The sequence below is a fragment of the Mytilus galloprovincialis genome, chromosome 4 (assembly GCF_965363235.1).
Source record: "Mytilus galloprovincialis chromosome 4, xbMytGall1.hap1.1, whole genome shotgun sequence".
NCBI classification, from domain to species: domain Eukaryota; kingdom Metazoa; phylum Mollusca; class Bivalvia; order Mytilida; family Mytilidae; genus Mytilus; species Mytilus galloprovincialis.
Window position 1 is genome coordinate 73,543,763 of NC_134841.1, and position 135,408 is coordinate 73,679,170.

The 135,408-nt window shown below is 32.2% G+C and overlaps 4 protein-coding genes across 8 annotated transcripts; 2 read left to right on the plus strand and 2 right to left on the minus strand.

Annotated features, from left to right (window-relative positions):
- The first annotated feature begins 11,204 nt into the window (after positions 1-11,204).
- Positions 11,205-28,126, plus strand: LOC143072903 (uncharacterized). 3 transcript variants are annotated; one of them, XM_076248060.1, is made up of 3 exons: positions 11,205-11,360; positions 17,681-19,661; positions 22,810-28,126. In XM_076248060.1, exons 1-3 carry the CDS (start codon positions 11,316-11,318, stop codon positions 23,019-23,021), a joined length of 2,238 nt encoding a protein of 745 aa, XP_076104175.1. In that variant the 5' UTR covers positions 11,205-11,315; the 3' UTR covers positions 23,022-28,126. The 3 variants fall into 3 exon arrangements, with proteins under 3 accessions (XP_076104175.1, XP_076104174.1, XP_076104176.1); XM_076248059.1 differs by lacking the exon at positions 11,205-11,360 and adding an exon at positions 12,768-13,077; XM_076248061.1 differs by lacking the exon at positions 11,205-11,360 and adding an exon at positions 17,026-17,224.
- A 13,406-nt stretch (positions 28,127-41,532) lies between these two features.
- LOC143072905 (glycerol-3-phosphate acyltransferase 3-like) lies at positions 41,533-95,867 on the minus strand. The gene is made up of 15 exons (XM_076248062.1): positions 95,724-95,867; positions 88,058-88,145; positions 86,327-86,466; positions 84,530-84,572; positions 83,217-83,271; positions 78,583-78,648; positions 77,936-78,010; positions 75,346-75,435; positions 72,700-72,790; positions 70,343-70,458; positions 69,820-69,875; positions 69,560-69,645; positions 68,503-68,631; positions 50,392-50,471; positions 41,533-48,295 (listed from the first exon to the last, which is right to left on the minus strand). Exons 1-15 carry the CDS (start codon positions 95,865-95,867, stop codon positions 48,208-48,210), a joined length of 1,347 nt encoding a protein of 448 aa, XP_076104177.1. The 3' UTR covers positions 41,533-48,207.
- Positions 95,868-104,167: 8,300 nt separating this feature from the next.
- On the minus strand, positions 104,168-114,239 carry LOC143072910 (putative E3 ubiquitin-protein ligase DTX3). 3 transcript variants are annotated; one of them, XM_076248076.1, is made up of 4 exons: positions 114,139-114,239; positions 107,398-107,775; positions 106,810-107,027; positions 104,168-104,597 (listed from the first exon to the last, which is right to left on the minus strand). In XM_076248076.1, exons 2-4 carry the CDS (start codon positions 107,761-107,763, stop codon positions 104,489-104,491), a joined length of 693 nt encoding a protein of 230 aa, XP_076104191.1. In that variant the 5' UTR covers positions 107,764-107,775; positions 114,139-114,239; the 3' UTR covers positions 104,168-104,488. The 3 variants fall into 3 exon arrangements, with proteins under 3 accessions (XP_076104191.1, XP_076104189.1, XP_076104190.1); XM_076248074.1 differs by lacking the exon at positions 114,139-114,239 and adding an exon at positions 110,911-111,048; XM_076248075.1 differs by lacking the exon at positions 114,139-114,239 and adding an exon at positions 110,929-111,017.
- On the plus strand, positions 113,950-133,377 carry LOC143072909 (tetratricopeptide repeat protein 38-like). Its single transcript, XM_076248072.1, has 14 exons — positions 113,950-114,104; positions 117,672-117,749; positions 122,911-122,992; positions 123,782-123,953; positions 127,032-127,205; positions 127,712-127,787; positions 128,141-128,260; positions 129,014-129,073; positions 129,685-129,723; positions 130,616-130,697; positions 130,976-131,141; positions 131,465-131,627; positions 132,358-132,431; positions 133,076-133,377. The coding sequence occupies exons 1-14, from the start codon at positions 114,078-114,080 to the stop codon at positions 133,164-133,166; spliced, it is 1,404 nt and encodes a 467-aa protein (XP_076104187.1). The 5' UTR covers positions 113,950-114,077; the 3' UTR covers positions 133,167-133,377.
- Positions 133,378-135,408: the final 2,031 nt, after the last annotated feature.

A 135,408-nucleotide genomic window follows, 5' to 3' on the forward strand; every position in this document is an offset into this window, starting at 1 on the left:
GACCATAGTTATTTTTTAACATATACACAAGATGTGTAAAATAATTTCATCTGAAAGCAAACACCTGCCTTCAACAGTGAACAAATAATTTACCTTAGTGAGATGAATTTTACCCATCGTAAAATATAATTGTACCAGTCCTATAGGTCAAAATATCAAATATTTAAGGTAAAAAGAAAAACTAGGTACTAGTATATAACTATAAGCATTTACTATACAATATTAAGTGGATCAAACATTCTCAAAACTATAGTAGGCTGATTTTATATGTTAATACTTGAAAATACAGCAATGGAAAATAATAACTTATGCTATTAGTATATGCCCGTCTTGATTTTTTGAAAGATTCTTTAATTTGAAAATTTGATAGTCCTGGTTCAGATATAAAAATCATTCCATGCATGGTAACCTGTCACTCGAGGTTAAGCCGACACCACTTTCATAGAAAAAAATAAGGATAACATGAATAGTCTTAAAAAGTTCCAAGATAAATAAAAGCGTCCATGGCTTTAATGATAATGTACTTAGAGCCATACCTGGGATAAACTTTGAAAAATTCCAAGTTTTCTATAATTGGACTGCAAGTTTCTATCTCGAAAATACAAAAGATCCAATCTCAAGATTGCGCTTGAAGAAATGTATAACAGTTGTCATCTGTCATTGCTCTTAAAATGTATCCGTTAGGTAAACAATTTATTGTTTCACGGAAAGTGTTTACAACTTGTGTTCACTTTTAAGTGTCGAACATCTGTGTTTGAGTAGTCCCAAAGAGATAGTAAAAGATGAATTGATTCGACAGAATGGTCTTTAGGTTATAATGGGTTTAATTTGTTGATCTTAAACTGTAAAATCTGTGTTCATTTGAAGGACCTTGAATGACTTATACGAGATCTCATAGTAAATTTGTCGAGATAGACCCAAAGACAACGTGATATTTTATTGTAGTCTGTTCCTGTGTGTAATATTGCTGGCTATTTTAAGCACAAACACAGCGCTATTTCCAGATTTTTCCCAAATACATTTCGTTTTATCATGTATTGTTATATACTATATATATATATCTTTCCGAAAAGTTTTTTGGTTGTTAAATATGTAACAGAGTAAGTTCAAATTTATCGTTTTGTCGTATGTCGTATTTAATTTCATTCAGAGTTATGAGAAATTGTTGATGTAAGCTGTGTCAGATTTAAGTTAGAACTTTCTAATTTGTGGACGTTCAGTTTGTGATTGCTAATTTGTATGGCCCCGCAACGAAGTTGTCGGTGCCATATAGTTTTACCCTTGTCCGTCATTCCGTCATTCCGCAACAAACCATGATACGGAGTTTTTTTTCTAAGCGCAGATATATGGCTGATTTTTGGTATGTGAGTTAACCATGATGAGTTACAGATCAAGTTTAAGTTTCGTTCCGCTCCGCTAATTTTTGCCGAAATTACGGCTTTGGACTTTGATAAATTTTAGAAAATCACAGTTATACGAGCCTTTCAACAGGCAGTTTTCTAAATGCTTTCAGATATTGGGCTGATTTTTGACGGTATGTGAGGTAACCATGATGAGTTACAGATCAAGTTTAAGTCTCGTTTGCTCCGCTAATTTTTAAACCAAACAACGTGATATTTTATTGTAGTCTGTTCCTGTGTGTAATATTGCTGGCTATTTTAAGCACAAACACAGCGCTATTTCCAGATTTTTCCCAAATACATTTCGTTTTATCATGTATTGTTATATACTATATATATATATCTTTCCGAAAAGTTTTTTGGTTGTTAAATATGTAACAGAGTAAGTTCAAATTTATCGTTTTGTCGTATGTCGTATTTAATTTCATTCAGAGTTATGAGAAATTGTTGATGTAAGCTGTGTCAGATTCAAGTTAGAACTTTCTAATTTGTGGACGTTCAGTTTGTGATTGCTAATTTGTATGGCCCCGCAACGAAGTTGTCGGTGCCATATAGTTTTACCCTTGTCCGTCATTCCGTCATTCCGCAACAAACCATGATACGGAGTTTTTTTTCTAAGCGCAGATATATGGCTGATTTTTGGTATGTGAGTTAACCATGATGAGTTACAGATCAAGTTTAAGTTTCGTTCCGCTCCGCTAATTTTTGCCGAAATTACGGCTTTGGACTTTGATAAATTTTAGAAAATCACAGTTATACGAGCCTTTCAACAGGCAGTTTTCTAAATGCTTTCAGATATTGGGCTGATTTTTGACGATATGTGAGGTAACCATGATGAGTTACAGATCAAGTTTAAGTCTCGTTTGCTCCGCTAATTTTAGCCAATATTAAGGGTTTACAACTTTGAAAATTGTAGAAATCATAGTTGTACGGACTTTTTTCTATACGCCTATAGATTTTGAGCTGATTTTTGATATGTGAGACTACCATCATGTTTGTGTCCACATGTGTTATTGTAGTTGCATATTTTTCAACTTTTTGAGACGGGCCATTTGTGTCGCTTTACACATCTAGCTCCGATATGATTTTGACATGCCTTCTGAGGTGTTGAATACTTAGTATGCATAGTTCTTGAGGAGGAGCGCACTAACTATATCATGTATGATAGGAATGAGGCGTTGGAATAGGTCACTCATTGTTTTCAACCTTACGATATAAGTTCAGCGGATTTTTTTACACAAATGCGATTTGAAACACTTTTAAACCGCATTTCATGAGATGTTTGTCAAATCCATTTATCTCTCCGTAAAATAACGAAACAATGTTAGCTTAAGATAATATATTTTTGACATGATATGTATATTTGAATATTCAAACTATACGAAAAAGTTGGATACTGGATATGTCAGCTTCTATACCCGGCCTACTACTTATTAAAGATTTAAGAGAGCATCAAAGCTCAGTTTAAAAGTAATTTTTCATTCCTGCAAGTGCAGGAAAATACTTGCTAATAATTCTTTAAAAGGTCAGCGAGTTCTTGTATACGAATCAATTAAAGACATTTGTCACCAGATTTCCAGTAAGTGTAAAATAAAGTCCCTGGGTGTGATGATGAGTTGTCCGTTTTAATAAAATCCGTTATCACATTGCCAATGGACTCGCTCTTTATTTATACAGGTTTTACAATACAAGTATAGAGGATTAGTAAATCAAAGTCGGCTGTCACATGAAATAAATGTAATTAATTGCATTGCCTTGATAATCACCTCTGTGATGGTCTTAAGACTTATTGGCATCAAACCTTACACGTATATTCAAACACCATGACATTTGGGTATGATGCCACACAATGGGGGTCGACATTTTATGATAACTAATTTTATTTACATAGCAATGAAAAACTATAAAAGAAATTGAGACATGTTCCGGTTTTCAGCCTACAAAGCAGAGCTCGGAAGTTCACCCTTAGTATTCAAGTGTTTTACTAGGAAAATATTATTTACAACAATGTCTTTCAATTGTGAGTTTTGGATTTTCAAGTTTAAAAATAACAGGTATGTTCTCCATTTCTATCATCACGTGCTGTATTAGCGGCGGGAAAGTACCTCTTATGGTCCTTCATAAAAATCGCAGAGTGTGCATGGTTTAGTAACCAATAAGACAACTATTCACAATATATACGGATACACCTACAGGCACCGCGTGGCCTTTAACAATGAATAATACATAACTTATATTTTATTCTTATACCTTTAAACAGTTAAGAAAATAAGACAATCAGCATCTACCTCATGTTACATTCAAATCTTCTAGTCATATTTGATGACTGTCTTTTGACACCAAAATAAGTTTTCAACATCATAAATCTGACTAAAATAGGAAACGTGTGTCTTAAGTCACTATGATCACTACTATATATATCATTATGCATGGGTGTTTAACAAAATTGATTACTCATGAGGGTTTTGCTCGTTAGGTACCATGAGAACAGGCACTCAGTGACATAGCACATTTATATATTATGATTGTTCCCCGATATAATATATATATATATAATATTTTGAAGCCCATTATATTGTCATACCTATGTCTTAAAGGGGCATTAGTGTAAGTGATAAATTTGTGCTGGTAAAATATGTCTGGGCGGACAAATATTACTAGTATAAAAAGTCCATGGTTACAGAATTTACTAGTACAATGTATATTTAGTCCTACGTTAGTAATCTACGTCCCCAGACCAATTTTCCTAGGAAATCATGTCCTATAAAATTCTATAATAAATTCAATTACACATAAACAATGGAAATTTAAATGTTATGTTTAAAAGTTGTTTTAAGAGTTGCATATTTATATCCTTGATAAAATTAATGTCTCCAGACTAATTTCCCTAGGAAATCAAATCCATGTCAATAATATTCCTACGTAAAAACGTCCATGCTCTTAATTTTAAAAGAAGAATGAAAATATTATGGGCCGTTTATTTCTATTAAATGTATGTCCCCAAACAATTTTTCCTTGGAAATCGTGTCCATGTTATCAAAATTCCTAGGTAAAAATGTCCATGTCCTTTATTTTAAAAGGGAAATTTTTATTAAACAATGGAAACTCACTATTCATGTTTTAATATTGGTAAAGAGTTGTGCATTCACATTAAATAGAATTTTTGTCCCCAGACTATTTTTCCTAGGAAATCATGTCCATGTCATTTAAATATTCCATAAAAATGTCCATGCTCTTTATTTTAAAAGGTATTATTAAAATTAAACTGTTATGTTAAATATTGTTTTACAGTTGTGTATCAATATTTTAGTTAACTTAAATGTATGTCCCAGATAAATTTTTGTCATTAACATGTCTAGGTAATAACAATTCAATTCAAAGTTTTATTGCCATTATAAACTATACAGTTTGTGACATATAACAACAACAAAACAAATAAAGACAATAACTAAGTAACTCAATATATATACACAAATTCAGGTAAATATTAAAGGGTCCCCTGTCCTCAGTTCCATTGACTTTTTTATAAAGGATCCTAGTTTATTCACTTGTGTTGGTGTTGATGGGTTAAGTATATATATAACTTTGTCATTGTCAGTGAGATTAGCAAATGAATTACTTTCTCTGTTAATGCAATTAAAATATGTTAAACGTACATGTCCTTTATTTTAATAGGAAACATAATGACACTTTCCCATCTTAACAAAGATTTTTTCCCCCATTTTGAATGATTTTTATAAACAGGAAAACTAATAAAAAAACAAGTCTTGGGACAATTTTTCCTAGAATAATGAGTACTAGACATATTTTACTAGCTATGGACTTATTTTCCTAGGAACATTTATCCTAGGACTTCTTTTCCTAGTAAAATCATGACATGGACTTGATTAACTAGGAAAAAAAGTCTGGCGGACACATTTTACTACCGGACCAAATTTACTGTTACATTAGCAGCATGTCCACTGATTTGACTCAAATTCTCATATTTGATTGATAACATACTCAGTAAAACGTATATTCAAATAACCAAAACGTTTGAAATAACCAATTAACGATACGTGTACTCGATAATATATATCAGCATTCCTAAAACGAAATCGGAAAGAAAAATATTTCGCGTTTTTGCGATTTCGACTTCGCGATTTCACGTTTTCGCCCCATGGAATATGAAGAGCGAAAACACAAGAATACGAAAACGCAAAATGGCTTTAACCGGCCACCATAGCCGTCGAATAACGCACCGAGTCCCTTCGACGTCTTGTGTTGTATCTAATCCTTTTGGCCGAATGGACGTCTTGTATCACGACTGAACTATGTTAGTCTATATAAATATTTCAGTTAGTCTTATTTTTAAGGTGACTGCGAATCGTGATTTCTTTTCTATCGCCACTGTCAATAAAGAAACAACGTGGCCAAACAGGTTGTCTGGTCCTCCTACAGGTTGTCTGGCCATCATATTGCTGTCCAACATGTATAATGATCTTTATATATAAAATCAATCTTATGAAATTAATAGATAAAAATCATGTATTTCCATTAACATTGTATCATAATTATGTGTCTTACCCTAAGCCACTGTATACATCATATGTTGATCAATTTTACAATGAATTCGAATGATAATCGCATTTAATTACATTCTAATCAAGATATAGATCTCTGATTTCGTTATCCTCTTATGAAAACGAACACGCTACGTGTGATAGATCAGCAGTCTTAATTTTAATCAGATTATTTAAATCACTCCCTGATTTGGATCCAATTCTGGAAAACCGAATAAAAGTTGCTATCATCTCAAGTTTGGTATTCGACCGTCGCAAATGCACTTTGTTATTTGGCTTACAAACATGTATCGTTATTTCTTTAAAATTATTAAAGACTTTGGAACACGTGTTTAAAAGAATTGACACTTTAAATGGAACATATCGTATGTGCTTATTTGGAAGTGGAGCTCTTCTGAAATCTAAGGTATAGTACATATATCTTATTTTAATCCTTCCTAATTTCCATCGTTTCGTAATAAAGATAGTCTGATATTGGATATACACAGAGAGATAATCTAAATTATTGATATATTAAATATACTGTCATTTCGTTTGACAATAATATTAATTTTTGAGAGTTTTATTTATCTTTTCAACAGTCAGGGTACTTACTTAAATGAGTAATTTTTTGAATCACTGATTCAAGTAACATTATTTCCATAAAGGTTGGAAGTAAGAGTTGTCTTTCTTTAATAATCACCTATTTAAGTAGTACAAATTAATCACTAGAAGAAGTGATTTAATTTTATTGTAGCTTTAAATATAGAATAATAATGATCCAGGGACTAATTATGTTTCTAAATTTATCAGAACCACCAACTGTGTTAAAAGGATGACCAGGTCATTTCAGGTGATGACCTTGTACTGAATCTAGGATAATGACATAAAAATCACTTGTTTAAGTATCATACCTCAATTTCCTTCCCAAAAATCACTTCTTTAAGTATTGTTATTTAACTAACCCCCACTAATTTCAAAACCCCCGAACAGTGAAATTTTTATGGAACAGTAGAATTTTATTACATAATCTGAAAGATGAAACCTTGAACTTTACAGGTAAAATACTCCCACTGCTGGGGAAAATCTGTAAAGAAGTATCAGTCTATTATGTAAATCATAGCATTTTTTTCAGCCAAAAATAGAATTTGCAGCTAAATGATAGCATCAAAGGCATAAACCTTGCTACTTAAAAAAGAAGCAAAAAGTTCATTTTTTTCAATTTTACTAACGAAAAGATATTATTAAAATCTATGTGTTTAAAATTTTGGAAAACTACAAAATCATAATTTGTGACAAAACTTCGAATTTGCTACTCAAATAAGTGATTTTAAAATCACTTATTTCAATAAGTCCCCTGACTATTCAAAATAATCCATCTTCGTATTTGTATGGGTTAGCCATTAAATATTCATAGAGCACCTAGTGTGCGTGTGCGAATTATCAGTGGAGGATCCAGTAATTTTATAAGTGGGGGCCCACTGACGGCCTAAGAGGTGGCCCGCTCAAGTCATGCTTCAGGCAATAAAAAAATAGGTTTGTTTGCCCAAACGCTACCTATCCAGAAAAAAGCTGCCTACTCAAAATCTTTTATTGTCCTGATTTGAAGAAGTTTTTTTTAATCAAATAGCCATGAAGACTTATAAACCATAGATACTATAATTTCTTTTTGTTGAAAAAAAAAAGAAAATGCCTACCTACCTACCCACTGTCTCAACCTTTGGGTAGGGTTTGGGCAAACCAAAATATTTTTAATTGTGGCCTCAGTGATTCCTTATACAAACAAACAAAAATTCCACAAAAAGGGGTAGCTGGCCACCTCTTAATCCGCCTCTGACTATGGTTCCAGTTTTCCTATTGTAAATTTAAAAGTAAAACATTAAACATATACCGTTACCGATGTCACATAAAAGGTAAAAAAGAAGTGCAGGCAAAGGGTTTACATGCAGATACAAAGCTTTATTATTTTCTGTACATGTATGCTGACGTACCAACAAGGATCAATGGAAACCAGAACAGTCGTATAATTGTATTAACTGTTCATTATCATTATCACTAGCTGTCAAATTCATGTTCAACGATTTGACTCAAATTTTCATATTTGATTTATAACAATGTTAAACATTTATCCAAATTATAAAAGATCTAAATAAACCGAATATACCGGGCATGCGCCGATAATATGTAGCTTCGTTTTGTGTTTAGTCTAGACGCCATCTAATCAGTACCTATCGAGTTGACCTCTGAAGACCTCCGATGGTCATAAATCGATATAAACACAATGATAGATATAAATAGAAAGCGAACACGTGTAATTGGATTTTCCTCGGTCTGTTTAATTTCATATTATAGATTAGAAATGTATGTTAATCATCGTTTTTACCTTTATAAGAATCTTTATTGTGGATCGAATCAGTCATTTAAATGATTTACCTTTGTTTCCCTTTCAATGTTGACAATCTTTTTCTTTAAATAACCTAACACGCACAATACATGCGTTATCCATCTGTAGCTAAGTGGTTCAATTGAAGTTCACATGAATACATATTCAATGAGGTCGATTTATTCACTTGCAAGTGAATAATTCATCATCAATGTTTCTTATCTTCATTTGACAAAATTTAACCATACTGGCTGCTTAAAGCAAATAATTATTTCACTATTTCATTTTCATTTATGATTGAACAAAAAATTCATCCTTAGATTTTTTTTATATCTCGTAGCTAATGCCCCTTTAAAGCACTATTTTTATTCCTTAAAGGTCTTAACAAACCAAAAACGCACTATAAATCGAAAACACTGCACAAAACTAAATGTATATGTCCATCATCGATGGTAAAACCAATCTGAACATTTAATTTGACAATAGGGGTCGTTTCACTGATTCCAAACTTTTAGTCTTTACGACATAATAGATTAATTATGCTTTTCTATCTGTACTTTCCATTTGTATGTATTTCAAAATTCCTGCAGCCCTTGTATTTGGGTTGTATACGTCACCCAGTCAGTGATACGATATAAAAGACTGACTTGTATTTCCTGGATAATGGATTGTTTCTATACTTACAAGATGTTGGCAGCCTTTTAAAGTCTACACAGAGACATATAATACAAGTACTATATATCTCTGGTCTACAGAAACGTTATTTCATGATCAAGCCATTGTGTGAATAGTAAACTGATATCAATATAGTATGTCCCACAGCTACTACAACATACACGTAATATATATATATATATCAGCACTGATATATATATATATATATATATATATATATATATATATATATATATATATATATATATATATATATATATATATATATATATATATATATATGAGTCTGAAAGATTGTGTAACAATACCGATAAATAGATGGAAAACAAAACACTAAAAAGTGTTGAATATCATTGCACAAAGATGGAAAAACTGAACAGATGATATAAATTATACAATAATTGCAAATATTTCGGCTCAACAAATGGCCTTCTTCGGTGACAAAAGTTTTAACAATAATGAGATATAATGTATAAGGTGTAAACATAGATCACTAATAATACAGGTAAGTTTTTTGTCGATTGATTTTAATCCGAAATCCTGAATATAATAATATTAACACTAGACTGTAAATTTAATTATTTCTTTCTATTGATTCCATCTGGATGGAGGACACCCAGTGTTTTTATCCAAAACCTCTCCCGATTTTCTCTTTGCCTATTTTGCCATGTACAATCCTGTTCGATCACAAGGATCTTCATGTGATCAAAATCTTTCAGGTTGTGATCAGGTAACCTGAAATGTTGGCTGACAGGAATGTACGGTTTTTTTGTGAGGTCACTCCTGTGGCCATTGAGGCGTTTGTGAAATGGCTGCATAGATTCACCAACATATTGGAGACCACATCTAGGACACTCAAGAACGTAAATCACGTTTGAGCTTTTGCAGTTGACATTGCAAAAGATCTTGTATGTCTTTTCTGTGGTCTTACTGTGAAATGTTGATGAATGCTGCAATTGGTTGCAACATTTGCAGCGCTTGTCCCCACAAGGCTGACAATTACCTACAGTATGGTTAGGTTTGGAAAGGTCAGCACGGACAAGTATATTTCTCAGGCTGTTAGGTTGTTTGAAGGCAATCATGGGAGGCTCAGGAAAGATTTTGGATAACTTCGAATGTTTCTCGATTGCTGTCCAATGATCACGAATGGTCTTGAAACTATTTCTCAGGCATGGATGGTAGGTGAGCACACATGGGATTCTTTTACTTTTCTGTTTATCTTTGTAAGTTAGCAGACTGCTTCTGGGGATGGATTCCGCTTTTCGAAAACTATTTTTGATGTTTTTGTGTTTATATCCCCTTCTCTTTAAATGTCCTTTAAGCTGCCCCAGACGTTGTTTTGCAGTGTCTTCAGAGGAGCAGATTCGCCTTATTCTGAGAGCTTGGCTGTATGGAATGCTCTTCGTGCAGTGTGGAGGATGGCAACTTTCAGGCGACAAGTATTGATGAGTATCTGTAGGTTTAGAGTATATATCTGTGTTTATTATACCTACAGAGAGGGTGCTAGATGTATCAAGGAAGTTTATGGTGGAATTAGATGTTTCATGGGTGAATTTGATGGTAGGGTGTTGATTGTTAGCATTTGTTATAAAAGTATATAGACTCTATATATATATATATATATATATATATAGTGCTAATAATGGCATTTCAGTCGTGAACCTTCCGTTCGGAACAGTGTTTAAAAGGCTTGATTAAAAGTCCGTAGTTGGGCAGCTAAAAAGTGCAAATATTCTATTAACTGAAGGTATTGAATAAATGTGTGTAACTGTCTTTATCAGTGCATGCAGTAGAATAATGCATTCAAGTTAAACAAATGCATCATATAATATGTATTTTTTGCATATATTTATTGTTAACTGTTGACAACACGAATAGAAGGAAACATTTAAATATCTAAGTTAAACATTTATTTTTTTTCCAATATAGCTATCCTCTGCTAATTCTTTGTTCACTTGTGATGTCTGTATTTAGATTTTTGCTAAAGCTGACGTGTACTTATCTGGTTGATTTGAATGTATAGGTATCGCATTGAAAATGTGATGAATATTGCTGTCATTTTACATTGATTATCAATTTTGATTTGCCATCGTCTGACATAGACATGACATGAATTTTCACTACCGGGTATGTGATTGTGTCTTGCTTTAAAATCGTGCTTATAAACCGTGAAATATGAGTTTATTAACACTGATGTGTCAAGGACGTATCATATGTTAGTTCTTGGTTTGATGAAATCAGTGATGTATCAATTAGTATAGTGACGATTGTGGATTTCTGTTTATACAAACAAAAATATTAATTTTGAGAGAAAGAATGTGTGAAGAAGGAAAGGAAAAACAATTCAAACCTAAGAATAAGGTTAGTTGAACGCAACTCTGCTTATAATATGACTTGCGCATTATTTATGGCTTATACTAGTATATTCACGGTTAGTTATATCTACTAACTTGTTTATATACGTAAAAACGGTGACAACATTTGACTGTGATCAATCATCATTTTCAATTTTATTTTTTTCTATTTTTCTTAATTGGTTTAAAACTAGCATAAATAATTTTCTATTTTTCTAAATGGATTAAAAACTAGTATAAATAAAATAGAGAATGGAAATTGGGATCTGTGAAATAGCAGAAAGCATTATTTACAATAAACATGGTAAAGGCATTGTAAAATTTTGTTATAGGTCTATTTTTGTAGAAATGAGAATGATGAATTTCCTATGTTAGCGGGAACATGCATGATATTCAACTAAGATTTAGTACATAGTAAGTCTTACGTACTATAGAAATCCTTAATATATATATTGTAGATCCAAATTATAAGCTCATCAGTGTGAAGTTAAATTGAGTGTTTATAAGCTTGATTTGTGTTTTCACAGTGAACAATTCAGTATTTCAGTCGTCTTTCAATTGGTAATACTGTACGAAGAATAAAATACTTTGTGTGGTTCCAGTTACATCTCATGAAAAAAATACTAGGGTAGGTAGTGATTTTTCAGTGGAAGATCAAGAACACAAGCTAGGTTTCAAATTAAAGGGGGGCTCGCTGACTGACCTAGGGGGTTCCAGTCATGCTTCAGTGAATTCCTATATAATCAACCATTTTTCCCACAAAAGGGGGACCAACCCCTCCCCCTGGATCCGTCTATCATAGTGTTTATTTTATGATTATATTTTTGTTTACACGAAGTCTATCGGGGACTAATATATAATAGTCCCAGAGTCTATATCATTTGGGAGCATCATTCGGACTTTAACAGTGCTTAATGTTATCGTTAAATTACAAAAATATCTTTAGGGTATGCTATTATCAGAGACATATAATTGTATTATATGTCTCTGCTATTATTAAGATAAGAAAGCCTGGGCAGGTAAGCCGATAACTGGATCCACAGGTACATTTTTATTTGGCACGACTTTTGATTATGCCAAGGATTTGTATAGTAAATTAATTTACTATACAAATCCTTGATTAATGCATGTGCAAATTACAAATTCCATAATGAAGAAAGAAAAGCGAAAGATCAAAGGGATATTAAATCGAAATCCTTATTCGAAAACGAAACTGATAAATCTATGCCAAATAACGAAAAGACAAATAAAGTATACAAAATACATTTTTTCATATCAGAACAGGAGCAATTAAAGGATTTAATTTTAATTAGATTGAAAATTTTAAGATAATACTACTATTTCGATCCGTTGCGGCATATTGTGCTGGCTTCCCGATTTGTCGCTATCTGATTGGCCGATGATGTGATTTCCCCGGGAAACCCCCTATGACAGAAAAAAACATGGCGATAACTTAGGCTCACTGTTTATCTTTAAAAATGTCCAGTGAAGTAATCGACTTGAGCACACAAGAAGACATTATCTGCATAAGTGACGATGATCATGAAGTTAAAAAGGCAGAGGCGAATCAAGTGTGCAATACTCAAGGATTTGATGGTGTTGAGGAAATCGAAGTCTTGGAAAAATCGGAAAGTCCACCCCAAAGTCAAAGTCGAAACTTACCCTTAAAAAATGAAATAGATATTGAATCATTGAAGCTTGCTTTTCAAAAAACATTACAGGAGGTAAATATGACAATGAACAAAAATATGTTTGTGTCAATTGACAATGTTGCATCATTAACATACAGAATTTGTTTTCTTTATTTTTGTAAACAAGAGAAATGTCTTCAAAGCCATGCTTTTCTTTTTCTGTCTTACATATACATGACCTACTTTAATATCTAGCTTCACTGTAAAAGCAGATAAAGATTGCAGCTGGGTCAAGAAGATCCAAAATAATCACAGATTTAATATTGTTTGATTGCTGTGGAACTGTGAAATTCCGTTTCCAGTAGTCCTATAAATATCTGTTTGGCAAGGGTCCATTTGGCCTGATTTTTGTTGAGCCTGCTTGTTATATTGCAAAAGGGAGACATAGCGATAGTCTTCGGCAGCAGATGCGTCCCAATTATTCACTCTGTGGTTAAAGTTTTTGAAATTTTAATAACTGTCTAAAACATGTTTACCAGAAGCAAGTTAACTCGTACCACCGAAAACTCGTACCACGTTAACTCGTACCAAAAAAGTTAACTCGTACCAACGTAAACTCGTACCACTGGGAAGTCATACCATTAAAAATATATTAAAAAATATGAATGTTTTATGGGTTTTTTTTGTAAACTTAATGAAAATAATGTTGAATTACTTGAATTTTTTACTGGATTTTAAGGAAAGCTTAGACAAAAATACGAATGTTTTTTTAAGCTTAATTTCTAAACTGATTGCTTTGACTGTACCTTAAGTTGAATATCTATATCCAAATTAAATTAATTAAAGCTGTAATCCATGATCACAAATCGAATGCTATGTTTACAATTGTTGAAAGCCATGTGCTTTTAAACTGGAATCCGCTTGTATTACGCTTCACTTAAACAAAGTGTAGTAGTCAGTCGAGAACCAGCTTAATGTGCTTTTTGGCGGGAAAATTCGGGAAACCCCTTAACAGGAAACAGTTACATTTCAATGTTATTTATAGACAGTAGGAATTTCATTTTGGAAATCATTTTGATTAACCGTGTTAACTGCTAAGATTTATTCATGAAAAATAGATATTTTCTTAGGGTGAAACTAATAATACTTTAATAATATTACAAATATAAGTAAACCAGTCTGAAGTATTTTCTATCCAGGACCAATAGACAAGGAACATTAGCTACAAATTGGTCATTGTACTTTCAAATTATATATATTTTACAGACTTAAGAGGTATTGAGTGAAAATAAAGTATATATTCATCATTTAACACCATTTAAATGCATTTAAATAAGTTGGTTCGAGTTAGCAGTGGTACGAGTTTGCATTGGTACGAGTTTTTTTTTAGTGGTACGAGTTGACGTTGGTACGAGTTTACAATGGTACGGGATAACTATAATTCTGTTTACCTATCCTAGATTTCTACTAAACTTGGACAGAAGCTTGTTTATGATCATAAGATACATGTAGTATCTAGAAGGAAATTTATTTAATCTGTACAATACTTGTAAATGGACTTAGTCTTTCTTCCAGACAACATTACATACAGTCTAGATCTGCAGTTTAAGTTTTTAAAACATTTATTAGATACATACATGTACATGTATACAGCCAACCTGGATACACCTTATCACTATTTGTCCCCCATTACTCGATATCACACAGGTTCCTGTAAAATTTTGACCTCATAAAACAAAATATCTGACGCCACAATGGAAAAGTGATTGTTGTTGACGTCAAAAGTTCAAGCGGCCGGGTTAGCCGGGAATAGCATAAGGTGTATTGTACCAAACTTTGACAGAACTTCTTACAATAAAATATAGTATATCAATTTTGAAATAATTTCTTCACCATTTGTGTTGAGCTTGTGAGGTACGACAAATCTAGGTGAGGCACTGGGTACTGAGAAACCCTTATAAATTATTTGATTAATGTGACATTGTCTAGTTGCAAAATGTTTATTACCTATCAGCTGTCTTTAATTTTTGCCTTTTATATTTTAATTTGTATTCAATAAATATAAAAAAAACTACCCATTAGTTACCATCTTTAAGAAATAAGAATAAAACAAATCAGCTGAGTGATTACGCAACATCGTCGGTGGACACAATGTTACTTGGATCAGTGATTTGGAAAATTACTTATTTAAGCATGTTAAGTAAGTCCACTGACTGTATTAAAATCGTAGAACACTGAATTGTAGTTTACTGTTAGGTTATGCCATACACTGTATGGTATGACTGTCAATGACTGTAACAGGTTTATTGTATACATGTACATGGTATTATCCATTTTGCATGGTTACTCTTAGCTTAATCTCATTTACAAAGACTATTAATAATGTTAATTTAATGTGAATCAATCATGATAAGTAAATTAGGTGACACATTTCTATGTGTTTTATGGCAGTAATACATTGTACCTTTGATAGGAAACTGGTCTAAAAACCATTATAGATATATATATCCTATATATATAGCTAAATGAATGAAATACTGCACACATTGATATAAAAAAAGACGACACAAACAGAAATTGTCCCAAAGCTAAAAAATGTATGATGCATTACCTTTTTCTGACTTTATATTAAGTATATGAGACGTGTACTATGTAATGACCTAATGAAGGTTTTGCAGGTTTCTTTTTCTTATCACAATACTTTTTGGTAATTAGGTATTATACAAATTGCGGAAAAAAATTGTTGCCCTTATAAGTTACATAAAGATACGAAAACAGGAAAGAACAACAATTGTATGTTGTTGACTGTTTCTCTGTGCTATTACATATCTAAACCCAAAAAGACACTTTTACCATTTGGGAGTATACAAAGTGAACAAATATGAAAACTAAAACTGTTGAAAAAAATTAGGATATATAAAACTTATGAGTTTCTTATTCAAGTTTCATTTAAAGCTTATACGAAGAAAAAAAAGTTGAAAAAAATATTTGACATCACATTATTGAGGGGCTAAAGACTCATAATGTAAAGATTTTGTCATGAAATTGATTTTGCACAAAGGGGAACTATTAGCTTCTTATCAATCTCCCTTAAAACAAGGGATTATATGAATCTGGAATAAATTGAATTTGAAAAATTGATGAGAAAGGTATGATGAAAAGTTACTAAACTGAAAAGGGTTAGCTACATTATTTTTTCTTTACTGATAAAGTGATAATTCAGAACAAACGAAATAACCTCCCTAAGCAACTGTCCTAATTTTAGTTCTTTTCATGATACATTTCTTATCAATTTTCCAAAATTCAAAATTATTCCAGATTCAAATAAAATTTATATAAATTTGTGTTCATATTTGTAAGTCTTGTTATTAAACCTAGTAAAGTTAGTAAGATATGTTGTAATTTGAAGAATCATAGGTTATCAATGGGAATTAATTTGTATAGACCAATTGGGTTGATTAAGTCCAGTTCTGGTACATGTGTAATGTGCAAGCGTCCTTTGCAGATATACTTTTTTGATTACATGGTAAAGCCTAAAGGACCATTTTACTTTAACCTTCTTTTATTGATTTGTTGTTATTGGAAATAGAACAACTTAGTCACCTGTAAAGATTAAGATGTAAATAAGATTAATAGATTTGTTGACAGAAAAGATGTTTGTTTACTTCTTAATACATGGGTATCATACACCTTATCGCTATTCCCGGCTGACCCGTCCGCTTGAACTTTTGACGTCAACAACAATCACTTTTCCATTGTGGCGTCAGACATTTTGTTTTATGACGTCAAAATTTTACGGGAACCTGTGTGATTTCCAGCAATGGCAGACAAATAGCGATAAGGTGTATTGACTTTGTACTCACATTCTTACCTTTCCTATAGGTTCTTTTAAAAAAATTGTTGACATAATTTTACCCCCTTTGTAATAAAAAGTATGTTGATTCAATGATTGTACACAATTTAAATGATGTAAATAAGTATCAGCAATTTATAATTTCTTGAAACACAATGAAAAAAATGACACCTTTTGTAATTTAATTTACTGGCATTAATTAGATTAACAGAGGTACTTCTTGTAAAAACATGTCACCTGCAGTGACAAGAATGTGTATATACATGTAATTATAAGGTCATTACGGGTCAATCACTGATAGAGATGTCTACATGTATATAAAGTTCCTCTAGTTATCTATAACTACACATAAAATTGCATATAGGGATCTAATATTAAGACATAAAGGTATGGTGAGATAGAAGCACACATTCTTAAGACGTAATTATGACATTAAAAATTACAAGGAAACATATATGTATTCACAAATTTTCTGCTGGGATTGAGTTTTTTGTGTATTTAATATATATTTTATGTAAATATTAGTGATGTGATTTGTTTTAATTTGTAAAAGACTTAAAATTCAGTTATTAAAAAAAATATTTCTTTAATGTTTATCTTATGATGAGAAATTGTATATTTCATGAAGTAATAAAAACATGCATGTACAGTGTAATCTATAGACTTCTGGAATGAAAATTTATTTTGTTTCTAGCAACTCATACAAGCTATCAGTCGTAAAAATTCCCTCCATATAGGTTGAGCCTGCATTTTCTTAAGTTAAATGTCATAATCTTGTGAGATACATGTATTTTGAAAATCTTAAATTCGAATAAAAGATTTATTTTTACTCTTTTTTTGCAGAGGAAAAGTATGGGATGTACAAAAACGCCACCTCCAATTAAGCCGTTAAAGTTTCGTCCTCAAATGACCTGGTCCAAATTAAAATCGGAAAAGGAAAAAGAAAAAATGGTGATGTCACCTAAGATGCCAAGACTGAACAGGGAACCAGTCTACATCAGCAGTGAATCTGAAAATGAAGAGGAAGAAGAGGAACTTCCAGATTTAGACGATTATTCTGAAGTCATTAATATATCTGACGATGAAATGGGCGAATCGTCAGTGAAAAAATCAGTGTTAAGCTTAAACTGCACTTCGTTGGATTCTGACAATGAAAGTAAGACTAGTATGGATAGATCAAGTTACTGTATAAGTACAGATGAGGATGAAGAAGGAACAACAGTTGTTACGGTCCAGATTGTATCTTGTTCAGAGGACACTGATGATACAACATATTCATCACCGAAATGTAAGAGACGAAAAATGTCTGAATATCTGCCAGACACATCATTAGCTGATTGTACTGACAATAAAACAGAAGATGATAATGACATTGAAATAATTAGTGACGAAATTGAGAAAGAGAATAAAACTGAAGTTGTTCAAAAAATTTGGACTGATGAAAATAAGACGAAACTTGCAAATTTACTGAATGGTGTAAAAACATCATTGAATTTAAAAAATAAGTCACTTCAAGACCAGAAAGAATCAGAATTGAAAGAAACAGGAGATAACTCTAAATCAGTATTGAGAGAGATTTCTAATTCTCCGACTAGTTCTCGTCACTTTACAGACTTACTCAAGTGTGATGATTCGGAAGATTCAGAAACTGAATATGTTCAAGTAAAGAAGAGAAGACGCAAAAACAAAATGAGAAAAATTGTTAAAAAGGAAGATTCTGATTGCGGACAAATTACTAGTTATTTTAGCAGTGTGAAAAAAGACATTCACAAAAAGTGCTTCTGGCAAAGACACAAATCTAACATTGTTAATTCCAGAATGGACAATGATATAGAAAATGTCTTAGTGGGTGCTTTTTCCCAGTTTCACATAAACACTGTTGAAGGATGTTGGGAAGATGAACAAAATCCAAGCTTCATGAGACATGGATTAAAGTTTTTAAAAAACTTTTCGAAAAGCTATAGTCCGCCTCCTGAACTGATAGAAAGAGTGATTGAACAGGGCATATTAAGCAGTAGTTCATTGGAACTTTTAAAAGAGTCAGTCGACTGTTTAATGCTTGTGTATGACAAATATCCTGAAATGTTGCATATTGACTTCAAACATTTACAGGATTCCCTGGAATGTTTAAACTTCGGAAAAAGTTTTTCTGATCAGAGCCATTTATTGGTTAGAAAGACAGTGTACCTTCTTAAGCTTGTTATTTTGTTTTATGAATATGAACTCACTACAAGAAACGTTAGTGATCCAAAGGCGATGAGAAAGACGGCTAGTTATAAAGCATTATCGTATGATTGTGGGTTTAACAATGTTAAGGAACTTATTGTCAATTATATTGTGCCCTTGCTTCACCATGAACAAACATTTCAGAATGAAATTCCAGAAATTCTACCACTTCTTCAAAAACTTTTACATATTAGTGTAGAGGTCAGTTCAAATTGTAACGCTGCAGCAAGGGCTATTGCTCTTGAATTAAGCAAACCATATTGTTATTTACCAACCATTGATCATAAAAAACTGTACATACAGACGTTAGAATCATCCTTGTTACGATATTACCTTGTGACTGTGGTCTTAGAGAGACAGTGTGAGAACACTGCACCATGTTACGACTTTCCTTGCCGATTTCAGGATGTGTTCAACTGTTTCTTTCAAGCGTATCCGCCTACAAACATATCAACGCCACCAACTACACCACAGTCAGAAGATGATTCAATGGATGGTTATAACCCTAATAGTACTGCTGGTTATCCTGCAATAAATGTGGAGGAACTACTGATGTTGTTATTTGAAGTATTACAGTGCTATATGCAATGCGAGCAAGGTAACCAAATTGTTCATGCAAAGTTTATTGATGAACTGTGCAAAATATGATTCAAGAATTTGAAATAATGTATACATAAAAAAATATTTGACAATACAAGAGACCATACCAACCAGGCAACGAACAAATACACTATAAAAAATATAGACATATAAAGATAACACCTACAATTACAACCATGATTTAAGAACCTGCCTTGGTACAAACACCAATGCGATTGGTTTAAACTGTTTTACATATAATATGTACAAACTTCCCCATTGGTTATTTAGTTCATACACTTGAATTGTGCACCCTCAAAGTAAATAAAACGCACAATAAAAGCCTGCACAACGATAGTAAATAGGTGTTGGCACACTAAACTGTATGAATTTATATTATTTGTGGAATACCATGGCCAGTTCGTGAAGATTTTGTGTAAACCATAAATTGAAATGCTCCACACAAAATACAAATATTCAATAGGCTTGTAGGCAATCTTATTGAATCTTTGGCATTCCCACTAATTCAAACATCCTGTAATGTCTGAGGAATGTCAAGTCTTGATAATTAAGAGATACACAAAGTTCCTTACCGTTATGAATTTTTGAGACATTATATAAGACAGACATGCATATTTAAATTTGACCTCTTTATGTTGGACAAGTTAAGGCATAATAAGTATTTAGATTTTGCAATGCTTAGGCTTGCACTATTCTTGTCAGCCTGGTAAAATATAATAAGTGCTAAAAAATCCTGGAACCTGGGCTAGTGAAATTTTTATCCCTCATATTTCAATGAACAAGCAACAGTTGAAAATGTAATACACAAAATTTCTAATATTTGCAAGATAAAACAAAAATTTAAAAGTCAATGAACTTGATTTGTACATCACATAAGAAAAAAAACCCTTAATAGAATCTGAATAAATAAACAGTAGGATATACACGTACATGTACTCTTGCAGGTTAAATATTTTTCCTTATTTCATTAAGCATTCTGATAAAAAAAAATTAACATTATGGGTCCTTAAATAAAAAGTCAAATGCCCCTTTGCATCCTCCCATTTATTGTTTTAATGATCTGAACTCTGCTAATAGTCTACACTAACCTTTGTAGTTGATGCAGTATACATGTACATTGTAAAAGGAAGATTTAAAAAAAAAGTGAAAAATATTTCCTGGATTTGTCAGATGAAAACTAAGATTGTTTTCAAGGAAATGGAAGAGGGGAAACTTATACAGTGTTATATGGCTGTATGATCAAACAATTCTAACACTTCAGAAATAGTTACGAACTAGTAGTTACTTTTGTTTTATTATTTTCTGAAAAGTAGGATTGCTGAAAGCCCTGAATAGTTACATGTATATATTACGTTATTTACAACATCTAATGTTAAAATTATACAAAAGAAAAAAATATGAATAAGTGATATTAAGGTGGTATGGGTGTCTTCCTCCATCTTGGATTGTAAAAAACAGAGAACCAAAGGTCCAGATCTTCTATCGAGTTAGCAAAATTTGATGCAGGAATGCAGATATTTAATGTGATTTTTCATTTTAAAGAACCAATTTATAGGAATATAACTTATCAATATTAATATTTTTACAAATGTTGATTATTTTTGGTTTTTAAAAAATAAATAAATTGGCATTTTAAGGGGAGGTTACTCTAAAACAGTGCAATTTCTGAAGGATTCTACATGGAATTTTCCTATTTTGTATTTTAGCTGGAAAAAATGTACGGAGACCCTATCTTTTATTTTGATATTCTAAAAGCATTGTCTGAAAGCTATCTTTTCCTTAAGTATTTAACAATTCTATCATTTTCTTTAGTTTCTAATCACAAAATGGTGTTTTTTTCCTGTATAATCCATACAAAATGTGTCATTTTGTCACGCCCTGTAGCTTCAGAAAATGTGCGGTGACCTATCATTTTTACTATATTTTTCAACATATATCAATAGATACTACATTTTGGCAAAGTATGAACAAATTCTATCATTTTTATTTTAGACTCCCATACCACCTTAAGAGCATTTTCTATTAAAATTTAACAAAACGCTAGATGTTCCATTTTAATATAAATTATTAAAAGATATTGTTTAATATGATTCAACTCAATAATTCATTGGTTAGCTGAAATTGAATCCTTTCCTTCTTGTGAATTATAACAGGTACATCAATATGAGCATTTGTCTAATTTCCTGCTATGGTTACCTTAAATCCTTTGGATGTTAGGGTACTTAGGGTTGCTGTGTTTAATGTTTATTCTAGTTCTCTGGATAACATGCTATATATCATTTTATCCATTATTAAAGTTGACAATTGGTTATAATTTCCTTTATTGATAAGCTGCGATTAAGTTACCAGGAAATGCTTTGTAATTTATTGGCCTCGGCAAACTCTGAGAAATGACAAATGTTTTTAGGTAGCTAGCTATATGTACAATGTATCATGGCTATAGGGATGGTTGAATTGTTCTGTTAATGTTAGTAAACATGGTTAAGCAGACGAAATATTTCATCGTGTGCATTCTTGTCACCACAACATGTTGCAAATGTACTTCTGTTAGTAACACATGTGATGTGATCATTATGGTTTTATGTATAAAAAAATAATCGGATAAGTGGAAATTAAATACATTATAGTTATGTTATACATGTTATATATATGTATTTTTATTACTCTTCGCCTTGTTTGGTTTACTGTTCATTACAGATTAAAAAAAATACTAAGTTAATATGATTCATCAACAAATGATCAGAAATAAAATGTATCTGAAATCAATAATGCATAAATAGAGAGACAAGCTTAAGGTTGACCTACTACATGTACAAAGATTTAACTTGTTTAGCATACATTGTACATGTATTTAGTAGTTTAGATCTTTGAATGCAAAGTTTAAAAAACAAAAATCATGCTTCATTGTAATTATAAAATACAGACAAGGAATAATTAAACAATTGCCTGATGACAGGAAGAACTACTTAAACCACTCAGCTGTGAGACCCTTAAAATTACATGTAAAAATCTGTGTCTGGGTATTGACAAGTAAATGAATATGTATTGATAAATTTCCTTATCTAAATCATGATGTAATTAGTCACTAAAAAATATTAATTGGGAAAAAAAATAGCAATTTAAAAAGTGATTTTTCTATTTTTCAGACAAGTCTATTGCCACCCTCAGAAGACGAGCATACATGAAAAAAGAGGATTTTACCATGCAGCTGACAGACAAAGACAAAGACTTGATTTTACAGGGAATTGAAGAATTACGTGGCCGTGTATTGACTCTGACACCAGACTTGACACCAGTGTCAGAAAAATATTTACAGTTAATGTTATGTGTGGTAGATTGGCAGAAATGTATGAATTAAAAAAACTGCATAAATTTCCCTGAAATAATAAGATACCAGTGTTCAGCATGTACACTTAACTTTGCTCAAACTTGATGTATTTACTAGCTGTGAATTTACATTTACAAACATACTTATGTCCATCAAATGTATATATTTCTACTTTTATAGTGCTATGTCAGAAATGTCAAATAGAAATTTCGTTGTGGAAATTTCTCTGCAGAATTATACATGTATGTCATATGTTTTAACATATTAATACATTTTCTCACACAATACTTATCTGATGACAAAAGACCATTTATTTTTTCACTGATACTTTTTAGAACTCTTTTTGTAATTTTCTATAATAATTTGAAACTGAATTATCTACATGTATATCATTACTAATGAAAAGAGCGAAATATAGAGATGGATGTAAGAGTTGGAAGGAAAAAATATAGGTGTGTAGCTTCAATAGATATCTATAGATTATTGTTGGTCATCTTGATGAGATTGATTTACTTGCATAAGCTGGTACGATGATAGCGAGAAAAACAAATGAGTTGAGATGACATATGATAATCTGAATATCTCTAATTTACATATTATGTCAGGGAAAATTTCATTGACAGCATGTGCTTCTTAGTTTCTAGCCATTTTTCATATCACTCAACTGTGCTGGGAAAGATCTTTATCAGTCAGTAATATCAAAAGAAAATTTAAAAAAATAGAAATAATATTCTGATATTTTTTTATAAGCTTCAATAAACAATGATTTTTCCATTGGGACTAATTTGATTTTTAAAGAATAAATAAATATTTTTGTTTTTTTAATGGCTTCTTTTTTCTCTGTTGTCACATTCTTCAATGTTAACTTGCATACCTGCCAACTTTTGAAAATGGCCATGGGGGTTTTTGTGCGCGGCACCATTTTTGAGGGTAGAATTTTTCGCGCCATTTTTTCGTGTGATGATTTGGCTCCTAAAAGTGGCTGACATACTTCTTTTTTGGGGGGTGATAGTTGAAGATGCTGTTATATTAACCCATCTTTTTTAAATTGTTTGATTGTTGTATTCTTTTTGTTGAGATTAACACCAGTAAGATGACTTTTATGTTTGTCTGATACATTGTCAAGAAATTAAAAAAGTAACAATTTTAATAATTTGATAACAAAAAAACAACAATATATTATATAGATCAATATCACAAGTTGTAATGTCAAACAGTCTTGGTGATGTGTTGTGCGTTGAATGACTTCTAGTGAAGAGCAGTACTAGAATGTTTGGAGACATCATTAAGGCCACCGTGGTCAACTGTAAAGTCTCTGTTGCAAACTTTACAAAAGGCATGTGACAATCCTAACGTTGATTTAGACAACCAGCCCCTGTACTTGACATTATTCTCCCAAATCAAGTATTTGCACGAAGCAACACAATTTTTCTTCTTAGGCGGTGACAGAACCATTTTGCAAGTGATAACTTTTGATAAACAACTAAAAATTTGATTGTTTACTATGCTGACATTAATCAACTGGTGAATGCGTGATCACTAAATTTTGATTGGATGAAATTTGTCAGACAAGATTTGTCTCCCTTGGGAAAACTTTCAAAAGTTCAAAATCGGGAACAAAAATATTTTTCGTGTAAATATTACTAAAATCGTGTTTTTTGGCTATTTTCACGATCACGATCGTGTAATCGGGACAGAGGGTCAAAATCGTGTAGTACACGCCTAAATCGTGAAAGTTGGCAGGTATGAACTTGGGGATTTATATCATGAATCAATGTGTCATTTGGTCAATAAATTTTTGGGGCTTTTCAATTTTTGTTAGTATACTAATTTTATGCAATGTTTTACCATTTTTTAACAATATTTTAACAACAAAGATGTTGTGTGCAGAGACTAGTTAACCTAAATGGGAAGGCACTGGAAGCTCTCGTTTAATTTACTTGTTTGGTGAAGAAGGGTGCTTCTTGAATTTAAAATCCTTATTTATTTATGTTTTTATGTATTTTTCACAACATCATCACAGACAATCAATCGGTTTACTTTTTATTTTTAGTTATTATGTATACATACATGCATGTATATATATCAGGTATATTCATTATGTACATAAAGTCATCTTACATTGTTTATGTGCTTTTATTGGTCCCACAAGCATTAGACATTACAGGAGGGTATTAACCTCACTATGAAAATCATACATTCATTTAATATACAAGTCCTCATGATAGACCATCAGTGTTTGGCGTAATGTTGTTTCTCATTTTCAAGCAATAAATATTTTTCATTTCTCCTGGAATGACATGAAAACTAATATACTGTTCGGTTGGTCAGTTTTGACCACAATTATTATTACGAATAATATCAATACATTTCAAATTTCCATTGCATTGTGTTTAAAAATGTACATTTTTTTTTCTTCGAATTATTGATCAAGAGGTGGTTGTAAGGATGAACTTTAATGGATAAAACGTTTTAAATAGTGTGCAGTAATGTGTGAACCATGTCATCTTAAATAAGACTTGTGGACTGACTATTACAATGTTAAGTGTTAGATTTTAGATGTGCTGTACAGGCTCCATCAAACTGTTATGTTTTATTTTGCTAAAAATTAGGCAAGACATGTCTTTTATCTTAATTTGTTTTAGAATTTTATTGAGTTGGAAGTCCTTGTACCATGTATACTTTAATTGAAAAGCCTTTATAAAAATCTTTAATTGTGTTATTTTTGCTGCAATAGTGTACAAATAACAATTGTTCAGTATTAGCGTACATAATCTGTGATTTTAAAAAGTAGGAGTCTATTTAAGAACCATGCAGCATTTAAAATTTTGTGAAACATCTCATTAATAACTGCAAAAGATTATCAACCAGTTACAGTATTGATGATAGGAATAATAAATGATATTTATTAAACTTCCTTACCAAGACAAATAATTGGCATTCATTTTGCTATTCTACAGTATATTGTTAGAGTTATCTTCCTTGGGATGAGTTTTATAATGCATTCTGTAGAAATTATATCTTTTCTGGTAATGGTCGATATAAAAAATGATGTGAATTTCTACATACTTTTTTTTTTATCCTTGCCAATTGCATTAATAAACAGATTGCAATTTAATATGAACATTTATCAATCCTAACATAAACTTTTTACCAACATAACAAATGAAATATTCTATCTGTAGGCTTTCCACTCATAAATCACATTTTATATGATTCTTAAATAGACTGGTAACAATTTGTCAAGGCAGTTTACATAGGCATAGAGAATTGATGTATGTAAAAAATCTTTTTCAAACGTTTTCAGTTTATTGACTACATAACATGACATGTAATTTTAAGCTATGTAAGATAGACGGTATGGATATCAAGTAATATACTACAGGTTTCCTTGTGTTTTACACACATTTTAGTTGTATATATACAGAAGATGGTTTTAATAGGAATGGTACATTACTATACATGTAAATAAGTTTGTGTAATTGGAAGTGGGAGCTATACAAAGTGTGCTTCGGTGTCATAGAAGGGGAATTGGACTTGGTGCTATGTATGTTTTTGTGTGGAAGCTTTGGAAAGGGATTGATTGTAGGACAGATTATTAAAACGAGATAACATAATGTTATCATATGACTGAGACATACGGTTACCACTTTTCAAAAAAAGTATGGCTTCGTACTTGTAAAAAGTATTATATAACATCTAACCTTAATTTGCCAATCATGGTGCCCTTGATAAATTTATTTAAATTTAACCTGAAATACCCAATGATACTGTAAATTGAAAAGAATAATTGTTCATGATTTTTTTTTCATAGAATTATTGGTCTCATTAAGTGATTGTGAAATTTCTGTGCATTTTTGTTAAATATATAACTATATTAATTTTTTAAAGCTTCAGTTAATGATTTGTACTTGAAATGCAAAGTTGTTAAGATTTAGATTAAAAGAAATTTATAATGTTAAAACTTTTGTGAAATAAAAAATTGGCAAACGATGGTAAAAATCTTTTTATACATCAAAATTTATAGAGTAATGTCCGTATTGATGGACCCATATACATATGTATACTAATTATTTTTGTCGAACCATACATATATATATTTATATATATGGTCTAATGACTTATAATTTGGTCCTTTGTTGCTCATAAAAACTGTTAAGACCATTGTTATATGAACTTTAAAGTTTAAACATATAAATGTAGTGGACTCTTATCAGTAAAACCTATTTTGCATATTTTTAAACAAACTACATTAAATAGAAATTTTGAAAGAAAGGGTCATTTTCTTTTGCCTAATAAATAATTGAAGTTTGCTGGTTACGATAAAACTGAATACTTATAGAGAATTTATTGTTTAAAATTTGATCTACATTGATGACTTATATATTTTAGTCACCTACACAATGCAGTGAAGGGAATATTGAAATACCGCTGGTCTGTCTAAGTCTTGTAAGCATGAACAATTATTGCCTGATTTTTATTAGGATTATATCAAAAGTTTATATCTTCAATATCCCAAACAAGTTTGAAAATCAGTGCAAAGCAACTTTTTTTTAAAGGAGTGATTGCCATGAGAAATATAGATTATATTGGAAATCGCACCTTCAATCCTTCATTTCTTGTAGGAATATTATGAAATTTGTATAGAAGGTTTACATCAGTGCTGATCAATACTAGAGATACATAACTTGTTCCTAAAATTGTGTCTTGAAAAAGTAATTATTTGCATTATAACAATGTTAGCAATTCCATTCCTACATTTCTTATAAGGTATTTATTTAAAGGTTTAATCTTTAAAAAAAAAAATTGTTGGATTTATTGCTTTGGACACATTCAATATGTGAAATGTGGGGAACAAGGAATGCTGTTCTTTCATTAAGATTTAATATTCTGATTTTCCTTTTTTCTGATTTGAACATTTGTTCCCAAGATTAGAACATACATTACATAAGATAAAATATAGAAATCCAGTTTTTAAGCTCAGCTCAGTATTGAAATGTAGAAATGTAGATAAATGTAGCTTCATTTATATGATTTACCATTGTTATTTTCATTGTTGAAGATGTTATTTTTTTTTTCTTCATTATTTTTCATTTTTATACATGTTTCTCAACCAATTAAAAATGGGAAAGTTATTAGTTTGTTGTTTCAATTGCCAACTGTATAATGGAAAAAATGATGAGCAAGATCTATAAATAAAAAGAAGATGTGGTATGATTGCCAATGAGAAAACTCTCCATAGGAGAGTCAAAAAGTAAATATTTGAAAAAAAGTCGTTACACTCCTTATAGGAGGTATTGTCCCAGTTTTAATTTTTTAAACGACCGCAAACATTATTTTGCTGTTGTATATTGGTATGACGTTGACGTTGACTGTTCAGGGTTCCAACTCTGCGGTCGCATAAAGCTGCGCCCTGCAGAGCATCTGGTTTTACCTCGCATGAGCTTTTGCCATCACTTGTCCATCTGTCATCTTTAAACTTTCATTTTAAAATCTTCTACTCTGAAACTGCTCTATGGATCAAAACCAAAGTTTAACTTCTTGTAAAGATTGTGACTTTTGTCCAGGTTGATCAGCCAACATGGCAGTCATGTCTACAATTGAACTAAGTAGTCAAACAAGTTTTTATACGACCGCAAATTTTGAAAAAATGTTCGTCGTATATTGCTATCACGTTGTCGTCGTCGTCCGGCGTCCGAATACTTTTAGTTTTTGCACTCTAACTTTAGTAAAAGTGAATGGAAATCTATGAAATTTTAACACAAGGTTTATGACCACAAAAGGAAGGTTGGTATTGATTTTGGGAGTTTTGGTCCCAACATTTTAGGAATTAGGGGCCAAAAAGGGCCCAAATAAGCATTTTCTTGGTTTTCACACTATAACTTTAGTTTAAGTTAATAGAAATCTATGAAATTTTGACACAAGGTTTATGACCACAAAAGAACGGTTGGGATTGATTTTGGGAGTTTTGGTCTCAACAGTTTAGGAATTAGGGGCCAAAAAAGGGCCCAAATAAGCATTATTCTTGGTTTTCGCACAATAACATTAGTTTAAGTAAATAGAAATCAATGAAATTTAAACACAATGTTAATGACTACAAAAGGAAGGTTGGTATTGATTTTGGGAGTTTAGGTCCCAACAGTTTAGGAATTAGGGGCCAAAAAGGGACCCAAATAAGCATTTTTCTTGGTTTTCGCACCATAACGTTAGTATAAGTAAATAGAAATCTATGAAATTTAAACACAAGGTTTATGACCATAAAAGAAAGGTTGGGTTTGATTTTGGAAGTTTTGGTCCCAACATAATAAGGGGCCCAAAGGGTCCAAAATTAAACTTTTGTTTGATTTCATCAAAATTGAATAATTGGGGTTCTTTGATATGCTGAATCTAACTGTCATGACTGTGTATGTAGATTCTTAACTTTTGGTCCCGTTTTCAAATTGGTCTACATTAAGGTCCAAAGGGTCCAAAATTAAACTTAGTTTGATTTTGACAAAAAATGAATCAGTTAGGTTCTTTGATATGCTGAATCTAAAAATGTACTTAGATTCTTGATTATTGGCCCAGTTTTCAAGTTGGTCCAAATCGGGGTCCAAAATTAAACTTTGTTTGATTTCATCAAAAATTGAATAAATGGGGTTCTTTGATATACCAAATCTAACTGTGTATGTAGATTCTTCATTTTTGGTCCTGTTTTCAAATTGGTCTACACTAAAGTCCAAAGGGTCCAAAATTAAACTTAGTCTGATTTTAACAAAAATTGAAATCTTGAAGTTCTTTGATATGCTGAATCCAAAAATGTACTTATATTTTTTATTATGGGCCCAGTTTTCAAGTTGGTCCAAATCAGGATCTAAAATTATTATATTAAGTATTGTGCAATAGCAAGTCTTTTCAATTGCACAGTATTGCGCAATGGCAAGAAATATCTAATTGCACAATATTGTGAAATATCAAATTTTTTTTTAATTAGAGTTATCTTTCTTTGTCCAGAATAGTAAGCAAGAAATATCTAATTGCAAAATATTGTGCAATAGCAAGATTTTTTTTTAATTGGAGTTATCTTTCTTTGTCCAGAATCAACTTAAATCTTTGTTATATACAATATACAATGTATATTCACTTTTTACTACCAACTGATAAATTAAAATAATCTTTACCATTCAGTGATAACAAGCAGTTTTTTTTACATCTTAATATTTTATGATGTATTTAAATGAGTAGTTATTGTTGCAAACTCCATTAGAAATTTTAATTGAGATTAGTTTTGGAATAAGGGAAAGGGGGATGTGATTAAAATCAAAGCGCTGTAAGCACTGTAGGCAGTTAACCAAAAACCAAGGCAAACATAATTATGAAAACTGTGGCAATATAATGTTGCTTCAATTTTTTTTAAAGATTTAAAAGAAGAAACATTAAACATTCATATATAAGAGTACATTTAAGTTCATTTAATGAATTAAATTAAATCATTAAGGCAAATAATTCATATTTTATCAAGGTTTTCAATAGCAACGTATATATCAAGTATATTTTTTTTCATGGTCATGAGTCTTGAGTCAGCAGTGGTACAAATTCGCAATAATTGCAGTTCTTCTAGTTGATCGATATACGTAATTGTTCGTATTAGTTGACTGTTATTAGTAGTTCAAGTTGACTTTAGTGCGAGCTTGTAAAAGTATGAATGGACTTGCTTCCCTGGAACGAAAACTGAGTTTGTGTTCTACAGTACAAAAGTTATGAGACACAAATCAGACAAATGTTTACTACTACAGGGATCAATGGTGAGGTCTGACTGACCTGTCCATAGTAAATGTAAATGAATCCCACCTTCACCCCAAGTCAATGATGTTGAAGTTTGGAATAAAATGACAGGTGTTAGGTCTAGCAAAGTGATATGCATATGTGACGCCTATGAGATTGACCTTGATTGTCATTCAATCTTTTTGAAATGACAAACAGGAATGAATATGGTTTAGGAGTTGGTATCTTAATCTTTTACAGGTTCTCAAAACACACACAAGAGGGTGTGGGGTGACCCTAGGGACTACCCCTATTTTTCATTTGATTTTTTATATTGTCCCATACATGAATATATATGGTTTAGGGGTCTGGATCTCGACCGTTATCAAGTTTTCAAACAGGAGGGGGTGGGGACCCCAGTGACTTCCCCTATATTTCATTTGATTTGTTATATTGTTCAATACATGAATATATATGGTCGAGGGGTGGGGATCTCATCTGTTTCCAAGTTATCAAACAGGATTGGGTAGGGTGACCCTTAGGACTCTCCCTATATTTCATTTGATTAGTTCTTTTGTCCCATACATGAAAATATATGGTTTAATTTAAAGGTGAGGATCTCGACTGTTTCCAAGTTCTAAAACAACAGGAGGGGTGGGGTGACCGCAGGGACTCCCCCTATATTTTATTTGATTTGTTATTTAGTCCCATACATCAGTATATATGGTTAAAGGGTGAGGATCTCGACTGTTTCCAAGTTCTCAGGCAAACAGGAGGGTGCAGTGACCCTAGGGACTCCCCAATAGTTCATTTGATTTGTTATATTGTCCAATACATGAATATATACACACTGTCTATAATATTACTTCTTATGTTTCATCTTTAGGAGATACTAGAACACACCCGTGATATCGCGGGTCCGTGACTGAATTAAAGTATATAACTATGCGCAAGCCTTATTTTAGTATTAGTATTGTTATCTGATAAAGTTATGCCGATTATAAGATACACAGTTTTCTCTGCTATCAAATCTTTCTGTTTGAACCCGTCGAACTGGAACTTATCAATTATTGGTAATATTAATTATTTAGAAAACAAAAGCTCCTGGAATGGAGTATTTTTTAATCAACAGCATTGTCCTACATGAGTTATAAATAAAGTTGAATTCTTTGATTCGCTGTTTTACGTCATGCCCGCTAACAAATTGAAAACTGTACCTATACGCCTTATTTTTAGTCACAGATTTTTAGTATTCGTATTGTTATCTTAGAAAGTCTTACTGATTAAAATACTACAATAGGTAACAATTTGACAATTTAGTAGTGTCAAGTCAACCCTGTGATTATGACCCGTGTATATAGCATATTAATCCTGAATACACCGTTTGGTGGTGCGCCTTTCAGATGCGGAACGTACAGATAAGGTAATAGGTAACAGGTGAATATACTAATGGTATCGGTATCGGACTCGACCGGAACTTCGTAATTATTGGCAATATTTATTATGTGGAAAACAAAAGGGCCTGGAGTGGTGTAATTTTTAATCTACACCTTTGTACTATATTAGTTATATATAAAGTTTAATTCTTTTATTCGTCGTTTTAACGTGATGACGGCTGACAAATTGGACCTCGTAATTTTAGTATTATAGAAGTTCTCCTCATATGTAGTCCATAACAGAATGTCCTTGTTATTTGTTCAATATCAGTATAGTTGTCCTTTTTTAAGCGAATAGATGTCCTCACACTTTCACATGTAGAGTCAAGAATAAGTTTCATTAGAAGTCCATCTTTTTCAAGATCTTTGTACGTTCCTTTTTTGATGTTTTCTATATAGCACTTAAGAGTGTTCAAGTGTTTTCACAAAAGTGAATTACCCATATCCGCTTTTGGAATCGGATCCGATATTGTAATTTTCTTCTCATGTCAGCCATTTTGTTTTCAATGTTGTTTTTGTCAGATACGATTTTACTCAAATTAACACATTATTTGTCGGCGGTTTTCTGTATAAAGCTAGCGGTTGAACAAAACTGAACATCGCTGTCATGAATAATAATGCTAAAAACAAGTTTTGAGATCATTTATTAGGAGACTTTGGTAAAAAGGTTTGCAAAGTTATTTTTTTATTTCCTCTCAAGTCTGGCATGTCGAGCGTAGCTAGTAACGAAGTCGAAAGTCCGACTGCAAAAGTGGAAGGTCGCAGACCTCGGACAACCGCTAATTTCAACCCTGCCTCCAAATTGAAAAGATACAAAAATTTCGTCTTATAATTTAAAATTGCCGCCAACAGCATGAACAGTGGAACTTATTTTAAGACTACTGACGTAGACGACAAACAATATTCCTACGACTTTTGCCATTTGGGAAATCTAAACGACTTGTCTTCAGAAATTTTCGGCGATTAAACATTTCATACAATTGTTCTTTGACAGCTTAGCCAAAATCTCAGAGGATAATAAACTACGTAAAGATTCCTAATGTGCCCTACTTCTTATGTGCAACTTCAAACTTTTGGATAAATCGACGATCATTTAAGGTTTTTCTGATCATATTTTTTGTAATCAAGAATTAAAAGTATGAACAAACTGTCCAATTAGTTATAAATAACATAACATCCAGCTAGATAATAACAATGGCACATATTTCAGCATTTATTGGGTAGAACACAAAGCTAGGGTGCTCGCATAAGGCAGCTTAACTGCCTAAAAATGGGGTTCAATTTTTCTCATTTGAAATTTCATAAATAAAAAAGAAAATTTCTTCAAACATTTTTTTGAGAGGATTAATATTCAACAGCATATATATAGTGAATTGCTCTAAGAAAAACAAAAATTTTAAGTTCATTAGAACACATTCATTCTGTGTCCGAAACCTATGCTGTGTCAACTATTTAATCACAATCCAAATTTCGAGCTGAATCCATCTTGAATGTTGTGTCCATACTTGCCCTAACCGTTCAGGGTTCAACCTCTGCGGTCGTATAAAGCTACGCCCTGCGGAGCATCTGGTTGTCTAATATCTCTAATAGCAATAAGAGAAATACTGACTAAAAATGGTCAGAAAAACAAATTTTATTCACTTGGGGGAAATCTGTCTACCTGTTCTGGAGTTTTGCACCTGAAATGCTTATTTTGTTACCTTTTTGGGGGGCCTTGCCAATGTTTTAAAACTATTGGAGCAATGTCAAAAAATTTAAATTTTTCAAATTGACAAGCATGACAAAATGTCTCACTGAAAATTGGAAGAAAACAAGCCAACCAGTTTTTGTTTTCCTTTGAACTGTTCATATTTCAGTTTTTTATGACAAATTAAGAGCTAGATTGAAGTTTAAAAATACTCATCACTATCAAATGGTAAAAATCAAAAGCTCAAACACATCAAACGTATAGAAAACAACTTGCATTCCTGTCTTGTTACAGGCATATCCTTATCTAAGAAACTTGTACACATTATATTTAAATTTGATTGGATATTACCAAAAAATCTAATTTATCTGTATACCAAAAAATCTAATTTATCTGTATACCATTAAACTCTGTTTACTTATATTGTTTGTAGATGTCCATCTTAATAACAATGCTTGAGCCAACTTTATTAAAGATTCATGAAAATAAGGTCAAGGACATGAATCTTGCCATACAGACATGAACACTACAATCATTCCATACATTAAAGGTGTAGTGGTCCTGTAGCTAATAGACCCTGAGAAACGGACCTTTTATAAAGCCTTTGAAAATAGTGGAATTAATTACTTTTGGAGTGTCAAAAAATCGTTGGAAGTACTTGATAAATTGCATGCATATATTGGTGATTTTGAATCTGTTCAAAGTTTTTCTACCCTTTATACCACTTTGCCTCATATTCTTATTAAGAAAAAATTCACTTCCCTTATTAACTGGGCATTTAAAAAGTCAAAATGCGAGTATATATGTTCAAACTCTTTTAGGTCATTTTTTAGTAGCAATAAACAAAAGAACTATGTCAATTGGACATGCTTTGATACTATATATGCGCTTGAATTTTTACTCGATAACATTTTTGTTTGCTTTGGAGATTCCGTATATTTCAAGTTATTGGAATTCCAATGGGGACTAACTGTGCACCACTTATTGCGGACCTGTTTTTGTATTCCAATAAAGATTTGATACTAGAATCACATGTTGCTAAATTTTCAATAAGTGATCATTATCCAGTTTGTTTAACTAGAAAAGAAAAAAATTCCACTTATATCAAAAAAGATATTCATACTACCATTTCTTACAGAAATTTTTAAAATTTCAATGAGGCTAATTTTCTAAGTGACTTAGCTATTGCACCTTTTGATAAAATTGAACATGAAAGTCACCCAAATACATGTATTCAGATGTGGTATGACATATTTAATGCAGTTGTAGATAAGCATGCACCAATTGTTACTAAACGAGTAAAAAGAGACAGACAACCTGAATGGTTCAATAATGAAATTGCATATGCCAGAAAAATGAGAGAAAAATACCATAAATTAGAAATGTGGTCCGAGTTCAAATTTTGGCGAAACAGGACAAAGCACATAATCGATGAATCAAAAAGAAATTTTTATTCAAAGATGGTAAAAGATTCAAAAGCATCTAAAGATTTGTGGAAATGTATTCACAGTCTTAACCCATCCCAACAAGAAAAGCCATATGAACTTTTAAATGAAGATGGTATTAAAACTAATAATGTCAGGGACATTTGTAATGTTTTTAATAAGTTTTTTACATCTTGTGTTGAAAACCTGAGGACTGACAGATGTATGAGCAAAAATAATGATTATGCAAAATTAAATAATTTTGTACAAAAGAAATTTACTAAGTCAGAACAAGTAAAATTTTCAATTCCACCAGTCACAATAAATGGTCTATTTAATGAGATGATCAAACTTGACATTAATAAATCCACCGGATCTGATAACATAGGACCAAAAATTTTAAAATTGAGTGCTCCTTTCATAACTTCATCTTTAACTTACATTTTTAACAGAATAATAGATACAAGTACATTTCCCTGTGTTTTAAAGAATGCAAGAGTAACCCCTGTTTTTAAAGCTGGTGAAAAATTCATGGCAACAAATTATAGACCAATTTCTGTACTTCCAGTTTTATCAAAACTTTTAGAAAAGCATGTTTCAAAACATTTGTTTGACTATCTTAAAAGATTAGATCTTTTACACCCAGCACAGTCTGGGTTTCGACAAGAACACTCTTGCCAAACTGCCCTTATCAATATCATAGATAAATGGATACAGGATATAAATGATGGTAATATCAACTTAGCAGTCCTGTTGGATTTTAAGAAAGCTTTTGATGTAGTAGATCATGATATCCTCTGTAAAAAACTTGAAATTTATGGATTTGATAATACTGCTGTTTCTTTTTTTCAATCGTATTTGAATGAAAGAACTCAACAAGTACAAATTGGTAATGCTCATTCTGAAAAACTTCATATCAAGTATGGTGTTCCCCAAGGCTCCATATTAGGCCCCCTTCTGTTTATATTATACATCAACGACCTTCCTATTTATATGAAAAATTGTTGCACTGATTTATATGCCGATGATTCAACCTTACATCTTTCTGGTAATTGTTATCAAACTCTTCAGTCAAAGGTACAAGAAGATTTACATGGTGTAGAGGCATGGTGCAATGATAACAATATGTTCATCAATAAAAATAAAACAAAATATATGATTATTGGAACGAAGCAAAGAGCAATGCCACATTACAATGAGAGTTGTTTAACTATTAACAATCAAGTGATACAATCTTCCACATGCGAAAGTCTTTTAGGCATTAAAATTGACCCTTCCCTCACATGGACAACCCAAATTGACTTGATCTGCTCAAAAATATCATCTAGACTATATCTACTATTAAAGATTAAAAAATTTCTAAATCTAGACTGCAGAAAATTATTCTATAATGGTTATATCTTCCCACTTATTGATTATTGTTGTATAGTGTGGAGTAGTTGTAGCAGTGAGGGTTTAAAAAGGATATTAAAATTACAAAAGAGGGCTGCTAGATTAATACTAGAAACAGACCGATTCGCTCCTTCTGCACCCTTATTCAAACACTTAAACTGGATGACAGTTGAACAGAGAATAAAATATCATAAGTTAGTGATGACATTTAAGTGTATTAATAATGATGCCCCATCATATCTTACTAACAAGTTTCATTATGTTTCAGACAGAAATCCGTACCCCTTGAGAAATGCTGTTCAAGGAAACCTCATACTCCCTAAACCAAAAACAGAATTATTCAAAAAATCTTTTATGTATTCTGGACCATTCTTGTGGAATAATTTGCCAATACCGTTAAGAAATATTACAAATATTAATTCTTTCAAATACAAAATAACAGATCATTTATTGAAATCAACCTAGCTGTATAAATAATATAAAAAACTGATCATGTCATCATGTTTATTTTTTCATCACATTTTATCAAGTTGTATTGAACATTATTATCACACTTGACTTTTTATGCTAATGTATGTATGCAATGTACTAGTATATGTTTGTGTTTTGTTTGATTTTTCATTACGAGGGCCTCAGGGAAGATTAGTTATATAGCTAACTGTGTAACCCTCTTAAAATAAAGTATTGTTGTTGTTGTTGTTGTTGTTGTTATTATTATGAGTTACAATTTATGACTAAAATTAACAAAGACCCATCGAAACAACATTTGATACAACAATTTAACAATACTTTTAGATATTTGGATGATATATTGGCTCTCGATAATGACGACTTCAGTATGTATACTAAAGAAATTTATCCTGTTGAACTTACTTTAAATAAAGCTAATACTAACAATGATCACTGCCCTTTCCTCGATCTTGATATCTATATCATTAACGGGAAGCTTAATACAAAAATTTATGATAAAAAAGATGATTTTTTATTTCCTATCGTTAATTATCCATTTTTAGATGGTGACGTTCCCTTGTCACCATCTTATGGTGTTTATATATCTCAACTTGTACGATTCGCTCGTGTATGTAACAACGTATTAGATTTGAGCGAGAGAAATTTATGTATTACTGAAAAATTATTACACCAGGGTTTTCGATATCACAAACTGGTCAAAACATTTACTATATTTTATCACCGGTATAAGGAAATAATTCGTAAATATAACTCAACATGCAGACATCTTATACGTTCAGGTATTTCACATCCAATCTTTTATGGTAATATTCTTTACAAAGCACAAAAATGTCAGTATTCACCTCAAAAGCTTACAAAACTTATTAAGAAGGGATATAGTTACGATACTGTTGTCAGGTCATTAAAGTTTGCATATTTTGGCTTTAATATTGATTCACTTATAGCAGTGGCGGATCCAGAGGGGGGGGGGGTTCCGGGGGTCCGCACCCCCCCTTTATTTTGGCCGATCAATGCATTTGAATCGGGACATATGTTTGCACCCCCCCCCCCCCTGCACCCCCCCTTTGCCCTGGGCTAGCACCCCCCCTTTCGAAAATTCCTGAATCCGCCACTGTATAGGGTCTTTGCATCAGAACTAAACACATTTTTTGTCGAGCCTGCAACTTTTGTTGCAGAAAGCTCGACATAGGGATAGTGATCCGGCGGCGGCGGCGGCTACGGCGGCGGCGTTAGCTCACTTCTTAAAAGCTTTATATTTTAGAAGGTGGAAGACCTGGATGCTTCATACTTTGTATATAGATGCTTCATGTTAGGAAGTTTCCGTCAGTCACATGTCCAATGTCCTTGACATCATTTTCATGGTTCAGTGACCACTTGAAAAAAAAGTTCAAATTTTTTGTAATGTTGAATTCTCTCTTATTATAAGTAATAGGATAACTATATTTGATGTGTGCGTACCTTGCAAGGTCCTCATGCCCGTCAGACAGTTTTCACTTGACCTCGACCTCATTTCATGGATCGGTGAACAAGGTTAAGTTTTGGTGGTCAAGTCCATATCTCAGATACTATAAGCAATAGGGCTAGTATATTCGGTGTATGGAAGGACTGTAAGGTGTACATGTCCAACTGGCAGGTGTCATCTGACCTTGACCTCATTTTCATGGTTCAGTGGTTATAGTTAAATTTTTGTGTTTTGGTCTGTTTTTCTCATACCATATGCAATAGGTCTACTATATTTGTTGTATCGAATGATTGTTAAGTGTTCATGTCTAGCGGGCAGATGTCATGTGACCTTGACCTCATTTTCATGGTTCAGTGGTCAAAGTTAAGTTTTTGAGTTTTGGTCTTTTTATCTAATGCTATTAGGTCAACTATATTTGGTGTATGGAAATATTTTATGATCTTTATGTCAGTCGAGCAGGTTTTATTTAACCGTGACCTCATTTTCACGGTTCATTGCACAGTGTTAAGTTTTTGTGTTTTGGTCTATTTTTCTTAAACTATAAGTAATGTGTCAACTATATATGTTGTATCGAAGCATTGTTAGCTGTACCTGTCTGCCTGGCATGGTTCATCTGACCTGGACCTCTTTTTCAAGGTTCATTGGTCTTTGTTTAGTTATCTTGGTTAATGTAAAGTTTATGTGACAGCTGTAATAAAGCTTAGCTTTATACTTAAGACTATCAACATAATATCAATGATTAGTATAGAAGGCGAGACATTTCAGCGTGTGCACTCTTGTTTTTTTTAAAAACAGTTGTTGGCATGACACGGGTTATGTTCTTCTCATATATTTTATGATAGTATGATACTAAACCCCTATTGGGAGGGATTGTGCCTGATATTCTTTTGATGAAGACATAATCTTTCTATCAGTTTAATTGAGGTCTGGAGCTGGCATGTCAGTTAACTGCTAGTAGTCTGTTGTTATTTATGTATTATTGTCATTTTATTTATTTTCTTTTGTTACATCTTTTGACATCGGACTCTGACTTCTCTTGAAATGAATTTTAATGTGCGTATTGTTATGCTTTTACTTTTCTACATTGGCTAGAGGTATAGGGGGAGGGTTGAGATCTCATAAACATGTTTAACCCCGCCGCAATTTTGCGCCTGCCCCAAGTCAGGAGCCTCTGGCCTTTGTTAGTCTTGTATGATTTTTAATTTTAGTTTCTTGTGTATAATTTGGAGTTTAGTATGATGTCCATTATCACTGTACTAGTATACATATTTTAGTGGCCAGCCTACGGGTGCGGGAATTCTCGCTACATTGAAGACCCATTGGTGGCCTTCGGCTGTTGTCTGCTCTATGGTCGGGTTGTTGTCGCTTTGACACATTACCCATTTCCTTTCTCAATTTTATCTTATTTGACCTTTGAATAATGAACCATGAAAATGAGATCAAGGAAGCAGAATCTGGTAAATTGAAAACAAGAGTGTACACATTGAAATGTCTCACCTGCTTTACTGACCACTGATTTTATGTTGATAGTCCTAAATATAAAGCTTTACTACAAATACCACATAAACTAGTCCTAAATATAAAGCTTTACTACAAATACCACATAAACTTTACATGATCCAAGACAGACAGTGAGGGCTGTATAGCCTGTCAATGTAATTAAAAACTTCCATCATTATGATTCCAAGAATATAAGGTCAGATTAACCACCCTGGAATCCTGCACAACTTACGATAAAAAAAAATACCCAAAATATAGCTGACCTATGCTTATAGTTTGAAGAAAAACAGACCAAAAACACAAAAACTAAACACTGAGCAATGAACAGTGAATATTAAGTCAAGGTCAAATTAAACCTGACAGATTGAAATGTACATCATAAAATATTTCCATACACCAAATATAGTTGACCAAATGTATATTGTCTTAGAAAAACCGACCAAAACACAAAAACTAAACTTTAACAACTGAACCCCTGAAAATGAGGTGAAGGTCAGATGACACATTGCTTATGTATCTGATATCTTGACTTGCTCATGAAAGCTCAACTTTGTTCACTGAACCATGAAATGATTTTTGAGGTCAGATGAAAACTGTCTTGACCATGGGGACCTCGCAAAGTACGCACATTCTAAATATAGTTATCCTATTACCTATAATAAGGCAGAAATTCACATTTAAAAAATCATTATTTTTTCACGGATTCACTGAACCATGAAATGAGTCAAGGACATATGACAGACAGAAACTTCATATCATAATACATCTAAATACAAAGTACCTAAATGAATCATCCTGGTCTTCTACCTTCTGAAATATAAAGCTATTTATTTTGTGTGCATTTATTATTGAGATTTTGTAATTTTAGACTTAAATGCAATTCTAATTTTGGGCTATTGAGAAAAATCTTGTTTAATTCATATAAAACTTTTCAAAATGCGAGTTTGAATTATTGCGATTATAATAACCCTGTCGCATTTTTCGCAATGATTTCTGATTTCAGTAGTATGTTAAGGCTGCCACATGACCACTGCCGCTGAATCACTATCCCTATGTCATGCTTTCTGTGGCAGAAGTCGCAGACACAACAAAAAACATGAGAAGTTAACATAGATTACTGAACCATGGAATTGAGATCGAAGTCATATGCACCCTGCCAGACAGACATATACACCTCACATTCATTTCTAAATTGACTTGATAACAATGCTGATGATGTATACATTTTAAATCTCTGGTTTGAACTAGATCAAAAACCTGTTCACAATCTTACAAATTGTGTCAAAGATGACTGCCACTGGTGCCATCGATTTTCTTAACCAGAATGTTAATTCAGACATGACTGAACTGTCTACATTTGATTATATTTTTCTTTTCCTGCATTTGGGCAAAATGATTAGGAGGATGAAATTCAAAACAAACAATGTTACAAAAAATATTTTATTAAAAACTTAACAGTCTCCCTAGCATTCACAATATACATTTCCACATAAACCCCACAAATTGTTATTGATGACATTTGTAGTTCAGAAAAAGATTTTTAATGGTTGATTCAATTGGTTTTTAATACAAGTTTTAGGCAAACTACAAGAATTTCAACAACCTTTCAATAATACATTTAAAATAAAGTTTGAATATACGCACATGAACATTTTCAGAAAATATTTCTTATACATATTTTTTTTTGGCCATTACATTGTACAAATACATTATTTTCAGACAATATCTTGTTGTTCATCTGTAAGTTCAATTTGTTGCTAAAAGGTTGTGATTGTAAGTTTTACCAGAACCTCTAAGAGGACCCAAAAATTAAGTGTGAAGTAAGGACTTAATTTAAAACAAGAATGTGTCCACAGTACACGGATGCCCCACTCACACTATCATTTTCTATGTTTAAAGGACTGTGAAATTGGAATAAATTCTCTAATTTGGCATTAAAATTAGAATGATCTTATCAAAGGGAACATGTATACTAAGTTTCAAGTTGATTGGACTTCTACTTTATCAAAAACTACCTTGACCAAAAACTTTAACCTGAAATTTGCACTATCATTTTCTATGTTCAGTGAACCGTAAAATTGGGGTCAAAACTCTAATTTGGCATTTAAATTAGAAAGATCATATCTTAGGGCACATGTATACTAAGTTTCAAGTTGATTGGACTTAAACTTCATCAAAAACTACCTTGACCAAAAACTTTAACCTGAAGCCAAAAACTTTAACCTGAAATTTGCACTATCATTTTCTATGTTCAGTGAACCGTAAAATTGGGGTCAAAACTCTAATTTGGCATTTAAATTAGAAAGATCATATCATAGGGCACATGTATACTAAGTTTCAAGTTGATTGGACTTCAACTTCATCAAAAACTACCTTGACCAAAAACTTTTAACCTGAAGCCAAAAACTTTAACCTGAAATTTGCACTATCATTTTCTATGTTCAGTGAACCGTAAAATTGGGGTCAAAACTCTAATTTGGCATTTAAATTAGAAAGATCATATCATAGGGAACATGTGTACCAAGTTTGAAGTCGATTGGACTTCAACTTCATCAAAAACTACCTCGACCAAAAACTTTAACCTGAAGCGGGACAGACGGACGAACGAACGGACGAACGGACGCACAGACCAGAAAACATAATGCTCCTCTACTATCGTAGGTGGGGCATAAAAACACTGTTTGATAAACTAAAACTCAGAATAATATATTTTCCAAAACAGATACTAGGACTGATAAATGAGTACATGTAATTACAACAAACATGTAAATCTAGCCTGTGATGATATTACTACTATCAGAAGTTTCAGTGGGTTTTTCCCCTAAGTCCCATGTTCACTTTTAAAAGTTACCTTTTGTAAGCAAATGTGACAAGTTTTAAAATGCTTAACAATAATCATGGGTTAAAGGGAGACGTCAAGTCCCAAGGTTGCAGTTTGGATTTGACCATGTTGAAGTCACAATATTTATCACTTTAAAATCATTCAGGATGACCATTTAAACTAATACATGCCAGACATATGATATAATGGATATAAAACAATTTTTTATATACACAACTTAAATTTGAGTTATGGCATTTTGAGATCTCTAAAAAATACAAAAATGCAGGGTACAAGGTTGGTATTGGATATTACTTTATATTGGCTTTCATTGTATATGCCAAAACAAATTCTTGAAATGTATATACATGTATTACTAAATACTAATTTATTACTGTGCTTCTATTAGAATATATATAATGGTTATACTCATAGAGAGTCTTATAAAAACTATCATTAAATTGAAGTTCTACCACATGTTACCTCATATTTTGCAGAAATAAAAACTCCAAGGGGCATAAGCCGCTAAAAATCTATACCAACTGAATTTATTCAGCTCTCAAAGTTGAATTGACATTTACTTAAAAGTAATTCAAAACTACAAAAGTTCATAGAAAACAATACACAATGTCTAGAATTGTTATATCAACACTTTGTGTGTCTTCCTGACTGGAAACCATCTAATTAACTTTTGACTAGAGTGGCTAGACCTATGAAAACTGTCAATGGCATAATTTATATAAACAGATAAGTAAAATTAAATCATACAAATACACAAATAAGCACATACAACAGTACAAGGTAGATTTTTTTAGTTCTGCTTTATCTCAAAGGAGATTTTTTTCCAAGTTTATATATAAACAAGAATGTAGCCATAGTACACTGATGCCCCATTCGCACTATCATTTTTTATGTTCAGTGGACTGTGAAATTGGAGTCAAAAATCTAATTTGACATTAAAATTAGAAAGATCATATCATAGGGAACATGTATACCAAGTTTCAAGTTAATTGGACTTCAACTTCATCAAGAACTACCTTGACCAAAAACTTTAACCTGAAAATTGCACTTTAATTTTTAAGTTCAGTGGACCATGAAACAGGGGTTAAAATTCTAATATGGAATTTAAATTAATAAGATCATATCACAGGGAACATGTATACTAAGTTTCAAGTTGTTCGAACTTCAACTTCATCCAAAACTACCTTGACCAAAAACTTTAACCTGAAGCGGGACAGATGAACGAACGAACGAACGGATGCACAGACCAGAAAAAATAATGCTCCTCTACTATCATAGGTGGGGCATAAAAACAAACAAATTAAACATAAATCATTTACTCATAACTTTTATCAGACTTAATTTTTTTCCTGTGGAATGAAATCTGTTTTCCTGATGCTGCCTTCTCCAGTACAAATTTTCAGCTGATTTTCGTTTCAATCCCTGGATATGCATGAATATTGATTAAAATGAATTTGAATTATTGACTTGCCAGTCAATATTACATCCATGATGTTTTGAGCTTATTTTGACAAAATTGAACCAAACTGTAAACTATTAGAATATCTTGCTAATACAAATTTTTGAATTAAAAAATCTAAATTCTAAATCATAACTAATGCCACTTAAATACAATGATTAAATAAAAAACTGACTAAATCTCTCATTAAATTCCACTGGCAGCATAAAACGACAAAAGCCTCAAAAAGTACAAATGTTTGTCTTCTTTCACATCTGAAGACTGGAAAATATTTTTCGTTGATACATGTATATAATTGTACTCTGCATTAAAGTTTTCATTGTCTTATTCTGTGATTATATTCCACAACTCATCATAAACAATACTAATGATAAAGCTACATAGTTTGGTCTTGGATTCACCATCTTATACCTTTCGATTAAAAAAACTACATAAATTTATATAACGAAAAATTATGATGCACTAAGCAATGAAAGCAAGCTAAATCTATTGAATTCTTTCTGATAAAAACCTTCATTTCGGCTCAAATTTATTTCCCCAGAAAAAAGTTGAAATCATGATTTTTTTATATTGAAATAAAATAATGAATTAAATTAATGGCTTTGTGAATTCATTGAATGGTTTATGGTTATACAACAATTAATTCCACATGATAACAAGCAGTCTACAGATACATGCCAAAGGAACAACATTTTTTCTAATAGACACACAAACAATTATCAATAAGCTATAATGCATGGTATCAGCATTTATAATTTTATATTGTCTAATCTTGTTTTGAGGATATAATGTGATTTTACAAATTTGTTGTCTGTTGATATATATAACAAAAAAAATCAAATGCTTTTTAAACTTCTGTTTTACCAGTTTCTAATAACATCAACCAAAAAAAAAAACATGAGTAAAAATAAAAAAATACTTCTTATCAGGATGAATGCATGGAACAAGTTCTTCTTTAAAGATGGCTCAACAAATGTGTTAAAATAATAATATAGCTGCACAGTATACTTATTTATAGTTTTGGTTGTAATACAATTTTCATAATAACCAATACAGTAAAACATAAGCATAAATTAATGTTGACTGCATACTACCGGTAGCCACTCTTAAAAAAATCAATACTGCTCAGTAAAAACCAATTGATTCTGGTAGCTATACCACTGATTTGCTAAGTTCTGTATGAGCAATTTCCATTTCAACACATGAAAACAATGATTTCCTTGGATACTCTTGATTCTCCTCCCTATCTTCTGTCAAAGCAGATGGTTATAGATGACCTTATATTACATAATATGGGCATTATTGGGGCATTAAATCTACACCATTACATTCAGCAAAGGCATGAAAATACTAATTACATTATAATTATTCTTTGACATTCCCTATTTCCATTCTCATTTTATTACATACTTTTGACATGAAATGTTTACCAATCCCAAGTGTAGACTGGTTCTTAAAAAAAAATGGAGTATTTATCTGGCAGTGGAAATGATATGCATCAGAGGTATTAAAAAAATAATTAATAATTAACAAACAAATTATTTAATATGTGAACTGTTTTTTGTGTAAAGTGCACTAGTCATACAAAAATACCACCAGGGGAACTAATTGTCTTGTTGAATGAAACGATTGACAATGTGGTAAGTTTTATGTTTAAATTTTCATATGATTTACATCCTTAAAACAAAATAACAAAGTAAATGATGACAGTGGTTACATATATAAAGCATTGAGCATTGTAAAAAAAATTTGGATACATGTTTTTGCTCTTTGGTCAGGTTGCTGCCTTTTGACATATTCCCCATTTCCATTCTAAATTCTATTCTAACTTTTGTTAAATATCCTTTAACTCAAATTAAGGTATCACAGGGTCAAGTCAAGGATTTTCCGATTAAAGAAGATTTGTTATTAACTGTAAAGAATTTTACAAAAAAACCCACCAAAAACCTATAAATGTATAACCTTTACTATCAATTTCTACGTTGAGAATACCCCAGAAATTAAAAAAATATACAAAGCCCTCTGCTTAAATTTGAGAGCATAAATTATTATACAATGTCTATTTTTATTAGGTAGACATTTTAACATTAAAAGCAAATAGTAACCAGATGCTCCGCAAGGCGCAGCTTTATACGACCGCAGAGGTTGAACCCTGAACAGTTGGGGCAAGAATGGACACAACATTCAAGATGGATTCAGCTCGAAATTTGGATTGTGATTAAATAGTTGACACAGCATAGGTTTCTGACACAGAATGAATGTGGTCTTATGAACTTAAAATTTTTTTTTTGCCTTTGAGCAATTCACTATGCTGTTGAATATTAATCCTCTCAAAAAAATGTTTGAAGAAATTTTCTTTTTATTTATGAAATCTGAAATGAGAAAAAATTTAAACCCCCCCTTTTTTTCACATCCCTGTTTCCCTTTTCCAAAACTGATATCAATTCAAATTTCTAATGGAGTTTGCAACAATAACTACTCACTTAAATACATCATAAAATATTAAAATGTAAAAAAAGTGCTTGTTATCACTGAATGGTAAAGATTGTTTTAATTTATCAGTTGGTAGTAAAAGTGAATATACATTGTATATTGTATAAAACAATGATTTAAGTTGATTCAACTACTATTCTGGACAAAGAAAGATAACCCCAATTGAAAATTTCTTGCTATTGCACAATATTGTGCAATTAGATATTTCTAGCTATTGCGCAATACTGTGCAATTGAAAATACTTGCTATTGCACAATACTGTGCAATTGAAGATTTCTTGCTATTGCTGAATACTGTGCAATTGAAAATTTCTTGCTATTGTACAATGCTTAATATAATAATTTTGGATCCTGATTTGGACCAACTTGAAAACTGGGCCCATAATCAAAAATCTAAGTACATGTTTAGATTCAGCATATCAAAGAAGCCCAAGAATTCAATTTTTGTTAAAATCAAACTTAGTTTAATTTTGGACCTTTGAAGCCTAATGTAGACCAATTTGAAAACGGGACCAAAAATTAAGAATCTACATACACAGTTAGATTTGGCATATCAAAGAACCCCAATTATTCAATTTTTTATGAAATCAAACTAAGTTTAATTTTGGACCCTTTGGGTCCCTTATTCCTAAACTGTTGGGACCAAAGCTCCCAAAATCAATCTCAACCTTCCTTTTATGGTCATAAACCTTGTGTTCAAATTTCATAGATTTCTATTTACTTATACTAAAGTTATGGTGCGAAAACAAAGAAAAATGCTTATTTGGGCCCCTTTTTGGCCCTTAATTCCTAAACTGTTGGGACCAAAACTACCAAAATCAATCCTAACCTTCCTTTTGTGATCATAAACCTTGTGTTAAAATTTCATAGATTTCTATTTACTTATACTTAAGTTATAGTGCGAAAACCAAATGTCTTCGGACTACTATGATGACGACGACGCAGACGACGACGCCAACATGATACCATTATACGACCAAAAAATTCTCAATTTTTGCGGTCTTATAAAAAGATATGAATACATTCAAATCAAAAAAGGTTATATTATATAATACAAAATATATGTTCCTACTGCACCTTGTGCCATAGTAAAATATTATAGTTCTTCCCTTTTATGGTACACAACTTAAATAGTATGTTTTTGAAACACTAAACATGACATAAACATAACTTACAAATTTATAATAAATATGAAAAAACTACAAGTCAAATTCTTAATTCAACATATCCATCTATTATAAATTGACAATACAAAAACAAACATTAACAAATTGAAGCACCAACAAGAACGTCCATATCACAAAAGTTTTACTCTACTTTAATTAATTTACTGTATTCTTCTTGGGGTTTAGAAATCCATTCTTCTTTCACCTTATTTCTTTTCAGCATACCATCCCTATAAAAGAATTATAGTTTGTTTTTAAATTGAACCTGTATGGAAGTATGGAATGTACAATACCTTTTAGCCTTGGGGTGTCATCTACTTTCTGTTTGCTTATATATATATAACTCGTCTAAACATCAACCCAACAATCTTAGATCTGTAAATTTGCTTTCGCAAATTTTTTTGTTCCTCCCTCGCCGGGATTCGAACCCATGCTACTAAGATATCGTGACACCAAATCGCCTGCACTGTAGCCGTCCCGCTAGACCACACGACCACCTGGGCTTCACTATAATAAAGCTTTCGGTGGTCGTGTGTTACCTTTTCTCGTCAGTTTTAATCTAGCGTCGTACTACAGTACATGATATATAAGGCATGGAGATGTTATTGTTATATATATATATATATATACACAACTCGTCTAAACATCAACCCAACAATTTTAGGTCACAAATTTTTTGTTCTTCCCTCACCAGGATTCCACCCCCTGCTACCGAGATATCGTGACACCAAATTCCCTGCACTGTAGCCGTCCCGCTAGACCATACAACCACCTGGGCTTCATAAAAATGAAGCTTTCGGTGACCAGGTGTTACCTTTCCACGTCAGTTTTAATCTAGCGTTGTACTACAGTACATGATATATAAGGCATGGAGATGTTATTTTTACAGATCAGCTAAATTATCTATAGTAAAAGATCCTACAAATTAATGTAAGATACAGTGACAGAAAATAATTATATTTATAAGTACGTCTGAGCCAGTGACAACTCTACAACAGATTTATCCATCTGATCACCAGCAGTGATTGTGATACACAGCTGTGTAAATTATGTATATACAACTCGTCTAAACATCAACTCAACAATGTTAGGTCTGTAAATTTGCTTTCCCAAATCGTTTTGTTCTTCCGTATATATACAACTCGTCTAAACATCAACCAAACAATGTTAGATCTGTAAATTTGCTTTCTCAAATTTTTTGTTCTTCCCTCGCCGGGATTCGAACCCATGCTACTGAGATATCGTGACACCAAATTCGCCTGCACTGTAGCCGTCCCGCTAGACCACACAACCACCTGGGCTTCCTAAAAATGAAGCTTTCCTTGGCCGGGTGTTACCTTTCCATGTCAGTTTAATCTAGCGTCGTACTACAGTACATGATATATAAGGCATGGAGATGTTATTTTTACAGATCAGCTAAATTAATCATAATTAAGGATCCTACAAATTAATGTAAGATAGTCAATATATATATATATTTATATATGTTTCAAATGTTTTTGAAGCATTTGAATTTTGGAATGATTTTCAATAAGAAATATTTGTCTACTTAAAATGTTATACAGTGCAATGTACTTGTTCATAAACATGTCAGAGTAATCCTTTTTTGCAATTGTGTTTTGTAGGGATTTATATGAGACTACTGTTATTTTGTTGAAGTCCTAAGACCTTTAATAAATGATCCTTACAATATTTACAAGCGAGTGCAGTTATAATGATGCCTATTTCCACCAGGTTTCATATTTCGCAAGTACTACAGCACGGATTTACCTTGTATCTAGCTAGGCAGAGATAATTTTTAAAATGTGAACATTTTTTTTATGTACCAGAGTAACCGGACACCTACCTCCTGATTTCAGATACTTTAACTTATCACTATTAGAAAATCTGTCCTGCTTGATCCCAGAATCTTTCCTGCTTGAACTTTTAACGTCATACAACAATCACTTTTGCTTTGTAGCGTCAGATATTTTGTATCATGACATCAAAATTTTATGGGAACATTTGTGATGTCCAGTAATGACGGACAAATAGTGATAAGGTGTATTAGGGGCTGGGTATGCCTAGTAGATAATTTTGTTGTATTAAAACCATTATTTCACCTATATTAAAATCATTCTTTGTACAGTAATTTTGGACAACTCAAAGTATACAATCTAAGCATTTAAGTTCTCTTTCACAGTAATATCTCATTTCGCATTTATACAACTGCTACCATTAACTAAATATCTATTTCAGCTCTATTTATCCACAAAACTGAAATATCTGAAAGCACATTTTGTTTTATAAAACACAAAAGGATTTCAAAATGAAAAGTAAAAATTACCAATCTAAATCAGCAAATCCTCCTTGTTTGACTATTTCCTTTTTAACTCGACTTGCAAAACCAATGGCATCTTCACCTTCCTAGTAAATAACAAAACATTAAAAGAATAAGAAATAATAATTTCAATGTACATGCTTATTTGTAATTAATTCAGTGGGCTGAAATTCAGTGAAAAGAATTGGTATGTCAGCAGATACAAATGCAATCTTCAAAATGAGAGATTTGTAATTACAATTTAGGTGCCTTTTATACAACATCACTCTACAAAATAGTTAAATAATGGCAGGAGAAAATTAACTTATGAATTCAACATATTATTTGGAACTTTTTTTTTTTAAATGCTGAAAAAAGATAACTCTCTGACAGAATTTGTCTTGAAATAATGTATTATGACCCCATGTTGCATCAATCAAGTTAAAAATTAATGTACAATATTTAACAGATAGATCATGTTAAGGAGGGGTATTTGCGAAAAATACCAGTCGAGAGAATGTTAAATTTCGCGAGCCGTGAGGCGAGGGAAATTCATTCTCAAGACTGGCATTTTTGGCAAAAACCCCACAAGAACATGCTATATCTGTTTAATTACACCGATTGTTAACGTTCGAAAACGCATTGATGATCGTGACGTTACAAGCGTCTAGTCGGATAGAGTATTTGGCAAATACCACGGCAGAGAGGGTAAAAAATTTGTATGGGTTCCATGGAACCCATTGTCTTGCCTACTTTTGCTGTAAATTGCAGGATCAACAACTCTAGAGGCTCTAAAGAGCCTGTGTCCCTCACCTTGGTCTATGTGAATATTAAACAAAGGACGCAGATGGATTCATGACAAAATTGTGTTTTGGTGATGGTGATGTGTTTGTACATCTTACTATCTTACTTTACTGAACATTCTTGCTGCTTACAATTATCTCTATCTATAATGAACTTGGCCCAGTAGTTTCAGAGGAGAAGATTTTTGTAAAAGATAACTAAGATTTATGAAAAATGGTTAAAAATTGACTATGAAGGGCAATAACTCCTAAAGGGGTCAACTGACCATTTTGGTCATGTTGACTTATTTGGTGCTATAAACAGTTTCGTATAAACAAGAGTGCACACACTGAAATGTCTCGCCTTCTATACTAATCATTGATATGATGTTGATAGTCCTAAGTATAAAGCTAAGCTTTAATACAACTGTCACATAAACTGAACATTAACCAAGATAACTAAACAAAGACCAATGAACCTTGAAAATGAGGTCAAGGTCAGATGAACCATGCCAGGCAGACATGTACAGCTAACAATGCTTCTATACAACATATATAGTTGACCTATTACTTATAGTTTAAGAAAAATAGACCAAAACACAAAAACTTAAAACTGTGCAATGAACCGTGAAAATGAGGTCACGGTCAAATAAAACCTGCGCGAATGACATAAAGATCATAAAATATTTCCATACACCAAATATCGATGACCTATGGCATATAGTATTAGATAAAAAGACCAAAACTCAAAACTTAACTTTGACCACTGAACCAGGAAAATGAGGTCAAGGTCACATGACATCTGCCCGCTAGATAGGTACACCTTACAATCATTCCATACAACAAATATAGTAGACCTATTGCATATAGTATGAGAAAAACAGACCAAAACACAAAAATTTAACTATAACCACTGAACCATGAAAATGAGGTCAAGGTCAGATGACACCTGCCAGTTGGACATGTACACCTTACAGTCCTTCCATACACCGAATATACTAGCCCTATTGCTTGTAGTATCTGAGATATGGACTTGACCACCAAAACTTAACCTTGTTCACTGATCCATGAAATGAGGTCGAGGTCAAGTGAAAACTGTCTGACAGACATGAGGACCTTTCAAGGTACGCACATATCAAATATAGTTATCCTATTACTTATAATAAGAGAGAATTCAACATTACAACAAATCTGAACTTTTTTTTCAAGTGGTCACTGAACCATGAAAATGAGGTCAAGGACATTGGACATGTGACTGATGGAAACTTCGTAAAATGAGGCATCTATATACAAAGTATGAAGCATCCAGGTCTTCCACCTTCTAAAATATAAAGCTTTTAAGAAGTAAGCTAACACGGGCGCCGCCGTAGCCGCCGCCAGATCACTATCCCTATGTCGAGCTTTCTGCAACAAAAGTTGTAGGCTCGACAAAAACTAGGGGTTATTCCCCAACTAAAAATAGACATGGAGGGAAGTCCCTTTTTATCAACATAATTGGTGAAAAAGTATCATGTTTTTTGTATTTGGTTGTAAAGATATGTTAATTAGCTTCAATTAAAGCAGGTTGAATGATTAAAATAATTTAAAAAATTAGATTAAATATACCTGTTTTGAGGGGAGACAACACTGTAAACAGTCTGTTTTTTTGGCAGTGAAAATTGAAAACTTATTTGCAGCCACTGTAGCTCTTTTCGGAGCAGGCGAAGTACCCTGAAGCATGAATTTTTTGAAAGACCAGTTAAAAATCTATGAAATTCATACAATTTTGATTATGAAAAATGTGCAGGTATCATGTCTTCAGGGGTGTGCACATGACCTGATTTCAGGTTTTTTAAGCTTAAATTAGGCAATGTTTTTCCCAGTTTCTCTTGATAAAACTTTTTTAAAACTGTTGATTTCACCCTTTGTAGATCTTACTTTGTCGACATTTATTGCTTTTTACAGTTTATCTCTATCTATAATAATATTCAAGATAATAACAAACTAGAGGCTCTAAAGAGCCTGTGTCGCTCACCTTGGTCTATGTGACTATTAAACAAAGGAAGCAGATGGATTCATGACAAAATTGTATTTTGGTGATGGTGATGTGTTTGTACATCTTACTTTACTGAACATCCTTGCTGCTTACAATTATCTCTATCTATAATGAACTTGGCCCAGTAGATAAGTTTCAGTGGAAAATGTTAGTAAAAATTTACAAATTTTATAAAAATTGTTGAAAATTGACTATAAAGGACAATAACTCCTTAGGGGGTCAATTGACTATTTCGGTCATGTTGACTTATTTGTAGATCTTACTTTGCTGAACATTATTGCTGTTTACAGTTTATCTCTATCTATAATAATATTCAAGACAATACCCCAAACAGCAAAATTTCCTTAAAATTACCAATTCAGGAGCAACCCAACAAAGGGTTGTCCGATTCATCTGATAATATAGGGGCAGATAGATCTTGACCTGATAAACAATTTAACTACTGTCAAATTTGCTCTAAACGCTTTGGTTTTTGAGTTATAAGCCAAAAACTGCATTTTACCCTTATGTTCTATTTTTAGCCATGGCGGCCATCTTGGTTGGATGGCCGGGTCATCGGACACATTTTTTAAACTAGATACCCCAAAAGATGATTGTGGATAAGTTTGGATTAATTTGGCCCAGTAGTTTTAGAGGAGAAGATTTTTGTAAAAGATTACTAAGATTTACGAAAAATGGTTAAAAATTTACTATAAAGGGCAATAAATCCTATATGGGTCAACTGACCATTTCGGTCATGTTGATTTATTTGTAAATCTTACTTTGTAGAACATTATTGCTGTTTACAGTTTATTTCTATCTATAATAATTTTCAAGATAATAACCAAAAACAGTAAAATTTCCTTAAAATTACCAATTCAGGGGCAGCAACCCAACAAAGGGTTGTCCGATTTATCTGAAAATTTCAGGGCAGATAGATCTTGACCTGATAAACAATTAAACCCTAAGCCAAAAACTGCATTTTACCCCTATGTTCTATTTTTAGCCATGGCGGCCATCTTGGTTGGTTGGCCGGGTCATCTGACACATTTTTTAAACTAGATACCCCAAAGATGATTGTGGATAAGTTTGGATTAATTTGGCCCAGTAGTTATAGAGGAGAAGATTTTTGTAAAAGATTACTAAGATTTACGAAAAATGGTTAAAAATTTACTATAAAGGGCAATAACTCCTAAAGGGGTCAACTGACCATTTCAATCATGTTGACTTATTTGTAAATCTTACTTTGCTGAACATAATGGCTGTTTACAGTTTATCTCTATCTTTAATAATATACAAGATAACCAAAAACAGCAAAATTTCCTTAAAATTACCAATTCAAGGGCAGCAACCCAACAACAGGTTGTCAAATTCATCTGAAAATTTCGGGGCAGATAGATCTTGACCTGATAAACAATTTTACCAAATGCCAGATTTGCTCTAAATGCTTTGGTTTTTAAGTTATAAGACAAAAACTGCATTTTACCCCTATGTTCTATTTCTAGCTGTGGCGGCCATCTTGGTTGGTTGGCCGGGTCACCGGACACATTTATAAAACTAAATACCCTAAAGATGATTGTGTCCAAGTTTGGATTAATTTGGCCCAGTAGTTTCAGAGGAGAAGATTTTTGTAAAAGATTACTAAGATTTACGAAAAGTGGTTAACTAGTGGCTCTAAAGAGCCTGTGTCCCTCACCTTGGTCTATGTGAATATTAAAGGAAGCAGATGGATTCATGACAAAATTGTGTTTTGGTGATGGTGATGTGTTTGTACATCTTACTTCACTGAACATTCTTGCTGCTTAAAATGATCTCTATCTATAATGAACTTGGCCCATTAGTTTCAGTGGAAAATGTTAGTAAAAATTTACAAATTTTGTGAAAATTGTTAAAAATTGACTATAAAGAACAATAACTCCTAAGAGGGTCAATTGACCATTTCGGTCATGTTGACTTATTTGTTAATCTTACTTTGCTGAACATTATTGTTGTTTACAGTTTATCTCTATCAATAATAATATTCAAGATAATGACCATAAACAGCAAAATTTCCTTAAAACTAACAATTCAGGGTCAGCAACCCAACAACGGGTTGTATGATTCATCTAAAAATTTCAGAGCAGATAAATGTTGACCTGATAAACAATTTTACTCCATGTCAGATTTGCTCTAAATGCTTTGGGTTTTGAGTTATAAGCCAAAAACTGCATTTTACCCCATGTTCTATTTTTAGCCATGGCGGCCATCTTGGTTGGATGGCCAGGTCACCGGACACATTTTTCAAACTACTAAGCCAAAAGATGATTGTGGCCAAGTTTGGATTAATTTGGCCCATTAGTTTCAGAGGAGAAGATTTTTGTAAAATATTACTAAGATTTACGAAAAACGGTTAAAAATTGACTATAAAGGGCAATAACTCCTAAAGGGGTCAACTGACCATTTCAGTCATGTTGACTTATTTGTAAATCTTACTTTGCTGAACATTATTGCTGTTTACTGTTTATCTCTATCTATAATAATATTCAAGATAATAACCAAAAAACAGCAAAATTTCCTTAAAATTACTAATTCAGGGGCAGGAACCCAACAATGAGTTATCCGATTCATCTGAAAGTTTCAGAGCAGATGGATCTTGACCTGTTTAACAATTTTACCCCATGTCAGATTTGCTCTAAATGCTTTGGTTTTTGAGTAATATGCCAAAAACTGCATTTTACCCCTATGTTCTTTCGGCCAGGTGAGCTAAATAAAACTGGAAGACAATAATGAAATTGAAAAAGAGTCCATGTCTCGTATAATTCTTTTCTTTTACTTTTCAACATAATGGTTTCAAAAAGCATTTCATGATTTTAAAAGAAATATAATTTTAAGATAAAGATTCTTTATATCGAGAATAATAGTTCTATAAATCAAGAAGAACTTTAAACTATTTACACTAGTGTAATATAAATAGGTCTAGATAAGATACTGTAATATAATATACATTTAAATCTATATAATGTATATCATATACCTGGTCAGGTTTATATTGTAATCACCTGGTTACAAACCAGGAAGTATAATAACATCCATAATGGCGTTTTCTAAATCAGTAATAAGAAGCCAGATACCAATAAATTGTAATTTATGTGAAACTGAGAAGAACATAAAATGGAAATGTTTGACCTGTGGAGTTCTAATGTGCAGTAAATGTAAAGACAAAATACATCTGATGATTGGTAAAGATCATAAGGTGGTAGACATCAAGAATGTGGGGCTGCCTGTCGAGGAATTGGATTTTACAAACATTAAATGCCAAGATCACTCAGAACAATCTTCTTGCCTTTTTTGTACAAATTGTGACAAACTTGTTTGCCCTATGTGCATTGCTAAGGTTCACAAGAAACATGATTTAACAGAAATTAGTGATGCATATAACTTAAAGATAGAAAGACTAAAGAAGGGACAGAGCAAATTGCAAAAGGAAAAAAACGAAATAACTGCAACAAAGGATCAAGCTAATATGATTTATGATGCTGAATATTCAAATTATGCCAAAGTAAGCACAGATATTCTTAACCATGAGAAAGTTTTGAAACAAGCAGTTGAAAAACATATCGCAAAACTTAGAAATGAGTTAGACCAGAACCACACAGCCTGTACCAAAGCAAATGAAGAAAGTATCAATGCCATTTCCAAAAGTGAGAAACAAATAGAGAAAAAGTGTAGTGATGTTCAAGATTTCATTTATACCACTGACATTTCTAAATTTTTCCAAGAAGTTTGTCAAATGGAGAGATCAACAAAAGTATCTGTTCCCAAACCTGAAATATCAAGTAAAACAACACTTCAATTTCATCCAGGAGAGATAACTCAGTCTAACATTGGAGTTCTACAAAGTGTAGACATACCATTACCTAAAGTAAATGCTTCTCTTGGTGTTGTAAATCAATATCAAACTAATCTTTCCACGGTTAGTTATTTATCTCCATGTCCTGATGATTCACTGTGGATAGCTGATCCCTTTGATGAAGTGGTACAGAAATTAAAACCTGAAGGAACCAAACTGAAGACAATATCTACATTCAACAGCAAGGTCTTTGGTATGGCAGTAACTGCATCTGATGATCTACTTCTGGCAACAGGGAAATCCAGACTTCAAATGGTCAGCAGTGCCACTGGTAAAGTAACAGACAGTGTGTATGACATTGGTCCTCTCCTTCCTATAGCCGTTCATATCACCAGTGGAGGTCGGGTCATAGTAGGAGGTAGTAATAAAAAAGGAAGAAAAGCAGTGTTTGTAATAAATAAGAATGGAGACCATGAAGCTGTGTATGAACATGACAAACATAAACAGAAAATATTTAGTTACCCCTGGAGAATTAATACAACCAGCAATGGTAATATACATGTGGCAGACTATGATACAGATGAAGGCAGTGGTAAAGTGGTATTGTTAGGACCGGGAGGTGATGTGATACACATATATAAAGGGGATACAGATATCAACAAGAAGAAACCATTCAGACCAGCAGCAATAGTGACAACACCTAGAGACATCGTCATTGTAGTTGATTTGGATACTGATACCCTCCATATCCTGAACAACTCTGGACACCTGATTACATACATAAAGACAACAGACAATGGAATAGCATATCCATTGTCCCTTGCTTTCTCTCCAACAGGACAGCTCTATATAGGATGTACTAAACTTAACAGCAGTACAGCCAAGGATGCCAAACTATATAAAGTGAATATATCAGGGTGCTGATGTAATCCATAAACAATACATTAAAATGTTATTTATCAGACTGCTAAACAATCAATACTTGTATAACTTTTTAAAACACATTTTATTTGTTCACAATACATTTTACCTTCTTAAGTAATTATTAAACTGTAATTTTATCAAATAATTATCAAAACTCCCAAAACATTAAAAAAAAACTTTATGTATACAGGGTAATAATTAGAAGTTTCCATGAGGTTAAGGTAGATAATAAGTAAATGTTTTTTGAGACAGAATTTTCTTATAATTTGCCAAAATGAAGATTTTAATATGCTTTTTTCAAAAATATAATAAAAAGTATGGGTCACCTTGCTATTTTTCAAGCTATGAGTCGTTGAAAATTGCCTAAATTTGGTTGGATTGTTCATGAAAAAACAAATAAGATGCATACAAAAAAATCTATGAGATAGAATTTTGAAATAAATTGTGAGAAGATAGGTTTCATATGTTTTACGAAAATAAAAAGAAAATATGGTGTCACCGAACTTGTTTTCTTGCCACAAGTAAAAATAAAAAATTTCCCTATTAGCCCAGTATAAATTTTGTACTAAAAGAGTAATCTCCCCTTAAATGACTCATTTGAAAAAAATGATTTTAAAAACCAAAAAGGTTGATATTTGTTAAAATATTTTGAATTAGACAATAAATTAACAAGTTTTCTTTATATAAATAAACTGTCTAACCATTAAATTGCAAATCTGTTTCCATATTTGCTGATTTGGGCAAATAACTAGACCGATTGTACAATCCAAGATGGCGGTATACCATGAATCTACCTTAAGTACAAATATTTTTGTCATTAATATATAAAATGTAGCCTATAAAGTAGACTTAGAATTAAATAATAAACCACACTTGTATTCTTTTTGCCTTGGTAAAAGAGCATTTATTTATCAGGTATCTACTTTTGTAGATATCATACTTAAACAAAACCACAATGCAAACATCAATGCCTTTCTAGACATTAGATATCATGTCCTAAGTCATGAATCTGTTGTTCAGTGGCTGTGGTTTGCTGATGTGGTTCATAAGTATTTTTCTCGTTTCTTGTTTTTTTATACAGGTAAGACCATTTGTTTTCCTGTTTGAATGGTTTTACGCTAGTCATTTTTGGGACTCTATAGAGTTTGCTGTTGGGTGGGAGCCAAGGCTATATGTTGAAGGTCGTACTTTGACTTATAGTGGTTTACTTTTAACAAATTGTGACTTGGATATAGAGTTGTCTCATTAACTAGATCTGTCAACTTAGCTTGACTAGCAAACCCTGTAATGCAATAAACAGGCCATTATTTCAACTTGGAATCATTCTTAATTATGGAATTTGCATAATTTCTGGAACTTGAAATTTTAAATAATTCAAAGATTATTCTGTATCTTAATGTTCTGTGAGGAAGAAGATTGCACATTTTCAATAGAATGTACTGGTCACACACAGTACTATCTATACAAAATATATTGTACGGAAAGTGTTATGCACCACTCAAAATAAAATAATATTATAACCATGGAATTTATGAAAAATTTCAAGCACACAAGAAATTATGCAAATTACATAATTAAAAATAATTCCAAGTTGAAATAATAGCCTGTTTTATATTAGTTTTTGATGTGAAATTTGGTTTTGTGATTTCTGAATGGAGGACATTCATCTTAAATAATCATTGCCTATGTTTAAGACTGACACATGGTTACTAATAGGTCAATCTGAAAGAATTATAATAATCAAGGAACAAATTCTAAGGTTTTTTACTGAATATTCAAAAATTAAAGAACAAAGTCAAGGTCAGTATGATGGATCTGCATAAAAACTGTTGTCAACCTCAGTGTTGCAAAAACTAGAGGCTCTAAAGAGCCTGTGTCGCTCACCTTGGTCTATGTGAATATTAAACAATGGACACAGATGGATTCATGACAAAATTTTGTTTTGGTGATGGTGATATGTTTGTAGATCTTACTTTACTTAACATTCTTGTCAGATTTGCTTTGGTTTTTGAGTTATAAGCCAAAAACGGCATTTTACCCCCATGTTCTATTTTTATCCATGGCGGCCATCTTGGTTTGTTGGCCGAGTTACCGGACACATTTTTTTAACTATATACCCCAATGATGATTATGGCTCAGTTTGGTTAAATTTGCCCCAGTAGTTTCAGAGGAGAAGATTTTTGTAAAAGATTACTAAGATTTACGAAAAATGGTTAAAAATTGACTATAAAGGGCAATAACTCCTAAAGTAGTCAACTGACCATTTTGGTCATGTTGACTTATTTGTAGATCTTACTTTGCTGAACATTATTGCTGTTTACAGTTTATCTCTATCTATAATAATATTCAAGATAATAACCAAAAACAGCAAAATTTCCTTAAAATTACCATTTCAGGGGCAGCAGCAACCCAACAACGGAATGTCCGATTCATCTAAAAATTTCAGGGCAGATAGATCTTGACCTGATGAACAATTTTACCCGTCAGATTTGCTCCTAAATGCTTTGATTTTTGAGTTATAAGCCAAAAACGGCATTTTACCCCTATGTTCTATTTTTAGCCATGGTGGCCATCTTGGTTGGTTGGGCGGCGCACCGGACACATTTTTTAAACTAGATACCCCAATGATGATTATGGCCAAGTTTGGTTAAATTTGGCCCAGTAGTTTCAGAGGAGAAGATTTTTCTAAAAGATTACTAAGATTTACGAAAAATGGTTAACTAGAGGCTCTAAAGAGCCTGTGTCGCTCACCTTGGTCTATGTGAATATTAAACAATGGACACAGATGGATTCATGCCAAAATTGTGTTTTGGTGATGGTGATGTGTTTGTAGATCTTACTTTACTAAACATTCTTGCTGCTTACAATTATCTCTATCTATAACAGTACTTTCTGTGGAAAATGTTATTGAAAATCTTAAAATTTTACGAAAATTGTTAAAAATTGACTATGAAGGGCAATAACTCCTTAGGGGGTCAATTGACTATTTTGGTCATAGTGACTTATTTTTAGTTCTTACTTTGCTGTACATTATTGCTGTTTACAGTTTATCTCTATCTATAATAATATTCAAGAAAATAACAAAAAAACAGCAAAATTTCCTCAAAATTACCAATTCAGGGGCAGCAACCTAACAACCGATTATCCGATTCATCTGAAAATTCCAGGGCAGATAGATTGTGACCTGATCAACAATTTTACTTCCTGTCAGATTTGCTCTTAATGCTTTGGTTTTTGAGTTATAAGCCAAAAACTGCATTTTACTCCCATGTTTTATTTTTATCCATGGCGGCCATCTTGGTTTGTTGGCCGAGTTACCGGACACATTTTTTTAACTAGATACCCCAATTATGGCTAAGTTTGGTTAAGTTTGGCCCAGTAGTTTCAGAGGAGAAGATTTTTCTAAAAGATTACTAAGATTTACGAAAAATGGTTAAAAATTGACTATAAAGGGCAATAACTCCTAAAGTGGTCAACTGACCATTTTGGTCATATTGACTTATTTGTAGATCTTACTTTGCTGAACATTATTGCTGTTTACAGTTTATCTCTATCTATAATAATATTCAAGATAATAACCAAAAACAGCAAAATTTCCTTAAAATTACCATTTCAGGGGCAGTAACCCAACAACAGAATGTCCGATTCATCTGAAAATTTCACGGCAGATAGATCTTGACCTGATGTCATTTTCCCCGTCAGATTTGTTCTAAATGCTTTGGTTTTTGAGTTATAAGCCAAAAACTGCATTTTACCTCTATGTTCTATTTTTAGCCATGGCGGCCATCTTGGTTGGTTGGCCGGGTCACGCCACACATTTATTAAACTAAATACCCCAATGATGATTGTGGCCAAGTTTGGATTAATTTGTCCCAGTAGTTTCAGAGGAGAAGATTTTTGTAAAAGATAACTAAGATTTACGAAAAATGGTAAAAAATGGACTAAAAAGGGCAATAACTCCTAAAGGGGTCAACTGACCATTTCGGTCACATTGACTTATTTGTAAATCTTACTTTGCTGAACATTATTGCTGTTTACAGTTTATCTCTATCTATAATAATATTCAAGATAATAACCAAACTAGAGGCTCTAAAGAGCCTGTGTCGCTCACCTTGGTCTATGTGCATATTAAACAAAGGACACAAATGGATTCATGACAAAATTGTATTTTGGTGATGGTGATGTGTTTGAAGTTCTTACTTAACTGAACATTCTTGCTTCTTACAATTATATCTATAATGAACTTTGCCCATTAGTAACAGAGAAAAATATTTGGTAAAAATTTACATAAATTTACCAAATTAATGAAAATTGTTAAAAATTGACTATAAAGGGCAATAACTCCTTAAGGGGTCAATTGACCATTTAGGTCATGTGGACTTATTTGTAGATCTTACTTTGATGAACATTATCGCTGTTTACAGTTTATTGCTATCTATAATAGTATTCAAGATAATAACCAAAAACAGCAAAATTTCTTTAAAAATTACCAATTGGAGGGCAGCAACCCAACAACCGGATGTCCAATTCATTTGAATATTTCAGGGCAGATATATATTGACTTCATTAACAATTTAACTCCTTGTCAGATTTCCTCTAAATGATTTGGGTTTCAGAGTTATAAGCAAAAAACTACATTTTACCCCTGTTCTATTTTTAGCCGTGGTGGCCATCTTGGTTGGATAGCCAGGTCATCGGACACATTTTTAAACAAGGTACCTCAAAGATGATTGTGGCCAAGTTTGAATTAATTTGGCCCAGTAGTTTCAGAGGAGAAGATTTTTGTAAAAGATAACTAAGATTTACGAAAAATGGTTAAAAATTGACTATAAAGGGCAATAACTCCTAAAGGGGTCAACTGACCATTTCGGTCATGTTGACTTATCTGTAAATCTTACTTTGATGAACATTATTGCTGTTTACAGTTTATCTCTATCTATAATAATATTCAAGATAATAACCAAAAACAGCAAAATTTCCTCAAAATTACCAATTCAGGGGCAGCAACCCAACAACAGGTTGACCGATTCATCTGAAAATTTCAGGGCAGATAGATCTTGACCTGATAAACATATTTAGACCATGTCAGATTTCCTCTAAATGTTTTAGTTTTTGAGTTATCAGCCAAAAACAGCATTTTACCCAGATGTTCTATTTTTAGCCGTGGCGGCCATCTTGGTTGGTTGACCGGGTCACCCCACACATTTTTTAAACTAGATACCCCAAAGATGATTGTGGCCAACTTTGGATTAATTTGGCCCATTAGTTTCAGAGGAGAAGATTTTTGTAAAAGATTACTTAGATTTACGAAAAATGGTTAAAAATTGACTATAAAGGGCAATAACTCCTTAAGGGGTCAACTGACCATTTCGGTCATGTTGACTTATTTGTAAATCTAAACTTTGCTGAACATTATTCCTGTTTACAGTTTATCTCTATCTATAATAATATTCAAGATAATAACCAAAAACAGCAAAAATTTCCTCAAAATTACCAATTCAGGGGCAGCAACCCAACAACAGGTTGACCGATTCATCAGAAAATTTCAGGGCAGATAGATCTTGACCTGATAAACATATTTAGACCATGTCAGATTTCCTCTAAATGCTTTGGTTTTTGAGTTATAAGCCAAAAACTGCATTTTACCCCTATGTTCTATTTTTAGCCGTGGCGGCCATCTTGGTTGGTTGACCGGGTCACGCCACACATTTTTTAAACTAGATACCCCAAAGATGATTGTGGCCAAGTTTGAATTAATTTGGCCCAGTAGTTTCAGAGGAGAAGATTTTTGTAAAAGATTACTTATATTTATGAAAAATGGTTAAAAATTGACTATAAAGGGCAATAACTCCTAAAGGGGTCAACTGACCATTTCGGTCATGTTGACTTATTTGTAATTCTAACTTTGCCGAACATTATTGCTGTCTACAGTTTATCTCTATCTATAATAATATTCAAGATAATAACCAAAAACAGCAAAATTTCCTCAAAATGACCAATTCAGGGGCAGCAACCCAACAACGGGTTGACCGATTCATCTGAAAATTTCAGGGCAGATAGATCTTGACCTGATAAACATATTTAGATTTCCTCTAAATGCTTTGGTTTTTGAGTTCAATTTGGCCCAATAGTTTCAGAGGAGAAGATTTTTGTAAAAGTTAACGACGGCGGACGACGGACGACGACGACGACGGACGCCGGACGCAAAGTGATGGGAAAAGCTCACTTGGCCCTTCGGGCCAGGTGAGCTAAAAACAGCAAAATTTCCTTAAAATTACCATTTCAGGGGCAGTAACCCAACAACAGAATGTCCGATTCATCTGAAAATTTCAGGGCAGATAGATCTTGACCTGATGAACAATTTTACCCCATGTCAGATTTGCTCTAAATGCTTTGGTTTTTGAGTTATAAGCCAAAAACTGCATTTTACCCCTATGTTCTATTTTTAGCCATGGCGGCCATCTTGGTTGGTTGGCCGGGTCACGCCACACATTTTTTAAACTAGATACCCCAATGATGATTGTGGCCAAGTTTGGATTAATTTGTCCCAGTAGTTTCAGAGGAGAAGATTTTTGTAAAAGATAACTAAGATTTACGAAAAATGGTTAAAAATGGACTAAAAAGGGCAATAACTCCTAAAGGGGTCAACTGACCATTTCGGTCACATTGACTTATTTGTAAATCTTACTTTGCTGAACATTATTGCTGTTTACAGTTTATCTCTATCTATAATAATATTCAAGATAACCAAAAACAGCAAAATTTCCTTAAAATTACCATTTCAGGGGCAGTAACCCAACAACGGAATGTCCGATTCATCTGAAAATTTCAGGGCAGATAGATCTTGACCTGATAAACAATTTTACCCTGTCAGATTTGCTCTAAATGCTTTGGTTTTTGAGTTATAAGCCAAAAACTGTATTTTACCCCTATGTTCTAATTTTAGCCATGGCGGCCATCTTCGTTGGTTGGCCTGGTCACCGGACACATTTTTTAAACTAGATACCCCAATGATGATTATGGCCAAGTTTGGTTAAATTTGGCCCAGTAGTTTCAGAGGAGAAGATTTTTCTAAAAGATTACTAAGATTTACGAAAAATGGTTAAAAATTGACTATAAAGGGCAATAACTCCTAAAGTGGTCAACTGACCATTTTGGTCATGTTGACTTATTTGTAGATCTTACTTTGCTGAACATTATTGTTGTTTACAGTTTATCTCTATCTATAATAATATTCAAGATAATAACCAAAAACAGCAAAATTTCCTAAAAATTATCAATTCAGGGGCAGCAGCCCTATAACGAGTTGTTCGATTCATCTGAAAATTTCAGGGCGGATAGATCTTGACCTGATGAACAATTTCACCCCGATGTCAGATTTGCTCTAAATGCTTTGGTTTTTGAGTTATAAGCCAAAAACTGCATTTTACCCCTATGTTCTATTTTTAGCCATGGCGGCCATCTCGGTTGGTTGGCCGGGTCACGCCACACATTTTTAAAACTAGATACCCCAATGATGATTGTGGCCAAGTTTGGATTAATTTGTCCCAGTAGTTTCAGAGGAGAAGATTTTTGTAAAAGATAACTAAGATTTAAGAAAAATGGTTAAAAATTGACTATAAAGGGCAATAACTCCTTAAGTGGTCAAATCAAAGTACATGTTTAGATAAAGCATATCAAATAAGCCCAATAATTTAATTTTTGTTAAAATCAAACTTAGTTTAATTTTGGACCCTTTGGACCTTAATGTAGACCAATTTGAAAACTGGACCAAAAATTAAGAATCTACATACATAGTTAGATTCGGCATATCAAAGAACCCCAATTATTCAATTTTTGATGAAATCACACAAAGTTCAATTTTGGACCCTTTGGGCCCCTTATTCCTAAACTGTTGGGACCAAAACTCCCAAAATCAAACCCAACCTTCCTTTTATGGTCATAAACCTTGTGTTTAAATTTCATAGATTTCTATTTACTTATACTAAAGTTATGGTGCAAAAACCAAGAATAATGCTTATTTGGGCCCTTTTTTTGGCCCTTTATTCCTAAACTGTTGGAACCAAAACTCCCAAAATCAATCCCAACCGTCCTTTTGTGGTAATAAACCTTGTGTCAAAATTTCATAGATTTATATTCACTTAAACTAAAGTTATAGTGCGAAAACCAAGAAAATGCTTATTTGGGCCCTTTTTGGCCCCTAATTCCTAAAATGTTGGGACCAAAACTCCCAAAATCAATCCCAACCTTCCTTTTGTGGTCATAAACCTTGTGTTAAAATTTCATTGATTTCTATTCACTTTTACTAAAGTTAGAGTGCGAAAACTAAAAGTATTCGGATGACGACGACGACGATGACGACGCCAACGTGATAGCAATATACGACCAAAAAATTAAAATTTTTGCGGTCGTATAAAAAGTAAAATTTCCTTTAAATTACCAATTTAGGGGCAGTAACCCAACAACTGGTTGTCTGATTCATCTGAAAATTTCAGGGCAGACAGATCTTGACCTGATAATCAATTTTACTTCATGTCAGATTTGCTCTAAATGCTTTGGTTTTTGAGTTATAAGCCAAAAACTGCATTTTACCCCTATGTTCTATTTTTAGCCATGGCGGTCATCTTGGTTGGTTGGCCGGGTCACCGGACATATTTTTTAAACTAGATACCCCAATGATGATTATGGCCAAGTTTGGTTTAATTTGGCCCAGTAGTTACAGAGGAGAAGATTTGTAAAAGTTAACGCCGGACGCAGGACGACGACGACGGACGCAAAGTGATGGGAAAAGCTGACTTGGCCCTTCGGGCCAGGTGAGCTAAAAATAGTATAAGAAAGTTATCAAAATTTTTAAAAATTTAACCACAGAGTGAATGTGTTGTTTCCTGGCAGAAAAAAAGTCCATTTAAAGTAAAATATAAAAAAAATGGATCTGTCATTTTACAAAGTTTACTTCTGGATACTATCTTATGATCATAAACAAGCTTCTGTCCAAGTTTGGTACAAATCAAGGATAGTTTAAGAAAGTTATTAAAATTTAAACAAGAATGTGTCCATAGTACACGGATGCCCCACTCGTACTATCATGTTCTATGTTCAGTGGACCGTGAAAATGGGGTCAAAACTTTAATTTGGCATTAAAATTAGAAAGATCATATCATAGGGAACATGTGTACTAAGTTTCAAGTTGATGTAACTTTAACTTCATGAAAAACTACCTTGACCAAAAACTTTAACCTGAACTTCGCACTATCATTTTCTATGTTCAGTGGACCATGAAATTGGGGTCAAAACTTTAATTTGGCATGAAAATTAGCAATATCATATCATTGGGAACATGTGTACTAAGTTTCATGTTGATTGGACTTCAACTTCTTCAAAAACTACCTTGACCAAAAACTTTAACCTGAAGCGAACGGACGCACAGACGGACGGACGAACGAACGAACGAACGAACGGAGGCACAGACCAGAAAACATAATGCCCCTCTACTATCGTAGGTGGGGCATAAAAACTACAACCACAGAGTGATGTAATGTTTTCCCCGCAGAAAAAAACTAAGTGCATTTATAAGTAAAATACGGAAATAATGGAATTTTATTTTCACAAAATTTACTTCTGGATACTATCTTATGATCATAAACAAGCTTCTGTCCAAGTTTGGAAGAAATCCAGTATGGTTTAAGAAAGTTATAAAAATTTCAAAAACTTTAACCACAGAGTGAATATTTGTGGACGCCGCGGCCACTGACGGAATGTAGGATCGCTTAGTCTCGCTTTTTCGACTAAAGTCGAAGGCTCGACAAAAAGGCATATCCTTTTAGCATATACACCTGCGGCGTTATAAAATGAATGATATTCATTTGATAATAGTAAATTGGTGAAAAATATACTGGCTATCAACCAATCAAAACCCAGGATTCTTACATAAGGTGTCATTATTCAAATAATTGTTCTACAAGTTCAACAACTGTACAAAACTTATCATTATACAATTAAAATCATTTAATTTTTGAAGGGTCTTTATTTTTTTCATTATTTGTAAATTAATAAATGTTCATTCAAAATTATATCTGGAATCTTAAAAAATATCATAAAAAGGAATGACACCATTTTCCTGTTTATTTGAACAAATCAACCGATAAAAATCTTTTGATTATTCTTTTATTTCATTTTCCAAAATTGTAAATACCTGCAGTTAACAAAATACATGTATTGCAGTTAACAATTGTAAAACAAATGAAAAAGTAAATACTTCAGAAAAAAAAATTATGACCATAATACACACATGGCCAATTTGCACTAATATTTTCTATGTTCAGTGAAATTGGGGTAAAAACTCTAAATTTGGAATTAAAATTAGAAAGATCATATCATAGTGCACATGTGTACTAAGTTTTAAGTTGATTGATCTTCAAATTCATCAAAAACTACATTAACCAAAAACTTTAACCTGAAGCGGGACAGACAGACAGACGGACAGACGAATGAACAGACACACAGACCAAAAAACATAATGCCCATAAATGGGGCATGAAAATAGCAAAAAGGGTATCAATAAAGGATAATTTGCAATCTACATTTCTTACCTGTTTATCCATAGGTGGTAAATACCATACATCAGCTACTAATGCCCAACTTGTTAAAAGTTCCCAAAGATGTCCCAACATACCCATCTTACTGCTGTTCCAAAAGGCATCACCAAACCGTAAATCATACTGAAGTAATAAAGAACACAAATTCAGCAGACGACACAATTATAGAAAATATTCTTGGAATTATCATACATTGTACAATGTACAATTAAAACACAATGACTTTAATTATAATATTTGTTAATATTCATCTTTTATCTTATATCTACATTATTTTGTAAAGGACTGAGAAATGTAGAGAAATGCACCCTAAATTAATCAATGACTACACTGAAAATTTTAAGTATCTAGGATTGAAGAGATTTTTTTTAAATGTACAACATTGTACAGAAAATAGATAAAAGTTTCCTAAGTAAAAACTCTTAAAATTTATCCAAGAATTACTTTTATGAACATTATTGATGTGTTATATATATAGACACCTGTAATTCAGTGGTTGTCATTTGTTTATGTTTTACATATTTGTTTTTCTTTCATTTTTTATATAAATGAGGCCGTTAGTTTTCTCGTTTGAATTGTTTTACATTGTCATTTCAGGGCCTTTTATAGCTGACTATGCGGTATGGGCTTTGCTCATTGTTGAAGACCGTATGGTTACCTATAGTTGTTAATTTCTGTGTATTTTTGGACTCTTGTGGAGAGTTGTCTCATTGGCAATCATACCACATCTTCTTTTTATATGAATCATTATTCTCATTGTAAAAATTATGACATTATTAATGTTGTGGTACCTCAGAGGTTTTTTAAAAATTTGTATTTGTTAGATAATGTTGCTGTAATAAATATTTTTTAATCGATTGTTTACTGTAGTTGCTGACCTTAAATTTCATATAATTTTATGACCAATATTTGTAATTAATAAACTTGCTCCTTTGTATAATATCTAAGAGAGATTCCCTAGGAAATATAGAAAAATAAACGGAACAACCCTTACAAAACTTGAATACAGAGCTTTAATAGGCTTCACAGCTAAGGGCAGATAACTACTTACTTTAATAGCTACTGGATGGATTCTATCGCTGTTTTCAAAACTACCTTTTTTAAACATCATAACTGATGTATTATTTATACAGGTACCTGAAATAATAAACAAACAATTAAAACTCTGTCTATTCATAAAATGCCATTACTGACAACTTTTTAAATGTGTGTGTTTAGTTTTGGTGACTCAATTGGTATTTTTTTCTGAAAACTTTATTTAATTCAGTTAATGATATACATACATATATACAAACCAAGCTTTGTATTTACCTTCTGGAAAAATCAATATTGGTAATTTGCTTTTATCTGCTACATGGTCCCTTAATCTACAAAATAGTATAAAATAGTTTTGTTAAGAGGTTTCACAAGGGATTAAAAGCAAGGAAAACAAAGACTTTTTTTTGTTGTAACTTGTGGCTATGCTGCTAATACTTTATGTTTTATTTCTTTACACTATATCAAAATCATTTAAAACTTTTCCCTAAAATTATCATTTATTTCTTTAGATGTAAGATCTGTGAAGAGAATTGATAATTATTCACTCATCCTTTTATCATAGCAATACTCAATATTGGGAGGACTTATACTAATACATTGTGTGTGATTACCTTTTCTTTAATTTATAGTTTTGCAAGACTTATATTATGAGTGGTTGAGGTAAAAGAAACTCTTTTAATAACTTAAACAGTACCAATTTTTCTGCACCAGCTGCACATTTCAACAAGCAATGTCTCTGTAAACTTTGTATAAATAATAACAGCTTAAACCTTTAATATAAATCAATTATCAATACCTTTTTGCAACAATATGTCTGTCTTTAACTTCTGACCTTTCAAACCAAATATGTGATGTAGCTCTAGACAAAGCTCTCTGTATCACACCTAAAAATCCACCTTGAGCTTGTCCAACCTGCAAAAAGTATTTCATTCATAATTAGCTTTTTCATTCTTTTAAAAAATCTAGGTAGAAATACAGCTAGTTAATCAAGATGCAAATGCAAAAGATTAAAATTGATTTCAAGTTATACTGAAAAAAGTAGGACTTGCAAGTATTTTTACTCTTAAGATTTTTTTTGTGAAGAGTCGCTCTTCTCAATATGTGTTATTCCTTTTATTTATTGATTCATAATATCAGGGAAAACTGGATAAAAACTTGAATTATCATAAATATAGATTCTATAATTGCATGTAGAGGGATCAGACAGTTTTTTTCAATGTGATGTTTGTACTTTATTTTTTTAATTTGTTTTTAATGAATAGTAAAGAAATGCTAAGTTCCATGTGATAAAGGGGTGGAATTTATTTCTCTAATACACTTAGATATTTGGTCAAATATAGAAGTCTTTTCAGAAAAAATCAACATTAATCAATCTATCAGGATCAGAAAAAAGCATGGCCATTATTCATCTTGTTACAACAGCAAGATCATGAAGATCAAAGAACAGCAGGGAAACTCTATTTCATAAATGACTTTTAACCAATGACCAACTGAAAATCACAAACATGTACTGTTGATAAAAGAAATGTTAAATACAAATTATTTTAAAAGACCTATGCATTTAGTGTTGGTTCAAAGTAAAGACTGTGCAGCAACTTACTGTATCATTGAGGCCAACATTAAAAATATCTTTGTTTCCCCTCCCCCGACTGAGGTTGTCAGGATCAGGTAGGTAGGTAGGCAAATTATTTTATTTTATTTCTTGATATAATTTTTCTATATTGAATTTGTACAAAATTCAACAGGTAAGGCTCAAGTCAAGAAAAGTGTGGTATTCCCTGTATTCAGTGTACACCCCAGTTTTCTGGTGTTAAAAACAGTATACAGAGACCTCCTTTTTTCCTATTCATTTTATGGTATGAAATCTACAAAAGCGCACATTCTACATGTGATAACAATGTTTAAAGATAGGAACTGTTTTATTAGTTAAAAATCAAGCTTATCTCAAGTCTAATTTGATGCATAACTCACAACAAAACAATGCCTTTGTTCACCAATTCATACCTTGATCATCAATTATGAGATGACAAAAAGATATGTTAATCACTTGGGAATTAAAATTCAATGAATAAAAATTTTCAATAGAAGTGAACATAATTCAGTTATGTTCAGTTACACTTGTATCATGCAACTTGGTCAATTGAATTTGATTCCTAAACAAAAGATTTGTATGTTTTTTTTCGAGTTCTAGAAAAAACAAGGCTTCACTTATTCATGTTTTGTTGTTCCTAGAATACTTTTAAGTATTTACAAATTCAACTGATGCAGTTATAACATTAAAACGTGCCCTTTCGTAAATTTCCTGCCATAAATTGAAAAATTTAAAACACATTTAAACTGGTTTTTTTTACACCAGATATCAGGGAATACACGTATCCCACATTTCCTGACTTGTGCCCAACCTGTTCGAAGACAAAGTAGATTGATTTCAAAGCACCATTCAGACAATTTTTACTCAAAGATTGTATCCTTTAAACAGGAACAGAGGTTAAAGACAAAGTCAATCAAGGTGCACTCAGTGGGTTGAAAGATGCTTCAGATTTTTTATTTTCAAAGATCACCCTTGCACACAACACAAATCGTGTGGCAAGGCATTATGTTTGTTTTCCTTGATTCCGAATCATATAGACACTTCCATGCAAAAATGCTTTGATATAAAACGCTTGTTGACTACAGCATTGGAAAGGTATCACAAAAAACCAACGCTAGTTGACTGCAGCACTGGAAAGATATCACCAAATACCAACATAGCAAAAAAAAAATTTTGGACAAGAATGTCCAATAAAATTTTTCGAGTCGTGGTTATTTTACCGGGTCGGTTGGGGAGGGGAAACAAACAATATTTTATTTTTGGCCTGACATATGATTGATTGATTGATTTTTGATATTTAAAACCACTTTTTCATTGACATATATAGTCAAGCCTGCTTGAGAGACCACTTGTTTTAAGCAGAAACTGTGTTATAAGACCACAAACAGGTAAGTAAAGGCCCTCTGTGGTGCATTTCATATAGATTAAACCTGCATTTAAAGTCTTATATGAGACCACTTTTTTGCTCTCCCTGAGTGGTCTCTTAAAACAGGTTTCATTGTAATCTATATCTCATTTTTTTCAAACCTATATTGAGATCTAATAGTATTACATGTACTTACCATAGCATAACAATTGTCACATGACATAATAATGACATCTATCGGAGAAGTATGGTTTGCTACAACTATTCCACTTGAAGCTTTGTTTTCTCTGTAAAAAAACAACAATTATTTGAATTTCAATAAACAGTTGCATGGCATGGAAATGGTGTAAAGTTTCGATAATTGTGTGAATTTGGGACAGAGAGGAGAATTTAAATGAACAAAGCATTGAAATCATAAAGTTACCAACTATAATTTTTTCTATACTGAATATGACAAGAGTGCACACTCTGAAATGACTCGCCTTCTTTACTAATCATTGATATTATGTTGATAGTCCTAAATATAAAGCTTTATTACAACTGTCAGATAAACTTAACATTAACCAAGAAAACTAAATATTGACCAATGAACCATGAAAATGAGGTCAAGGTCAGATGAACCATGCCAGGCAGACATGTTAGGCTATCAATTCTTGCATACAACAAATAAAGTTGACCTATTGCTTATAGTTTAAGGAAAAGAGGCCAAAACACAAAAACTTAACACCGAGCAATGAACCGTGAAAATGAGGTCAAGGTCAAATAAAACCTGCACCACTGACACATAGATCATAAAATATTTCAATACACCAAATATAGTTGACCTATTGCATATAGTATTAGGAAAAAGGCCAAAACTCAAAAACTTAACTTTGACCACTGAACCATGAAAATGAGGTCAAGGTCAGATGACACCTGTCAGCTAGACATGTACACCTTACAATCATTCCATACACCAAATATAGTAGACCTATTGCATACAGTATAAGAAAAACAGACCAAAACACAAAAACTTAACTAAAACCACTGAAGCATGAAAATGAGGTCAAGGTCAAGTGAAAATTGTCTGACGGGCATGAGAACCTTGCAAGGTACGCACATACCAAATATAGTTATCCTATTACTTATAATTAGAGAGAATTTAACATTTACATTACAAAAAATCTTAACTTTATTTTCATGTAGTCACTGAACCATAAAAATGAGGTCAAGGACATGTGACTGACGGAAACTTCGTAACATGAGGCATCCATATACAAAGTATGAATCATCCAGGTCTTCCACCTTCTAAAATATAAATTTTTTAAAAAGTAAGCTAACTCCGCCCCCGTAGCAGCTGCCAGATCACTATCCGTGTGTCGAGCTTCCTGCGACAAAAGTTGCAGGCCCCACAAAATCAAGATTGACTGTAATCTCAAAACTCATTGATAACCTGTTTCCTTCAAGTTGGACACCACAGAAAAAATACAATAATAACAGCAGCCATTTTGTTGTAGAACATTATGGATAATTTAACATTTTACAAAATGTCTTCAATAATTAAAATATCCCTATAAAAATGTCAATATTGGAAACCACATACTGTAAACCAATTAATTTTCGTGAGCGATTTATTTTCATGATTTTCAAAGAAGAAAAATAAGGCAAATATAAATTGTCACGAATATGTAAAACTGAGATATTTTTTATTAAAAAAAACTACAGCAAACAAATATGAAAATCATGAAATTACAGGGGTTAAGAAATTTTGTTATAGCTCACTAGCCCAGGGCTAATAGGTAGCAGGATTTTACTAGCCCTGTTGGAAGACCTACTAGCACAATAAAACTGACCTGCTAGCCCTAATATGCCTTACAAATTCAGAGTTTGCTGCAATAACCATGAATTCTATAAACTTAACAATTTTTATCAATTGTACAGTAGATTTTTGCAAATTGGATACCCCAAAATTATGTCAGCAAAAAATATTCCATTAGCAGAGATATTCAATTAATCGACAATTGAATATTCACTGAATATTCTGATATAAGAGTTGAACAAATCCTGAGATGATACAAGTCTTGACCACTGCTATACATGGGTATATAAAAGGATTGGAGGTACATCATCACGTTTGAGTAAAAGAACCATCAGCTGGTTAATTATGTAATGCTCATATTTGTTTTCAGTTTTAAAATTCTATTTATTAAAATAAATTAAATGACCTCAAATATTTATGTGAATAAATATCACCATCCATAGTAAGGGTCTTTTATAATTGTTTTATAAGCGAAGTACTTTAATGTCCATGGTTCTGGAGGCTTCTTTACAGTATGTATTAAAACAAAAACAAAATGGCGTCCATAACATGTGCACATGTTTTAAATTTATATCTGACAAAAGTCAGGTTTCTGCTGTCAAAAGGGATTCACATTTATATTACAATAAATTAATCAGAAGGAGGTACAATCAGGTTGCATAAGCAATGTACAATACCACTTCCTGTACGGACACATCGATATTGAAAGTATGGAATTAACCCAAAGTTATTTGTTCTATTTTAAATCAAATTCTGGGAATCCCGGATGATGTAGTCGAATCTGATTGGCTAAGATAGAAAAGTGATGAGGGGATTTTCCACTTTCTATTTTAGAAACGCCAAGAATTTTTTGTTACTAGTCCGTCGGGCATATTGGGTTACAAGTTTTGGTTGCCCGAGGTCTAAATGTTGTAGTCCTGGGCGTCGGGCAAGTGGATTTCTTAACCCCTGAATTAAATTGCTGTGAAATGCGCTATTAAAGGCTAAATGCGAAATAAAATATCTGGGAAAATAAGTTGGTTTACATTATCTATTTAGACTTACTTGTTATGATAAACTACATAAGCAGAACATCCTCTTGCAAGAATTCTATGTGACATCAGACTAACATATTCATTTAATCTACCTTTGAATCTGTAAAACACAATAATTAATTAGATTCATAGTTTAATGGCCTACAAACACTCAAAGTGTTTACAGCAAGGTCTGCAAAACATTTAATGTAAACATTTAATGTAAATAAATTAAAGATGTCCCGTGTTTGGACTGTTTCTTTCCTATGATACAGGGATAAATATTTTGCCTCATAACACCTATTTTTCGTTGAATATTAGACTTCAATAGCTTATAAAAGGTCATTTACCAAAATTTCAGCAGCTTCTAGATTTTTTTTCTTATAATTTAAGACCCAAAAATTACAAAATGCAAATATAAGCTGAATGTCCAAGTCAGCCTTTTCCCTGCCATTCTAAAAAAAAATTCAGAGTATGGGTCAACAGGAAGAAGTTGATCTTTTCAAATTCTTGTTAAAAGAAAGAGTTAAAACTTGACCTCATTTATTGTTGATATGAAAACCTTAGATACCCTTGAGAATGATATACAAGTCACCTATTTTTGATTATAGCCACAACTTGTTCACATAACTTAATCAAAGAGCTGATTGCTCTGAGGTGGAAGAAGGTGAATAAAAGGTAACTTGAATTACCATAAAAGCAGCCCCACTAACCCAGCCTGCTTTGTTCCATTATCATTATGACATATTTTTTTTCTTCAAACAAGAATGTGTCATAAGTACATGGATTTCCCATCCGTACAATCATTTTCTATATTCAGTGGACCGTGAAAATTAGATAAAATCATTAATTTGGCAGTAAAATTAGAAAGATCATATCATAAGGAACACATGTGTACTAAGTTACAAGTTGATTGAACTTCATCAAAAACTACCTCAACCATAAACTTTAACCTGAAGCAGGACGGACGGACAGACCAGAAAACATAATGCCCATAAATGGGGCATAAAAATAGTAAGACTTGTTACATACCTGCCAATTTTTGAAAGTTCCCATGGGGGTTTTTAGTGCGCAACAACAATTTTAAAGGTAACAATTTTTAGCGAAGTATTTTGCACGATCTGGATTGTCTAGAAAAAGTGTCATATTTGTATGATGTGCTTACATGCCTTTTTCTTAAGTCTGTTTGCATGATTCTAGTTATTAAATCAGTAGAAAAGATGAACATGTAGCTAGCAGACCAGGATTTATTTTCTTGTGTAAGGATATTAAATGCTTGTTGAAATTTCCAATTTTGAATTATTCACAAAGATGGACCTTTAACAGGTTGGGAACAACACTCCAAATTAGGGGAAACCCTCATTGGAAGAACATTACAACCCACTGTAGAAATGAGCACCTTCATATTCATATTATTTGATGAAACTTTTCGAAAAGAACTATGCATCTATCAAGTATTAAATGGTCAAAACATGTCAAAAGAATTTATATAATGAATTTTCCCACTTTTGAGTTAAAAATCTTTAAAAAAAATCTTTCTTTTTTTTCAACAGTTAAATGACCCCTTGTTTTAGGACAGTCCCTCATAATGGGGGGGGGGGGGGGGGGGCAACCTGTTTGTTGGTCTTTGTGAAAAAAGAATAGTACATTGGGCTTTCAATGATTTAATTGAATACAAAAATAACTTATGTAACTTGTTACAACAAGTATTATGTCAATAAATTAGTGAAAAAACTACTATTTATTATCTTTATGGTAGTACTGCATCCTTGAATTTTGTCAATTAGCCATGCTTTTATCTTAAAGCTGTGTAAGAACCTCCTTGCAGATGAAAATTCACCTGCCATGTTCAAGATTTTACAACTAGATCAAAACAACACAAGTTCAAAATCTAGCATGTTAGAATAATCTTCAGAGAAAACGTTTTTGATTGGCTTATTAATTTGATCATGAGAAACCTTGAATTTGATTGGCTGAACACGATTGTCTTCCCTTGGGAACAAAATAAGGAACAATCATATTTTTGTGATGATTTTCACAAATTCGTGATTTAGAGTTTTTTTTAATGATATCTTTCTTTAATATTAATATTTAAAAAAAAAATGCAAGGACGTATTATATATAAAACGTCCTGGATAAGAGTAAAGAGAATGAACACAGGGCGAACGTACTACGTGGGCAAAAGAACTCAGGACAAACAGACCAAGGGCGAACATTTAAACAGGGCGAGTCCACCCGATACCAAATTCATGCATGCGTACTAAAAATATCTACATTAAAAACATCCGGTTACAAGTCAACAAATAACGTTCATGTAGATGAGATGAAATCTAATAATTTACATAAATAAAAGGGTATATATTTATGATAGTGATTGTTTTTCAATCCTAATTTACAAATAAAATGATTCAGATGCTTAATCATGTGTAAAAATCGGTGTCAAGAAACGGAAGTTGTTATGAAATTGTAATACACAGAAACAGATGCGGCATACGGATGTGGTAACGGTTCAATGATTTTACAGCTGGCATCATAGGCCTTCAGAAGACTTGAAGTCTTCTTTCACCAAAAATAAATGTGGTACAAAAACACAATAGTGTCTTATATCTAATCTTACTTACTTGTTTCTTGGTAAGTATCCTATAAATGCTGTTGATACAATTAACCACAAGAGACCAATAGACAGGACAACCACTCTATAAATTAAGACATTGTATTTGACACAACCAATCTATAAATAACATGAAAATAACATATGAAGTTACTTAAATAGTTTAATTTCATAGAAAATCAAATCTCTTTGTTTCTTTTTTAAATATTGTTCTTAAAATACTCCTTTTGCATATCTGCTTATCAAATTTATAATTTGTTTTTATATATTTGGTGAAGTGTGTGTCAATTCTGATCTTTGGTCTTTGACCTTATTTCATTACAGTTATTATTTTGGAAAGAGGAAGCCATAATGTGTGTAGAGAACAAGTTAACCTTGTGAAAACTAACATCCAAATAAATTAAGATGGAAGACAAAAGCACCTGCTTCTTGTGTAGGAAATCACAACTCACAATCTCACTGTTGACAGGCTAGTGATACAGTAGTTCAACTACTTAGACCACATGGCCACAGAGGCCTCCGTTAGTAAATAAAAATAAAACTCTAATAAGACACGTATTTGCTCAAAAGTTTTAATAATGGAAATAACATCAAATTTGTGTATAGATCTAATAAAAAAAAAATGTGAAAAAAAACATTCATAGTTTTTCAACTTACCTCATTGGCACAAGGAAGCAATATCTAAATAAAAATCCTAAGCACCACAAGATAGTTAATCGAACACTGAAATTAAAACAAAATTGTATTCACAAACATTTTATCCATATATATACATGTATAACCTAGCTCATACATGTAATTATTTGTAATTATTTGGCTAAACAATACATATATATTGCATTTGCATTTTGCAAGCATCAATCAAATGAAGATAGTAAACTTTATAATTTCACAACCATAAAATCTTTATGTCATGATCTATGATATTAATGATAATGTTTAAATCCCTATTCTAATGAAACTACAAGAATATTTTATTGATTATATATTTTTGATTATAAGTTATGCAAATCACATGTATCTTATTCTAATTGCAAGAATTGCAGATTTACTGGATGTGGTTTTTTTTCATTTTTCTAACGTAAGAATTAATTGCAACTGGTGCATCCGGAAGCTTTGTTTGATCTAGTATATTTGTTGGCAAAAAAGTCTGACTTATCAATCTATTTTTTTTTTATGAGAAAAAAGTGTCCTAAATCTTTCCTCAGATGACCAGATGTACTTGAAATTTTAGGCCAAAATTGGCACTTACCAGACCTACTCCTTTGTTAGTTATTTTACGTTCACAAAACCTCAGATAATTAAACTGTGTAATAGATTTACAGTCAAATATTAATTTACAACATATATCCTATAGGATAAATATTTTTAGGAAGAAAATTTGGAACAAAATCATGCACATAAAAAATTGAGTAATTTCTACTTTTTATTTCAACACCCTAAAAAGTAGATGCTACTACTAATATGAAATAAATATACCAGTTTATGTTAGGTTTTTAATATAGGAACCATGCAACATTTCAAACCCTTCAATACAAAAAAAGAAAAGTAGAATATCATTTCAATATCAATTCCATAAGGGAACAGATTACAACAGATATAAATTGGTGTTTCTTTTTATGACTAATACTTGAAAGGAGTAGGTTCAGTAAGACTCCTTATTGGCCCCAAAATATATCAGTTTTACAAAATAGTTATAATGTAAACTTTTAGCTATTTATTGGAAAGTAGAATACTTCTGCTACATAAATATGGGCTGCTTTTGACAATATAATGCGCATATATCGGGGAACTAGCATGATTAAGTCATACTGAATATTGAAATCTTCACAATTTTAGCATTTGAGTTAAATTTTAGACGGTTTTCATCTTAAATGGAAGTGGCCGCATTTGTGTTTTAAATGTTAGTTGTATTTGGTGATAATACATAACATATATAAAGTTTGAGGGTGAACACGAATGTGGCAACTTTCATTTTTGACAAAAACTATCTGAAAAGTGACATATTATGGCATAATTGATAGATTTTTCATATTTAAGCTTGAATATGAGCGTCTGAAATGACTAAATCAGTTCAAATATTTCACACAAACTAATTGAATCGACTGAAGTAGACCATATCATAGAAACAGAATGAAGCAGGATACCTTTCAAAACATGCTGCATTTAAAGCTTTACTGTGCCAAGCAATGATTTAACCAGATGCTCCGCAGGGCGCAGCTTTATACAACTGCAGAGTTTGAACCCTGAACATTGGGGCAAGTATGGACACCAACATTCAAGCTTGATACAGCTCTGAATTTGGATTGTGATTAATAGTTGACACAACACAGGTTTCGGACAGTCACACATAATGAATATGGTCTAAGAACTTAAACTTAAAAACTTAAAATTTTAAATTGGACATTACCTATTATGGTCCAATATCCAAAATCTAAATACATGGTTAGATTCAGCATATCAAAGAACCTCAAGAATTCAATTTTTGATAAAATCAAATAAAGTTCAATTTTGGACCCTTTAGACCTCAATGTGGACCAATCTGATAACCGGGCCCAAACATCAAAATCTTAATACATGGTTGGATTAAGCATATATCAAAGAACCCCACATATACAATTTGTGTTGAAATCAAACAAAGTTTAATTTTGGACCGCAATTTGGACCAACTTGAAAACTGGGCCTCTAATAAAAAATATACAGGTTTAGATTCAGCATATCAAAGAACAGCAAGAATAAAATTTTTGTTAATATCAAACAAAGTTAATTTTGGACCACGATTTGGACCAACTTGAAGTCTGGGCCCATAATAAAAATTATATGAACATTTTTAGATTCAGCATATCAAAGAACCCCAAGGATTTAATTTTTGTTGAAATCAAACAAAGTTTAATTTTGGACCAAGATTTGGACCGACTTGAAAACTGGGCCCATCATAAAAAATCTAAGTACATGTTTAGATTCAGAATATCAAAAAACCACAAGAATTCAATTTTTGTTGAAATAAAAAAAAAATTAATTTTGGACCAACTTGAAAACTGGGCCAATAATCAAAAATCTAAGTACATGTTTAGATTCAGCATATCAAAGAACCCCAAGAATTCAATTTTTGTTAAAATCAAACTTAGTTTAATTTTGGACCCTTTGGACCATAATGTAGACCAATTTGAAAATGGGACCAAAAATTAAGAATCTACATACACAGTTAGATTTGGCGTATCAAAAAAGTGAAAGAACCCCAATTATTCAATTTTTGATGAATTCAAACAAAGTTTAATTTTGGACCCTTTGGGCCCCTTATTCCTAAACTGTTGGGACCAAAACTCCCACCAAAATCAATCCAAACCTAGCTTTTATGATCATAAACCTTGTGTTTATATTTCATTAATTTCTATTTACTTATACTTAAGTTATGGTGCGAAAATTAAGATAAATGCTTATTTGGGCCCCTTTTAGGCCCCTAATTCCTAAACTGATGGGACCTCAACTCCCAAAATCAATCCCAACCTTCCTTTTATGTTCATAAACCTTGTGTTTAAATTTCATTAAATTTTGGGGAAATTGAGAAAAAAAACTTGATGCATAAAAGAAAAGGAAAAAATTGATAGCTTAATTTTTGAAAAGGATGAAGGTAACTTCACATACAGATAATGCTCTTTGGATTTTATCAAACCAACAGAAAATTTGCAATGAAAGGCTTTGCTTCTCAACTAAACATTGCTGGATGGTCCTAAGACATACCCAATAGCATCAAAGTTACTGTGGGTTCATGGGGTACTTTTTTTTGGAGGGAGGATATTTCAATACTGCTTACTTGAGAGTCAGCATATACTGGATATTTTCTGATATCAATGCGTGCATAAGCTTTTCACTTAAAAATTAAATTCATGCATCAAACACTAAGCACAACCTCTTTCACACAATTCATATGTCCCTTTTCAAATATGAATTGTATAAGTTTTATTTTAAATTACAACAAACATATCTCACCCACAAAGAACAAATTGCACCTCATAATTCAATATTTTCAGACTTAAAACATCAGAAACCTTGACCGTTGACATATTGACCTGACAACAAATGGGTCTGACTCTCTTCCCTATGCATAAGTTTAATACTTAATCTTACAAAGAAAACTATATACCCCCATAATATTTTCATATTTTCGGGACAGGAAACTGACCTTTGACCTCAATGATCCCAAAATTAAAATGATTCTTCCCGTTTAATTTGTCTACATAGATTTCATTACATTCGATCAAACAGATACTGAACTTATAATACAGAAACCTGTTAGTATTCAGAACAGGCTTTCAAAGTGACAACTATATGCATAGTCCAGAAATGTGTTCAGTGAGCATAAAAATAGAGAAACAGACAAAGTGACAACAGTACAGAGGGGAAAAATTTGGGAACATAACAAAGATTTTTTAATTAAACCAAATGGCATGCAACAAATATATTACTCCCACTTATTTCTTTATCATAGTGATAAGTTTTGTGGTATGCTTGATCATGATTTAAGGTAAAATTTGGCAACAATTTTTCTGTAATATTTTTGGAAAAAATATACTACAAGAACTTCATACCAAATAAAAACTTCAAAAAAAACAAACTTATTGATACAACAAAAAACAATTACCTTAAATCCCTTTGGTTTAAAGATAAAAATAGATATTCATTCTATACATAATACATTATTGTTTTTGTTCAACTGAAATACAAGAAGCTTTTAAAAGATATTTAACTTTTCCTTTTCCTATTAGAATTAATTTTGCCAATTTTAAAATGGAAAAAATATAATTGTATTTGAAAATGTTCAATTTTTTTTTTTTTTAGAATTTTATTTTAAAAGAATGAAAACTTGAAATTATTGTAAATGTCAGGTTTTTAATGACAGAATGTCCATTTAACAATCAATAATAATATTTGTAGGTTAAATATAATGAACAGTTAAATACATATGTATGGAAATGGAAAATTACTTAAAAGAAAAGCATTACTGGTAATGTGAGGTGCAGAACTTCAAAATCTGTGTAAGGTTTCAATGATATATTTTTAAAACTGCACCACCTTTGTAAATTTTACTGAAATATGACTAATTAGTTCCCATGCCTGGAAAAAGGAATTAAATTCAACAAATAATTTCCTAATAACAGGTGTACAACTTTTTTGAATATATTCACTGTCCTCATCTTTAGTATTTAACAATGGTTTTATGCATGTGGAATGTGTAGGTATGAGAACACCAACTTTGCCTTTTTGACGTAGTATAATTTTATTATACAAACCTTATAAACTGGTGACCTTGTGTAGTTCTCGTTAAAAAATTCCATGACTTCAACTCTGCAGTAGAAATATATTTTTATCAACTTAAATTATTAATGACTCTGATCTTACTTATCATTATCTTAATACTTAATGCCACATGTTTCAAAGAGAATTAGCAAACAACAATTTAAGCCTTTTTCATTTCAGCCATGGATAGAAATTATCAATTGCAAATGGTGATAAAACTGCATACATCTATCATCAACCTAACATTAGTGTCTCATCTTAAACTGATCTAATTACGAACCGTAACATGCAAATTATGCAAATCGACCATGAATGAGGGGGCAGAGCCAAATAATCTCCATATTCATGAGATGTGTCAATGCTAATACATATGCATACCAAATATTATTGACCAACCAGACAACCATGTGTACTAATGGTTACCTTTAAACTGACCTAAACCACAAACAAATACATGTTAACTAAGCCAAGGTTTTAAAGAAGATAGACTATGACTGAGGACATGGGGTCAAAGAATCTGCCTGGAAATGTTATGAGCAAATGCTAAATTAATACAACTGCATATAAAATATCAATGATCTATATATCATTATTCACTAGTATGGTTTGCTCATTTTAGAAGGCATGTACAATGCCCTATTGTTTTTCAGATCATCATCATGAGGTCTCTAATGAATTGTTGTTTCATTGGAAATCATACAATATCTTTTTATTTTCATATATAAATAGTCAGAAGATAAAGTTTTGTAATTGCATTTTAAAAGCAATACCTCTTAAAGTTAGTTAGTCTAGTGCTTTCTTAAAACCTGACCTAATCACATAACTAATATCTTATTGATGTTGATGCCGTCGTCTCCTGCAAGATGAGGACAAAGTATAGATTTTCCAACTTCATTGAAGCAAGACAATTTTGTACATTTTTCATGAATTTTGATTTTTTTTTAGCTCTGATTGTAACAAATAGCAAAACCAATAAAAAATTTTGAATCAATAAACTTTTCTTCCATCCATTTTTAAAACACATTATCAAATCACTCTACAACTCAACATGTAACATAGTACAATGTAATTTGTCTAACCCTAATAATTATACCCTATCATTTAATACTTAACAAGTATACTATAAAAATACAATTTTTCATAACTTAACAGTCATGACAGTATATTTCAATGATTTTTAGAAGAAATCTCATTTTTGAAAGCCTGCTTAAAAATCTAATCCTGAATTCCTAGAGAAAAAGCTTGACATCTGAGTATTCTATCATCATGATCACATGATCTTCATTAGTCTTAGTGTTTATCATACCTTCAGCTGTAAAACACTTGGTAACATCATCTTCAATAACAGCCTACAAATAGAGAAAAGATCAAGTGTAAAGCATGGACAATGTGATCGATGATCAACATGTAAGTTCTAAGATTATCAATAGCTTTTTGTTATTTTCCATAAATGTTTGTTCTAAAGTAATGATAATTGATTTCTTTATCCCTGTCTGATTCTGAAATCTATCTTATATTTTTTGTCTAACAAGGCAACATACTCTGCATGTTCTGTTAAAAATAAATGAAAAAATATGTTTTCCCATTTCATAATAAAACTAGCATTCTGAGAGTATTGCAAGGCAATACATAGTCACCTACTGGTGAAAAATCATTGTAATTGAACGAAATTCAAACTTGATCTATAACTTGTCATGATGTATTTAACTACATAAAAATATCAAGTCAATATCTTCAATCATGACGAAAGAAACTGTTGAAAACTGATTATTTCAGTGATGTCCAAAGACCATAACTCTGTACAAAAACATCAGACTGGAACAAAATTCCAACTTGATCTTTAACTTGTCATTGTAAAACTATATAGTAATTATCAAATCAATATCTTTCAGAATGACAAAAAAAGTGTGGAAAACTGATTATTATAGTCAATATAGTGAGTTTACACGGTAAACAGACAGAAAGTCACAGGACAAAAAGTCACAGGACATAAAGTCACAAATTTGATAGGACAAAAAGTCACAGGACAAAAAGTCACAATTATTTTTTTACTATTGTTTGAATATATAAGAGAAAGATCTTGAAAAAAATTCTTTTAATTACATCTATTCATTTTTAAAATATAGGACATTGCTCACAAGCTTTGTTAACTGAAAATTTATTAGATTTTAATCATGCAAAGGAGATATTTCTTGGCACCATGAAGCCATATAAGTACCAAGTGACTTTGACATTTTGTTTTCATAACAATTATTTGATCATTATTGATATTTATTGAATAAATTTTAATTACAAAGTTGCTTTATATATAACAGTTCAAGAAAAATCAAAAAAAATATTTTTTAAATTATTTTTTTCTTGTTTAAAGAAAAATATTCTAAAAACTGAATTGTGACTTTTTGTCCTGTGACTTTTTGTCTGTGACTTTTTGTCCTGTGACTTTCTGTCCTACATTCGTTTACACATGCCTTGGCAATGATTTTCTTTAATCTTATCTCTCTATAAAACTGAGGATGAATTTGGCCATGTGTAAATTTCCAACAAATCTAGGGCTTCCATGAATAAATTCTTAAATGAAATATATCCTTTTTCAAAAATAGATTATTAAAATAAACGAGTTCACTAAATCCCCCCAAAAAATTAATATACATGTACAGCATTCAGATAATTAGTTTACACAGAATCAATAACAAACAAACCTACCACTAATCAATAAGTATTTTGTCAAAAATTCATTCTAGGGAAAGGGCTTTAATTGAACAAGGAGAAAAGTTAAAATCGTGAAAATTGAACTTGAACTTGTCATGATGAAACAATTCACTAAATATCAAATCAAATCGTGTTGCTTATTCTTTAGTTTTCTATGTTGTGTCATGTGTACTATTGTTTTTCTGTTTGTCTTTTCATTTTTGGCCATGGTTTTGACAGTTTATTTTCCATTTTCCATTTTATGAGTTTGACTGTCCCTCTGGTATCTTTCCTCCCTCTTTTCAGAATGGAAACTAATTTCAAGGGTAACACTTAATGCCCCATCCACTGTGGTGGGTGTATAAAAATGTGTTAATTTAAACAATGATATGCATATTGTATAAGTATTTCTTACCTCCATACCACACTTTGCAAAATACATCGCATCAGAAATATGAAAATCTTTTTTATCTTCTAAGACTAAATCTTGTCTTGCAGAATGAAATTTCAAACCATCCAAAGACACAGATATATCTCGTCTAATGACTCTCTTCCCTACAGAAAAATATAATCACAATTTTATCATCTAAAGACACAGAAAAACAACTGTTCATCAATTTTCAGTATACAAATTCATACAGACTAAGTTTTCTAAAGATTTTATTGAATTTAATAACAAGTTACATGGCATTTTGATCTCCAGCCTTCTTTAAGGTGGTATTCAACACCTTGACTAAAATTTATTTGGCTAGTTTAATTTTCATAAAATTTTGACAAAATATTAACTTTGACCTTTTGACAAAAATATAAAAATTTCAAAAAAATTGAACCAACCAATTTATCAGAAAAATTACACTGGTTATATAGCAGTTTGACAAACACTAATTTTGATCATTGAGAAGCTTAATATTCCCTCAACAACACAATGTAATTAAAAAGATTAGCTAATTTTACAGAGTTATCTCCCTATAGTGTTAGGTACCACCTTAAATAAAACCGTTGATGCATTTTCAACTGTGTCATCAGGGTAACACGAATGACCGAATAACACTTGAAATTTTAATATTATCACATATTGGTGACTTTTGAACATTGATTATTAAATAATAATGTATTATCGATGTATTTTATAACTTAAAAATGATTTACAAAAAGCAGATAAGTTCATAAAGATAATTTTGAATTTAGTGTGTACATCGAACATGGCGGCCATTGTGATTTCTGTGGTCGCCATATTCGATGTACACACTAAATTTTAAAAGTTTTTTATGAACTTATCTGCTTTCTGTAAATCATTCAGTGTTATTCGGATATTAACAGTGTTATTCGGTCATTTGAGGTACCGGTGTCATCATGTCTGCCTTATGTTTAGTTAAAATTAAAACATAGTTTTGTTAATATTTATTGACAATTAATAATACAGTAGACTCCACCTAAACGAATATATCGGCTATTGTAATATTATTTCAAAACACAAATACTTTACTTTTATAATTACAATGTAAAATATACTTAATAACAAAAAAGAAGTTGTTTAATGACTATCGAGGGTATTGGGACAGAGGGTGTTTAATGTTTGTCAACAAAAAAACTAGTCATGGCTAAAACTAAGGGCTTGCCATAATAAAATTTGTATGTTTGTCAACTTTTTGAAAGCAATATACAGTCATAAATCAACTTTGTGCTTGTGTCAATATCTTAAATCCATTCTTGTTCCAAAGTGTTCCTCGATTCTTGCGCTTTGGAATCCAGATATCATTCACAGACCAAATTTCCTGACACAAAATCATTGCAAAAAATACAAAAAATTCCTTGGACGCAGCATATTACTTATTTCTGAACATTTCTTGCCATTCTCGTAATCAATCTCTATTCACGGTAGATGATGTTGTCATCATAGAGCAGCAGAATATGTTGACATGCATTTTAATTAGATTACTCGAACAAAAAAGAAAACCAAATTTGAAACAGGAAGTTTTAAATAAAATGAAATTAAAGACAGTTACCAGTAACAGAAATGAACGAAATCCGGAAATCGTAAATTTGTTAAAATAAAAAAAATCAGGCCGGACAGGGATGAAAATCTACCAATTAATTTCAAGGTCTTATTTTAACAATTGATATTTTCCCAAAACTAAATTTTTACCTTCATCATCACTATCTACTTCTTCTTCCGTCTCATCATCAGGATTTTCTTGTTTCTGTTGAGCTTTCTCTATTTTATGTCGTCCAAACTACAATGTATAACAAGAATATAACCTACATGTACAGATGGATATGTATCACATAAGTTTATTTTGACCCCTGCACTAATTTTGTACGCTGGTATAAGCGCAGTGACGTAAATGTGGAGGTTTCCCGTGTGATAATTACAATAACAAAGTTCGACATGATGACCGATTATATGGGGACGCCCTCCCCAATAACAGTAGAAAATTCAAAAAAAAAAAAAATTCGGAAAAATTTCCCGAATTTTTCATTGTACTAATGAACTCAAAATCTTTCAATTTTTTTGTCGTGTTTTGAAATCCCGGACCTGCGCAGAAATGTACAATGTACTTCCTTTTTCCGGTCTCGTTTGTATGAAACTTTGAGTAAAATATATATTTATCAGTCTAGTATAAAATAGGAAGGAACGCGCAATACCAATTTCATTTTTAATAATTCCTTGATATGAAAAAACGTTACCTGATGATAGCGTTTCTTTGTTTACATTGCATATGACGTCATAATTTAAATAACGTCACAACTAAATCCCTAACAACAGAACCAAAATCGGAAACGTTACGGTATTTCCGTTTCTTTTTTTTTAAACAAATATTTAAGTTACTAAAAATAATTAATACAGACTTCGTCCCCATTTACAGGTAATGCCTGCCTCATATTGGTATCGGGATCGTTCGCCCTGATTACATGTTCGCCCTAGGTTCGTTCGCACTGAGTTTGTTCGCCCTGGTAATCCGTTCGCCCTGCATTGGTTCGTTTGCCATATTTTCATTTATTATATGTATATGTTACATTAAAGGGAAAATTCGCGATTTTTTTCTTATGGTTTAAATATGTTCATAATGACATAATATATATATATTCACAAAGTTTTATCGCTAAATGTGCAGTAATAAAGGAGAAATTCAATAATTAATAAAAAAAATATTAACTACTTCCTGTAGGTCGTGACGTTTTCTCCTGGTTTTTGCATGCCGGGATTTAAAATACAATCATTAAAAGTCTTGGTTTTTAATCATATTTTAACGTAATCGTAATTATATAAGCGCGCCGATGACTTATGCTTTATCTAATAACCAGTCGATAATAAGAAGATAAAACGCACAGACGTGCAATTGTACACATTCATGAGATAAATTTTCTATGTTAAACGTATATATTCGAATTATTTTTTTAGACAACACAAAAAGTTATAAAATTATTTTTAATGAATGCATTTTCGGACTGATAAGGTGAACAAATTAAAGTACAATAATCTGTAAAGACAATATGTTGGTGTACTCTTATTGACCTTTTACTATCTCTGCTATGACTAGGTTTATACGATGTGTGTATTCACGGTTCTGTGGCAATACTCGTAGGTGGCTTGTTTAAAGGTAAATTGTTATTTGCACTTTGGTATTTAACCACGCCTCTAGGGCACACCTTGCCAGGTGTGACTGTCTATTCGGATCAGTGGATTATAAAACAAGGGAGCATTTAATACACACATTAAAAATACAGGTGACAAATAAAAATAGATCGCCGTGGAATTATTTAATTATATTTGGTGCTATTATTTATTTGAATTCAAAAAAAATAATTTACTAAGAAATAAACAGTTTTCGGTTAAAGACGGGAAACTTAATTCATGTGTCAGAATAAAATGATATACACCTCTTGTCCTTGATTTAAGTCTCATAAAAAGGGGAACTTAGAAATTAGAAATAGCTTCACCAAATCATTTTGATTGTCTTTATTAGGCAAAAAAATGTACGAGAACACTTACATTTAGACTTTTGAAACCCATGTATTAATTAATATCTGAAACTATCTGAAGATAACTCTACCGAAGCGGAATATAATTGTACGAATATAGAAAAAAAATGTTTTTAAATCTTTTCACATTTATGATTAATTATTGTTATCGATTGTTCATTTAATTATACTTAATTAGTACCTTAAATATGTCTACCGCTCGGCATTAAATATTGGTGTGGTAGGAAGGGATTATTACATATAGATTATATTATTTGGAAGAGGATTTGAGCTAACCTATAAAAACACATTAATTAGTTAACATACATTCGAGACCAAAGGATATTAACTTTGCTAATTCAATTAACTTTTACTCACATATATTTCTCTCATGATTTGTGTGTGCTTGTTTCTATAGGACAGTGTATATATTGTCCCAAAATTAATCCTAAAATCGTAACTAAAAATGTCTTGATCGGAGGTTGATAGTAAAAAAAAAAAGAGGTTGATAGTACTAACAATGGTTCCAGTCCGGTCAAGAGAGGCAGATTTTGACGAGTATGGTCAATTTGGGTACGCACTAGAGTCAGAGTATACCGAAGAAGAGCTCCATAAAATGGAAGCTGCAGAAAGTTCCCGAAATCAAGATATCCTTAGCAACCCTCCCCAGTTTAACACAGCCGGATTGGTGTTCGTGTACTAAATGCATAGTTATGCCGTTATTGACGGAATGTCTTTGTTGCCCCGAATTTACTCTCTTTGATGGTAATATTGAATTGGGTGAATGCATTAGTGACAATATCGATTTCAGAACAGTTTGTCTGAACCCGGTTGTTCTTGAAACTAGCTGTATAAGTTTTCCGAGGTACAAGCGCCATAGAGGGAGAGCTCCAACTCACAGCCATGTTCACATTTAGTTGAATTATACAATATACTTTTAATTTTGTTCACTGTTGAAGGCAATACCGTGACTTATATAGCTGCTTAAGTCCACTTCATTTGGGTAAGTGTCTCCCAAGTAAACAAACCACAACTTCTTATTTAATCAAATGACTTATCTTTTTGCGAAAGATTGGTATGCAAAAGTGCAAAGTTATAAATGGGTGTCTTGCAATATCGAAGTGATAATATATTTGTCAGATCTCTTATATCTTTTGACGAAATCAAACCATCATGGTATATTCTGCATTTGTATAGACCGAAGTGTACTAAATGATATTCATATTATACATGTTAAATGAATGAACAAATATTAAACCTATCTTTTTATTGTTTTCCGCCCATGTCTGCTCATCGCCAGAAATAAAGTTTGTCGCACGAAAAAATGGTATTAATTCCAGAGTCAAAATTTAAAGAACTTATTTTCCATGTTTTCTGGTATTGTACGAAAGAGAATTGACCTAACAAAAGAATTGCTATCTTAGGCTGTTAGTAACACATGTAGAGCAGTGGGTCGTTGTTGGACATATAAATCTTAGAAAGTGTATCATCTGTTAAATTTGCAGGTCACTGAAAGGGGAAGTCCCATACGGAAATAGGTGTTGAGGATGATTTTTTTTTATCCAGTGACACATATTACATGCGTATTCTTGAACGTTTGATACATCATTTACTCTCAAATTGCAAAAACGAAAACTTCCAATTGTATTTATAGTATTTGTATTTTTATCCATCTGATGATTTAACTAAAGCCTTTTTCAACTGATTTGTATAGTTCGTTCTTCTTCTTCTTCTTTTGGTATACAATAGTCAGGGCCGTAACTACGGTTCGAATTCAGGGGAGGCAGGGGTTTGGGGGCCGCCGATTGAGGAAGGGGGTTTGGGGCACAGCCCCCCCTCCCGGCCGATTATTTCTTCTCGGTAAAATGGCTAAAAATAACCCGTATTCCTTCGATTTCCTTACTTTTAGTAACATCAGTATTGCTTGAACCTGAAAGCAATTTTTATGCAAAAACAAGCTGTCTGAGCCTGAGATTGCTGTTCGGGGTAAACCAAGGCCTCGTCTTGATGACCTATAATTATTAACATTAAATACATTGTGACCGCCGATTTTTCTCTCTCAGTGAAATGACTTCGATTTCCTTACTTTAAGAAACACATCAGTTTTGCTGGATCATGGAAGCAATTTTTATGAAAACAATTATTATCTGTATTTAAAGATAATTTTGTTAGAAATCAAACTGGCAAGTTTTAAAAAACATATAAATCAAGATCATATAGAACGCAAGATTTTTTTTTTATCGAGGACCTTGAATTTCAATATCGTTGTAAGCTGAACAGACATGTATATAACTACAACCAGGGACTTTCTATTCTAAGTATATACTTAGTATAGAAAGTCCCTGCTACAAAGAATGGGAGTGTTTAACTACTAAGGCATTGACCAAATTGTTCTCGTACGATCGGGTGACGTTAAAAAAAACGATCCAACAGCTGATTCAGCCAATAACGAATTTCCGATATCATAAAAGATTCACAATACGAAGGGAACTTCCTCTGCTTAATTGAGCCCCTAAATGAATGTGAATAGTTAAAAAATTTATGCAAAATTGTCGAAAGCAAAGTTTCATATATATGTGTTCTCGTGCGAATATATACTGAATAACAGACAGACGGCCACACGAAAAAATAAATAAACCTATACTGAAACCAAGGATTTGTATCCTTGGTATTATACAAATCCTTGCTGACACGGTTAACTTTCGATCAAAAATCCGGAAGATGATTCAGACAGATATATCACGTATCATGATAACACTGTTAAAACTAAACTTGTGTTGTTTATAATATAAATTCAAGTTATTCTTGTACATATTTCATTTTATTACTTACAAAAAAAAAATGGTGTAGAAATTTCAGGGGAGGCAGTTGCCTCTCCTGCCTCATAGGTAGTTACGGCCCTGATAGTCTATCGAGTTGATTACACACTGTTGGCATATGTGGACTAGTCTATTTACAAAACTTTTACCCCAATTTACACAAAATGTATGTTTCTTTCTTATGTTCAATGCATACATGTATATAATTTAAATTGCGCTATAGTTCCGTAACTTTCTATCCAGGCGTATAAACGAATCGTCGGCAAATGGGTACATTTTTTAAAATCAATATTTCTGGTATGTTCCAATCTGTCCTTTACTATTGACAACGAGTTTATATTACATTTTCCTAAATTTACCCTTGGAAAAAATATGTAGAGATTTTTATTTCTTCAAATCTTTTTTTTTTTGTATTATCTTTCTGTATTATTTATATAAATAATATTCTTAACACCAGAAATGTTATTTATAAACAAGAGTTAAGTAATGACTAGTATATAATATCACTTTCGGACACGCAAGACAGAGATGTATATTATAAACCTGATAGTTCAAAATGGAAAGTTATAAGTTATCGGCCGTGTACACCGATCAATACCCACAGAAGTGAAACGATGCATGAACTTGCAAGCCCGACAGGAAATCGCTTGAATACCTGGACGTGTCACCTCACACCCCTCACAATACCTTTGGGAGTAATACCTAAAGCCATGCTGGTGATCAGATGAGGGAAGATCCGAATTTATTTGAATAAAGTTTATTACTTTAAAGAATTATGAACGAATTACATTTTCGAAAACAATTTTCACGGAACACTTATTTATGATTTGACTTTTTAATTAATTCCAATATTAACAGTTTAAAAATAACAGACTATGGTTATTCAAAAAAAAATTAAGAACATTTTCCGTATCAAGTTAGTTAGTCAGATAAACCAACCGTACGATTGACAAGATATCGACACGCAATTACGACTACATCGGTTACTGTAGTTTTGGTCCTTTGTGGTTTATAGACATATCGTGATTTTTTATCGTAGAAGATGACAAGATGGCGGAACGCAGAGAATTGATACTCAAAATTTAAAATCGATGGTGATCTCTTATCTAGCGGAATAAAACTTTAATATCTATAAATTTGAGAATTTTTATACAGAATGGACATAATATCAATTTTTGATTTTTTTGCGAAGTTTCCCTTTAATGAAAGAAATATATATTAAAATTTATGTATATCTATTAACAGTTAAATACAGAATATTAATTAAATAAAATTCTTGGCTGCATTGTTACACTTTATTTTATAATTACTTTTAATTACTGTTGATTGAATTTTTATTGCTGATTAGGTATGATTTGAAATCTTTGATATCACTGATTGGTATATGAATTGCCTTTGATGGATTAATAATGAAAATAACATTTTTCTCAAATAAAATAGTCAGCTTGGATGGGTAAAAGCACTGATGTACAAATCGTTAGGCATGAACTTATAACCTAGTAGCAGCTAGCTGTAGACAACATAATAGCCCCACAGGACGCAATTACGACTGGACACAATTACGAACGGTTTCCAATGTTTGCCCTCTGAGATCATATTTGTTTATATTTATCAATAAATGTTTTTATAAATAAAAACCCTATAAAAAATCCCTTGTTTTCATGATAATGCAATTTATGTGCACTTGGTGAATGTTGATGACGATGACAAAATCATTCTGAAAATATTATAAGAACGTCAATCTGACCTGGAAGTTACATAAAAAAAATACATAAAGGTAAGTGCATATTGCCTTCTTTTGTTAATATATAGAAAGAAAAACACTCCTGATTCTGTTCATATGTGTGATGCCTTTTATCATGCCCAAATAACCCCTCAATTGATGTTTTTTAGACTCTTGTGAACCTATTTATGGCCAAAAGAAAATATGTTAATTTTATTGAAAAGTCCAGAGAACTCCGAAAGAAATGTTGACCAATATAAAAAAAAAATCATAGATGAATGATAAGTACACCACCGAAATGGATAAACTTGAATTTAGTGCTCATTTAAAGGAGGAACTTACACAAAAACAAAAAAAATCAGAAATCTTTCCTTTAATACACATGACCGACATTTCGTCTGCAACCACTGCTGAAGTAATTGAAGTAAAAAACAAACTTGTGCTTTTTATTTTCCTATGAAAATGTGTTTGAGATAAAGATTAATGTATGCTTTATCAATATAGACTGTTGTCATTGATTTCTTCTGCAAGATATATCAATATAATGCTGTTCGGAATTGCGTCCATATGTAGCTCTCTTGACCCGTAAAACGAGGTCACGAAAGTCTTACTAAAGTATCCCAACGTGCATAAAAATTTATGTGGGATATGATGCAAAATGCAAAGCCTTCATACATCTTAAATTCTATGGTATAAAAAATTCAAGAAAAGTAGTCTACATAAAAAAAATATTAATCACAGTTCAAAAATCGTTCGTAATTGTGTCCATTGAGGCTTCATCGTAAATATTCTGCGAAATTGTAGACCGACTTCAACATATTTAATTAAATACACACAACACAACACTATACTAAAAAATAAAAATCGTAAATATTCGGCGAAATTATAGACTGACTTCAACATATTCAATTAAATACACACAACACAACACTATAACAATAAAAAATAAAAATCAGGGCGAACAGGTATCAGGGCGAACAGTCTCAGGGCGAAACGGAACTAGGGCGAACAGTAACTAGGGCGAACCGAAATCAGGGCGGACAGACCCGGATTCCCTCATATTAGATTACAGGGATACATACACAAATTAATAAGAAATGATAACAACAGAACAAAAAAGAACAGAATTTTTACTTAATTTAATCGATTTCATTGTTTTTATGTGTAACATTACTGTTTTTCTTAAGGGTTAAATGGTCTTTTTGGATGTTCGTTGGTGTTCGGTGGTGAAAAGACCGTAGTAAAGAAAAGGTAAAACGCAGTATAATTTGTCTGTTTGCTTGTTGAGAATTCCAGTGTAACCTTACCTCAAACACTTTCAATAAGAATTGCACATATTGTCTTCTTAAACCTAGAGATTTTCCAATAGATGCTAAAAGAACAACCAATAATAACAGACAAGCAACAGGGAAAAATAAAATAGTGATCGTTGTTATCAGCAGTTGTTCCATTTTTCAAGCTTGTCGCTGACGTTGATTCATCTGATACGGTCAAACGTTTTGAGAAAGAGTGAAGGTCACCTCCGGCTCCTGCACTACACACAAGCACTACATTGCTGTTTCACGATGTTGGCCACACCAGTTGCAGCTAGAAATATATCTCCCTTGATACGGGTAAATTTTGAATACTTAAGCAGTTATATTTATAATCTTAAGATAATGTAAGATAGTATGATAAATAATAGGGCCAAGTCATTCATGTTTCTGTGGAGTTTTCTTGGGACTCTCAGTCAGTGTCATGGCATAATTAATATTATAAATACCCAACTACATGAGTGGACTTAATTGATTTTTCTTGTGACTGACTGTCATGGCATATAAATTCCTAAATAACACAGGCATGTCCTCTGAGGGCATGTCATTGTCAGGCACTTCTAACTAAAAAAAATCCTTATAAAATTTACTTTAAGACAAGGTACCCAACCACAGGCACTCGTCTCAGAAAATAAATTTCCTATATACCTTTATATAACACAAGGTTACTTAACTCGCGATTTAGAAAAATGTCAGCCGGTGGCAAAATTTCCATTTTATGCCGATTTCACGGCTGTCTACCCCACTAAAACTTGTTATGTCATACATCTAAATTCATTTATTATTTATCTTCACAAATAGGGTATAACACGCCTAGTTTTGTTGTTAGAATCATCCGTAGCAATCCTACCCAAGTATGTCAAACGTAATTATTTTGTATACTGACGATCGATTGGAAATAAACGCGTCACATCTCTAAATATATCTCGGTTTCTGATTGGTCAATTTTATGGGAAAGTCTTAATGATTCTCGGAGTTATCTGATCTTGTTGCATTTCATACGTAAAGTCATGAGAGAGTCTGAATGACATTGACGTCATGGGAAAATTTGTGTCTAAAAAAGGAAACAAGTAACATATTAGACATATCACAAATAACACTTGTTAGATTTTTTTCACGATATCTTAGACCCCATTCACACTAGGACATTTTTATCGATTTAAACTAAACCGCTTTACTTTAGATTGATTTAAGGGCCAATGTGAACACTTTGAATCGATCTTCAATCGGTCTAAACTGAAACACCAAAAGAGGTAGTTTAGTTTGAATCGATCTAAAGTAAATCGATCTTACTTTAAATGTGAACGCAGAAATCAGTTTGAACTAGTACGATTGATTCAGTCCCTGAAATTTTCATCCTGAAATGGGAATCGAACCAGGAACCTTTGTGTTAGTAGTTCAATGCACTAACCATGGCTCTCCAGCTGATCACAGTGACACAGGAAATACAACAAAACTGTTCATGAAAAACAGTTTAACACCTTCATTACTGAAAACCGTTTTATCTAATTTAATTGAAAATGAATCTCAAAAAATGCACTTGTCACAGAGTCACAATAAATCCATGAAAAAACAAATCACAGAGAGCAAATTTCCTCGACCTCGAAGGACAAAAATGACCCATTTATAAGCCCCCTCAAACTTGTTATCCTGTAAATCTCAGTTGAATTATCTGCAAAATGGTTTATAACATACATTTGTACCTATTTCTGTTATCAGATCATTCGCAGTAGACTTCTGAGTATGTCAACCATAATTATATCCTCTTCTCACAGCCCTTTGGAAATATTAATCTTGCAGTGAACGATTAATATTAAATCAAATATTTCCCCAAATAACAGTTAGGTTATATAACCTGTTGCAATAAGAACTTGTGTTTGTAGATCTAACAGTCAATCAAATGGTTTACCACTATTTCACTTTCAATGTTGACATCATTTTCCTTTAACTAGCTGACCATGTCTAGTTTCTGCACAAACCATCTCTAACTAAGAGGCTCAATTGAAGTTCACATGAATATGGATTTAATGAAGTCAAATTATTCACTTAAGCTTGGAAGTGAATAGTTCATTAGCAATGTTTCTTGGTTCTTGACAAAACTGAACCATTATGACCAAAGTTGCTGCTAAAAGACAATTTTTATTTCACTTTCATTAATAATTGAACAATAACAAATTAATTTATTTTTTCTATATCTTGTACAAAATGTAGCTAGTGCCCTTTCAAAAAAGAACCAACTTAGTGATCTCACTCCTAGGCTATAGCTATTTGTAATATTTCTGGGTAAAACTTTACTTGAGACTAGTGAAATCAGAATGACTTATTTAAATATACAGAAAACTTTTCAAGTTCAAAGATGCCAGTATTGCCATTATTGATTTACAAAACTTTGCAAAAAAAACTTCTAGTCAAAGAATTTCAACATTTTTAGATGAATTGCTGTTTATTAAAATAATAAATTCATATGATCATTTAAAAAAAAAATTGTCTTTAGACATTTGTACTTCATTTTGACAATGATTCCTATTTTTGGGTAACATTTAGTGTCAAACTCATCATCATCATCATCATCATCAAAATCAATATAATTTTTGCTTCATTGATTCATATTTATATGTCTTTAAAGAGATATCAGGAATGCTCAGATATACCCCATGAATCAGTATATTCTAGTTTGACAGATTTATTAAGAAAAATGATTTTGTATGTTAAATGTTTTATACTTTACTGTGACCCAAAGATGAGGAATGGTTCTTTCTTTAATTTGTGTTTTGTTACATGTTACTGATGCATGGATTTTGTTCATAAGTAGATATTTTTTACAATGTCTGTTGAAAGCATGATTCTAAAATATTTTTCTTACTTTGAGACAAGTATAGTACAAAATCTAGTCATTGGGTATAATGTAGACAGACTATTTTCAGTGCTATGGTCTTTTTTTTTTAGTTGGCCAGATACACAGCTGTAATAAGTGGATTTGTTTATGGAGGTTGGAGATTAGGTAAGTACATGTATAAGCAAATAAAGTTTCGTCTGACAGAGTTATATATGTGGTTTCCTCTAGATATAGCATGAATGGCAGGGTTTCTTGAAAATGTGCTTTTGGAATCCTGTTTTTGCAGATTTTATCTTGAAAGAGATAGTGAACTTAATTAATTTCAAATGTACAAATGTTTATATCTTATATGTCTGAATAGTGTATTTTCATTGTTTGTTTTTTTTTAAATAAATAGATAAATATAAATATAAAGAGATGTCAACATACAGGGTTCATCAATATGCAGGTTTTCTATAAGTAACAGTTTGCCAAGTACAAAGTAATTAATTCTTTTAACATTTATTTTTAAAGCACAACAAAAACCCACTTTTGAACATTAATGGCATTATTTCTGTGCAGCATTTCCTGAAATTGTAATAATCAAGGTTGCATGTCACTTGTTAAACAATCACAATAATATACATACATGTAAACATTTCTGAATAAACAGTATATATTTTATAGTATTTATAATTACTGGTAAATGAAAATAGGACCACATCAACTGATGATTTATCTTTCTAATTTTTTACCAAAAACTGTCATATTTACATTTTAGGTAGATTAGAACGAAAAGAAGCAATTCTTTTAGAACGGGAAGACAAAATTAGAGAAAAGAAAGCAATCAGAGCTGCAGAATTGAAGAAACAAGCAGATTATGGTAAGAATACATGTGTAATAGGAAGGAAAGTGTGGAGGATATATACATGTTAGAACAGCTCTTTGAAATACCTGGAAATAATGTTTTATTATTGTTCTTCGTTTAAATAGTATAGGAAGGTCTTTAGTTATAAAAGTAAATAACTCCTACTCTTTGCTTTTGCTGTATGTATTGTAATTTCAGTGTGCTCTTTACTCTGGAGAGGTACAAATGTATATATATATAGTTTAAGAAGTACTGAATGGTCGCTATGTTTTAGAATTCTTACAGGAACTATTCTGAAGTAAATATTTTATTATTAACTTCCTTTGTACAATGATTTTTATTGTCAAGACTCATATTTTACTAATCAGTCAAGTACAAGTACTGGCCCCGGCCTTGCATAATTTTCATAAGCTGTATCGGTCATTTATGAGTTTTCATAGAATTTCAATAATAATTTTTTTTTTTGGTATTTTTAATGCATAAATTTTTTGGGTGATAAATTCATGCATCAGCTATAAGTTTACCCTTTATGTCATTTTTTTGCAACAAGTCAGGATTTTTTTTTGTGTGTGTGTCAATCTTGGTGCTAAAATATTGTTTAACATATAAGTTCATCAGTTAAACATAAATTGTACTATTAGTCTTTCATTACAATTAAATTTGGAAAGTATATACTTGCCATTTGTAAATAAAGAAATTTCAATGAAACTTCAATATGATAGCACAATTGTTGTTATTGGTCAGCTACAGGTGTAAAATATTTCCTCAACTGGTACTGCACCTTGAAAACTACACAGTGCATCATAACCCATTTGTCAGCGAAATGATTTTTATGCATGAAGATAGACAAATTTGGCTAGAACCCATTTACAACAAAAAATACAGAAAATTTCAATAAAATGTCATGTTGAAAAAAAAATCAACATATTTCATAACAAAAATTTTCTATTTCCAATGACTATAGCAACTGATTAAGTTTTATTTTTTTTATTTTCAGCTGCCATGGTTGAACTTGCAGTTGGTGCAGGAGTTAAACCAAAAGATCCTATGTACAAAGACGATCCTGTATTCAAAGATATGAAATAGACATTAACATCTTATTTATGATATTCATAGTTATTTTGTAAGAAGAATGAGTGACCAATAAATGAGTTGACCTAATTAAGTTGACTGAGTAGTTATTGATCAAAGCTACAACATTGCATCAGACAAAATAAAGAGGTGTAATAAGGAATATAATATAAAAAAATTTGTAAGGGTTCCGCGGAACCCAGTGTCTCGCCTACTTTTGCTGTTAATCGCAGACTCAAAAAATGAGGAAAAACATCAATAAAAATTTCCCTCTCGATACTGTCTTTTGATTGAAAGAAGTTTGGTAAAAAATCCAGGATAGTTTATGAATCTAATAAATGTTGTATAAACTTTAACTGCAGACTGTATGTAATGTTAACTGGAAGAAAAACTAAGTCCATTGATAAGTAAAATACGGAAAAAGTGAATTTTTTTTTTACAAAATTTACTTCTGAATAATATCTTATGATCAGAAACAAGCTTCTGTCTAAGTTTGGTAGAAATCCAGGATAGTTTAAGAACATTATAAAAATTTTAAAAACTTAAACCACAGAGTGAATGTTTTGTTTCTGGCAAAAAAACTAAATCCATTTATAAGTAAAATACGGAAAAGTGGAAATTTATTTTTACAAAATTTTCTTCTTGATACTATCTTATGATTATAAACAAGCTTCTGTCCAAGTTTGGTACAAATCAAGGATAGTTTATGAAAGTTATTAAAATTTTAAAAACTTTAACCACAGAGTGAATGTAATGTTTCCTCGCAGAAAAACTAAGTCCATTTATAAGTAAAATACGGAAAAGTGGAAATTTATTTTTACAAAATTTTCTTCTTGATACTATCTTATGATTATAAACAAGCTTCTGTCCAAGTTTGGTACAAATCAAGGATAGTTTATGAAAGTTATTAAAATTTTAAAAACTTGAACCACAGAGTGAATGTAATGTTTCCTTGCAGAAAAACAAAGTCCATTTATAAGTAAAATACGGAAAAAATGGAATTTTATTTTTACAAAATTTACTTCTAGATACTTTCTTATGATCATAAACAAGCTTCTGTCCAAGTTTGGTAGAAATTCAGTATAGTTTAAGAAAGTTATTAAAATTTCAAAAACTTTAACCACAGAGTGAATATTTGTGGACGCCGCCGACGACGACGACGCCGACGCCGACGGAATGTAGGATCGCTTAGTCTCGCTTTTTCGACTAAAGTCGAAGGCTCGACAAAAAGAGGATGTGGTATGATTGCCAAAGAGACAAGTTTTCACAAGATACCAAAATGTCACAGAAATTAACAACTGTAGGTCACTGTACAGCCTTCAACAATGAACAAAGTCATACTGCATAGTCAACTATAAAAGGCCTCGAAATGACAAACGTAAAACAATTCAAACGATAAAACTCACAGCCTTGTTTATGTACAAAATAATGAACCAACAAATATATAACACAGCAACAAATAACAACCACTAAATTACAGGCTCCTGACATGGGACAAGCACATACGTACATAATGTTGAGGGGTTCAACACTTTTAATAGTGGTTGCCAAACCCTCCTCCTATTCCTGGATACGAGAACTATACAAAACAATTAACAAACACCAAATGATCAACACCAACAGACAACAACTCAATTATATGTTCCTGACATGGGACAGGCACATACATACATAATGTGGCCGGGTTAAACACTTTAGTGGGTGCCAAACCCTCCTCCTATTCCTGGATACGAGAACTATACAAAACAATAAATAAACACCAAATGATCAACACCAACAGACAACAACTCAATTACATGTTCCTGACATGGAACATGCACATAAAGATTTGACTGAGTTAAACATGGTAGCAAGTGCCCAACCCTCCCCTAATCTGCAGGGACAGTGGTAACAGAACAACATAAGAACAAACTATATAAATTAGGAGAAAAAGGCTTAATTCATCAGATATAAATAGAAATACATCTTGCAAAAACACAGAGTGGATGTGGCTGGGTACTTGTACATCCAAACAACGAAAAGACACAACAAATAAGTACAGATCTGAGCGTACTCCCAGTTACTGACAGCTAGTTCAAAGCCAATAACAAGTAATAAAAAAATCATGCATCTAAAACTAAATTATCAATCAGTTCACATCCAACATTCAAGGACTTGGTGTAAAGATGTCATAACCAGTTAGAGAAAAACATAACCTTTTGCAATGCCAAGATACAGGTATCTACAGATATTAGAGCTATGATTATGCATATGTTTATAACAATAATATTTAGTTTGCGTTTAATTTACTGATTACAAAATCAATATTGATACCAATGAAAACAATATTCAAAGATCTAACTACAGTGTTTAATTGGTAACCTGTTAAAATAAGTTTATTTAAAAGATTGATAGATTTACATTTTTTGGCATGGTCAACAACATCTCTGAATAAATGGGGATGTGCTATCTCATTTGAAATAAGTTTTCTACAGGTACAACCAAATCCTAAACCAAATCTTTATATCTATGGAAAATTATTGTAAAAATCCCTGACTTAATAATTTACCTTCATTGACATCTGAAACGTCCCAACAGACATTTGTATTGATAGTAATTGATTGATGATTACTTAATATCGTGCTCATATTGAAACCTGCAGATCCTTCTATCAATTTCAGGCCTTTTTAAAAGGTTCATCCATGTGTTTTGGAATTGAGTGTGAAATCACTTTTGTCTGACCTAATACACATTTTTGTTTAAGGGTCGGCTGAAACCCATCTCCTGGTTCAGGATTTTCAAAATGTTTTGAAGACCCATTACTGACTTTAGGCTGTTTTCTGCTCTTTGGTTGGGTTGTTGCTGTCTCTGACATATTCCCCATTTCCATTCCCAATTTTATGTAAACCTTGCAATCCTTCAATACACCAATAAAAGTTGACCTATTGCTTACAGTATCTTAGAGGACCTATTTTTTACAACTTCACATTGACCAATGAACCATTAAAATAAGGTCAAGGTCAGATGGACTTATATGTACACCTAACAATCATTTCTTCACCAAATATAGTTGACCTACTGCTGACAGTATCTGATCAATGGACCTAATCACATAGCTTTATCTTTGATCACCGATCCATGAAATGAAGTCAATGTCAGCTGTACCATGTCTGACAAACATGTAGGCCTTGAAAGGAACCCATAAATATACATGTGTAGTTTTCATATTACTCATGAAAGTGAGAAAATGAGTAAAATGCCAATAAACAAATGACGACAGTAACTTCATTATATAAGGCATATTTTTACAAAGTATGAAGCAATGTGTTCTTTCCTCTGAAATATAAAGCTTCATGCCAGGGAAACAATGTAATCCTAATGGGTTGGATTTTGAGTTTCATATTGTGGCAGACAAGGCAAAATTTGATTAATATCATACGAACTGAGCCATGAAATTCTGGGTTTTTTATTAAACCTTTTAAAACCTAGTCCTATTCTTTTAACCATAAAAACCCTAAACTGTCTAAAATTGGTTCATTTAGTCTATGAAGACATACAAAACACTTGCATTCTAGTTTTCAAAATATGCAAAGAACTTCAAATTTAAAACTGAAGTGACCTTAACTTTAAATAATTGTTTTCAGCCAGGAGATAAACATCATATAATAAACATCAGAATTCAAAGGAAATACTTTAAGACATTAGTAATAAAATAGCTAAAACAATTTTAATTTTACAAATGGTCATACAGTAAATAAAATTCATAATATTTTAAACTTTTTAAAAATTAATGAAACAATCACAATTTTAAACACAATGCAAAAATAACAGTATTTATCACATTCTATAAACTTCCTGCATTCATTGTCATTCATTTTAACAGGTTCTCAATGGAAGAGGTGAGGCTTCTGAATTTAATATGATCCAAACACATGCATCAAAATTCTCTTTCCAAGTTGTTATAAAAATATAGTCATGAGACATGGTCATTAAAACAATTTTCATTTGACGACTGAAAACAGAGCTTCATTTTATCACACTTTCTGGAGCCTCATGTAAGTCTGCCTCTGTTACACCCTTTGCAGCCAATTCTTCCAGTACACGATCTAAATAAGTTGGGTCTGGATAGCCAAAGCTGAAAATAACAAGCATTCTGTGAGAATTGCATGGCAATTAGTCCCTCACTGGTTAAAAAATCATTGTAATGGATCTATAACTTGTCATGGTGTAAACTACATAAAATAAAAAACAAACCTACCACTACAAACAATTTACTAAAGAAAAGCAAAAAATCCAAAATGTCATTTATCTTAATACTATATCATGTTAAAAACAAGAGGCTGTCACAACGACAGCAAACCGAATTTATTAATATTTATTTGTGTCCTGGCAATATCACAAGAACCATTTTGTCATCAGTATCAACATCTTAAAATTTGAAAAGCTTATAATATTAGATTGAATGGTTCATGAGTAAATGCAACAACGTGAATGGAAACGCCATTTCACAATCTTTCAAGAAACATAACTCCTGAACGGTAAAAGTCAAAATCGACATTATTGAACTTGACCTCTAATTTGCCATCAGTAACAACATATAAAAATTTCAAAAGCTTTGGTTGAATGGTTCATGAGAAAATGCACGGACACGACTGGAAACACCATTTTTCAATCTTTCAAGAACCATAACTCCTGAATGGTAAAAGTCAAAATCGTCATTATTGAAATTGACCTCTATTTTGTCATCAGTAACAACATATTAAAATTTGGGAAGCTTGGGTAGAACAGTTCATGCGTAAATGCATGGACACGACAAGAAACTCCATTTTTCAATCTTTCAAGAACCATAACTCCTGAACGGTAAAAGTCAACATCGCCATTATTGAACTTGACCTCCATTTTGTCATCAGTAACAAAATATTAAAATTTGGGAAGCTTAGGTAAAACAGTTCATGCGTAAATGCACGGACACGACTGGAAACTCCATTTTTCAATCTTTCAAGAACCATAACTCCTGAACGGTAAAAGTCAAAATCGCCATTATTGAACTTGACCTTCATTTAGTTGTCGGTAACAACATATTAAAATTTTAAAAACTTTGGTTGAAAGGTTCATGAGTTAATGCACGGACAACATTTGATTGCTGCCCACCCGCCAGCCGTACATCCCCAAATCAATAACCGATATTTTTGTCAGAAAAATCCAGTCTTGAGTAATTTCCCTTTGAACAGAAATCTTGTAATTGATAAGTATTTCATCAGATATTTAATTCTAGGGAAAGGGCTTTAACTGAACAAGGAGAAAAGCTAAAATTGTGAAAATCAAACTTTACCTGTAACTTATCATGATAAAACAGTACACCAAATATCAAATCAATATCTTCATGCATGAAGTAAAAAAATCTGAAAACCTGTTTTGACGGACTGACAGATCATGAGATGGACGGACAGACAGATGGACAGAGTGCAAACCTAAAGTCCTCTTCGACTTCGTCGATAGGGGACTAAAAATAAACATATTGTACAATAGCAGTACCCCCAAACTCTGCTTTATTTAAAAATTTTGGACAGGAATTGCAAATTATAAATAATTTCTCATGGTAATTTTATTTCCTTCACAATGTTATTAATTTCTTTAAAAGTAGGTACAAATGTATGGCATGAATATTCAGGATAATATGTTGTTCTAATCAAATGAATTATATCTGAAAAGTCATAATTTAAATATGCTAGATCAAAAGATATCTTGTAAATAGCAATTGATTTTACTTTAAGAATGCAATGGCAATGAAAAATGCAAAATTTATTATGTCTCCTCAAGTTTTGATCTGACAATTACTCTATTTACAATTTACCATGAAAATAATAACCCTGATATTCAAAAGTGTCGGACGCTAATTAAATCAATTGCATTTAATTGGCATGGATCTGATCTAAAACTCTTCAGCTCTGACACTGCAGGATGTTGTTACTCTCTAACATAGAGATGAATCTTGGAAGATATAGCTATTGAACCAGTGACATAGTTTGTTGATGTGGTTCATAAGTGTTTCATTTCTCATTTTATTATATTGATGAGACTGTTGGTTTTCCTGTTTTTATACTTGTCATTTTTGGGGCCCTTTATAGCATGCTGTTTGGTGTGAGCCAAAGCTCTGTGCTGAAGACTGTACTTTGACATACTATGGTTTACTTTTACAAATTGTCACTTGGATGGAGAGTTGTCTCATTTGCACTCATACCACATCTTCTTATATCTACATAAGAATTTGAATTGCATTTAATGTTTAATCCCTAAATGCTTCCAAACAACTGTTGACCTAGATGATATTTATTATTTAAACTTACTTTTGTGGACCTCCTGACAGCGTAGTCTTATGGTGCACATCATTCCAAGTTACACAATCATCTTGTCCAGTAGTTCTTGACCTGCCAACTGTAAAGACCAATCGTCTATCATATGCAACTTTCAAAAGCCTGGTTACTATTCTACCTTTAGGAGAATCTGGCAGATATCCAGTTCTACTGGTTCCGTAATATGGTTTTCCTGGTTTTGGATGTACATCCTAAAATATATAAAATAAATATTGTATCTTTAGACACAAATAAGTGTACAAATGTATATGGATGTTTTCTTTTGTGCTCTACAATGCAAGATATTCTTTCTACAAAATAACCTTAAGCTTTTGTCATGTGTCATGTGTTACATTTATTTTATGTGATATTGCCCAGTGTATGTTTCAGAATTTTGTATACAATTTCACATGTGTAAATGTCTATACTTTTACAATGGCATAATAAAAACTTAATGTGCCCTGAAAAAAATCTCTGTACTATGGTTTTAATTTACTGAACACATTTGTGTTTATCATGTTTATCTTATGTTTCAACCATTTATACCATAATCTATCAATTGATTAAACTGAGATAGCTTACTGTTTGGGTGCCATCTGGAAAATCATAGGACACAGATATATATCCATGTGCTTCATGTCCAGGCAAGGATCGCCTTTTTGAACTTGATATAGTCATTGTTCCTTCTGGCTGAGTACCAATAACTTTCCCATATACCGTCCCACACACAGGACAAGTTGGTTTGTATGTGAAATGTAACTCTATACATCCTTTACAGAAAGGATGAGTACATTTATCTAATATTTTCTTGTCTATAAAATCGTCAAGACATATAGAGCACCGTTTTTCTTCCTCTGAAAGTACTCTTTGTAATTGTGGTGCACTTTGTGAATGCTGTATACCATTAAATGTATTGTCATCTACTTCCATTGCCTCTGGTTCTTCCATGATTATATACAACTGAAAAAAGAGAAATTAAAATTATGCATTGTATCTTAGATGGAAGACAAAAAGTATGTTGAGGTTTTCCTGATAATAAATGACAAAGGTCGTACAGATACATACATATATTTATAAGTAGTTTCTTTGATATTATTTGTTTTTTTATCTGTGCATGTTCAAAATTTTTCTTTTTTAATAATTGTATTTTTAAACAGATCATGTACATAGATTTAAGTAGATGTGGTATGAGTGCCAATGAGACAACTCTCCATCCAAGTCACAATAAATAATTAATAAACCATTATAGGTCATTTTTTTCCATTTGTGAAGGGCATAACTCTAGAACAGTAAGAGTGTCAGACACCACAAAAATTCAAACTTGATCTGTTTTTGTAGGTAATAATCATAAAAAAAAGTTTTTAAGAATGCAGAATGTAAGGACCATCCTTAAGTCTCATATGTTGCTAATTCAATACATAAAACTATGAATATATATGACAAGTTACATGTACATGAGGGAAGGGTCAGACCTTTATCAGGACTCCCAAGATTGTCCAAAGTAGGGATTTCGGGAACAAGCTATATAATCATCGGGATTTCAGGATTTAGTCGAATCGAGACACAGGATTTACATGTTTTTATGTCCCGGAATTCAGGATTTTGATGTATCGGGACACATGTTTTAAAAAAAATCAGCATTAGCTTACACTGCCAGAGCACCTGGGTTTACTTTTCGTTTTTGTAGGAGTTCGTGCATGTATTATAGTGTTCAGTGTTCTGTTTGAGTTTCATGTGACACAATCTTAAGTTTCAAACACTCTACAATGTTATTTACAGAATACATGTAATGTCAGTCACTGCAGCAGTGCAAATGGTCACCCATACCACAGCTAAATAGGGTCGATATTGCATTTTATTTTAAAAAGATGTCAGACAAAATTACAGGCATGACACAAATAAAGAATTACCAGGGGGAAAAAACAGCATTGAATTCACTGTATACACACTACTACTTGACACTATACCCTGGCTTAAGACTAGCACAAAAACAATTTTCAGAGTAAAGAAGAGTGATAACTTATACGATGTATTATCATATACATGTACATTTACATACTTATATATAACAGTATTCTTTAAATTTTAATTGGAATTGGATTACCTCCCTTACACTGCTTTTAAATTTTCTTAATTGTCCTTTAACCAGAAAAACCCTTGTTTTCCCCCCTTTTTTGCCCCTTACTGCCATATATAACTTCAGAGAGATTTATACACTTAAACACAAGTTATTGACTGAAAACTACAAGAACCCTTATTTGGGCCCTGACTTATAGAAACCCCCCTTCATGCCCTTGGAGCAAGAACCCCAAAACTCAATTCCAGCTTTTCCTTTGTAGTAAGAAACCTTGTAGTATAATTTCAGAGAGATCCATACACATAAACACAAGTTATTGTCTGTAAACAAGAAAAATGCTTCTTTTAGGCCCTTTTTTTTGCCCCTTATTCCTAAATTTTTAAGGATATTAACCCTAAACTGACACCAAGCCTTCCCTTCATTACATGGAACCTTGTGGTACAATGACAGAGAGATCCATACAGTTAAACATACATGTAAGTTATTGTCCCTAAATTTCAAAAATGCTTGTTTTTGGCCCCTTCTTGGCCCTTATTCCTAGACTGTTTGCCCCATAACCCTTAAAATAAATACCAACCTTCTAATTAATGGTATGAACATTGTGGTACAATTTCAGAGTAATTGAAATACTTATACACAATTCATTGTCCTGAAACTAGATACATTTGTAAATGTATGTTTTGGGCCCCTATAAAAGTTTACTGATTTCTATTTACTTATACTAAAGTCATTATCAGGAAACCATCTATCTTCGGACGAAGTTGACGACAACAGCGACAACGACAACAACTTGATACCAATATTTTTGCGGTTGTATAAAAATGTCTTGCGTATGTACCTTCTTTTGTTAATCTCAAACAAGTTTACTTATTTTATGTGTCTTTTAAGTTTTGGAATGTTGCAGTCACAATGCATATATAATCTGATTTAAACTAAGCTCACTAGATTATATTTATAAAATACGGGGGAATCTACAATATACTAAACGATTGCTTTGAACAGTATACATGGTATACAATCATTAATTAATGTATTTTGCCCAAAAAGCATATGTTATTTTATCGGGATTTCAGGATATTGTAAAATAAGACCTGGGAAAACTGGGAGAAGGCAAAAATGAACTCAAGATTTTGGAATTCAACCCCCTCTCCCCCCTTTTCTTACATGTATCATTGATACATTGTACATGGACTTAATTTTAATTTTTAATTTTTTTTTATCTGGGAATCTTATTGTTTAGTGTATTTTAGAAGTTTCTGGTCCAGAAACTCTTTAAGGTTCATGTGGACCCCATGGCTAAAAATGGCCGTATTTTCACCTCAAAATTTACTCTTGAGTACCAACAAACCTGTGCATCTGGAAAAGTTTTAAGGCATAGCATGCCCTAGATAAATAGAATTCAAATGCATTGTATGATTTAGAAAATTCATAACTTAACTGGATTTTGCCGTACACTTTTTTTCGTCTCTGCAGAAGATGATAAAATTAACAAACAGTTGAGTTTACCTTGATATGGTCCACAGTTTAAATAACCAATTATTGTCAGGTATCTATTGTCCATCTAATGTCCATGTCAATCAATACCCTCACTTCAATTATTACCTGTGGGGAAGTTCTCAAACCTGTTTCCCAACTTAGTTTATTTTGGCACCTTCTGGAGGAATGAAAAAAAATGCATGGCAAAATCCTGGTAAGTTTTTATTTTTCTAAAACATAAAACATATTTGAAATTTATTTATCTAGGGCATGCTATGCCTGAAAATTTTTACAGACGCGCAGGTTAAATTTGTCTGTACACAGAGAAAATTTTGAGGTGAAAAAAAAGGCCATTTTAGCCAACGGATCCACATGAACCTTAATATACAGTAACAAACATGGTCAAATGTTAAAAAGTAGTTTCGATTAGATTTATTGTACATGATTTATATGTAAAGAAAAATGTACTTTCGTTTTCACTACCGCCCATATTTTATCTAAAAATAAATGCAAAACATATGCATTAAAAAAAGAATACCAACTTGCAATAAAGATCTTGCCTTCTTTCTGTATGTGTCTGTAACTTTCTGTCACATTTCGTCAGTTAAATGTCAGAAAAAATGGTAAATTTCACAACCACCAGCAACGAAAATAAACATTCCGTTCGGAACGCCTCAGATAAAATAACTTCCGGTTATTCAAAAGGGGGTACCATAAGGTAAACATTTCCTTTTTCTTTTCAGTCTGTTTTGATTTATAGCGAGAATGCCTTATTATTAATACTTAACAATGTTTTCTATCTTTCGTCCCCCATATCATCAGTTATAAATCCCTTTTCCTTTGATATGAACCTGACTGCATGACATACTTGCCACTGGACGTTAAGTAACAGTTGATATGAGGGGGTCTCATTGGGGGGTTCCGATCCCGGATTTCCCGTATCCCGCTTACACTATGTACGTAAGCAATTCTCATTTTTTTGTCATTTCCCGGGTCCCGCAAGACCTCATTTCCCGTTTTCACGCCACAATAATTTGACTTTCACGTGTCACGCTTACAAAATATCGGCAATCCCGCGTCACGCTTAGACCCCAATGAGACCCACATATGACATACAAGCAGAACTAAAACGCCTACAAGACAAATATGATGAAAATGTTACATTAAATGCCATCTAACAAAGCCAATAATTCACTGTGTCCCTTGTAGTCTAAAATAAGATGGAATATATATGGTCCCGATATTGTTTTTTTTTTCGCGGCTGAAAATAATTTTACTGGTAATTATTAATCTAAATCGACAAATAATGATATTTCAGCAGATAACTCTTAATTCAGTTAATCTGTGGCATTTTCTTTTTTTTTTTTGCACGGTGTCTGACAGTCCACTTTTCTTGTCACGGTTTCTTGGGGAGTTGGTGCCGGGTGTTCGTGACAACAAAGGAAAACACGCAATTGGTATAATCCGTTTATTGTCTAATACTCTAAAACTATTATGAAAGATAGAGGAACTTGGAGGTAATATTTACATAAATAATCAGGACGTCGCCGCAAGAAGAGAAGAACAAATGTCAGTTGAATCAAGCGACTAGCCATTCTGACTATTGCTTTGAAAATTAACTTAATTTGTATATGTCATTTGAAACAACCCAAGAGGGTAGCTTTAAAACCGTCTTGAATTTTGAAATTTGTAAAAAAAAAACAAATCTTTTGAAAGAAATTTGATATATTTTAAAACTGCAAGTTAAGTACAGCTTTGTCTCAAAACGGGAACGGTTTTGCTTAATAGCGGACACTACAAAGCCACGGAGACATGTCCCACACTTCATTATACTTTCAAAATTCAAGACGGTTTTAAAGCTACCCTCGTGGGTTGTTTCAAATGACATATAAAAGTTAATTTTCAAAGCAATGCACGTTCAATTTATAGAAATTCCAGGTATTTTCCCTTTCTTAAAATAGGATAAAACAACATGGAGTGTTTACAAACGAAGCAAAAATGTTTGACTTAAGAGGAGAGGACGTCTCTAATGTTGTTATAACTTGTGTCCAATCCCTTTTGCTACTTTTGAAAACAAAATATGTTTAAACCTACAACGTTCGCTTCCTTTATTAAATAAAATGATAGCTGGCGATTACTTTATATCCTCAAAATAATGATAATAGCCTCTGTATGTTTCTTCATTCTATATTGGCTAGAGGTATAGGGAGAGGGTTGAAATCGAAAAAAAAAACCAACTGTTTGACCCCACCGCATTTTGCGCTTGTCCTAAGTCAGGAGCATCTGGCCTTTGTTAGTCTTGTAAGTTTTTATTTTTTTTTTATTTTAGAACATTATATGTTTTGAAGTTAAGTATGTCGCCCATTTTCACTGAACTAGTACACGTGCACTTTTTTATTTAAGAGCCGGAGGCCCACCTCCGGGTGTGGGATTTCGGCCTCGCTGCTTTGAAAACCCATTGTTGGCCTCAGTTCGGTTGTTATCTTTTCTTAGGTTGGGTTGTTGTCTCTTTAACATATTTCCCATTTCTATTCTCAACTTTATCTCACAAAGAAAAATTGTTAAACATTTTAAAGTACATTTTTTTGTAGATACGTTTTTAAAGTACATTTTTTGTAAATATACATCACCCATTTACGATTTAGACAAAAATTCAAAACACGATTCTTTTTGTTTCAATATCAATAAAACGGCGAAATTTTCAGTAAAATAATGGTTTGCTGTATACAGTCAGTTTGGGTCAAATTTGTCAAAATTAGCGCAAAAACATCGCTGATACATTATTGACCTGCTAGTCAATAATTCGTTTTCTTCAACGATGAATCCATATTCAAATTACCTTCAATTTAATCACTTAGTTAGATATGGGCTACGAATGCACTAGACAACTATTAACAGGGAAACAATGTCACCATTGAAAATGAGAGAACCAATTGGTCGAGGAATTCGGTTCATAATAAAACCACCCTTTTAACACAGTGTAGAATGGTAACGGAATTATCGGGGTTGAAGCTAAAAACGATGATAAACATATCTTTTACTCTATAATTTGGAATCAACAAGACCTAGAAAAATCAAATTGCACATTCTCCCTATCTGTTCATATTCATATTAATATTTATATCTGGTAAAATGACTGTCGGCATTATTCGGAGGTCATCCCGATGGTTAATTAGAAGGCGTCTAGACTGAATTACACACGAAATGATGATACATAATATCATCGACTACATGTATTTTTTACTGGTTATTTTAGGCTTTGTGTAAATTTGAAATATGTTTTAGTATGTATATAACAAATCAAATACGAGAATTTGAGTCAAATCGGTGATCATTAATTGACAGATAATGCTTCTTTAAAAATAAATTGTTAGTTGTAGCAAGGAGGTTATATGAGATCATATAATCTCCTTAGTTGTAACATGGAAGTATTATATTGACACTTGTTGTAGTCATTGACATATATATTTTTTTTTTAATTCTTATATACATTAGAATACATATATAAGAAAAATATATATAAGCCTAGAAATTAATCCTATTGTCGAAATGTCTTTTTCATTGTTTGTATTTGATCATTGATGTAAATGCATCTATGATTTGATCATGCCTAGATGTGCTTATGCAAATGAATATTGTTTATAATATATAGACCTTACGGACCACCATACTTAAGCTTGATTTGTTTACATAAACAGATAAAAGCGACATGAGAACAAATTGGAGAGATTGCAAGGTAAAGCTGTTTATACTTATTATTTTGAAAAAACCTTATTGTAATGCTTAAAAATCACTTCTTTTAAACCGTTCCACTCATCTCAAAGTTCACCATGCATCGAGCATCTGTCATAAACAGGAAGTAAAATGCATGATAATGTGCACACTATACGGCCATACACACACACTAAAGATCAAGATAAGATCTATGTATCATGTATTGTTCATTTATTGAATACACTCAAGAGTTATAATTAGCATTTTCATATCCGTATCTTTAAAAATCGGTTTTATTTATCGATACATATTAAAATATGTTAAACGTATATATACAAGTATATGTATTCTTGTTATCTATAGTTATCAACATAAACCATTTGGCAAATTATTAAGCTAACATTTAGTTTTCTTTGATTGACTGATTGTTCATCTCATTGTCTTATTTTGCAATACTTATATTTTCAAATTGCACTTGCAATCAACGTTCATGCTTTCCTCAAACTGCTTCGTTTTGACTCCTAATACTAAATCCGTTTACAGCCGATTCCGTTGAGTGTGCAGGTAAAGGTAATATCTTTGGTTAGCTTGCTTAGTGTAGTCCTACAGACAGATAAAATGGTTATCTGTCGGACTAGTCTACTCTTTAAGGAGGGTAGTTTACCTAACATAACAATGACTTCACGGTTCAGCTAGCAAGCAAGCTAACCAAAGATATTACGTTTGTCTACACACTCAATGGAATCGGCTGTAACATGTTTATATAGGTGGTCTGAATGATACTTTAGTTTCAGAAGATAGCAAGTTTTGGCTTCGAACTTATTTTTAGTAACGTGTCTTTTTGATACAAGTATTCAGAGTATTTGCTTTATTAATAGTACATATCCGAAAGTCTTTGGATATTTTCCACATTGGCAACATATCATATATCCTTATAAATTTATTCACAGGGAAAATAATTACTTAGGAAAAGTGCTGAACCCTTGTCCTTTAATCTTTAGTGATTAGTTGTCTGCTTGACAACCATATACCACATCACCCCATGATCGCAATGTTGTTAAACAAGAGACTGATGTGGACTAAATTATAACGTCAATGTGTCATCATGCTAACAACACATATAAAACACATACACATAATACAATGACTACAATATGCCAAGCTCTAAATCACCCCTAATTGGGAAAACAAACCAAACAGACACTTTTGAATCAATCACTGATTATTTGTGAAAAAGTTCGTTTGCTCAATGCAAACTGCGCCATTCTTAGATAGACCATACTGTCCGATATCTTTAACAGTTTTGAACCTCCGGGTGCGTGAGTTTCTCTCTGTGTTGAAGACCTATTGTGGCCTTCGGCTGTTTTCTGCCCCTTGGTCGAGTTCTTGTCCCTTTGAAACATTTCTCATTTCCCCTCTTAATTTTATTGTAATTAATGTCGAAGTCTAAACCCGTTTTCAATTTTAAAGTTCTCCAATATTGATTTTTGGTATGTGAGACATAGAAGGGTGATCACTGCATGTAAACCTATATTCTGTTTCGTTTAGATGTTCCATACTTCAAGCACTCGATTCTGAGTTTCATAATGAATAGCGGTGATGTATTCAAGTTCATACGTCGACAACATACAGAAAATGTCGGCCGTAAATTAATTTTTCCTTTCAAAATGTTTATAGGCATACTGAAAATTGAGTATCGGTAATACATTCTGCATATTCATATTTCCATGAATAAACACATTATAACACATGTCATATCTGCCATCATTGTTTTCCGGACATTAGCTGTTAAATGGAGGTCATAAATCATATAAAGGTTCCTGCTTCAATCTCCGTATTGGGAGAAAATTTCAGAGACTGAATTTTCGGATTGCCCTTGACATCATTTGCGAGTATGGCCTTGAGAAACAATGATAGTCCGTCGGAAGGGGACGATAAAAAGCTGACCCATGTTAAGAGAGAGCCATATCTCTTGCTCATGAAAGACACCCTTGTAGATTTAGAAAAAGAGCAGGCTAATGCCGCTACAAGGCAGCACTCGCACCTGCAAAGTGGAAAGGGATTTATATAAGTTGTAATAACTTGTTTCCCAATCCACTATATATTTAAAATTAATCATATAAATAAAATTTACCATTACATAAAGAACTATCATATAATGACTAGCTATCAGTATATAATTACTAACTATCAGCTTACAATGACAAGGCTTCATCATCATGATCAATAATGACAACGTATCAACACAATGACAAAGATTCATCATGTAATGACAAAGTATCATCACATTGACAAAGTAACAACACAATGACAAAGATTCATCATGTAATGACAAAGTATCATCATACAATGACAAAGTATCAATACAATGACAAAGTATCATCATATAATGACAAAGTATCATCATATAATGACAAAGTATCAATACAATGACAAAGTATCAACACAATAACAAAGTATCAACACAATAACAAAGTATTATCATACAATGACAAATTACCATCATATACCGGGTAATGACAAAGTATTATCATATGATGACAGTATTTCCATGTTGTGATGTTACACTATTGTTTCAGATAGGGGAGAAGGTTTGGTACTATTAAAACGTTTAATCCCGCTGCATTTGCTTGAACCTGTACTTAGTAGGAATCTGATGTTCAGTAATTGTCGTTTGTTTATGTGGTTCTTCAGTGTTTCTCTTTTTTTTATATAAATTAGACCGTTGGTTTTCCCGTTTTAATGGTTTTACACTTGTAATTTGGGGGGGGGGGGGCCTTTATAGCTTGCTGTTCGATGTGATCTAAGGCTCCGTGTTGAAGACCATAACTTGACCTATAATAGTTTACTTTAATAAATTGTGACTTAGATGGACAGTTGTCTCCTTGGCACTCACACCACATCTTCCTAAATCTATATAAAGTATCATCATGTAATGAAAAAGTATCATCATACAATGACAAAATATAAACACAATGACAAAGTATCAACAAAATGACAAAGTATCATCATACAATGACAAAGTATCATCATACAATGACAAAGTATCATCGATTCATATAATGGCAAGGTATTATCATATAATGTCAAAGTATCAACAAGTATCATCAGAGGATAAGACAATGTTTACGGAGTTCCACTTGTAATTTCACGGTTTTAGCTTTAAATCGAATTTCTAGAACTGAATGCTTCTTTTTGTAATTTTATATGATTGTAAAATCGTTGATGGTACGCACATCTTTTGTATTAAGCACTATTTTGCGTTATATACAAAATGTGTTGTATTGTTTGATGGATACAAAAAGGAGATAGGATAGTTTTGCATACGATAAGTTACTGGACTCAATTGGAGATTTATTAGTTGAAACTGAGTGAACTTGGTACATACACAGTTTTTGGTATCAAATCAATAATGATATACATGTACTGTTATCTCCATTCTTATGCAGCTCTGTTGAAAGAAAAAATACCAGATCACACACTGGCAAGTGTGCACAATTTCATACCATCAAATGCTGAATAGATGTCTTAAAATTTGTAGCATTTACCAATCAAAATGAACGTTTCAATAGAAATTATTATTTTATAGGCTTGGATTGACGCTGGACTTCCTTTGTCGACAACCAGCAATGAAGCATGCAAACTATACGATGCCTCCGTCACCCAGGTATGAAGTTCCTTCAGGACATAAAAAGAACATTGTTCTTTTTTATTTATTTTATTTTTTGTACAGATAGCATAAGATAAATGTTATTATCCAATTTCTGACAACTACAATTTGAATGTAAAACATATAAGAATCAAAGTACTGAAGTACTGAACATCGGATGACCGCAGGTTCTTGTGGATGGTCAAAAGCACATGTCACAGAAACAGATCACATCTCTATACCTGAAACTTGGGTTAATTTACAGAGATATTTTTTTCTGATACAAGTTCGTGCTTGGATGATGAATAAATGACAGGAAAATCAACCTCACCGTAATAACTATTATATTGTAGTGCAAGAATATACCTTGGACTATTATACTTGTATAATAATAGTCGTAGAGAATACACTGGTTTGTTGTTATATATATTATTAATATTACGATTGCATGTATGTACCGATTATCAGGTTGTCTGCATGTTGATATCGTAAAATATCAGCTACGAGACATAATATTAAGCTTTTTGTCGAGTAAGCGCAGCGAACGAGATCAAAAAGCCTTCATATTATGTCGAGCAGCTGATATTTTACAATATTAATATGCCGATAACCTGATAATCGATTTATCGGGCTGCATTTGCGTCTTTTGGAAGTATTGTCTTAGTTTCACCAGCAACCGGAAGTTGACTTGATAAGTTCGGGTCAAACTTATCAACGTCGGTTCAAACATTATGACGTCGCTGATATGTCCGGGTCAAAGTTATTAAGGCCAGGTCAACGTATTTGACGTCACAAAGCCGTGATATGGAGTTTTATTAAGAGCTGAGCAGATTGATATAGACAGTTGGACTACCGATAAATATCATTTTCATCTATTTGTATATATGATAATTCTATTCTACTATTATTATAGTGCAGTGCAAGTGCATGGTGGACACTCTTCTGTAAAAAAAATCAAAGCCTTAAAGGCTGTAAAAGCAATTGCTGCCATGTTAATGTTTTGGGACACTTTTATTTTTCATCTACAAATATAAGAATTAAACCTGACAGGACATGGTTGTCTAGTGAAAAGCAAGAAGGTTTTGACTTTATATCAATAAAAGACTTAAGCAGGAAATCATTTTAATATGTTTTATATTTCACAAGGAGACAACAAATTGTTTACCAGGCTAAAGTTGGGGGTAATTATGGATTATCCCCTGGTAGTGTTTGTAACTGGGCAATAATTACTTTTATTTATTTAATTTTAACAATTTTCATAATTAATTTAAATTAACCATTCAGTTAAAACATTTCACCTTTCGAGACGCTAATGTTGAAAAATGGGACAGAAATAAAATAACTTACAAGTCATAAACATGTAAAAAATAAATATATATTTCAGTGTTACTTTGACGTCATTTCTTAAAACTAAGTCCCACACATAATTGTTCATTTAATATGTGTCATCCTCATGCGGTACGAGAAGTTTTCATGTCGCTAAATAGTCTTCTTGTCGCTTAATTTATTTTTCTTGTCCGTTCTTGACGTTTCTTGTCGCTAAAAGTTCTTCTTGTCGTTATTAGTGAGACCGCTATTTTTAGATTACAGGTGGTCATTTACACTATAGTGCCTAACAAGATTTTGTGAGGTAGACGAAATTGACTTTAAAACGATCGTATTGACTTTTGATGTGCAGAAATAGGCAGATCGGACATATTTTGACTTTAGTTACTTACTTCTTAAGTTTGGGATTAATTGTAATCAACATATTCCAATGAGACTGAAAAATGGTTTTTATATTATGATAAATAATAATTTTACCTGCCGTAGTCGTGCGTAAAATATATTTCGGTATTTCTCTTACGAAAATGACTTGTTTAATGGAACAAAACGTATTATTTGTAAACTTTCTCTTAACTCTTCACATTAGGCTTTTAAAAAATAACCTTTCAACTGTATATTCCGAAAATTTGTGAAAATCGAATAAGTGGCAATTCTTACCTTTCATACCTTAACTTTCATTGATAAAACATAATATTGACTCGTCCAGTGTCCAGTTTGAAGGTCATTTTAGTTACCGTACACATTCATGCACGTTCTAATTAATCAATAGTCATGTATGAAAAGCATAAACAAGTTTGAAGGTAAACTAATAACAACTTAATCCAATCAAATTGCCTACGATTCAACAACAATGACCAGTCCACATCATAAAAATGTATAGGGGTAAACTGGGTAGGGAGAAAATGTCCGATATATTAAGTTCATTATTTTGCAATAACGAGTAAAAATTTGTTAACTAATAGATTTGTTATAATTTCATAAACATGTCGTTATGTATTGGTATAGTTTTTGGATCTTTCATTAGCGTATTTAAGGCTGTAGAAAGTTTGGCCTTCAAAAGTCAACATAATCATTGACTTTATAAAGAAAATTCGCCTTTTTAAAACATTGAATGTTTCACAAATAATACGCGACAACAAAGCAAAATCATTTCTTAAAACACTGCAAAAAAAATAATTCTGATTGATGCAGTGGTATTGTCATAAATTGCACTGGAGTGAACAGTGGTACATCAAACGTCGAATTCCATCACACAATGTTATCACACACTATACACGTATAACCTGTGTAGTGATTTTTATTTTACGATAAATTTATGAATGAACGATAATTTTATGAATGAACAAGAGCACCTGATCTCTTTCTGAAACACCAATTAAACATATAAAATCGTATTTATTAAGATATAATTCAGTCAAATTTTCACCACTGAATCAACAACTGAAATGATTCCATATTTTGTTGAAACATCGTACAACCGGAGAACAGAAATCGCAGGTATGAAAATGCACTTTTTTCACTGGTGTTGAAAACCCAAAACTAATTTGACTAGAATTTATGAATGACGGAAATTTAAGCGATAACAATACATCGGAGTGACCTCAAGGTCATCCTCTGTAAAAATTGATTTTTGTCGAGCCTTCGACTTTAGTCGAAAAAGCGAGACTAAGCGATCCTACATTCCGTCGTCGTCGGCGGCGTCCACAAATATTCACTCTGTGGTTAAAGTTTTTGAAATTTGAATAACTTTCTCAAACGATCCTGGATTTCTACCAAACTTGGACAGAAGCTTGTTTATGATCAAAAGATAGTATCATGAAGTAAATTTTGTAAAAAAAAAATCCATTTTTCTGTATTTTACTTTTAAATGGACTTAGATTTTCTGCCAGGAAACAATACATTCACTCTGTGGTTAAAGTTTTTAAAATTTTAATGACTTTCTTAAACTATCCTGGGTTGATACCAAACTTGGACAGAAGATTGTTTATGATCATAAGATAGTATCCAGAAGTAAATTTTGTAAAAAAAAAATCCATTTTTCTGTATTTTACTTTTAAATGAACTTAGATTTTCTGCCAGGAAACAATACATTCACTCTGTGGTTAAACTTTTTAAATTTTAATAACTTTCTTATACTATTTTGGATTTCTACCAAACTTGGACAGAAGCTTGTTTATGATCAAAAGCTAGTATCTAGAAGGAAATTTTGTAAAAAAATAAATCTATTTTTTTGTATTTTACTTTTAAAGTGACTTAGATTTGCTGCGAAACAACACATTCACTCTGTGGTTTAACTTTTTAAAATTTTCATAACTTTCTTATACTATTTTGGATTTGTACCAAACTTGGAAAGAAGCTTGTTTATGATCAAAAGCTAGTATCTAGAAGGAAATTTTGTTTTCTTCTAGTTAACATTACATTCAGTGTGCAGTTATTTTTTTTAAACATTTATTACATAAACTATCCTGGATTTTTACCAAACTTGGACAGAAGCTTCTTACAATCAAAAGATAGTATCAACAGGAATATTTTATTGATTTGTTTCCTCATTTTTGTTGAGCTTGCGATGAACAGAAAGAGTAGGCGAGACACTGGGTTCCACGGAACCCTTACAAATTTTTAACTACAATCATTATACACTTGGTATAATACTGTTTATTATTGTTATATTTTACTTTTGTTTGTCATCGGTTCAATGATAAAGAACATGGACGACAATAGTATACATTATTTCCATTGTTGTTTACTTTATACTTGTTTGGTTTTCTTTACTATTTTGATCTGAGCGTCACTGATGAGTCTTATGTAGGTTAAACGCACGTATGGTGTATTAGATGATAAGCCTGGTACCTTTGATAACGATTAGCATGTCAAAATGTCTTATTGTAATGTTTATTTGTGTATTTCTCTGTGCTGAATGTTCTTGTATATATTTATTTGTACTGTAGTCCTGTCATGTTATATTGTTATTTTAGTGTTATAGTTAACATTGCCATTAAAGCGCGAGGTTTGGCTAGCCGAAAAACCAGGTTCAACCCAACCTTTTTCTTAAAATGTCCCGTACCAAGTCAGGAAAATGGCAGTTGTTATCTTATAGTTCGTTTCTGTGTGTGTTGCATTTTAGTGTTTCTGTTGTGTCGTTGTTCTCCTCTTATATTTGATGTGTTTCCTTCTGTTTTAGTTTGTAACCCGGATTTGTTTTTTTTCTCTATCGATTTATGAATTTCGAACAGCGGTATACTACTAGATCTCATAAACATGTCACAGTTAACCCCGCCGCAATTTTGCGCCTGTCCCAAGTCAGGAGCCTCTGGCCTTTATTAGTCTTCTATTATTTTTATTTTTAGTTTCTTGTGTATAATTCGGAGTTTAGTATGACGTCCATTATCACTGAACTAGTATACATATTTTAAAGTGACCAGCTGAAGGACGCATCCGGGTGCGGGAGTTTCTCGCTACATTGAAGACCCTTTGGTGGCCTTCGGCTGTTGTCTGCTATATGGCCGGGTTGGTGTCGCTTTGACACATTCCCAATTTTCCTTTATTTGAAAAATAACAAGATAACATTGCGTATAATTGTTTCTTTTTTAATTAAGTCTCTCAAAATTAAGAATCAAAACGTGGTCGTTTTTGTGTGTATTACAGTTTAGAAATGGCATTCTAAATTTAATACGTAGTTTCTTTGGTGATATTTCAAACAAACAGTTTGTTAACAAATATTTAAAGGGGCATACAAAAACGTGATTGCATCTCAAGTTGATGATCTTGTATATAATCAACGACATTAATATTTATGTTCCTGTTTTATTTGAAGAACGTTTGTTATCGTCAAAATGTTTAAAATTATCCTCAGGCAAGTGGTATGTACGATGAACCATCCGTGGGAGGCCTAGAAGAGTGTACGAAGAAAATGATAGGGGCAGATCCAAAATTTGGTAAGCTGAATGGTATAGTGACAAGTATACTGCCTTCACGTTTTTTGCTAATCATACGTATATTGTGTCATTATAGCAGAATAATTACATTAGTTGTAGGGACGTTGTTTCATTATAATACGATATTCTGATTGACTAACTGCACATCACGTGTTATTCCTTAAGCAATTGCATTACACAATACAATAAAACTTATCATTCGTGATAGCACGAGGTCCCACATTAAAGTGCACAGGTGAATTAAATAAAAAAAAATGATAAAATTCGTGTTTTCATGATCCTAGCTAAAAAATGTAATTATAATTATTGAATGCTTCTTTTTGTAACTTCATAGGGTTGTAAAAGCGTTGACCGTGCGCACATTTTTAGAAGTTTTTCTGCGCTTCATACAAAATGTACTTCGGTCAACGCTTTTACACCCCAATGAAGTTACAAAAAGGAGCATTCAATTCTTAAGTTAATGAAGAACACAGAGAGGAAAAAGGAGGAAAAAAGCAAAGGTTGCAGACCATGATATGGTATCAAATCGGCGACTTGATATCGTAGGGTTTATCATTTATATTAATCATAAATTGGATATTTTCAAATTTCGAAAGACACTGATAGGGGATAAATATGATTCAAGTCCAATTGTTAAATGATGCACTTTTGAAGTCCGCATGCATAGCAACAGATTCTGATGACTAAAGAAGAGAAACAATAAAACACACAAAAAAATATAATAATAATAAACTTATGAATAAGAATTAAATTGGTTAAAGATAGTACATTTATTACTTTTGATATTAGTAATGGGCCATGTGTTTGCAAACAATCTTTGTTTGGGAGGACCAGAGAAACCTTTACACTTGAATACAGACCTGAAAACAAAAATGGACGCACTCAATGCATTAGTACAGGAATCACAAATAACAGACAGAGAGAGAAAGCACGTTAATGCTTTAAATGTGTGTGCTCAAGGGTAAGTAAACAAAAGTTAAAATAATAAGTCAGTTTCCTTTTTTACAGCCCTTTGTCGATCCCTCTACATGTGGTCTATCAGTCCCAGAGGATATCATCAGCTTAGTAGTTGGTACTATCTTTAGATTACCTTTCTTAAACTATCCGTTTATTTTGAATTTATAAAGAAACTTAAAACTTTAAAACTTAAGCTAACCTTAAATGGATTTGGCTATTTTTAAGGTCCTTTTTAAACATATAGTTCTTCAACTGTTTCGGTTCTTATACATCCTTGTTGTTCAAATCACGAGGGGGGGTGTAACTTCGATATTTTTTTGGTAGGGGTGTGCCATTTTTGCCTCAAAAAACGTACCCATTTTAATATAACATTCACTGAAATTCAGTACCTATAGTTATATAAATATTTAAGAAAGAACGACCTATACTTATATACAATATTTAAAATATGACCCATGCATAAACAATAACTCATCATCACTCATAATTCATAAATATACCAGCTACCCCTTTAAGTTTTTATATATGAATTGACATTCTCAATAGCATATTTTATATATGATATGTAGATCATACCCCAAATCGATATACAGTTATCAAATAAAATGCATTTTAATATAGGATGTCATTAAAAAGGAGGGTCATTTTTATATAAAATCTCGCAAAATTATTACCCATATTTTTGGCACATCCCCGTATACCCAATAATAGGAAGTTACCCCCCCCCCCCCCCCCCCCCCCCCCCCCCCATGGTTCAAATATTCAGCTTTGTGCGTTTCAGATGAAGGCAAGTCTAGAAAAGTGCTTCGGGTCTATGCAATTATTGCGAACCCTATCATAGTTTTCCATAGATTCACCTGCAAGTTACTTGTCCATTTAAACTTTTGTAAGTTCTACTGTCCCATTGAACAAATACAACAGGTATTGTTCTCTGTATAGTTTATTTGATGGGACCTTTAAATTTCTTCCAAGAGAAATCTATCACTCATTGATTAATTTGCCTGACCAAAAAAATATCTTCTTTGTTCAATGAAACACATGTATAAACTCACATAAACTGCATGTGATACAGTATTTATTCAATATCAATAATATATTTTCAATCTGTTCAATATAAGCACTGATTTAATTATAAAAAGTTTATTTCAGATTTTTTTGTAACTACTGCATGCATTTATGTTTTAAAGAATTTGCATGTTTTTTGTGTTTGTTCAGTTATAAAGAATACATTTATGAAGACCTTTATTTAAACATTATCATTTCAAATTTTTACTTATAAACAGACTAAAAAAAAGCAAATTTTAATAGGTAAAATGTTGAAATTTGATCAGAAATCAACTTTTAATTTTTAAATCAGTGTTTATATCAAACAAATTGAAAATGTGTTATTGATTGAATAAATACAACATCACATGCAGTTTCATAATTACTTATTTGTACATGTATTTCCATCATTGACAGTTCAATTTTTTGTTCAGGTAAATTAATCAGTGAGTGATAGATTTCTCTTGCAAGAAATTTAAAGGTCCCATTGAATAAACTAAACAGAGAACAATAGCTGTTGTATTTGTTAGATGGGACAATAGGACTTACAAAAGTTTAAATGGACAGGTGACTTGCAGGTGAATCTGTGGAAAACTATGATGGGATTCTCAATAATAGCCTGTGGTGTACATTTTTTTCATATTCTTTTTCTTTTTATTTTAGCAATACTGTAACCATCAAGATTACTTAAAATGGATATTCTATATATTGTAAACTAATGAACCGTTGCATTTCATTGGTTTTGCTGTTGTGATTCCCAAACATGAAGTCATTGTCTATAGACCAGCTTGTGAAAAGCAGTGTTCAAATTGTAATACAGCGCATACATATTTTGTGTGTATGTGAATACTCCTCTCATGTATTCATACTTTGTTAACGTTTACAAAGATCTAAAACCTTTAGTTTTTTTCCCAGTATAAGTCAAGATTGTCATAGTTTTAAATATTCTGCATCATCACATTGTTTCATTTTTCTTGTTCAAAATACACATCGATTTAGTTGCCGCATGAAGTTAAGCATCCATCAACCCACGATTAAAACTTTTCATTTCGTCGATGTAGACTCTATCCGTTTGTATTTTATGTACTGGCTAAATAGATGTGTTATTAGTCAATTGATCTGTAATTCTGTGATATCCACACATGTTTTTCGTACATTGAATACTGTCTTGTTTCATTTTTTGAATGAAAAAAAACTTTGCCTAGCACAATCGAAGAAAAAAAAGAGGCAAAAGACATCAACGCGCATAACACAGGCACTCGTCTCAGAATGTTTTTTCTGAGACGAGTGCCTGTGGCGCATAAGTAGAAAAGAGACCTCATAACTTAATTATTCACAATTATGACATAAACGAAACCCTTTCGAAAAGATAAACACATCTCCATCACTTCACATGGAAAACTAAATACTGTGCAACACGAACCCCATCAAAACAGTGGCTGACGCTCCGAGTGTTTCTTTCTTGATCTTTCTGTTTTATTTTCCAACAAGGAATATTTCCAGTATTTGAAATGTATTTATGTTTTCTGTAATATTCTTCCTTTTATATTAGGTTTGGATTTTCAATTATTTTGGCGTCGAGTTAATGTAGAGACAATGATTTTGTTGAAATGCGAATCTGTTGCAGCGAAATAATTACCGTTATAGCATTATTACTACCACTTGGTTGCTACCTCTGCTGCTAGACTATCAGCTAAGATGGTATTACCAGACAACTCAGCAGTATCATATACTTCGGTTCTGGTTTAAAAGTACGGACAACGGATTGTTTGCCTTTATAAAATTTTGGAAATCATTTTAAATTAAGGAATGAATCTCCTTCACATATAGTTCTGATTCCTTACACCTTCGATCCTTTTGGGGGATTTTATCAGTTCATTGATGTTTGTATTAAATTTTGGATTTTCAATTATGTTTTACTCCAGAATCATTGAAGAGACATTTATTGTTGAAATGATCATTTGAAATTGGTACAGTTTTTCACGGGCGCTTTTGAATGATGCATGTTATTAAACACGGTTTTATATTTGTTCATAAGAAAACGTTACGCTGCTGTTAAACTGTGGGAGGATATTTTGGTTGACTATCCAACGGATCTCCTGGCATCTAGACAAGCTTTCCTTTCGTTGCTTAACCTAGGGATGCCTAAAGAAAACAAGGACATAACTACAAGAGTACTTCCAAGTTACAAAAAAGACACACCTGGTTATAGGTAAAACAGTTTTATTTTAAGTCACCATATTCGATGTTACACTGTCCTTCGAATCTACTTTATTTTCTCGTGTTGAACACACCGCTTGATCGAACTAAAACGTTGATAGTATTGTGAAATTTTTAACTGACCAATATCTGGATTATATACAGTTTAACCGTAAAGGATAAATGGGGTCAGTTTTCAACAATAAACTTATAATATTTTTAGAATACTTTAATATAATATTATTACAGATTCTAAATTGGACAGGGAGAATGAATAACATTAATACCAGTATAGGGCATTATGTCTTTCCTTTCGTTTATTCGTCTGTAAAATGATAAACTTAATTGTTGTAACCAAGCACATCGAAAAGTTTGAACAAAAAAATCTAAATATAGGCGAATACTAAAAAGAGTTAAATTATTTAAAATATACACATTGAAGCGTACATTCAATCAGTTGAAAGTAAGTAAATGGCCTAATCATTTTCTACATTTATTTTCCTTGTGTTTGTATTGTAGCATAATTCTGAGCTGGCAGGCATTTTGTTTGGAAGAAAACAACTTCTATGATCTTGCCGAGAAAACAGCAAAGCAGGTAAAACAATCTTGTATATTCCGCTTTTCAGTCAAAAGAGATATTGAAATATAAAGATACTTTTGTTTGGGTCCAGCTTTATTTTTTTCAACTGTTTTATTTACGAGTTGGTATGAACATTTTGAAGTCGTCTGATAAAGATAAACACATAAATCAGTTTTGGTTCTTCATTTATCGAATATGATTGAAAACCAGATTATACATCTTAAAGTATATTGAATACACCGGTATTGAATACGATGTAAGTTACATTAGGATATAATGAAATTAAACCTTACCTTGTTGGAAACATAAACATACTGAATTATATTACACAATTGATGCACCAATCGAAATTTTATTGGATATTTTAGTGTCTAGAAATGGAACGACGTGAAACTTACGCCAGGCATGCACTGTCACATGTCTATCTGATGCAAGGTCAACACGAGAAAGGTATAGAGTTCATACTGTCAACAGAAGATGATTGGAGTGTAAGCTATTATTAAAAAAAAAGATATAATATATATGGTTCGAGTCATATTTAAAGTTATAAATGCCACTGGGTCGATATTTCTGCTTTTGGACTGTTTAATAATCCCTGAGGGTATCACCAATCTTTAGTTATCAAAGGTACCAGGATTATAATTTAGTACGCCAGACGCGCGTTTCGTCTACATAAGACTCATCTGTGTGGGCCTTACTTTACGACAATTAATTGGGAAGTTTTGTATACACGTAAAACTAGTTTAACTCCAAAAAAGTCTGTGCCTGTTTTAAGTCCAGCTATCTAGACAATTGTTGTTAGTTGAATTTTACCTTTGTTTTATAGGACATGGCTGGTTGGTCCTATATGTTTTTCTGACTAATATTACTGTTATGCTTATTATGTTTTATCAAATACCAACATTAATTAATATGATTTAGATTTGAAAATGAAATATATGACTTCTTGAACAGTCTGTTGTAATTGATGTGTAATTCTCATTGCTTACACTACCATCATGATATGTATGTAAAATAAATGCTGCCCAACAATTTGGAAAGTTCTAAATGTAGAGTTTATTTCAAAATGTATAAAGGTATAACGGTTTTAAAGTGCGAAAAAGTGTGTGATTTTTTTTCGACAGAGGTAAGGGCAGGATTAGAAAAATATATATACTAGCAATATTTTTAACCATCAATGAAAATATTTACTAAACCTTGTCCTTTAAAACATCAAATATTTTTTTTTTGTATATTTGTAGCGTGCATGTTATATGGCATGTCATAACTACTGGCATCTCAGTTTAGCATACGCAGAAAAGGTAAATATTTATTATTATTATAAGTATATTGTTGGTCAGAAGTTTGTTCTGTATTGTTCATAATGTTTATATTCATAATTAATCACTTTTGAAATGGTGCTATCCATAATCAACAGTTGTAGAATTTTCGTTTATCTAGATCCTTCATCTTAAACCTGTTAGTTATGAAGACGAACGACCGAAATCAGTACTACAAAAAAAGTTATCTATACGTCATGATCACAAATTATTTGACCGACATGCTGTGATACTAGCGATCTGTTTTGCAGTCTTAAATCATTATAGATTTTATCATCCAACAATTTTGATTGGAACTCCACTATAGTCTTGTACACAATTAAAACAATAAAATATTTGATGTTTTTTTAATGAACTAGAAGTAGTCAACTAGCCTGGGGTCCTTGCTCACTGCTCGGAAGCGCAGCAGAGGCAAGGTAATGATCCCACGCCTATTATCGAACGCTACGATGTCTTTTTATGTTTTTTTAGGATCTAGGGGAAAACAATAAACCCTCAATGTTTTTAACGTAATTTTCGTTATTATATGGAAATCTGCATTTGTTTACAAAACACAACCATTATATTTATTACTTATATTTCTTTATAATTAGGGTGATTTCACTGAAGCTCTAGGGATATTTGATACTCAGGTAAGTCAATATATTACATTATTCATTTATGAAATGAAATCATACGTATAATGTTTAAACAATACGTCAATTTACTATAATGTCATATTTATAAATTAACTGTTTACAAAACTTTGAATTTTTAAATGCAGGTTTGTCTACCTCCGGAATAGATTACTTTAGCTGTATTTGACAAAATTTATAGGAATTTTTGGTCCTCAATGCTCTTCAACTTCGTACTTTATTTGAGACCATTTTAAATTTTTTATTCGAGCGTCTCTGATGAGTATTTTGTAGAGGAAACGCGCGTCTGGCGCAAATACAAAATTTCAATCCTGGTATCTAAAACGAGCTATGGTAGATACCACTGCTGGTGGACGTTTTGGTCTCCGAGGGTATCACCAGCCCAGTAGTCAGCACTTCGGTGATGACATGAATATCATTTTTATAAATTTACGGTTTGCAAAAGTATGAATTATTCGAATACTAATGATTTTCTTATCCCAGGCATAGATAACTTCAACCGTATTTGGCACAACTCTATGGAATTTGGGGTCCTCAATTGCTCTTTAACTTTATACTTGTTAGGCTTTCTAACTGTATTGATATGATCGTCATTGGTGAGTCTTATGAAGACGAAACGCGCGTCTGGTGTATCAAATCAACAGCCTGGTACCTTTGATAACTATTATTTGCTTCAATGTCATACTTTTAGAGCATGTACTCTTGAGTTTCTTACGCTTAATACTCCTTTTGCTTTCAACTGTTTGTTCCTGGTGAAGATAAATAAAGGAAAAGCGCTTCAAACGCCCGATTGTTTGAAGTTTTTTTTTACCAATCAATACTCTAATATAGTCCAATTTGCAACTAAGTAATTATAACTGATGAATTTTTTTTTTCTTCAAATATTTAGATTGGGCCACGAACAAAAAATTCCAAAAGCGATTTCAACCTGACTGATGCGACTGGATTACTATATAGATTGAAACTGGAAGGTATGTACATATTCTAACATTTTCTTTCATTTGCTGGTGAACTGAAATTTAAATACGGCAATGGTTTTGATAAAACAATAGCCTTTTAATATGCAATCTTTTAAGTTAGATTATTTCGTATTCATTTAGACTTTTAATAACTATTAGATTGACAGATTGTTCCTTGTTAAACATCAATTGTCGGGAATTTCATTCCAATTGGAACAAATTTGATATGAATAGTTTAAATTATTATCAAAACTAAACCGAACCTGACAGCTTCTTTCAACTACTTGTAGGTGTAGATGTTGGTAACCGTTGGTCAGTATTAGACGAAACTTGTGATGTTTATATGTATGGACATGGCCAAATGTTCACAGAGGCAAACCTCCTTCTTTCATGTTGTCATAATCAGGATAAAAGTAAAAGATACAAACTCCTTGAGTCTTTGAAGCAGTACGGAAAGTAAGCATTATCAACAAATTCAAATGAGGTAAAAAAGGTAAAAGAATTAGGACAATTGCTATGTGATTATGATCCAAATAGTGTTTCATGAGAAAATGTTATTCTTAGATATCATTAGAAAGTACACGTAACTATAATACTTTTATCATTTCCAAGGACACACTCAAGGTCTTTACACTGCATCTAACTGAATTAAAAGTAACATGAATTGTTGCAATGATTATCCGTTCAAATGCATGACAGTTGCTATATTTTTAAAAGTTGTTTACTCAAAGTTAAGCATGTGAAATATATGTAAAACTACCACGATTTTGATGATACAGGAATGATCCAGAAGACTGGGACAGTAAGATGATTGTATCAGAAGTAGGAATACCTCTGTGTGAGGGTATCGTAGCCTATGAAGATGGGGATTATAGTAAAGCTGTTGAATTACTATACCCAATACGATATGAAATAATAAAGATTGGCGGAAGTGATGCACAGGTTGATATTACATTTATTATATGATAATAGATATAAAACATTGTTTGGACTATAATGTACAAAAATCGTTATTATATTTTTGAGTACTGTTATCATCAAAAAGAGGGCTTTTTATTTATCAGTTATTTACTATACTTTATAAAATCCAAACGAAACATACAAAATATGACTCTTGATTTACCTTACAAGGTCAGAAAGAGAATGTGGTGTAAATTGCAGGCAGACTTCTTCCAACAATAACTTTGACAGAATTTAAAGGGGCTGAGGTCTTCATATAATCCTTCTGACAAATGTAAAAATAAAAAATGAAAACCATTCAAAAGAAGATGCATACAACATTCTCATAGAAATTTGCATAATGTGAATTAAATATGAGAAACAAACAAACAGAAAATACAACTATGATGGTCTATGGTAATATCACATAATTAACAGGGCTTATTGAATTGATTTGTCAAAAATCGACCCTAAAGAAACTAGAGGTTTTGTTTCGTTTCAATGAGGTTTCGTGTTAAAACCAGAAAAGGATACCAGACAGTCATAAAGAACTGTCATATCTTCAAAAGTGAAAAAAAACCTTTTTACTTGATATATTTTTCCATTCAACAATAACCTTTTCACATAATTATATACATGTATTAAAAAAACGTTGCTAATCAGAAGGTATTGTTGTTATACCTTTATTTGAGCTATTAATCTGATTGTAATAACACTGATATTTATTTTGTAGAGAGATGTTTTCTATCAATTATTGATCCACTCCACATTAAGGTCTCCGAAACAGGAACACAATAGATTAGGCAGGTAATGTCAACGTCACTGTAAACATGTAAATCTTAATAGTGCGACCACTTCGGTTGTTTCGTTATTGCCGGTTGAAGGTTCGCCTGGAATGAAGATATCTTGTTTTTGATTCCCGGTCTTATTAAACAAAAGACTTGAAAAATAAGCTGCATCTCCATAAAACATTGAAGTTTTAAGAAGGAAGAGCGGAGACTCTTGGACTCAATGTCACAATAATGTGTGCAGATTGTTACCGTGTGAAGTTTAAAATCTGGATCAGCGTGTCTGTCTCGTTTTTATGAATTGGTACATCAGACGCGCGTTTTATCTAAATAAAACTTATCCGTGGCGCTCGAAAAAGACTAAAATACAGAAAAAAAACCCAAAAAGTCTTCAATATACGCATCTGAAAACTAAACCCAGACAGTTTAACATGACCCCAAACAAAAACCTGCAGGTGATTTCATTCGCTCTAGAAGAATAAACAGATACTGCTCCAAAATTAATATCCGTCGTGTTGGTGAGTTTGATATTTTAAATACATTTATTGTACATGTCGCTATTCATATTTCACTCTTTATAACTAAAATGCTGTTTTCACAGTTTGTCTATCGTTTCTTATAAATGAAATAGCACAGATACATTTTATTCTTCTTTTTGTTCAGAATGCTATTATCAGAGCGCAGAGTTGCAAAAGAAAGTGATTCCTGGACCGATAGACTAATGGCACAGTTTGTTGCTAGTCATAGTACATGATAATGATATTCTTGACGAATATATTTAGCCTATTGTTACCGGTCAGGAAATAGGATTTGTTTATAAAATGATGATGGACATACGAATGGCTAGCTGTTGAAATCTCAACTTACTGGGATAATTGTAACTGTTACTCATACATACATGCAGCAGTAAATACCCAGAGGAATTTAATACGGCTATTGACAATAATAAATAATCAAAATTGAAAGGTTTTTTTATGAGATTTCGGACTTTTCTTACCTCGACTGTCTGTTGCCAGGAAGGTAAGATGGCAGAAGTAGTATCTCATAAATTCTACCTAGCGCTGTTTATTCCAAAAATTACTTGGAGAAAAGCCTTCAATGTTCCAAATGTCGCAACTACGATCCCTTCCCCTTTTGTCGAATGTGACCTACCGAATTAGACTTATTATAGGGTTTGTTCTCACCTAATTAAACAACACGACGGGTGCCACATTTGAAGCATGATCTGCTAACCCTTCTGGAGCACCTTAGATCACCCCCTTTGTTTGTTGGGATTCGTGTTGCATAGTCTTACGTGTTCTATGTTGTGTTTTGTGTACTGTTTTTTGTCTGTTGGTGTTTTTCTTTTTTTAGCTATATCATTGTCAGTTTGTTGTATGACTTATAGCTTTGAATGTCACTTTGGTAACACGACGGATGCCACATGTGGAGCAGGATCTGCTTACTCTTCGGGAGCACCTTATTGTTTATTCTTTAGTTTTCTATGTTGTGTCGTGTGTACTATTGTTTGTCTGGTTTTTTTTTCTTCATTTTTAGCCATGGCGGTGTCAGTTTATTTTCGATTTATGAGTTTGAATGTCTCTCTGGTATCTTTCATCCCTCTTTCATCCCTCTTTTTTTTCAATAACCATAACCGTATACATCTCACATATGTATCATTTAGAGTTGAAAGAATTTTGATTCATTAAAATATTATTGATTTCGATTCCAGCGCATAATATTTAATGATGCATAAACACAAGATTGTTTGCGCTTCGGTATATCTTAACTCAAAGATAAAGAGCGGTTTCCATATGGTTACATAGAGTGTCCAGTAGAAGTTCATTCATGTTCATAATTATAAATTAACTGTTAACAAAACTTTGAATTTTTGAAAAACTAAAGGTTTTCTACCTCAGGCATAGATTACCTTAACTGTATTTGGCAAAACTTTTAGGAATTGTTGGTCCTCAATGCTCTTCAACGTTGTACTCTATTTGGCCTTTTAAACATATTTTGATTGGAGTGTCATTGATGAGTCTATTTTAGACGAAACGCGCGTCTGGCGTGAATATAAAATTTTGATCCTGGTATCTATGATGAGTTTATTCACATGCAGTTTGATTTTCTACAACGAATCTTACTTGCATGAGCGACACGGCAGCTGCAACTAGTAGAGCAGGATATTCCTACCCTTCCGGAGCACGTGAGATCATTTTTGCTTTTGATTAGGTTTAATTCTTGTTGCTCAGTCTTTTGATTTCTCTGTTGTGTTTAGTACACTGTTGCTTTTCTTTTCGTTATCGACATGGCATTGTCAGTTTGTTTTCGACTTGTAAGATTGAAAGTCCCTCTGGTAACATTAAGCTATCGCATCTCTTTCACATGGAGACTTATTGAAGTAGTTTCATTTCAGCATCTTCAGAGACAGCAACCGTATGGAGTACGTGCATGTCTTTGGATAACATTTGCTAAAGCAAAATGTAGTATTTAACCTCTAATTATCTCTTTAGATATCTTCGAAATATCACGAATAGGTAGGTATACGATTAAAATGAAGTGACCATTTGTTTTCGGCACGCAGAAGAATTTTGAAATGAATATAGGAAAGAAAAATGGAATTTTCCTCTACATGAGGCAGCGATTGAAAGAAGTACACGGTTTTGAATATGAGATTATTTCTGTTGGGTATTATTGAATCAGAAAACCCTTAGATTTGGATGTCTTGTTTGACTTTGTTGTGGAATTGATTAATCGTTCTTTAGTATTATAACTTTTATTTGTGTTTGACATGACTAATCGAGAATGTTTTCATCGTCAGAGATGGTGCGCCATTCAAGAAGATGCAAATAAACATGTTAATAACGCTTGATTATAAGAAAGTAAGATGAATACTGGTACTTCGTCAACTGTTTTGGTTCTAACACATCCTTGGTTTTCAAATTTTCGGCTATGATGGTTCCTGATGGAGGTCATCTAGAAAAGTGGTTCAGATGCACGTAATGTTTTCTTTTCGT

Excerpts from the sequence above, each read along its gene's own strand:
- LOC143072903 (XM_076248059.1), top strand. The coding sequence starts at position 12,832 with ATGTCCAGTGAAGTAATCGACTTGAGCACACAAGAAGACATTATCTGC. Across the intron at positions 13,078-17,680 it reads TTCAAAAAACATTACAGGAG|AGGAAAAGTATGGGATGTAC; the intron begins GTAAATATGACA and ends CTTTTTTTGCAG. Across the intron at positions 19,662-22,809 it reads CTATATGCAATGCGAGCAAG|ACAAGTCTATTGCCACCCTC; the intron begins GTAACCAAATTG and ends TCTATTTTTCAG.
- LOC143072910 (XM_076248076.1), bottom strand. The coding sequence starts at position 107,763 with ATGGAAGAACCAGAGGCAATGGAAGTAGATGACAATACATTTAATGGT. Across the intron at positions 107,028-107,397 it reads TTCCAGATGGCACCCAAACA|GATGTACATCCAAAACCAGG; the intron begins GTAAGCTATCTC and ends TATATATTTTAG. Across the intron at positions 104,598-106,809 it reads CTGTCAGGAGGTCCACAAAA|CTTTGGCTATCCAGACCCAA; the intron begins GTAAGTTTAAAT and ends TGTTATTTTCAG.
- LOC143072909 (XM_076248072.1), top strand. The coding sequence starts at position 114,078 with ATGAGAACAAATTGGAGAGATTGCAAG. Across the intron at positions 114,105-117,671 it reads CAAATTGGAGAGATTGCAAG|GCTTGGATTGACGCTGGACT; the intron begins GTAAAGCTGTTT and ends ATTATTTTATAG. Across the intron at positions 130,698-130,975 it reads ATATAGATTGAAACTGGAAG|GTGTAGATGTTGGTAACCGT; the intron begins GTATGTACATAT and ends AACTACTTGTAG.
- LOC143072905 (XM_076248062.1), bottom strand. The coding sequence starts at position 95,867 with ATGGAACAACTGCTGATAACAACGATCACTATTTTATTTTTCCCTGTT. Across the intron at positions 72,791-75,345 it reads TATGTAGTTTATCATAACAA|AGAAAACAAAGCTTCAAGTG; the intron begins GTAAGTCTAAAT and ends GTTTTTTTACAG. Across the intron at positions 69,646-69,819 it reads AATATTGATTTTTCCAGAAG|GTACCTGTATAAATAATACA; the intron begins GTAAATACAAAG and ends TTATTATTTCAG.